This window comes from Astyanax mexicanus, chromosome 23 (genome assembly GCF_023375975.1).
Source record: "Astyanax mexicanus isolate ESR-SI-001 chromosome 23, AstMex3_surface, whole genome shotgun sequence".
Lineage (NCBI taxonomy): Eukaryota > Metazoa > Chordata > Actinopteri > Characiformes > Acestrorhamphidae > Astyanax > Astyanax mexicanus.
Window position 1 is genome coordinate 7803214 of NC_064430.1, and position 144179 is coordinate 7947392.

The window sequence follows — 144179 nt, forward strand, 5'->3', positions numbered from 1 at the left end:
CAACCGCATGCCTGGATCTATACATTTGCTGCCAATCTGAAATACTCAGTGCATTAAGTATGAATACGAGCACTGGCACATTGAAATCGTTGAAAGTGTTGTTAAGAATTAACACAATTTTGGGATATGAACCACGCCTCAATTTCCGAGCTCCTCCCCCTGGTCCTATACATATATACCTCCCAGGTGCTCACCTACGTGACTTTCGACCTCGCACCCGCCTCCACCCCATCACCACCCTCGTCTTCATCACTCATCTTCATTACTCACCTAGCTGCGGGGGGGACCTGGCTTGAGAACCGTCTCAAGCTGTTCTGAACTGTACCCCAAGCAACATCATCACAGTTCCCCTCCCCGCATCGCGTAGGCGGGGTTCATTATAGCAAAATGCCCCTTCCTACTAGTAAGTGCTTAGTAGATAATAGTAGTAGCTGAGGTTAGCTAACCTTAGCTGAAGCTCAATGCTTACCTGTTCGGGAAAGATTTAGCCAGCTTGACATCTGTCTTGTAGTCCTTCAGGGCTCCATTCTGTCTCCACCAATTTGTTGCATCATTAGGGGTGTTGCAGCACACTGTGTTTACCATACTGTTATTGTGTTCCAAACCTGGCAACCTGGGATGCGGAATAGTACTGGGGAATGGATACAGACACACTTACAGATTTACACTCTTAGCATCTTTCTTTAATATTTGTACAGAAAATATACTACATATTGGTCCTTTAAATGATCATTTAATTGATGGTTCTTTGAATAAGCATTTTTGTAAACCCAGCATTTGTGTGAATTTCTTAAAAGGTAAGAGTATTATTCTTACCTTGTGTAATTGGCAATTGGCAATTTTTGACAAACTGTACATCAAGGAGCAAGATGCAGAGGTTTGACTGATAGGACAATAAGGACAATCTGTGGTTACTGGATTTACCGCATCAAAGATGTGGCATGTCCGTAAAAAGAGAGTTTCCAAGTAATCAAATGCTCTTCTGAGAACATTTTCCACACTTTCACCCAAGACAGGTCCAATGAAGCAAAAAAAAAAAATAAAATAAAAATGTTATCTGAACTGATGATGGGGTCTTCAGGATTAACTGGCCTCTTGCATCCATCAAACCACCATGTGCATCAAATAATATGCTCCATTTTCCACTGTTTATAGATTGTAACAATGGATCCAGGCTCACTGTCAGGTGTGAGTCGAGAACTTGTAGGAGGTTCGGCCTTGAAGCACAGACTAAACCGCTGTCAGACTAGACACTGAATGTCAAGGCTGTATGGCTTTAGGGATTAGGGTCCACCCCCACGGAAAAGGAGATCCTTGCCTTGAGATCCAGAATGAACGTTTGACAGGTCGATAAGTCGGAAGCTCCTCCTGTGCTTGCGTGGGCGGCTGGTCTACCAGGACAGTATAAGTATAACGGCGAATGAAGACAGTGGAACGAAGACGGAAGGAATCTCCAGCAGGTAAGGACAACCTCCGCTCTGACATTGCTTGAACCTCTTGTGTATTCTTTTACCTTTATAGCTTCCATTAGTGTATCAAAGAATCTCAAATGATCTGAGGACTTGATGTATTCAGGAATCTGGGGGTCCCAGCTCTCAAACTACAGCCCGCAGGCCATTTGCGGCCTGTTTCCTTTTTTGGAGTGGCCCGCGAGGTATTTTAGAAATAAAATGAAAATTGCCCCACTATTAAGCAGGTTTTTATAATGTGAGATTCAAAGTTTAGAATGTGATGGCCAAAGAGTTAAAAAGCTGTGAAAGTGTGCAGTTGTAGCACAGAAAACGGGCCAAAGTGTCTTAAAGCGGCGAGAGTGTACAGTTGTAGAGCAGAAACTCTGTAATACATTGAGGGTAACCATCATTTTTAATGCAGCTGATTATTTACAACAGGTGAGCTAAAATAAGAAAGAAACTTCATAAACAAAGCAATACAAAACTTCTGGCAAAAAACAGAAAAAGAAGCAAACAACATAAGTTTAATTTATGAAGAAATAAAATAATTGTAAGTAAAAGGATGAGTGGACAGACTAAAATGTAAAACAATCTTCTCACAAGCATCTCACAATATGATTTTATAATGATACATTTAAGCAATAGAACACAAGAGGGAGTGTGTTATCACGAATAACATCACGGCTGTGATGTTATTCGTGATAACACATGACCTCGAGTGTTCTATTGCTTTTATACAACAGTTTCTTTTTTTTTAAATGAATAAAGAAAATAAATCAAAGAATTTTAAGAAATTCAGTTTGAATATGCTTTAATATGGACGGTGCCTTCCGCCAAAAAGTAATTCCACCACAACTGTAACAGAACTGAAACTTAACTACAAAACAGTGTATGGTTCAGGCAGACTAACACCACGAAAGTTAGCTTGAAAGCGAAATTGGGAATAAGTGAAGATGGTACGTAAGGAGCGTGAAATAACACTAATACTCTCCTCTCCTGCTCTGTGGAGTCGTCTTCAGGTGAACGCTGCGCATTTTTGAGCATTTCTGCTTGTTTTGCTGGGTCGTGTTGGTTTTAGTTAGCCGGCTGGACTGTTGGTTGGTTAGCGTAGCTTGCTTTAGCTCAGCATTAACTTAGCTTAGCCTAGCCTGGCTGGTTAGCGTTTTGGCTGCCAGACGGCATTAGCCGAGCGATTTTCTTTCCCTTTTTTTTCACAAAAGACAGCCAGCGCTGTGGGCGAGCGTGCCGTGGTTGAGCGCTAGACTGTGCTAAGCTAACGCTGCCGCTGATGCCGTTGATGATTCTAAGCTGTACTGTGTATATATGCCGTTACTCGGCAATGCGTCAGCGAAGTGATACAGGTTTAGTGTGAGAAGGCCGTGATGTTATCACAAATATCATCACGGCTAGAACACTTCTCAACCAATCAGATTGTGAGGTCGGAACTAACTGTTGAATAATTCCCAATATATCACTGCGGACGATATCATGATACTGTGATTCTGCGATACTCAATATATTGCAAGACAATTCTCTATGCTACTTCACAGCATCTGCGTTACTGAGGAAAATAAAATGGTCCTAAATAAGAAAACACCAGGAATTATGACGATTTATTGGAGTCAGTTTTACAGAATTTGATATCCATTGTTCTTTACCGCAATTTAATCCTATTCGTTTGATTAGCCTAATTAGTCTTAAGGAGTTAAGAGCGCCTATGTTTCAATAAATATATCCATCCATATTTGATGCCACATATTGATAATATACCTCACCCCTACTAACAATACTGTTATTGTATGGCGATCTCCAGGTGAGGATGAGTGTAGTGGTCCTGATGATGCTGCTGCTGCCTGCTCTGCTGAGGGGAGCACCAGAATGCAAGGCCAGCTGCCGCCTTACCAACATCTCCATCACTGTGGAGAGCGAGGAATGCGGCAGCTGCATCACCATCGACACCACGGCCTGCTATGGCCTCTGCCACACACAGGTACTGCCATCAAAACACCTGCAGCCATGTAGAAGTACAGGTGAATCTTAATAAATTAGAATATCAATGAAAAATGACTGTTTTAATATTTTAGTTCAAAATGTGAAACTCATATATTATATAGATGTATCACACACAGAGTGATCTATTTTAAGCGTTTACTGTTTTATATCAAGAGTTCCCGAAAAATCTTACAGCACTTCATGCTTCCCTCTGCTGACAACTTTTACGAAGATGCAGATTTCATTTTCCAGCAGGACTTGGCTCACTGCCAAAAGTACCAGTTGGTCTTATATAATATTCTAATTGTCTGAGTTACTGATTTTTGGGTTTTCTTTGGTCGAGTACGGCTCGGCTCGAACCTCCATCACTCAAAACACATAGAAAACAGATATCCAGACTCTTCTCTGTGCTGGAGCACCAAGGTGGTGGAAACTTCCACTGGATGTCAGAACAGCAGAGTCACTCGCGGTCTTCAAACGTCGACTGAAGACACATCTTTTTAAAGAGTTCCTAAACTAAACTAAAAAAAAAAAAAAAAAATGTATCTCTTCATACTAGTCTACAAACTAGCTTTGGATATCTGAAGTAACTTTGAAGCACTGTTGTAAGTCGCTCTGGATAAGGGCGTCTGCTAAATACCGTAAATGTAAATGCAAATGTAAGACGTAATAATCATCAACAATAAAAAAAGATCACTCTGTGTGTAATACATCTATATGAGTATTACATTTTAAACTGAATTACTGAAATATTGTCATTTTTTGAGATACATATGTATGTACTAGAAATGTCTAGAAATTTACTACAATATTAACATTATGTTAGTCATGCTTTTTTTATAACAAGAAATTTAATAGAAAAATTACACTGTAGCACGTCTGCATTAATAATTCAGTATTTTCTCATGTTTTAGAGAAAAAAAAAAGGTTGAAAGAAACACACTGCTCTTGTTCACTTTTTTTAGCATCAGTATCCTAAAATATTCATGCCATTATCACATTAGCTTAGCGTGAGAATATATAATAATGTGCATATTCCCACAGGACAGATATGCAGGCAATGACATGCAATGTTACACCCCTCAGAAAATCTCTTATAGGTGCTGTAGAATGTTTTTTTTTTTTTTTTTTTTGCAATTTTTGTTAAGTTAATATGCGTATGGCATGGCGGTTTGCAAGGTTGTGTCTCAGCACTGCAGACTTATGCTTATTTCTGCCTTTATGTCATGCCAGAATACTTTATTAATGAGGAAAAAGTGCATATAAAGTCCACCACAAACTTTTATAATAATTTCAAGTGGAAAACTTTGACTCTGTCCACCCATGTCTATGTCAGTTTTCGTTCAGGAACTTCTGTTAAAATCTGGTGAAATTCCTGTATTTCTGAATATCTCAATAATAATAATTAAGTTGGCTTGGAAAAGCCAACTTACTGTTCTTCGTAATCTTCTTATTAAGTTGGCTTGGAAAAGCCAACTTACTGTTCTTCGTAATCTTATTCTTATTATTATTATTCTATTCGCAAAATTTAATCACTATCTCCTCCTAGGGCTTTTGACGTAGAACCACGAAATTTTGCAGTATCGTAGGACCTATACCCGAATAGGTTGCTTGTGCTTTTTTAAGCGATACATCGCACGGTTTTCGTAAAAACTTCGTAAACGTACGCATTTTTTTCCCATAGGAATGAATGGGGCCAAATTTTAAACGTCCGTAACCGCCACAATTTTTGAGATATGAACACCAAATTCGGCGAGCTTATAGATCTTATCGAGATCTTTAAATTAATAGCAGGTTGCGAAGTGATACGACGTACGGTTTTCGTACAATTGTCGTACGAAGTTTTCCCATAGAAATGAATGGGGGGCCCAGAGTTCCATCTCACACACGAGCAGCTCTGCGCACGGAACCCCTTCTCTCCCCTGCTCCTCCAGTACTGTGAGTGTATGGAGGAGCTGCTGTATGGAGCAGCTATCAGTCAAAAGTTTGGACACCCCGGCACCCCAGCCAGGTTTTAGCAACCACCTATTAACTGCTTAGCAACCACCTGGAAAACGTTAGCGACTGCCTAGCAACCACTTAGCAACACCTTAGCAACCACCTGGAAAACGTTAGCAACTGCCTAGCAACCACTTAGCAACAACTTAGCAACCACTTTAGAAATTATAGCAACTGCCTAGCAACCAGTTAGCAACCACTTAGCAAACACCTGGAAAACGTTAGCAACTGCCTAGCAACCACTTAGCAACACCTTAGCAACCACCTGGAAAACGTTAGAAACTGCCTAGCAACCACTTAGCAACAACTTAGCAACCACTTTAGAAATTATAGCAACTGCTTAGCAACCAGTTAGCAACCACTTAGCAAACACCTGGAAAACGTTAGCAACTGCCTAGCAACCACTTAGCAACACCTTAACAACCACTAGGAAAACGTTAGCAACCACTTAGCAACCACCTTAGAAACGATAGCAACTGCCTAGCAACCACTTTAGAAATGATAGCAACAGCCTAGCAACCACTTACCAACACCTTAGCAACCATTAGGAAAACGTTAGCAATTGCCTAGCAACCACTTAGCAACCACTTTAGAAACGATAGCAACTGCCTAGCAACCACCTAGCAACACCTTAGCAACCACCCCAGATACCATAGCAACACCTTAGCAACCACCTAGCAACACCTTAGCAACCACCTAGCAACCACCTAGCAACACCTTAGCAACCACCCCAGTTACCATAGCAACACCTTAGCAACCACCTAGCAATACCTTAGCAACCACCTAGCAACCACTTAGCAACCACCTAGCAACACCTTAGCAACCACCCCAGATACCATAGCAACACCTTAGCAACCACCTAGCAACACCTTAGCAACCACCTAGCAACCACCTAGCAACACCTAAGCAACCACCCCAGATACCATAGCAACACCTTAGCAACCACCTAGCAACACCTTAGCAACCACCTAGCAACCACCTAGCAACATCTTAGCAACCACCCCGGATACCATAGCAACACTTTAGCAACCACCTAGCAACCACCTAGAAACACCTTAGCAACCACCCCAGATACCATAGCAACACCTTATCAACCACCTAGCAACATCTTAGCAACCACCCCGGATACCATAGCAACACCTTAGCAACCACTTAGAAACACCTTAGCAACAACCCCAGATACCATAGCAACACCTTAGCAACCACCTAGCGACACCCTAGCAACCACCTAGCAACACCTTAGCAACCACCCCGGATACCATAGCAACAGCCTAGCAACCACGTAGCAACATCTTAGCAACCACCCCAGATACCATAGCAACAACCTAGCAACACCCTAGCAACCACCTAGCAACACCTTAGCAACTACCTGGTATATGTTAGCAATTGCCTAGCAACCAGTTAGCAATAGCTTCGCAACCACCTGGAAAACATTAGCAACTGCCTAGCAACAGCTTAGCAACCTTTTCAGAAATGATAGCAACTGCCTAGCAACACATTAGCAATCAAAAGTTTAACCAAAAGTTTTACGATTTCAGCATTTAAACAAGCGTTTTAAGATTTCAGCGTTTAATCAAACGTTTTTAGATTTCAGCGTTTAACCAAACGTTTTTAGATTTCAGAGTTTAATCAAACGTTTTTAGATTTCAGCGTTTAACCAAATGTTTTTAGATTTCAGCGTTTAACCAAACGTTTTTAGATTTCAGCATTTAATCAAACGTTTTTAGATTTCAGCGTTTAACCAAATGTTTTTAGATTTCAGCGTTTAACCAAACGTTTTTAGATTTCAGCGTTTTTAGCATTTAGCGTTTAGCCAAAAGTTAACAGCATATCAATGACTCTTCACACTCTTCAGACGGAAAAAGCTTAGCAACCATTTTAACTTTTTAACATTATTAGCGTTCTTTTCCAAGCCAACTTAAAGTTCGTTCACGAACTTTGCCTTTTCTAGTTATTAAGTTGGCTTGGAAAAGCCAACTTACTGTTCTTCGTAATCTTCTTATTATTAAGTTGGCTTGGAAAAGCCAACTTATTGTTCTTCGTAATCTTCTTATTAAGTTGGCTTGGAAAAGCCAACTTATTGTTCTTCGTAATCTTCTTATTATTATTATTATTCTTCCCCACTTTTGTTAAACGCATCTCCTCCTAGGGCTTTCAACGTAGAATCACGAAATTTTCAGGGATCGTGGGACCTATAGTGAATTACGTTGCTTGTGCTTTTTGGAGCGATATATCGTACGGTTTTCGTAAAAACTTCGTAAACGTACGTCATTTTTTCCATAGACAATGAACTAGAAGATTTTTGAACGGCTGTGAACGTCACAATTTTTGAGATATGAAGACGAAATTCGGATGGTCTATAGAACTTAGTGAGTTCTTTCCGAAAATATGCTTTACGAAACGATACGTCGTACGGATTTCGTACAAATGTCGTACGAAGTTGCCCCATAGAAATGAATGGGGGGCCCAGAGTTCCATCTCACACACGAGCAGCTCTGCGCACGGAACCCCTTCTCTCCCCTGCTCCTCCAGTACTGTGAGTGTATGGAGGAGCTGCTGTATGGAGCAGCTATCAGTCAAAAGTTTGGACACCCCGGCACCCCAGCCAGGGCTTTGCAACCACCTATTAACTGCTTAGCAACCACCTTAGCAACCACCTGGAAAACGTTAGCAACTGCCTAGCAACCACTTAGCAACACCTTAGCAACCACCTGGAATACGTTAGCAACTGCCTAGCAACCAGTTTGCTACACCTTAGCAACCACCTGGAAAACGTTAGCAACAGCCTAGCAACAACTTAGCAACTGCCTAGCAACCACCTGGAAAATGTTAGCAACTGCCTAGCAACCACTTAGCAACCACCTGGAAAACGTTAGCAACTGCCTAGCAACCACTTAGCAACTGCCTAGCAACCACTTGGAAAACGTTAGCAACTGCCTAGCAACCACTTAGCAACTGCCTAGCAACCACCTGGAATACATTAGCAACTGCCTAGCAATCACTTAGCAACCACCTGGAAAACGTTAGCAACTGCCTAGCAACCACTGGGCAACCACCTGGAAAACGTTAGCAACTGCCTAGCAACCACTTGGAAAACGTTAGCAACTGCCTAGCAACCACTTAGCAACTGCCTAGCAACCACCTGGAAAACGTTAGCAACTGCCTAGCAACCACTTAGCAACCACCTGGAAAACGTTAGCAACTGCCTAGCAACCACTTAGTAACTGCCTAGCAACCACTTGGAAAACGTTAGCAACTGCCTAGCAACCACTTAGCAACTGCCTAGCAACCACCTGGAATACATTAGCAACTGCCTAGCAACCACTTAGCAACCACCTGGAAAACGTTAGCAACTGCCTAGCAACCACTGGGCAACCACCTGGAGAACGTGAGCAACTGCCTAGCAACCACTTAGCAACTGCCTAGCAACCACCTGGAATACGTTAGCAACTGCCTAGCAACCACTTAGCAACCACCTGGAAAATGTTAGCAACTGCCTAGCAACAACTTAGCAACTGCCTAGCAACCACCTGGAAAATGTTAGCAACTGCCTAGCAACCACTTAGCAACCACCTGGAAAACGTTAGCAACTGCCTAGCAACCACTTAGCAACCACCTGGAAAACGTTAGCAACTGCCTAGCAACCACTTAGCAACTGCCTAGCAACCACTTGGAAAACGTTAGCAACTGCCTAGCAACCACTTAGCAACTGCCTAGCAACCACCTGGAATACGTTAGCAACTGCCTAGCAACCACTTAGCAACCACCTGGAAAACGTTAGCAACTGCCTAGCAACCACTGAGCAACCACCTGGAAAACGTTAGCAACTGCCTAGCAACCACTTAGCAACTGCCTAGCAACCACCTGGAATACGTTAGCAACTGCCTAGCAACCACTTAGCAACCACCTGGAAAACGTTAGCAACTGCCTAGCAACAACTTAGCAACTGCCTAGCAACCACCTGGAAAACGTTAGCAACTGCCTAGCAACCACTTAGCAACTACCTGGAAAACGTTAGCAACTGCCTAGCAACCACTTAGCAACTGCCTAGCAACCACTTGGAAAACGTTAGCAACTGCCTAGCAACCACTTAGCAACTGCCTAGCAACCACCTGGAAAACGTTAGCAACTGCCTAGCAACCACTTATCAACCACCTGGAAAACGTTAGCAACTGCCTAGCAACCACTTAGCAACACCTTAACAACCACTAGGAAAACGTTAGCAACTGCCTAGCAACCACTTAGCAACCACTTTAGAAATGATAGCAACTGCCTAGCAACCACCTAGCAACACCTTAGCAACCACCCCGGATACCATAGCAACACCTTAGCAACCACCTAGCAACAAGTTATCAACCACCTAGCAACCACCTAGCAACATCTTAGCAACCACCCCGCATACCATAGCAACACCCTAGCAACAACCTAGCAACCACCTAGCAACACCTTAGGAACCACCTGTAATATGTTAGCAACTGCCTAGCAACCAGTTAGCAACAGCTTAGCAACCACCTGGAAAACATTAGCAACTGCCTAGCAACAGCTTAGCAACCACTTCAGAAATGATAGCAACTGCCTAGCATCAAATTGGCAATCAAAAGATTAACCAGAAGTTTTACGATTTCAGCATTTAAACAAACGTTTTTAGATTTCAGCGTTTAACTAAACGTTTTTAGATTTCAGCGTTTAACCAAACGTTTTTAGATTTCAGCGTTTAACCAAGCGTTTTTAGATTTCAGCGTTTAACCAAACGTTTTTAGATTTCAGCGTTTAACCAAACATTTTTAGATTTCGGCGTTTTTGGCATTTAGCGTTTAGCCAAAAGTTAACAGCATATCCACGACTCTTCACACTCTTCAGACAGAAACAGCTTAGCAACCATTTTAACTTTTTAACGTTATTAGCGTTCTTTTCCAAGCCAACTTAAAGTTCGTTCACGAACTTTGCCTTTTCTAGTTATTATTATTATTCTTCCCCACTTTTGTTAAACGCATCTCCTCCTAGGGCTTTCAACGTAGAATCACGAAATTTTCAGGGATCGTGGGACCTATAGTGAATTACGTTGCTTGTGCTTTTTGGAGCGATATATCGTACGGTTTTCGTAAAAACTTCGTAAACGTACGTCATTTTTTCCATAGACAATGAACTAGAAGATTTTTGAACGGCTGTGAACGTCACAATTTTTGAGATATGAAGACGAAATTCGGATGGTCTATAGAACTTAGTGAGTTCTTTCCGAAAATATGCTTTACGAAACGATACGTCGTACGGATTTCGTACAAATGTCGTACGAAGTTGCCCCATAGAAATGAATGGGGGGCCCAGAGTTCCATCTCACACACGAGCAGCTCTGCGCACGGAACCCCTTCTCTCCCCTGCTCCTCCAGTACTGTGAGTGTATGGAGGAGCTGCTGTATGGAGCAGCTATCAGTCAAAAGTTTGGACACCCCGGCACCCCAGCCAGGGCTTTGCAACCACCTATTAACTGCTTAGCAACCACCTTAGCAACCACCTGGAAAACGTTAGCAACTGCCTAGCAACCACTTAGCAACACCTTAGCAACCACCTGGAATACGTTAGCAACTGCCTAGCAACCAGTTTGCTACACCTTAGCAACCACCTGGAAAACGTTAGCAACAGCCTAGCAACAACTTAGCAACTGCCTAGCAACCACCTGGAAAATGTTAGCAACTGCCTAGCAACCACTTAGCAACCACCTGGAAAACGTTAGCAACTGCCTAGCAACCACTTAGCAACTGCCTAGCAACCACTTGGAAAACGTTAGCAACTGCCTAGCAACCACTTAGCAACTGCCTAGCAACCACCTGGAATACATTAGCAACTGCCTAGCAACCACTTAGCAACCACCTGGAAAACGTTAGCAACTGCCTAGCAACCACTGGGCAACCACCTGGAAAACGTTAGCAACTGCCTAGCAACCACTTGGAAAACGTTAGCAACTGCCTAGCAACCACTTAGCAACTGCCTAGCAACCACCTGGAAAACGTTAGCAACTGCCTAGCAACCACTTAGCAACCACCTGGAAAACGTTAGCAACTGCCTAGCAACCACTTAGTAACTGCCTAGCAACCACTTGGAAAACGTTAGCAACTGCCTAGCAACCACTTAGCAACTGCCTAGCAACCACCTGGAATACATTAGCAACTGCCTAGCAACCACTTAGCAACCACCTGGAAAACGTTAGCAACTGCCTAGCAACCACTGGGCAACCACCTGGAGAACGTGAGCAACTGCCTAGCAACCACTTAGCAACTGCCTAGCAACCACCTGGAATACGTTAGCAACTGCCTAGCAACCACTTAGCAACCACCTGGAAAATGTTAGCAACTGCCTAGCAACAACTTAGCAACTGCCTAGCAACCACCTGGAAAATGTTAGCAACTGCCTAGCAACCACTTAGCAACCACCTGGAAAACGTTAGCAACTGCCTAGCAACCACTTAGCAACCACCTGGAAAACGTTAGCAACTGCCTAGCAACCACTTAGCAACTGCCTAGCAACCACTTGGAAAACGTTAGCAACTGCCTAGCAACCACTTAGCAACTGCCTAGCAACCACCTGGAATACGTTAGCAACTGCCTAGCAACCACTTAGCAACCACCTGGAAAACGTTAGCAACTGCCTAGCAACCACTGAGCAACCACCTGGAAAACGTTAGCAACTGCCTAGCAACCACTTAGCAACTGCCTAGCAACCACCTGGAATACGTTAGCAACTGCCTAGCAACCACTTAGCAACCACCTGGAAAACGTTAGCAACTGCCTAGCAACAACTTAGCAACTGCCTAGCAACCACCTGGAAAACGTTAGCAACTGCCTAGCAACCACTTAGCAACTACCTGGAAAACGTTAGCAACTGCCTAGCAACCACTTAGCAACTGCCTAGCAACCACTTGGAAAACGTTAGCAACTGCCTAGCAACCACTTAGCAACTGCCTAGCAACCACCTGGAAAACGTTAGCAACTGCCTAGCAACCACTTATCAACCACCTGGAAAACGTTAGCAACTGCCTAGCAACCACTTAGCAACACCTTAACAACCACTAGGAAAACGTTAGCAACTGCCTAGCAACCACTTAGCAACCACTTTAGAAATGATAGCAACTGCCTAGCAACCACCTAGCAACACCTTAGCAACCACCCCGGATACCATAGCAACACCTTAGCAACCACCTAGCAACAAGTTATCAACCACCTAGCAACCACCTAGCAACATCTTAGCAACCACCCCGCATACCATAGCAACACCCTAGCAACAACCTAGCAACCACCTAGCAACACCTTAGGAACCACCTGTAATATGTTAGCAACTGCCTAGCAACCAGTTAGCAACAGCTTAGCAACCACCTGGAAAACATTAGCAACTGCCTAGCAACAGCTTAGCAACCACTTCAGAAATGATAGCAACTGCCTAGCATCAAATTGGCAATCAAAAGATTAACCAGAAGTTTTACGATTTCAGCATTTAAACAAACGTTTTTAGATTTCAGCGTTTAACTAAACGTTTTTAGATTTCAGCGTTTAACCAAACGTTTTTAGATTTCAGCGTTTAACCAAGCGTTTTTAGATTTCAGCGTTTAACCAAACGTTTTTAGATTTCAGCGTTTAACCAAACATTTTTAGATTTCGGCGTTTTTGGCATTTAGCGTTTAGCCAAAAGTTAACAGCATATCCACGACTCTTCACACTCTTCAGACAGAAACAGCTTAGCAACCATTTTAACTTTTTAACGTTATTAGCGTTCTTTTCCAAGCCAACTTAAAGTTCGTTCACGAACTTTGCCTTTTCTAGTTATTATTATTATTATTATTATTATTCTCGCAACAAAATTTAAAACACTACTCCTCCTACAGCTTTTGACGTAGAATCACGAAATTTTGCAGTATCGTAGAACCTATACCCGATTAGGTTGCTTGTGCTTTTTGAAGCGATACATCGTACGGTTTTCGTAAAAACTTCGTAAACGTACGCATTTTTTTCCCATAGGAATGAATGGGGCGAAATTTTAAACGTCCGTAACCGCCACAATTTTTGACATACAAATACAAAAATCAGACGGTCTATAGACCTTACCGCGTTCTTTCCGAAAATGTAAACGTTTTGACGATACGTCGTACGGTTTTCGTACAATTGTCGTACGAAGTTTTCCCATAGAAATGAATGGGGGGCCCAGAGTTCTATCTCACACACGAGCAGCTCTGCGCACGGAACCCCTTCTCTCCCCTGCTCCTCCAGTACTGTGAGTGTATGGAGGAGTTGCTGTATGGAGCACCTATCAGTCAAAAGTTTGGACACCCCGGCACCCCAGCCAGGGTTTAGCAACCACCTATTAACTGCTTAGCAACCACCTGGAAAACGTTAGCAACTGCCTAGCAACCACTTAGCAACCACTTTAGAAATTATAGCAACTGCCTAGCAACCAGTTAGCAACACCTTAGCAACCACCTGGAAAACGTTAGAAACAGCCTAGCAACCACTTAGCAACACCTTAGCAACCACCTGGAAAACGTTAGCAACTGCCTAGCAACCACTTAGCAACCACTTTAGAAATTATAGCAACTGTCTAGCAACCAGTTAGCAACACCTTAGCAACCACCTGGAAAACGTTAGAAACAGCCTAGCAACAGCTTAGCAACCACTTTAGAAACGATAGCAACTGCCTAGCAACCACTTAGCAACACCTTAGCAACCACTAGGAAAACGTTAGCAACTGCCTAGCAACCACTTAGCAACCACTTTAGAAATTATAGCAACTGCCTAGCAACCAGTTAGCAACACCTTAGCAACCACCTGGAAACCGTTAGCAACTGCCTAGCAACCACTTAGCAACACCTTAGCAACCACCTGGAAAACGTTAGCAACTGCCTAGCAACCACTTAGCAACCACTTTAGAAATGATAGCAACTGCCTAGCAACCAGTTAGCAACACCTTAGCAACCACCAGGAAAACGTTAGAAACAGCCTAGCAACAGCTTAGCAACCACTTTAGAAACGATAGCAACTGCCTAGCAACCACTTAGCAACACCTTAGCAACCACTAGGAAAACGTTAGCAACTGCCTAGCAACCACTTAGCAACCACTTTAGAAATTATAGCAACTGCCTAGCAACCAGTTAGCAACACCTTAGCAACCACCTGGAAAACGTTAGCAACTGCCTAGCAACCACTTAGCAACACCTTAGCAACCACCTGGAAAACGTTAGCAACTGCCTAGCAACCACTTAGCAACCACTTTAGAAATTATAGCAACTGCCTAGCAACCAGTTGGCAACACCTTAGCAACCACCAGGAAAACGTTAGAAACAGCCTAGCAACAGCTTAGCAACCACTTTAGAAACGATAGCAACTGCCTAGCAACCACTTAGCAACACCTTAGCAACCACTAGGAAAACGTTAGCAACTGCCTAGCAACCACTTAGCAACCACTTTAGAAATTATAGCAACTGCCTAGCAACCAGTTAGCAACACCTTAGCAACCACCTGGAAAACGTTAGCAACTGCCTAGCAACCACTTAGCAACACCTTAGCAACCACCTGGAAAACGTTAGCAACGGCCTAGCAACCACTTAGCAACCACTTTAGAAATTATAGCAACTGCCTAGCAACCAGTTAGCAACACCTTAGCAACCACCAGGAAAACGTTAGAAACAGCCTAGCAACAGCTTAGCAACCACATTAGAAACGATAGCAACTGCCTAGCAACCACTTAGCAACACCTTAGCAACCACTAGGAAAACGTAAGCAACTGTTTAGCAACCGCCTTGCAACCACTTAGCAACCATGTGTAATACATTAGCAAATAACTAACAACCGCTTAGCAACAGCTTAGCAACCACCTGTAAGACGTTAGCAACTGCCTAGCAACCACTTTCAAGATTTTAGCATTTATCCAAATGTTTTTAGATTTCAGGGTTTAACCAAACATTTTTAGTTTTCAGCGTTTAACCAAACATTTTTAGATTTCAACGTTTAACCAAACGTTTTTAGATTTCCGTGTTTTTGGCATTTAGCGTTTAGCAACCATTTTAACTTTTTAACGTTATTAGCGTTCTTTTCCAAGCCAACTTAAAGTTCGTTCACGAACTTTACCTTTTCTAGTTATTATTATTCTTCCTCACTTCTGTTAAACGCTACTCCTCCTAGGGCTTTTAACGTAGAATCACGAAACTTTCAGGGATCGTGGGACCTATAGTGAATTACGTTGCTTGTGCTTTTTGGAGCGATATATCGTACGGTTTTCGTAAAAACTTCGTAAACGTACGCCCTTTTTTCCATAGACAATGAACTAGAAGAATTTTGAATGGCTGTGAACGTCACAATTTTTGAGATACGAAGACGAAATTCGGATGGTCTATAGAACTTAGTGAGTTCTTTCCGAAAATATGCTTTACGAAACGATATGTCGTACGGTTTTCGTACAATTATCGTACGAAGTTTCCCCATAGGAATGAATGGGGGGCCCAGAGTTCCATCTCGCACACGAGCAGCTCTGCGCACGGAACCCCTTCTCTCCCCTGCTCCTCCAGTACTGTGAGTGTATGGAGGAGCTGCTGTATGGAGCAGCTATCAGTCAAAAGTTTGGACACCCCGGCACCTCAGCCAGGGTTTAGCAACCACCTATTAACTGCTTAGCAACCACCTTAGCAACCACCTGGAAAACGTTAGCAACTGCCTAGCAACCACTTAGCAACATCTTAGCAACCACCTGGAAAACGTTAGCAACTGCCTAGCAACCAGTTAGCAACACCTTAGCAACCACCAGGAAAACGTTAGAAACTGCCTAGCAACAGCTTAGAAACCACTTTAGAAATGAAAGCAACTGCCTAGCAACCACTTAGCAAGCACGTTAAAAACGATAGCAACTGCCTAGCAACCACTTAGCAACACCTTAACAGCCACTAGGAAAACGTTAGCAACTGCTGAGCAACCACTTAGCAACCACTTTAGAAATGATAGCAACTGCCTAGCAACCACTTAGCAACCACCTGGAATACGTTAGCAACTGCCTAGTAACCAGTTAGCTACACCTTAGCAACCACCTGTAAAACGTTATCAACTGCATAGCAACCACTTAGCAACCACTCTAGAAATGATAGCAACTGCCTAGCAACCACTTAGCAACAACTTAGCAACCACTTTAGAAATTATAGCAACTGCCTAGCAACCAGTTAGCAACCACTTAGCAAACACCTGGAAAACGTTAGCAACTGCCTAGCAACCACTTAGCAACACCTTAACAACCACTAGGAAAACGTTAGCAACCACTTAGCAACCACCTTAGAAACGATAGCAACTGCCTAGCAACCACTTTAGAAATGATAGCAACAGCCTAGCAACCACTTACCAACACCTTAGCAACCATTAGGAAAACGTTAGCAACTGCCTAGCAACCACTTAGCAACCACTTTAGAAATGATAGCAACTGCCTAGCAACCACCTAGCAACACCTTAGCAACCAGCCCAGATACCATAGCAACACCTTAGCAACCACCTAGCAACACCTTAGCAACCACCTAGCAACCACCTAGCAACACCTTAGCAACCACCCCGGTTACCATAGCAACACCTTAGCAACCACCTAGCAATACCTTAGCAACCACCTAGCAACCACTTAGCAACCACCTAGCAACCACCTAGCAACACCTTAGCAACCACCCCAGATACCATAGCAACACCTTAGCAACCACCTAGCAACACCTTAGCAACCACCCCGGATACCATAGCAACACCTTAGCAACCACCTAGCAACACCGTAGCAACCACCCCAGATACCATAGCAACACCTTAGCAACCGCATAGCAACACCTTAGCAACCACCTAGCAACATCTTAGCAACCACCCCGGATACCATAGCAACACCTTAGCAAGATCTATATCTTGCACACGAGCAGCTCTGCGCACGGAACCCCTTCTCTCCCCTGCTCCTCCAGTACTGTGAGTGTATGGAGGAGCTGCTGTATGGAGCAGCTATCAGTCAAAAGTTTGGACACCCCGGCACCCCAGCCAGGGCTTTGCAACCACCTATTAACTGCTTAGCAACCACCTTAGCAACCACCTGGAAAACGTTAGCAACTGCCTAGCAACCACTTAGCAACAACTTAGCAACCACCTGGAAAACGTTAGCAACGTCCTAGCAACCACTTAGCAACAACTTAGCAACCACTTTAGAAATTATAGCAACTGCCTAGCAACCAGTTAGCAACCACTTAGCAAACACCTGGAAAACGTTAGCAACTGCCTAGCAACCACTTAGCAACAGCTTAACAACCACTAGGAAAACGTTAGCAACCACTTAGCAACCACCTTAGAAATGATAGCAACAGCCTAGCAACCACTTACCAACACCTTAGCAACCATTAGGAAAACGTTAGCAACTGCCTAGCAACCACTTAGCAACCACTTTAGAAATGATAGCAACTGCCTAGCAACCACCTAGCAACACCTTAGCAACCACCCCAGATACCATAGCAACACCTTAGCAACCACCTAGCAACACCTTAGCAACCACCTAGCAACCACCTAGCAACACCTTAGCAACCACCCCGGTTACCATAGCAACACCTTAGCAACCACCTAGCAATACCTTAGCAACCACCTAGCAACCACTTAGCAACCACCTAGCAACACCTTAGCAACCATCCCAGATACCATAGCAACACCTTAGCAACCACCTAGCAACACCTTAGCAACCACCTAGCAACCACCTAGCAACACCTTAGCAACCACCCCGGATACCATAGCAACACCTTAGCAACCACCTAGCAACACCTTAGCAACCACCTAGCAACCACCTAGCAACACCTTAGCAACCACCCCGGATACCATAGCAACACCTTAGCAACCACCTAGCAACACCTAGCAACCACCCCGGATACCATAGCCACACCTTAGCAACCACCTAGCAACACCTTAGCAACCACCCCGGATACCATAGCAACACCTTAGCAACCTCCTAGCAACACCTTAGCAACCACCTAGCAACCACTTAGCAACCAACCTGGATACCATAGCAACACCCTAGCAACCACCTAGCAACACCTTAGCAACCACCCCAGGTACCATAGGAACACCTTAGCAACCGCATAGCAACACCTTAGCAACCACCTAGCAACCACCTAGCAACACCTTAGCAACCACCCCGGATACCATAGCAACACCTTAGCAACCGCATAGCAACACCTTAGCAACCACCTAGCAACACCTTAGCAACCACCCCAGATACCATAGCAACACCTTAGCAACCACCTAGCAACACCTAGCAACAACCTAGCAACCACCTAGCAACACCTTAGCAACCACCCTGGATACCATAGCAACATCTTAGCAACCACCTAGGAACACGTTAGCAACCACCTAGCAACATCTTAGCAACCAACCCGGATACCATAGCAACACCTTAGCAACAACCTAGCAACACCCTAGCAACCACCTAGCAACCACCTGGTATATGTTAGCAATTGCCTAGCAACCAGTTAGCAACAGCTTAGCAACCACCTGGAAAACATTAGCAACCGCCTAGCAACACATTAGCAATCAAAAGTTTAACCAAAAGTTTTACGATTTCAGCATTTAAACAAGCGTTTTTAGATTTCAGCGTTTAATCAAACGTTTTTAGATTTCAGCGTTTAATCAAGCGTTTTTAGATTTCAGCGTTTAATCAAATGTTTTTAGATTTCAGTGTTTAACCAGACGTTTTTACATTTCAGCGTTTAATCAAACATTTTTAGATTTCAGCGTTTAATCAAACGTTTTTAGATTTCAGCGTTTAACCAAACGTTTTTAGATTTCAGCGTTTAACCAAACGTTTTTAGATGTCAGCGTTTAATCAAACGTTTTTAGATTTCAGCGTTTAATCAGACGTTTTTAGATTTCAGCGTTTAACCAAACGTTTTTAGATTTCAGCGTTTAACCAAACGTTTTTAGATTTCAGCGTTTAATCAAATGTTTTTAGATTTCAGCGTTTAACCAAATGTTTTTAGATTTCAGCGTTTAACCAAATGTTTTTAGATTTCAGCGTTTTTAGCATTTAGCGTTTAGCCAAAAGTTAACAGCATATCAATGACTCTTCACACTCTTCAGACGGAAAAAGCTTAGCAACCATTTTAACTTTTTAACGTTATTAGCGTTCTTTTCCAAGCCAACTTAAAGTTCGTTCACGAACTTTACTTTTTCTAGTTATTATTAAGTTGGCTTGGAAAAGCCAACTTCTTGTTCTTCGTAATCTTCTTATTATTATTATTATTATTCTTACGCCTTTTTTTCTGTACGCTACTCCTCCTAGAGCTTTCAACGTAGAATCACGAAACTTTCACGGATCGTAGGACCTATGCCAACTTAGCGTGCTTGTGCTTTTTGGAGCGATTTATCGTACGGTTTTCGTAAAAACTTCGTAAACGTACGCATTTTTTCCCCATAGGAATGAATGGGGCGAAATTTTAAACGTCCGTAACCGCCACAATTTTTGAGATACGAAGACCAAATTTGGCGAGCTTATAGATCTTACTGAGATCTTAAAATTAATAGCAGGTTGCGAAGTGATACGACGTACGGTTTTCGTACAATTTTCGTACGAAGTTTTTCCATAGAAATGAATGGGGGGCCCAGAGTTCCATCTCGCACACGAGCAGCTCTGTGCACGGAACCCCTTCTCTCCCCTGCTCCTCCAGTACTGTGAGTGTATGGAGGAGCTGCTGTATGGAGCAGCTATCAGTCAAAAGTTTGGACACCCCGGCACCCCAGCCAGGGCTTTGCAACCACCTATTAACTGCTTAGCAACCACTCTCTCTTTCTCACTCTCTCTCTACTTCTCTCACTCTCTCTTTCTCACTCTCTCTCTACTTCTCTCACTCTCTCTTTCTCACTCTCTCTCTACTTTTCACTCTCTCTTTTGCTCTCTACTTATCTACTTCTCGCTCTCTCTTTTGCTCTCTACTTCTCACTCTCTCTTTTGCTCTCTACTTCTCTATTTCTCACTCTCTCTTTCTCACTCTCTCTCTATGTCTCTATTTCTCACTCTCTTTTGCTCTCTACTTCTCTATTTCTCACTCTCTTTTGCTCTCTACTTCTCTATTTCTCACTCTTTCTTTCTCACTCTCTCTCTACGTCTCTATTTCTCACACTCTCTTTCTCACTCTCTCTACTTCTCTATTTCTCACTCTCTTTTGCTCTCTACTTCTCTATTTCTCACTCTCTCTACGTCTCTATTTCTCACTCTCTCTTTTGCTCTCTACTTCTCTATTTCTCACTCTCTTTTGCTCTCTACTTATCTCTTTCTCACGCTCTATGTCTCTATATCTTTTTCTCTCTACTTCTCTATTTCTCACTCTCTCTTTTGCTCTTTACATTTCTTTATTTCTCACTCTCTCTTTCTCACTCTCTCTACTTCTCTATTTCTCACTCTCTTTTGCTCTCTACTTCTCTATTTCTCACTCTCTTTCTCACTCTACTTCTGAATTTCTCACTCTCTTTCTCACTCTCTCTCTACGTCTCTATTTCTCACTCTCTCTTTTACTCTCTACTTCTCTATTTCTCACTCTTTCTTTCTCTCTTTCTCACTCTCTCTCTCTACATCTCAATTTCTCTTTCTCGCTACTTTTCTATTTCTCTATTCTCTCTTACTCTTTCTTTATTTCTCGCTCTTCTCTCTACTTCTCTTTCACTCTACTTTTCTATGTCTTGCTTTCTCTTTCTTTTTATGTCTGGAATATGTTAGCAACTGCCTAGCAACCAGTTAGCAACACCTTAGCAACCACCTGGAAAATGTTAGCAACTGCCTAGCAACCACTTAGCAACCATGTGGAATACGTTAGCAACTGCCTAGCAACCAGTTAGCAACACCTTAGCAACCACCTGGAAAACGTTAACAACTGCCTAGCAACTGCTTAGCAACCACTTCAGAAATATTAGCAACTGCCTAGCAACCAGTTAGATACACCTTAGCAACCACCTGGAAAACATTAGCAAGTGCCTAGCAACCACTTAGCAACCATGTGGAATACGTTAGGAACTGCCTAGTAACCATTTAGCAACCACCTCGGATACCATAGCAACACCTTAGCAACCGCCTAGCAACCACCTAGCAACACCTTAGCAACCACCCAGGATAACATAGCAACACCTTAGCAACCACCTAGCAACCACCTAGCAACACCTTAGCAACCACCCCGGATACCATAGCAACACCTTAGCAACCATCTAGCAACACCTTAGCAACCACCTAGCAACCACCTAGCAACACCTTAGCAACCACCTAGCAACACCTTAGCAACAAACCCAGATACCATAGCAACCGCCTAGCAACACCTTAGCAACCACCCTGGATACCATAGCAACACCTTAGCAACCGCCTAGCAACACGTTAGCAACCACCTAGCAACCACCCGGATACCATAGCAACACCTTAGCAACCACCTGGCAACACCTTAGCAACCGCCTAGCAACACCTTAGCAACCGCCTAGCAACACCTTAGCAACCACCCCAGATACCATAGCAACACCTTAGCAACCACCTAGCAACACCTTAGCAACCACCTAGCAACACCTTAGCAACCACCCCGGATACCATAGCAACACCTTAGCAACCACCTAGCAACATCTTAGCCACCACCCCGGATGCCATAACAACACCTTAGCAACCGCCTAGCAACCACCTAGCAACACCTTAGCAACCACCCAGGATACCATAACAACACCTTAGCAACCACCTAGCAACACCTTAGCAACCACCCCGGATACCATAGCAACACCTTAGCAACCATCTAGCAACACCTTAGCAACCACCCCAGATACCATAGCAACACCCTAGCAACCACCTAGCAACACCTTAGCAACCACCCCAGATACCATAGCAACACCTTAGCAACCGCATAGCAACACCTTAGCAACCACCTAGCAACCACCTAGCAACACCTTAGCAACCACCCCGGATACCATAGCAACCGCCTAGCAACCACCTAGCAACACCTTAGCAACCACCCCGGATACCATAGCAACCGCCTAGCAACCGCCTAGCAACACCCTAGCAACCACCTAGCAACACCTTGGCAACACCCCGGATACCATAGCAACACCTTAGCAACCACCTAGCAACCACCTAGCAACACCTTACCAACCACCCTGGATACCATAGCAACACCTTAGCAACCACCTAGCAACACCTTAGCAACCAACCCGGATACCGTATCAACACCTTAGCAACCACTTGGAAACCATGTGGAATATGTTAGCAACTGCATAGCAACCAGTTAGCAACCACTTAGCAACCACCTGGAAAATATTAGAAACTGCCTAGCAACCACTTAACAACCATGTGGAATACATTAGCAATTGCCTAGCAACCAGTTAGCAACAGCTTAGCAACCACCTGGAATATGTAAGAATCTGCTTAGCAACCAATTAGCAAACACTAAGCAACGATGTGGAATACATTAGCAACTGCCTAGTAACTACCTAGCAACCACTTAGCAACACTTTACTTTATATAGGTATATATAAAGTAAAGTGTTTATATTACTTTATAAGACAATTATTAGCTTTTCACCATGTTAGCCAAAACTTTTTAGACTTTAACATTTAGCTGAAAGTCAACAGCAAAGCAACCACTCTTCACACGCTTTAGACAGAAATATCTTAGCAACCATTTTAACTTTTTCAACGTTATTAACGTACTTTTCCAAGCCAACTTAAAGTTCGTTATCGAACTTTCCTTTTCTAGTTAAGTTGGCTTGGAAAAGCCAACTTACTGTTCTTCGTAATCTTCTTATTATTATTATTATTCTTCCTCACTTCTGTTAAACGCTACTCCTCCTAGGGCTTTTAACGTAGAATCACGAAACTTTCAGGGATCGTGGGACCTATAGTGAATTACGTTGCTTGTGCTTTTTGGAGCGATATATCGTACGGTTTTCGTAAAAACTTCGTAAACGTACGCCCTTTTTTCCATAGACAATGAACTAGAAGAATTTTGAATGGCTGTGAACGTCACAATTTTTGAGATACGAAGACGAAATTCGGATGGTCTATAGAACTTAGTGAGTTCTTTCCGAAAATATGCTTTACGAAACGATATGTCGTACGGTTTTCGTACAATTATCGTACGAAGTTTCCCCATAGGAATGAATGGGGGGCCCAGAGTTCCATCTCGCACACGAGCAGCTCTGCGCACGGAACCCCTTCTCTCCCCTGCTCCTCCAGTACTGTGAGTGTATGGAGGAGCTGCTGTATGGAGCAGCTATCAGTCAAAAGTTTGGACACCCCGGCACCTCAGCCAGGGTTTAGCAACCACCTATTAACTGCTTAGCAACCACCTTAGCAACCACCTGGAAAACGTTAGCAACTGCCTAGCAACCACTTAGCAACATCTTAGCAACCACCTGGAAAACGTTAGCAACTGCCTAGCAACCAGTTAGCAACACCTTAGCAACCACCAGGAAAACGTTAGAAACTGCCTAGCAACAGCTTAGAAACCACTTTAGAAATGAAAGCAACTGCCTAGCAACCACTTAGCAAGCACGTTAAAAACGATAGCAACTGCCTAGCAACCACTTAGCAACACCTTAACAGCCACTAGGAAAACGTTAGCAACTGCTGAGCAACCACTTAGCAACCACTTTAGAAATGATAGCAACTGCCTAGCAACCACTTAGCAACCACCTGGAATACGTTAGCAACTGCCTAGTAACCAGTTAGCTACACCTTAGCAACCACCTGTAAAACGTTATCAACTGCATAGCAACCACTTAGCAACCACTCTAGAAATGATAGCAACTGCCTAGCAACCACTTAGCAACAACTTAGCAACCACTTTAGAAATTATAGCAACTGCCTAGCAACCAGTTAGCAACCACTTAGCAAACACCTGGAAAACGTTAGCAACTGCCTAGCAACCACTTAGCAACACCTTAACAACCACTAGGAAAACGTTAGCAACCACTTAGCAACCACCTTAGAAACGATAGCAACTGCCTAGCAACCACTTTAGAAATGATAGCAACAGCCTAGCAACCACTTACCAACACCTTAGCAACCATTAGGAAAACGTTAGCAACTGCCTAGCAACCACTTAGCAACCACTTTAGAAATGATAGCAACTGCCTAGCAACCACCTAGCAACACCTTAGCAACCAGCCCAGATACCATAGCAACACCTTAGCAACCACCTAGCAACACCTTAGCAACCACCTAGCAACCACCTAGCAACACCTTAGCAACCACCCCGGTTACCATAGCAACACCTTAGCAACCACCTAGCAATACCTTAGCAACCACCTAGCAACCACTTAGCAACCACCTAGCAACCACCTAGCAACACCTTAGCAACCACCCCAGATACCATAGCAACACCTTAGCAACCACCTAGCAACACCTTAGCAACCACCCCGGATACCATAGCAACACCTTAGCAACCACCTAGCAACACCGTAGCAACCACCCCAGATACCATAGCAACACCTTAGCAACCGCATAGCAACACCTTAGCAACCACCTAGCAACATCTTAGCAACCACCCCGGATACCATAGCAACACCTTAGCAAGATCTATATCTTGCACACGAGCAGCTCTGCGCACGGAACCCCTTCTCTCCCCTGCTCCTCCAGTACTGTGAGTGTATGGAGGAGCTGCTGTATGGAGCAGCTATCAGTCAAAAGTTTGGACACCCCGGCACCCCAGCCAGGGCTTTGCAACCACCTATTAACTGCTTAGCAACCACCTTAGCAACCACCTGGAAAACGTTAGCAACTGCCTAGCAACCACTTAGCAACAACTTAGCAACCACCTGGAAAACGTTAGCAACGTCCTAGCAACCACTTAGCAACAACTTAGCAACCACTTTAGAAATTATAGCAACTGCCTAGCAACCAGTTAGCAACCACTTAGCAAACACCTGGAAAACGTTAGCAACTGCCTAGCAACCACTTAGCAACAGCTTAACAACCACTAGGAAAACGTTAGCAACCACTTAGCAACCACCTTAGAAATGATAGCAACAGCCTAGCAACCACTTACCAACACCTTAGCAACCATTAGGAAAACGTTAGCAACTGCCTAGCAACCACTTAGCAACCACTTTAGAAATGATAGCAACTGCCTAGCAACCACCTAGCAACACCTTAGCAACCACCCCAGATACCATAGCAACACCTTAGCAACCACCTAGCAACACCTTAGCAACCACCTAGCAACCACCTAGCAACACCTTAGCAACCACCCCGGTTACCATAGCAACACCTTAGCAACCACCTAGCAATACCTTAGCAACCACCTAGCAACCACTTAGCAACCACCTAGCAACACCTTAGCAACCATCCCAGATACCATAGCAACACCTTAGCAACCACCTAGCAACACCTTAGCAACCACCTAGCAACCACCTAGCAACACCTTAGCAACCACCCCGGATACCATAGCAACACCTTAGCAACCACCTAGCAACACCTTAGCAACCACCTAGCAACCACCTAGCAACACCTTAGCAACCACCCCGGATACCATAGCAACACCTTAGCAACCACCTAGCAACACCTAGCAACCACCCCGGATACCATAGCCACACCTTAGCAACCACCTAGCAACACCTTAGCAACCACCCCGGATACCATAGCAACACCTTAGCAACCTCCTAGCAACACCTTAGCAACCACCTAGCAACCACTTAGCAACCAACCTGGATACCATAGCAACACCCTAGCAACCACCTAGCAACACCTTAGCAACCACCCCAGGTACCATAGGAACACCTTAGCAACCGCATAGCAACACCTTAGCAACCACCTAGCAACCACCTAGCAACACCTTAGCAACCACCCCGGATACCATAGCAACACCTTAGCAACCGCATAGCAACACCTTAGCAACCACCTAGCAACACCTTAGCAACCACCCCAGATACCATAGCAACACCTTAGCAACCACCTAGCAACACCTAGCAACAACCTAGCAACCACCTAGCAACACCTTAGCAACCACCCTGGATACCATAGCAACATCTTAGCAACCACCTAGGAACACGTTAGCAACCACCTAGCAACATCTTAGCAACCAACCCGGATACCATAGCAACACCTTAGCAACAACCTAGCAACACCCTAGCAACCACCTAGCAACCACCTGGTATATGTTAGCAATTGCCTAGCAACCAGTTAGCAACAGCTTAGCAACCACCTGGAAAACATTAGCAACCGCCTAGCAACACATTAGCAATCAAAAGTTTAACCAAAAGTTTTACGATTTCAGCATTTAAACAAGCGTTTTTAGATTTCAGCGTTTAATCAAACGTTTTTAGATTTCAGCGTTTAATCAAGCGTTTTTAGATTTCAGCGTTTAATCAAATGTTTTTAGATTTCAGTGTTTAACCAGACGTTTTTACATTTCAGCGTTTAATCAAACATTTTTAGATTTCAGCGTTTAATCAAACGTTTTTAGATTTCAGCGTTTAACCAAACGTTTTTAGATTTCAGCGTTTAACCAAACGTTTTTAGATGTCAGCGTTTAATCAAAAGTTTTTAGATTTCAGCGTTTAATCAGACGTTTTTAGATTTCAGCGTTTAACCAAACGTTTTTAGATTTCAGCGTTTAACCAAACGTTTTTAGATTTCAGCGTTTAATCAAATGTTTTTAGATTTCAGCGTTTAACCAAATGTTTTTAGATTTCAGCGTTTAACCAAATGTTTTTAGATTTCAGCGTTTTTAGCATTTAGCGTTTAGCCAAAAGTTAACAGCATATCAATGACTCTTCACACTCTTCAGACGGAAAAAGCTTAGCAACCATTTTAACTTTTTAACGTTATTAGCGTTCTTTTCCAAGCCAACTTAAAGTTCGTTCACGAACTTTACTTTTTCTAGTTATTATTATTATTCCGCGCTCAAATTTCTATACGCATCTCCTCCTAGGGCTTTTGACGTAGAATCACGAAATTTTGCAGTATCGTAGGACCTATACCCGATTAGGTTGCTTGTGCTTTTTTAAGCGATACATCGTACGGTTTTCGTAAAAACTTCGTAAACGTACGCTTTTTTTTCCCATAGGAAATGAATGGGGGACAACTTTGAACGTTTGTGTAGGTAACAATTTTTGACATACAAAGACAAAAATCGGACGGTCTATAGAACTTACCGCGTTCTTTCCGAAAATTTTAACGTTTCGACGATACGTCGTACGGTTTTCGTACAAATGTCATACGAAGTTTTCCCATAGAAATGAATGGGGGGCCCAGAGTTCCATCTCACACACGAGCAGCTCTGCGCACGGAACCCCTTCTCTCCCCTGCTCCTCCAGTACTGTGAGTGTATGGAGGAGCTGCTGTATGGAGCAGCTATCAGTCAAAAGTTTGGACACCCCGGCACCCCAGCCAGGGCTTAGCAACCACCTAATAACTGCTTAGCAACCACCTTAGCAACCACCTGGAAAACGTTAGCAACTGCCTAGCAACCACTTAGCAACACCTTAGCAACCACCTGGAAAACGTTAGCAACTGCCTAGCAACCACTTAGCAACTGCCTAGCAACCACTTGGAAAACGTTAGCAACTGCCTAGCAACCACCTGGAATACGTTAGCAACTGCCTAGCAACCACTTAGCAACCACCTGGAAAACGTTAGCAACTGCCTAGCAACCACTGAGCAACCACCTGGAAAACGTTAGCAACTGCCTAGCAACCACTTAGCAACTGCCTAGCAACCACCTGGAATACGTTAGCAACTGCCTAGCAACCACTTAGCAACCACCTGGAAAACGTTAGCAACTGCCTAGCAACAACTTAGCAACTGCCTAGCAACCACCTGGAAAATGTTAGCAACTGCCTAGCAACCACTTAGCAACCACCTGGAAAACGTTAGCAACTGCCTAGCAACCACTTAGCAACTGCCTTGCAACCACTTGGAAAACGTTAGCAACTGCCTAGCAACCACTTAGCAACTGCCTAGCAACCACCTGGAAAACGTTAGCAACTGCCTAGCAACCACTTAGCAACCACCTGGAAAACGTTAGCAACTGCCTAGCAACCACTTAGCAACTGCCTAGCAACCACTTGGAAAACGTTAGCAACTGCCTAGCAACCACTTAGCAACTGCCTAGCAACCACCTGGAATAGGTTAGCAACTGCCTAGCAACCACTTAGCAACCACCTGGAAAACGTTAGCAACTGCCTAGCAACCACTGAGCAACCACCTGGAAAACGTTAGCAACTGCCTAGCAACCACTTAGCAACTGCCTAACAACCACCTGGAAAACGTTAGCAACTGCCTAGCAACCACTTAGCAACCACCTGGAAAACGTTAGCAACTGCCTAGCAACCACTTAGCAACTGCCTAGCAACCACTTGGAAAACGTTAGCAACTGCCTAGCAACCACTTAGCAACTGCCTAGCAACCACCTGGAAAACGTTAGCAACTGCCAAGCAACCACTTAGCAACCACCTGGAAAACGTTAGCAACTGCCTAGCAACCACTTAGCAGCTGCCTAGCAACCACCTGGAATATGTTAGCAACTACCTAGCAACCACTTAGCAACCACTAGGAAAACGTTAGCAACTGCCTAGCAACCACTTAGCAACCACTTTAGAAATGATAGCAACTGCCTAGCAACCAGTTAGCAACCACTTAGCAACCACCTGGAAAACGTTAGCAACTGCCTAGCAACCACTTAGCAACTGCCTAGCAACCACTTGGAAAACGTTAGCAACTGCCTAGCAACCACTTAGCAACTGCCTAGCAACCACTTAGCAACTGCCTAGCAACCACCTGGAAAACGTTAGCAACTGCCTAGCAACCACTTAGCAACCACCTGGAAAACGTTAGCAACTGCCTAGCAACCACTTAGCAGCTGCCTAGCAACCACCTGGAATATGTTAGCAACTACCTAGCAACCACTTAGCAACCACCTGGAAAATGTTAGCAACTGCCTAGCAACCACTTAGCAACTGCCTAGCAACCACTTGGAAAACGTTAGCAACTGCCTAGCAACCACTTAGCAACTGCCTAGCAACACCTTAGCAACCACCCTGGATACCATAGCAACACCTTAGCAACCACCCTGGATACCATAGCAACACCTAAGCAACCACCTAGCAACTCCTTAGCAACCACCCTGGATACCATAGCAACACCTTAGCAACCACCTAGCAACACCTCAGCAACCACCCCAGATACTATAGCAACACCTTAGCAACCACCTGGAAAGTTTTTAGATTTCAGCATGTAACCAAAAGTTTTAGATTTCAGCACTTAACCAAAATTTTTTAGATTTCAACATTTAACCAAAAGTTTTTAGATTTCAGCATTTAACCAAAAGTTTCGAGATTTCAACATGAAAACAAACGTTTTAAGATTTCAGCGTTTAACCAAAAGTTTTTAGATTTCAGCTGTTAAACAAACGTTTTAAGATTTCAGTGTTTAACCAAAAGTTTTTGGATTTCAGCATCTTACAAAACATTTCTAGATGTAAGCAATTAACCAAAGGTTTTTAGATTTCAGCGTTTAACCAAATGTTTTTAGATTTAAGCGTTTAACCAAACGTTTTTAGATTACAGCGTTTTTGGTATTTAGCTTTTAGCCAAAAGTTAACAGCATAGCAACGACTCTTCACACTCTTCAGACAGAAACAGCTTTTTAAGTTTCTGTCAACCATTTTAACTTTTTAACGTTATTAGCGCTCTTTTCCAAGCCAACTTAAAGTTCGTTCACGAACTTTGCCTTTTCTAGTTTGATCCTGATTTTGTAAGGTTTGCCTTTATTTAATGTTTTATTTGTTGATATTCTGACTCTCTGTCTCTCTCTCTGTTAAAATAAAAATGATAACATTATAGACTGTTTATGTTTTTTCTATTAGGTTAATACACACTTCCAAAATCAGAAGGGATCAAATAATTATTTTCTTTGCATAATTTGAGGTCTGAACGCTCTGCATCTTTTTGGTTATTTCAGTCATTGCTCTAATAAATAAATGCTCTAAATCACAATATTTTAGCTTGGAATTTGGGAGAAATGTTGTCTGTAGTTTATGGAATAAAACAACAATGATCATTTTACTCAAACATAAATCTATAAATAGCAAAATCAGTGAAACTAATTCAGAAACGGAAGTTGTCTGAGTTGTATATGCTCCTTTGTTTAATTGAATGTGATTGTATTTCTCAGGGAACGAATTACCGCAATCCGGTGGTGCCAAATGTTCAGAACACCTGCAACTTCAGGGAGTGGACATACGAGACGGTCCAGCTGACGGGCTGCCCGGCGGGGGTGGACTCGTCCTTCACTTACCCCGTGGCCCTGAGCTGCGAGTGCAGCCAGTGCAACACGGACAGCACAGACTGCGGAGCTCTCAGCATGCAGCCCAGCAGCTGCCACATGTTCTCCCACTACTGAACAACCCACACTACCTCAGCTCTGCTACCATCACTGCTCAAACCTTTACTTATAGATCTGGATGATGTACGGCATCTTGCTTCTTACATTATATTAGTTATTGGGAAATGGTTAATAAATCTATCAAACGACACTTTAAAACCCGATGAGTTGACTAAACTCAAAACTTTTGTTGTAACCAATTACCTAATGAATATTAAGTTCATGTAATATAATTTTTAAGTACAATGAACTTAACAAATACATACACATATCTATTTAAAATTAATATTTTCCTGAACTTGTATTTAGTCGTCTTTCTGGTTTTATCAACTATTTTAAACTATATAAAGTACTGAGAGCACAGTGAGAACACAGAGTTATTGCAGCTCAGTAAATGATTGTTCTACAGCCTACAACACAGAGACCAAGTATTTAATCATATGTGATCTAAAAGTTTACCTAAGGTAGCCCCGGGGGAATCACTACACACTGATGGTGAGTGTAAGTCAGAAACTGTTGGACACACCCAGTATGCAAATAGATTGTGACAGAAGCCAATGGAAAAGAAGCTGTTAATGGCAACAGACTAAACTCAGTTATTATAAGTTGATTCATCTTAAAGATCTCAGTTTAAGTATATATGTGCCCACGAATGTTCAACTAACTCAAAACAGTTAAGTATTGTTTAGAAATCTCCCATTTTATGTAAAACAGACTTAAATTATTTGAGTTCAAACAACTTATGCGTTTACAGTGTATAACAGTGGACAGCATCATAATAAACCATGTTCAATCAATTTAGCCAGATAACTCAAGTTTAAACCAGGATTTCTCAGTCAACAGCCAAAATAGGGTGGTTGAAGAAAGTAGCATTTATCAATTCAAGCAGATAATTTAAGCTCAAAGCAGCATCTTTCAGCTAACCAGATAACCTAATCTTAATGTTCTGGAGGATATTTAATTATATAAATCCAGGTTGTTAACAAAAACTCAATTTCACAGATAACAGACAGTTGGTTAACTTAACCGCAAAGATACTCAACAAATCAGGTTTCCTCAGTTTAAACAGATAACCAAATTCTAACCAGCCTGTCGAACTGGGTGTGGGATACCTGGATAGTTTGTAAATCCTGTGAAACATCACCCTAAACTTTAGACTTATACTATCTACAAAACCACTCAACAGAAATGTTCCCAAGCTCTTTTTTACTATTGCACAGGGTTAAGTTGGGCTTAGGTTATCTGGCTAAACTGTGGATGTCTGCTTTGTGACATAATTTCTAAGGGATAGTTAAAGACCGAAGCCCAGAGGAGTACACAAATCACGATTTCTCAGTCAGCCAGATAACTTAAGCCCAAAATTTAGAAAGCATTTGACAAAACAGGATTTCTCGGTTAGCTAGATAAAATGAGACAGAAGTTTAGGAAAGAGAGAGTATTCAAGAAAGTAGAATTTATTAATTTAAACAGATAACATAGTTACTTAGTAAATCACCGTTTCTTAATTTAACCAGATAACCCAAGTCCAAAATCTGGCCTGTCCAATAAGAGGAGACCTGAGGAACAGTCCTATAGAACAGAACACAACTTTGAGTTTAGATTAACTAAATTATTGAGAAATCTTGTTTTCTGAAAAATACCCTGAACTTTGGGCTTAAACTCCAAAAATCTCCAGAACCACCCACCCTGCTTCATGAAATGCAAGTCTGGGTGGGGTTTCCCACAAAAACTGTGATTTCTCAGTTAGCCTGATAAATTAAGCCCAAAGTTAAATGGGTATTAAAAAAAAAAAGGATTTCCCAGTTAGCCTGATAACTCAAGCCTGAAGTTAAGTGGGTATTTAACAAAACAGGATTTCTCAGTTAACTAGACTCAGAGTTACTTAACTAAACAGGGATTTTTAGTTTAACCTGATAACATAAGCCCAGGGTCTGAGGGATATTGCTTTTGGACAGAACACATTTTTGGGTTTAGGGCACCTGGATAACAGAGAAATCATCTTTTGTGATTTGTTTTTTTTTCTTACATTTTCATATTTTTGCGCCCCTCAATAGTACTCAAACAATAGGACTGCATATCGGAAGAAAAACAAAACTTACAGATTATACTTTTTATGATATTACAACACAGGTCTAACAATTCAATATATATTAAAACATTGGGTATATTGGGATTATTTAAATCAAAGCATGTGTTAAAAAAAACTTATCAGGATACAAATCTAGACACTAGTAACTAGTTGTCATGAGGTTTCCCTATTCCTCCAGATCAATCATAATTTATATATATTTTTTTCTAGTATTTCAATCACAAAATGTCACTCTCACCTACAGAAATGCTGTAGAAGTTGAATAGGAGCATTTACAAAAGACGGAGCCATAATAGATTTTTTTATATTAGTTGTCAATAATATGTTACATAAATTCACCGAACATACGGCAACTGACGACAAAATTATTTGGCCAAAAATAGAACAATCTCAGCTGGCTACCAACATCAATAGACGTGAATTTCAGGTTGAATGTTGGTCATGACGTCAGATGACCAAAAACATTTTGTCAAGATAACGTCTAATATGGGAAAGTGACTGAATAATTAATAATAAAACATATCAAATTAATAATACAATGTTTAGCAATCAATAAATACTTTTACATTGCAATTCTGTACATGCTGTTTGTTTGAAATGTCATTCCCTACTGATATACCTGTACCTGTATACATGTACTTGTACCTGATTAAAACAGTAGTGTCCTTTTCCGCTACTTTATCTGTAAGCTGGACACACCTCCCTGCTCTGCTCTGTTTCTGGAACGTTCCTGTCGTGCTGGTGTTGACCTGCTCGTTCTACAGGGCATGGTGGACCTGTTGCTCGGCATCATCTAAACATGTAAACACTGCATCATTAAAACAGCTCATACACTGCATTAGCATCTCCCATTTGTTTCTGTAACACACCAGCTGCTGCCAGCCAATGCTTACAGTCTCGCTCTTTCTCTCTCTCTCTCTCTCTCTCTCTCTCTCTCTCTCTCTCTCTCTCTCACACACACACAAATTAATTTGTACTGCATGAAAAATCTGTGTGTGTGTGTGTGTGTGTGTGTCTGTGTTTACCACAGCTTATAATTGTTCTTCGGAGACCAATTATGAAATTCCTCTCTGTGAGCATACCCTGTGTTTACTCTGAAGAGCAGAACCCATGATCCAAGCGTGCTTTGCATAATCAAATTAGTGATGAATCAACACGAATTTCGAGCACCATATCTGCGATTCAGATGAACGAGCAGCACCAATATAAATGCAATTAAGAGGCACAAAGTGGTAACAAAACACAAAGACCTTTAATGAACAAACGATTCAGATTGGAAAAAAGGGATACATGCTATTAACAGCAGCGCAGCAGCGGAACATAAACAGCGAAGAGGCGTTACGGGCTTCAGAACAGCGAATAAAGCCTGAAACGCATCATATTTAATACAAAAGATGTAGAACAAACATACCAAGAATGCAGGGAAAACTAAAGAAAATAGGATAATCAGTCAAAGAGAGTTGTTGGGTATGTTTTGGCACTGTTAATAAGAAATAATGGCTATAAGATGACGAAATGAGGTAAAATCCCTGTCTGGAAGGGATTAGTTTTTCAGGGGGACATCCGTCAAAACTATTTTACACTTCTACTCAGTGATAAAACTCTTGCATCCGGACTACAGGAACTGGAAAAAAAAAACAAGAGGACCACTGAGTTTTTTTTTTTTAGGCTTTCTCTGTCACATGACATCACGTTCAGTAGCTCCTCCGTTTCCACTCGCTGTTGTGTTTTTACATGGATCTCCGTGGAAACGCGCACCTAAAGTGTAAGTAGGGTGTGTAGCAGAGGACAAATAGCTAATTTATTAAACGTGAGGAGACAAGACTCAGAGATGTGCGTCCAGACAGGAATAAAATTGCCGGAGGACCACCGAGTTCAGCAAATAACAGTAGGTAGTAATTCAGCCTGTAATTTTTTTTCAAAGGATGTCTAAGAAAAAAAAAAACAGATACATGGTTGTTCCGGACGGTAATTAAGGGGTGAGGTTTAAGTGGTAAGGTTTGGAGCTGACGGTTCAGCACAAAAGTAAAAAAAAAGTATGTTTTTGGTGATCTATATTGTCCCAGAAACAAGTGCAATAACCTGCAGTTACCCCTTTGTAAATGCCAATTAACTTTGAATTAACAACAGTAATTAATCTGCCACAGTCCTCTCTGAGTGTATGGAGGCACAGTTATTGATAAATAATGGCCTAAAATGTTGGTAAATATAAGCAAACATGCAAGCAAACACAATGGACAATACCAAAACGAGCAAAAAATATTAATGTTGTCTATTTATTGTACAACTGAAAACATAACTATTGTGAGAGGTCTTGTTGTATTCCAGTTTTAGTTTTGGAGTATGAATTAAGTTTAGATAAATTGAAAGTTGAGTATACACACAATACTCAAATACTGTTCAGTTTGGGGTAAGCATGTGACAGTTTAAACATATATATACCATATTTTTCGGACTATAAGGCGCACTTAAATTTCTTTAATTTTCCCAAAAATTGTCAGTACGCCTTATGTATGAATTCTACCAGTCAGGTTGTAAGAAAAAGTAAAGACACTTCGCTGAAGTACAAAGTTATACAGGAGTTTCAGTTTAGTTCTCCAGCACAGAGACTGGAGTAGCATTAGCATTAGCCGTTTTTTCCCTGTTCAGAGGGGAGTATTATCGGCCTGTAGCCTGCCCCTAAACCCCGGCTAGCACTGCTGGAGCAGTTAGCCGCTAATGCTAATGCTAATGCTAACGCTCCAGCCTTAGCTCCAGCCAGAGAAATTCGGAAATCTAAGCTTACTGTACATTAATGGAAGCGCTTTACTCACCCAAATAAACAGTTTTCAGGAAAAAAATCTGTGTAGATGTACACACAGCATTCGTTTGACTTTAAAAGAAAGTCTTTTTTTTATTACAGTTTTGTTTACTTAGCTTAGCTTTACTTAACTTAATTAGCTACCCCCCACCACCACCCATCGATGAGAACTGCTAAATTAGAAGTTCTTTAAAGTGTCTCTTAAAATGTGAAAAATACAACTATACGGGTATGAACTAAAAGCAGCTCAATGACAAAAGACTGATCAACCATATTTCTAATGAAAAGGAAAAATGGTGGAAATAACATTTTTGGATAAAACAATGATTTAAACTGTCCTTTCCCTGCACCCAACAAGTGAACAATACCTTAATTACCTTAATCTTAATATCTGTCCTCTATCACCCCCCCATGCTAGCCTGCATATTTGTTTCGGATGATCTCGCCCCCCTCCACCTCCACTTGTTCATAGAGCCACTTCCTGTCGCAGCGGCACTCCACGCCGCACTTCCGCGAGCCGCAGTCCGGGCAGGGGTAGAAGCAGCCCATGCAGTCCACATCCAGGCAGTCACACAAGTCCCGCCCACAGGAGATCAGCAGGCCCTGACCGTCGTACACTTTACTCTTGGTTGCCAGAGCTTGTCTGCAAAAGAGGATGAGTTTAGTCTTAAGATGATTAATTAACAGAGGAAATTTAAGAATTTAAGTTAAACTGGAGTTTAGATTATTTGCATCAACACGAGAATGAAATTTGATACCTTTCATTGGGGGTAAGTTTTGCGCCTCCTCGTCTTCGATAGCCATCATTTACAGTCTTTACCTGTAAAAACAAACAATCGACTATTATATATTTTTCAGGAATCACCCAACCATTTTGACTGCCATAAATTTTTCATGCAGGATTAATACAAAATGCAATAAAACTGAAATGAAAGCAAGTTAAGCCACATATTTTCACAATACAATCCAAAATAAAATATATTTAAATATATATTGGATTTATAGAACTGCAGTATGAACCCAAGAAGAAGAAGAAATTTTTTTTTTTTTTTTTTTTTTTTATATTCTGTCCGCTCAACTTCATTTCATTCAAGTTGGCATGGTAAAGAATTTTTTTAAAACTCATTAATTTTGCCACTCCTTTTAGCAACACTTTAAAAAAAAATAATCGGAACTCAATTATGTCCAATTCAATCGTGGCCATTAAAGGTGCCATTAAGACCAGGCAAGTCAATACCAATTTATATTATGAGATTAAAGTAGAGAGAAAAAAATGTGAATTCCTTTCTGTGAATATTTCTATGAGTAACGTAGTCCTAAATTGCCCCATCTCAAGCTCATCAATTAAAACATGAAATTCTTAATGAGTTGATTAAGTGAGTTTAAAACCCTGGTGAAGAGTTCTGAGATGGAAACATCCAGTCGCTACTCTTAAATGTATTCTCTGTCTGTTTTGTATTTTCATGTTTATTTATGTTTATTTTAATTGTTTTTGTGTAAACACTTTGTTGTAATTTTCTGTAACTGGAAATGATGTACTGTCTTGGCCAGGTCTCCTTCGGAAAAGAGATTTTTATCTCAAGGGACTTACTGGGTAAATAAAGGTTAAATTAAATAAAAAATATATTGGGTTCATATCGTCAGCAAAGATACAAATATCACAGCTTTATATAAGAAACAATGGATTTTTTTCTGATTTGGAATTGTGAAACCTGGATGTTACCTTCTGGCTGGCATCTCTTGCAGTTTGTCTCCTTGCTCCATCAGGTAATACACTAGGGCGGTTAGATTCATCTTTTGTCCCCATTCCTCCTCTATTCTTCCGTAATTCAATCTAAAAAAATAATAAATAAATAAATAAATAAAATTACAATAGTAAAATAAATAAAATAATTTTTTTTGAGTAAACAGCTCTGTCTCTAAAATGACCTATTAAGAAGAATGCCTATTAAAAGTAAAAGTGATGATAGAATGAAAAACCGACAACATTTAGATACAAATAACTCTATAACTCTACAAATAATTTAAGCTCACCATGCACTTTTATTACCACCATATCAATGCTAGGTATTGGGGATGCACCAATTAATAATAAGTGAATAGATAAAATAACCTTTACTGAAAAACAACTAATTTATTTGAAGTCATATTGATGTTTTCTCTAATATTAGGATTTTTTTCAGCAGTGGCAGTAGACCCTACTCCACTCTCCCCAATAACCATTTAAGAATGCTGCTATACACAATGCAGAGAGTGTGGGAGAGAGCTAGCACAAAGAGAGATAAACAGCATGTTTAAGCTCATTTTTACACTATACCTACATTTATTAAAAGAAAAGGCACTTAACATTACTTTTCATGCTTAATATCAGTTTACTGTCTTTTCACAAACCTGGCAGTTTTCCCACTGAAAGATATGCACTGTTCTGGGCTAGAATAGTAATGTAGGTACTAGGGGTGGGTGATATGGCTCTAAAATAATATCACGATATTTCAGGGTATTTTTGCGATAACGATATACTTGGCGATATAGGAAAACAGAAAAATAATGAATTAATTTCAGGAATGTAGTATAAGGGTATAACAGCATAATCATAATGTGGCAAAATAAATAATATAGCATAAAATAATATAATGCAGCAAAAAATATTGCAGAATATTTAGTGCATGCATATAAACTGCAAACTATAACAATTATACAATAAATACACCTAAAGCTCCACAGTAAATAATAGACTACTTTTAAGACAGAACAGCCCTATTATCACAATATGGATTTTTAATATCATGATATTTCTGTCACGATATATTGTATACGATATAATATTGCCCACCCCTAGTAGGTATTTAAAATGGACTGAGGATGATGCTACAGATTTGTATTTGTATGTGTTCAAGCGTAATTCAGTCTGCAAGTCACAAACCTTTGCACCTTCTCCTCCAGGCTTGGAGAAAAAAATCGTGGGCACAGCATCTTCCCTCAGGAACTGTTTCCCGTTGTAGTCTCTGAAACAGTCAGGCTGGAAGTGCTCTGAGCACAGGCAGGAGTTTGTAGTTGGAACAAAGTTTTTTCTACCTAGGCTTCGGACCCATTGCTCCGCTAACTGAGGCTTGCTGATGGGGAATCTGTAGCAGAAAAGGAAAAACAGGGTTAAGATATGGAAAAAAGTCATCTCAAAGAAGTCAGACCTCTGAACAACTCCTTGGTGACATAATGCAGGTTTTGTTTCTGCTGCTGCAGCTGGTCAAAATATACATGCATTACTAAAGCAAACATATCACGCCTACCCAAATGAGGAACGCAAAATATTAGATATACTGGAAGCAGAATTTTTTTTCCCAGTGAAATTGATGTGATTTAAGCTCTTTCTCTCCCTTTCTAACCCTACGTGCACAATGCAAGCAATAAACCTGCTCAAAGATAATCGGGCATTTATCTTCCAAACCCAACCACACAAACCTGGATTTTCAGAGATGTTGAATTGTTTGCTTTGACTGTTCTTGTTCTCTTTTAAATATACATTTTGATTATCTAAATTTATTTTAATTATCTTGATATTTCACCAAAACAGGGTGGACAGCTTAAGCTTGAACTCTTTAACATAATCATGGAGACAATATGAGAATGAAATATTAAGTACGATTTAGGTGTGTTCACCCTGTTTTAGAAATTACTAACAACTGTTCTCCCAAATTCCAAATAAAAATGCATTTCTCATTTATTTGCAGAAAAATGAGATATAGATGCAGTGCTTTCAGAACTCAAATAATGCAAAAAACAAATAACAAGTTTATTAATTTAGAAGTGCAAAAAAAAATCATACATTTATGTATCTAAAGTCACTAAAATATGTTAGGAAAATGAACAGAAAGACCATAACAATTATTCATTAAAAAAATAATATGCATAAAACATATCTTGTTTGTATTCTATTTTCGGAAACTACTCTGTCGGTCTTGCAGTGTAGAAATAGACATTTAAATAACAATTATTAATATTATTATTATTTTTTACTTGTAGGAAGCACGTTTTAACAACATTAGCCGTTCCTTAATCATGTCCTTTTGGGCAATGTTAAATAAACGTTGTTTTAAAGTTGTAGTTCCATTAGCATTAAAAGCTGCTGAAACAGATAAATAAGATAATGATAGATAACCCAACACGTAACGTTTATTCAACGTTCTTTTCTATCAGGTTGCAGCCATAGCTAACGCTTAACTAGCCAAGTTCATGAGAGGACATAACCAAACCCAAAAACATCAGTTTAAAAGCCATATTTAATTATTTAACCCATATAAGTTAAAGCCTTTCTGCAGTAATGAAGTCTACTTAATGAACTTAAAGCACTCTTACCTGTAAAAGCGGATTTCTGAGCCTTTAATAAAGCGGTTAGTGCACCCCAACGCCGAGCACGCAATAGGCATTATTACTGAAGCTGTTTCATACAGAAAACTGCAGTTTAAACCTCTAAAAACAGTTTATTATACAATAAATAAACACAATGTGCACCAAACCGCCTCTACCGCCAACACAAACAAACGGAGCCGCCAGAGCTTCAGAAATAGCGCTTACTGCCCCCAGCGGCCGGAGGCTACCAGCACCAACCATAGACATGTATACGTTACATGTCAATGCCAAGTAAATTAAAAATACATTTAACATAATAAACTACATTAACTACAGTAATAATACATAATACACAATAAATCAACTACTAACATTAACTACAGTAATAATACATAATACACAATAAACTAACTAACTAACTAACATTAACTACAGTATTAATACATAACACACAATAAATAAACGAACTACCATGAACTACAGTAATACAACCTATTTATTAAATAATAAATAATAATTATAAATCACGCTTTTCACGGAATCCACAGACAGAGGGCTGGAAATCAGCATTTTCTAAGTAAATCAGATTTCAATGTGACTTTTATTTTGAAAAAAGCGAGACCTGTAGCCACATACAACTGGTGTTCGGTCGAGTTGCGCTACCCATCGAAACGTGGCACTTACATGCATTGCGCATGCGCTTCCCATATTTATTTATTTTTTCCTGCTTTTTTCAGGATAATTCTCTTTTCCTCGGTTACACTATGCTATACAGTCTGGGTTTACTATTAAAAGCAGTGTCAGAAAAGCGTAAATATAATTGCGGTTTAATAAAAAAAATACAAGATATGTTTTTTTTTGTAACCTCAATTTCTTTTTTTTTTATTTTATTTACAATGATATAGTGATTTATTGCTTTATTTACTATACACATGCCGTAGGAATTTTCTGGTATGATGTTTTCTAGCCCACCGAAATATTTAATCCATTGATTTATTAAAAAAAGCTTTCCCTATTATATTATCTTATATTATGGTAGCACGGTTTGACAAGGAAGCACAAATTGACAGAACACCGGAAGTAATGCACGTGTAGAAAAAACAGCTGAATGATCTGTTTAAAGCGTTTGATAAAATTTCCCTCTGTATTTTATGGATTACAGACATTAAAAAGAAGTTTTTCGGGTTCATTAATGGAGCATTTTGAAGAAGACTTGGTGGAGGCGCTTAAAGACGTTGTAAAGGCGGGGAGCTGGCAGTGTGTGGGAGATGCTGGGAAGCTGAAGTCACCCTGCACCAAGTAAGAGTCCCTTACCATTAAAAAATAAACAGTAAAAACCTGAATAAAAATTATATTTATTTATTATAAAATGTGTTTTTATTGTTTTGTTGGTTACAAAGTAGCTGTGACTGTCTGATCTCAGAATTACAGTCTGAAAGATAAGGGTTGGTTTGTTATATAGCACCAGTCAAAAGTTTGGACACACCTCTCCTCATTCAATGTGTTTTCTTTTTTTTTTTAATGTTTTTTACATTGTAAATTTAATAATGAAGACTATATTAAACCTCTACAGGAACACATGTTATATTATTTAATAAACATAAAGTATTAAACAAACCAGAATATGTTTTATACCTTAGATTTCTCTAAGTAGCACATCTTGGTATTTTAATCTCAGTGTCTTCATAAGGGAGAGTCACCTGAAATAGTTTTCTCAGCCTCTTGAAGGAAGGAGTTCCTGGAGGTGCTGAACAACTCAAATTCCATATGTGTCCCTTAATTGGTTTTAAATCTTTAATATTAATCTACAAAGTAGAAAATAAATTAAATAAAGGAATATAGAAAAACACTGAAGGAGAAGGCGTGTCCAAACTTTTGACCAGTAATTAAAGCTATTTTTTACTTTTAATTCATTGTGTAACCTGCAGGTTTTACGCAGACGATGGAGAGCACATAGTTCTGGTGCACACAGATGATGGACGGTACTGGGCTATGGACTCATCCTGCCCACATGAAGGTACGTCATGTTGCAATGTTTTAATTCTTGACACAAGAAGTAGATACACAGGGCTTTGTCTGTGTGAGTGACAGGCTGCTGCTGCCTGAGAAGCGCAAGGGGGAGGGGGAGCGCGAGGGGGGGGCAGGAGTAAATGTGAAGTGCATATATAACTGCATGGCCTCCATCCACATGGTTGGGCACGTGCTTGTAAAAACGTGTTGAAAGCTGTTCACCTCAGTCTAGCACAGTTTTGCACAGATTACCTTTATTTTAAAAAGCCATTTAAATGTTAGTTAAAGGGCCGATTAATGTAGTTTTGCTGTTTTCCTCGGGTTTTGAGTGCTCAGCTCTGACGCTTTTGATCGGTAGAAACACGAGACAGCGTACGGGTGGGGACATTTTTCCAATAACGTGCAACCCTACTATTGGCTGTTTTCAGGGTTTAAATCGGTCTGTAGTGCACCCGTGTTTCCGCCACCAAGTAAGAAACTTGAAAAAAATCTCCATTTTGCTCTTTTTGTTGATTTTGAGCACACAGATTGCCCCTTACATTTTGTCAAAACTTCTTGATGAATGGACCAATATGATTTTTCCAAAATGACCTAAAATAGACTCCTTTTACATTGACTTTTATTGAACGTTAGTTGAAGGTTTTATCTGTTTTGAAGATACTGTACAAGTTTTTTATTAGACAGTGATGATATGAGAGTCATACTGAATATACAGGGAATAGTGGATAAAGTCAATGCATTTTAAAAGGTGTCTTGGGTTTAAATATCTTGAGTCCATGTTTACACTCATACCCATTTACTTTATTACAGTTATTAATTTGTTGATGTATGGTGTGGATGTCTAAACAGGTGGTCCTCTTGACCAAGGAGACATCGAGGACCTGGGAGATGGGAAACTGGCGTTGGTATGCCCCTGGCATTATTTTGACTTCAGCCTGGAGACAGGTGCCTCATCGTCAGGACTGCAGGTAGACCACTCTGAATAAAACATTAGCAAATACATCAAATTATGTGAAATGTATAGCAAAATACATTTGTTTATGGACTTTTATTTTGAATTCCTCTCTGCAGAATCAAGTCTATGATGTCAGAGTAGTGGATGGAAAGGTATATATCAATACTCAGAGTAACTTGTCTCGCTACCCTGTCCCGGTTACGAAAACAGCTAAAACAGGTGAGCAATCAACAGGAACAGTTTAGAAAAGTAACCATACAATTTTTTGTAAATATTACACAATATTACATTAAGTCCTCTTATGCTTGGACTTCACTTCTAGATGCCTCGTTGCCAGGGGAAATTAATTCAGCGTCTTCAGAAAATACACTCTGTTTCTGGGCCACAAAAATCCTCTGTACTCCAGACCCACAGGAAAAGGTGAGTATTCTTCTTCCTCTTTTTTTACAATATCTCAGAAACACTGAATCACATTTTAGCTGGAATCAGTGAGATAGAAATATACTGTTCATGTTTATAAGACAATCTGTTGCTATAGTTACCTTTATTGTTGGTCCATTGGATGCCTGTTTACACACGTGTGTGTATATATATATATATTGTTTCTTTTTTTTCTTTTATTTTAGGTAAAATTGACTAAAGAAGTGCAGCATTGGTGGGACACTGGGAAAATAACTGAAATCGGGGAGTGTGCTCCACCAGCGCAGCCCAGCAGGATAGACAAGCTGACTGTAGTGCAGCCGGGCAAAATCAAACGCGGTAAAGGAGGCACACAGGTACTTACTGGTGTTTTCAGTCAATTAGTGGTTTGCCATTTCCTATCCTATTCAACATTTTTTAATATTGTAAACAATATTATGCTCTGAAATATCACATCTATAATTATCACATTAGGGTACTACTTCTTTGCTGTTTTTAGCAAAAGACAGATTCACAATGTTCTTATTTCCCATTATATATATCTACTAGAGACAGATTATATCTGTTCAGTATCATTTATTTTACTTTAATCCTGGATATATGGTGATATTTGGAGTGCATTATTATTATTAGTATCATGACATTCTGGATCATTGACTTCTGTTACAAATCTGATAAAATTCTTGTATTTTTAATATCTCAGTTAGGGGTGTGCCTAATAAAATACAATTTTATTTTCATTTTGTTGCAGTAGTGTATTCTTGAAATATTTTTTTTTAATTCAGTGTTTTTTCATATGGCCAAGAGTATCATTATCGTGAAAAAAACATGAAATATCAAGATATTACTTTAGGGCCATATCGCCCACCTCTACAATCAAATAAATGCAGCAAAGTGTTTTCAAAATGTCATTTAGTCCAGTGCGCATATTATTCCTTCTTTTTATATTTAGTTCATATCCAAAAATGGGAAAAGGTCAGTTGGTTTGTAATTTTGTTGCTATTAATTTTTACGTCTAATGACAAAAAAGGGGCCTTTGCAAATGTATATATTCAGTTTGTGTTATTTAAAATGAATTAACCAAATACCAATTCGTTTAACTAAAAAAAAAAAATTACATATTTTTTTTTTCGATTCTCTTTTGAATACATCAACACAAAAATATTTTTAGCACTCTCTAAATAAATGAATGAATGAATGAATAAATGAATATAGAGCCTTTCTAGACACCCAAGAACGCTTTACAATCACATTCTACACTTATTGAGAAGAGGCAGCCAATCGTGCACAGCATATTCTCAACCGGAAACCACCGTCCACCTGGAAGACCCAGGACAGAGGGCAAGTCCTGGGCATATCTGAGCAAACAATCATCCTTCCAAACGCACGGACCAGAGCAGTTTAGAATATCCAATTATTTTGACCTCTATGTTTTTTGACTGTGGGAGGAAACTGAGTCATTGGAGGAAACTCCACCCAGATAAGGACTTGAACCCAGGACCCCAGCACTGGGAGCCGAACGTGTCTACAGAAGTAGACGTTTATCACACAGACCCTTCTATATAATTTTCTTATATAAAGTAGAAAAGTGAGTCTAAAAAAGAAGATCTACATGAGTCTAAAGTCAAATAATAATGATAATAATAATAATAATAATAATAATAATAATAATAATAATAATAATTTAAATAAAAGTTTACAATGCATTTTCCTTTTTTGCGCACATATTAAATATGATAATAATAAAATAAGAAAATCTGAAACTAAAATTGAAAAACCCTGAAAAAGTAACAGGTATTTTTTTTTATATATTATTATATGGAAGAATATGTAGTAATGATTGCAATGTCGAAAAAATTATGAATAATATTTTGGCTACCCAAAGAATATCTTTCTTTATACAGTAATTGGTATTCTGCAGGTCCTGTAAATAATTGTAGTTTTGTTTGGTTTGTTTTGGTTTGTTTTGCAGGCGAGCAGGATCGCTTTGCTGCATTCTCTGGCGAATATCGAGCAGTGGGCGATTGATCTGTCGTGGGATATTATAGCACGGTTCTCTTCTGTTCAGCTCAGCACTGGAGACTCAATGCCACGCCAGTTCTTCAGTGACTTTGTCAAAGTAGCTGGAGATGAAGCCAAGGTCAGAAAGTATTTTTAACTTGATTAAATAGTGCAGTTGATGAATATCTGATTCATATACAGTAGGGGTTTAACGGTATGTGTATTCTTTACGGTGAAGGGGTCATGGTTCGGTTCGCGCAAACGCATGCAGAATATACCATTCACAGGCAGTCTATAGGAGACTTGTGGAACCAGTGAACATAACCCTGAAATTGTAGCTGTAGCATTGTTGCTATTAGCCTGTGCTGGGAAGTAAAGCTCTGACTGGAAGTCACGTTAGATCAGTGTTTCTCAACCCTGTTCCTGCATATTAACACTGTTCTGCATATTCTAGAGCTTTCTCTGCTTTAAATGCATTAAAAACGTAAGTGATGGTATGATGTGTCTAATACAGTGCTGGATTTACATAATGATTGATTTGTGGGGGATAGGGGGCTAAGAGATTTTAACAGATAATCTCAGTAAAGGATTGTTTATTAGCTGATCAGTTGGATCAGGTGGAAAATACACAATTTTAGAGCAAAGACCAGGGTTAAGAAACTGCTTTAAACTACCAACATTTCCCAGTGTTGTACTAAATACTGGCTATCCTCTACATCCGGCTTTCCCATTCACACAGCTGTCTCCTGATTAATACTGTTTTTTTTATTTTGTATAATATGGAAAATTTACAGGAAAATACTAATACCTGAAGACGGCAGGAAAGAGGGGTAAAATATGGTAGTTTTTTTGCCCAAAACGGGTATGACTTTCACACACGCACTTACAAAAAAAAAAAAGACAAAAAGACACTTCGAGCAGTAAGAGCCAAAGGGGCAGGTGCCCCAGCCGACTCCGCCCCCCCATCTGCACGTGCCTGCTGTCCACAACCATCGCTGTGCTGCCATAGGAAACTAATGGTCGCCTGTCACTTTCCAGTGTGAACGCAGGGTTAGGCGCTCTTAATTTTAACAATGTAATTCTGATATTTCTTATAAAAAACAAAGAACCCAAACACTGAAATGCATCCAGTAATATGCTTAGGGAAAAAATGTAGTTTAATTAGTTAAAGTAATGCTGCTGTTTTTGTTCTTAATATAAAGCGCCACAATCAGGCTCACTGTTTGTTTGTTCCAACAAGATCCAGAAAATGGAGCCTCTTATGATGACAATAGGAGAGAACCCTGGTTTTAAGCATAAACCATGATATGGTTATAGTGAAGATTTATTGTTATTATGAAGTAAATAAAGGTGAGGCTATACAGAATGCCCAGCCTCTTTGTTTTCCACCAACCGTACTGAAAACATACCGAACCGTGGGGTCTATACCGAGGTATGAAACAAACCGTCAGTTTTCTGTACCATTACACCCCTAATATACAGTATGTGTTTCAATAATGTTTTTTTTTGTTGTTTGTTTCAACAGCATTATGATTTATTAGAGCAAAGGATCAAGGACCTGGGCAGCTCTTTTGGTTCCCTGCCGGTGCATAATGGTCAGTAGCTCTATTATTATGAATATGTGTTGCTTTAGTAAAGCTGATGTTGTAAATGAAGCTTCTTCTGTTTTATCTGCATCTGCAGGTTTGTGGCAGTCGGCAACAGAGACGTCTCATGATCTTCTGTCCAGACTGGCTATAGTACACATGGTTCATGAAGCCAGGTATAGTACTGAATTACAGGCTCCCGCAGGGTCTTAAAAAAAAAGTCGTGAAATAAGAAATGCAAAATATTTAAAAACATAAAATATTTAACCTCCTAAGACCTGAAATCTTTCATGGCGTGGATTTATTATTTTTATTTCTCTTTGCTATTTGGGCTAATTGATACCGGATTAGTGTAAAAACAAAGCATTATATTTTTACATGATGTAGTTTCTGAGAAAAATAATGTCCGCATATGAGAACTTTAGTTTTATATTTCGGTAGAACACCGAAACAAGTCGCAATTAGTAATGATGTGCAAAACATTTATTTTGTTCCTGAACGCAGCAGCAAAAGAAGAAAAGTAGAAACAACAAGAGCAATATGGCTTATTTGAAGTGCTGCTTCAACAAGAAGACACATACATTTAAAGTATTCACTGTTCATTTACCTTTCTGAACAAAATGCAACAAAGCTGTAACGTGTTAAACTCGTGTGCCACCACTAGGTGACAGTATAATGGCCTCATAAGAGGACACCAGGCCCTTGTAGAGCAAAATTTAGTGTTGTGGTTTAGACTTAAAATGTGGACGCCAGGCCCTGGACGGTTAAACACAGCTGGATTTCTATCCAAGGTTTTAAGTCTTAAATTTGTACTTTTATTTATTTTTGTTAATTTCGTTAATACTTTCGTCCAAACTTTTGACTGGTACTGCATATAAAATAAATAAATAAACTTGCTTAATTGAGCTTAATTGGCAAGCAAAATGTACCCCACCACAAACCATCTCCCACCCCCGGCGCCTCTGTCTTGGTCAAAAATAAATTTTATGAAGTTATAATAAATAACTACGCGTTAATTATAGTTGAAACAGCAAAGCAACGGTATTAAACACACTATTATCACCATCTTTACTGAAATATTTTATTGTTGTTTGACCAAGATTCAGGCAAAAATGCGCTGAGCCTCGTCTCTTTCACAGTGCACGGTACTGCATTCAGACAGACCAAGTTAAATAAACTTAAAATAAGTAAGAACATATAAAATTAATTAAATTTTATCAAATATAAATAATAGATTTATCCATTCTAGTGTTAAAGACAGTGATGTTAAAGCTGGTGTGAATGGATACTGCTGAACATGTTCCAGTCTGGTTGTATTCTACTGTTAGTAACTAGTGAGTGGAGGATTATGATAACTGTGGTAAAGTTGTACTTTCCAGGATTGACCATCACAGAATTTATCACATCACAGGGACGCTCCCACAGTTTGTTCTTGCATTCAGTTCATAAACAGATGTTGTCTGGGGTCTCCAGGCCAGTCACTTTGGACAGTTTTCCTTTAAATGGGTTTTGTACTATGATTTTTTTTTTTATAGGGGTTTAGACGTGCACCCTCAGACGCTCTCACGCTTTGCAGCACAGAATGACACAGACTCTGTGAAGATACTGGAGATAATCTACACTGATGAGATCACACATGTGGCTGCAGGACTCCGCTGGTTCACATACATTTGCTCTAAAGAGGAACGGGTAAGAGCTGTGTGTCTCTTTTACCACGCTTTCTACACTTCCGGTGCTTTACAATCGGTGTTGCTAAATGCTAAACTAATCCAACAACCTGAATTAAATCTGTTATTCTGAAGAGCGTCTGCATGTGCTCATGCTTAGTTATTAAATATTAGATGGTACTTCTTCTAATTAGTGCCGTTAACCTATTAAAAGGAAAAATAATTGCATTATTCACAACAACCTGGTCACATTATTACTTTGCGTAAAATAAAAAAAAACGTTAACCCATTTAATGCATTAACATGGACAGCACTACTTCTAACATTTAGAGCATTATTATTTTAATTAATAATTATTAATTTAATTTAGATGTAATTCTATTATACTTTTTCTTTTTTCTGTTTTGAAAACCATGCAACTTAACTTTTTTTTTACCAAGTTTTGATCTTCATCACTATTATTTTCACTTCTGCTTTCAAACACAAATGTAGCATCAATTCTCAGATTATAATCTATATTTTCAACAGAATATCTCTGCTTGTTCTAATGAGACATGAGTTAAACACAAATTGCATTTGCCCTATATAACAACTCTGACTCTTCACAACTTTACAACTGATGCTCTCAAACACTTTATTAAGAGACAAGAAATTCAAGTGATTAACTCTTGACGAGTTCAGCACAGCTGTTAACTGAAAGCCTGAATTCCAGGTGACTCTACCTCATAAAACTGACTGAGAAAATCCCAAGATGTGTAAAGCTGTCTAATTAAAGCAAGAGATGCTACTTTGAAGAATCTAAAACATATTCTGGTTTGTTTAACAATTTTTTTTAATAATGCCACATGTTTTTCTTTCGTTTTCTGAATTAATTTAGTATAAATCTACAATGCAGGACATTTTAAAATAATGAAAAACACTCAATTTATAGTATATACAGCTCTGGAAAAAAATAAGAGACACTAAAAATTATGAGTTTCTTTGATTTTAATTCATTAAAGACCTATATGTATAATATATATATATATATATATATATATATATATATATATATATATATATAATATAATCAAGAGGAAGATGGATGATCACAAGCCATCATACCAAGCTAAGCTGCTTAAATTTTTGCACCCAGAGTGCAGGCGTAAAGTTATCCAAAAGCAGTGTGTAAGACTGGTGGAGGAGAACATGCCAAGATGTGTGAAAACTGTGATTTAAAAACATTCCACCAAATATTGATTTTTGAACTCTTAAAATTGTATGAATATGAACATTTTTTTGCATATGTCTGAAAGCTCTGCATCTTTTTGGTTTTTTCAGCCATTTCTCATTTTCTACAAAAATAAACGCTCTAAATGACAATATGTTTATTTGGAATTTGGGGGAAACGTTGTCTGTAGTTTATAGAATAAAGCAACAATGATCATTTTACTCAAACATAAACCTATAAATAGCAAAATCAGAGAAACTGATTCAGAAACTGAAGTGTATATATATATATATTTCTTGTTTCATATTTTTCCAGCATTGCTTGACGACTTTCCATGACTTGGTTAAGTTGCACTTCAGAGGGTATCTGAAGCCCCCGTTTAACACAGAGGGAAGGAAGACGGCCGGGATGACTGAGGAGGTATCTGTTTTACTGTTGCTGTATCTCTATTTCAGTATGTTTTATTTCTTAACCTTAAAAGTGCCATTGAATGTGTAACTTTATTTCTCTTGACATGATTGAATAATTAATAGTTCATTACATGAAACTGACATATTGTGAACCTCAAACTGATACTTAACAGTCTTGACTCTTTATATTGATGTGCCCAGTATTTACATGAACCCAGTCCACTAGTGAGAAACATAAGAGCCATTGTGAAAGTGGAGAATATGGTGTTGTTGATACTGAAAGGCAGCACATCACCTTCAGGGTCAGGTGACGATTAAAACACAATGCGTTGTACAGCACCTTAAACAACTCTTTGAAAATAAGATAAAAAGGAGGTAACACTTTTTTTTTTAGAAATGGCATGTCTATTAGACTATATAAACACCCTTATAACATTATAATGCATTCATAACATATGAGACTACAAAGCCATGTTTTGTATGCATTATTAATTATGATACTAGGTTTAATTATAATTTATCTGTCATCATAACTCATATAACTCATATAACTTATATATGTCATAAAAGTAACGTAACTTCAATTCCCTGTATGTCCTGTACATATGCAGTATTGATAATAAAACTACCTCAATTGACTTACTTGTCTTGACTTATTGATACAGTGTATTCCAATGTATTTCACTTTATTTAAAGTGTACAATGACACAATGTAATAAAATATTATCAAATTTAATATAAGATATTATAATATTTAACGTTAATATAATTAATTAATTATAGCATGCTTTGTTAAGGCAGCAGCTTTGTGGAGGTTATTGGTATTCACATATAACATCTTTTAAACACACTGATCACAATCACAATTCATGGCTATCATGTGTTAAACATTCTTATAAATATTTTTATTGCCATGTCTATAATGCTTTATGAATGCATTATATGTGCTATGACTGTTTATAGAGTCTAATATGAATGGCATTAATAGAAAAATGTTTCCAAGAAAACAATCATATGTTGCTGGAATAATAAAATAAACATTTGTAATGTCTTTTTATTTATTTTTTTTTTATTTTTCTCTGCAGTGGTACGTTCCACTTGTTAAACCTGCCAGCTAACCGAAGATGTTCTTCAGCTTTTACAGTGGAAAGATAAGCTGCTACACTCTATCACTCTCTTCTGTACACTACATACTATCTGTCACTGCCAGTACTGTAATTATTTACTATTTTACTATTAATAATTTAATTATTACTGTAAACCTTCAGCTTATTTCCTGCACTGTGCATGTCCTTGTAATTGTGTGAAATGATTATTTATTCATTTATTCATTCAGTTGCTGCTGTGGAAAATGAGTTTTAGTTACTTTTATGTGCCATTTTTAATTAATCGGACTCATGCAAAGAGAGAAAATTACTTTAAAAATAAAAGTATAAATTATCATTTTTGAGAAAAAAAGTTTTTATTTTATTCCTAAATCATTTTAAATATGTTTTTACTTTATATCATGTTTTTCATGCAACATATTATGAGTATTGTCTAATAAATCATGTATTAATCTAAGCTATGATATGTTTGTCTTGGTGAAATACAAAAAAAAATTCTGTAACACTTTCTTTTTATTTTAAGGAACACAAATTAGGCGCTTATTGATGTCTTATTATTTGCTTAATAAAGCCTTAATTAGACATTTGTAAATGATTTATTCACTACTTATTAGGCTTTATTCTGTGCTATAAGTGTTATTGGTGCTTAGTTACGGGTCTGTTATTTGAAAATGATTAATGATGGCTGTATTGGTTCTTATAGTGCACTATAAACAGTTATGTTAGCATCCTGTTAAGCAGATTATTAAGCATTAACTAATATTAGCTAATTCTACATGTTATTAGTGTTATTATAATTGGCAGCAGTTTGATCTATGTGAGTTTGGTAAGGTTATGGCTGTGCTGGAGATTAATGAGTTAATAAGGGGTTAATAAGTCACTAATAGACCAAAATGTGCACCATATTCTAAAGTGAGGTTCTGTTCATCACTAATTAGAGACTAAAAAGAAATGAATAAATGTTTTATCAATCACAGACCCCTAATTAAGCATCAGTAACTCCTACACAGATTATGTAGTGAATAAATCATTTACAAATGTCTAATTAAAGCTTTATTAACAGATAATAAGACATTAGTAAGCGCCTAAGTTGTGTTCCTTCAAATAAAGTGTTACCAAAAAATCATACATAAAACATATGACTCCAAATAAACTCACTGTACTTTCCTTTAAATCTGATGATCCTCTTCTGGAAATACTGTCTGCACAAATTAAAATTTGGTAAGAGGAAACCCTTTTTCAATGTATACCTTGTTAAATTAAATTCATGTATAGCGTTTCTTTACTGTCTTAATAACAAAAAAAGATGTGTCTATCATAAAGTGTATGAAGGAAATAAATGTATTGGTTGATGAATAAGATGTGTTGCCAGTGTTTTATTAAGCTTGTTGAACCTTTTTTTATTGTAATAATATAAATAAATAAATAAAAATAAACTCACTGTACTGACAGGGGGAGCTGGTGAGTCAAGCAAATGGGTAATTATCTGTATAATGTGTTTGTTTTTTTTTGTGACCACAGCATAGTTGTTTAATCCTCATACAAACATTATGTAAATTGTAACAATACTTATATACAATAATTATTACACATTGTTAGGAATATACAGCTCTGGAAAAAATTAAGAGAGCACTTCAGTTTCTGAATCAATTTCTCTGATTTTGCTATTTATAGGTTTATGTTTGAGTAAAATGAACATTGTTGTTTTATTCTGTAAACTACAGACAACTATTCTCCCAAATTCCAAATTAAAATATTGTCATTTAGAGCATTTATTTGCAGAAAATGAGAAATGGCTGAAATAACAAAAAAAGATGCAGAGCTTTCAGACCTCAAATAATGCAAAGAAAACAAGTTCATATTCATAAAGTTTTAAGAGTTCAAAAATCTATATTTGGTGGAATAACTCTGGTTTTTAATCACAGTTTTCATGCATCTTGGCATCATGTTCTCCTCCACCAGTCTTACACACTGCTTTTGGATAACTTTATGCTGCTTTACTCCTGGTGCAAAAATTTAAGCAGTTCTGCTTGGTTTGATGGCTTGTGATCATCCATCTTCCTCTTGATTATATTCCAGAGGTTTTTAATTTGATAAAACCAAAGAAACTCATCATTTTAAGTGGTCTATTTATTATTTATTTTTATCCAGAGCTGTATAGAGGAATAATTTTACCCTTTACTTTTAATAATGTTTCATTTTTCTCTAAAAGCTTAAAAGATGTGTTTTGACATTGTAGCTGTTTAACTGTTTTATATATAAAAAATATTTATATGTGATCAATAATTCCCTGTCCTTAAAAAGGATAACCCCGCCCCTTTAAGAAATCTAAAAAGTAATCTTTTTACTTTATTCAGTGACATCACAACCTTCACACTGTGTTATTTTTTTAAAGTACAAAATACCCTTAATTTCACAGTATTTTCTTGGTTACTAAATAATGAAAAAATTAAAACAATGAAAAACTTCAGAATTTAAGGTGTGTTCAAACTTTTGCCTGCTATTGTTTTTGAATATTTAAATATGTTCAAGTAATTATTCCATGATAAAAAGACTCTAAAATGATGTAGATCTGTTCTCTTTAATGATTATCATGTTTATTCATTAGTCTGTTTCACAGATCGTGAAAGTCTGATAGTCTGTCTGCAGTCTGGTTTCATCAAACCAGGTGATTCCCCCTCATTTATCAGGACAAAACTCAGTGAAACTCACTTATCATATAAAGATCAGAAACACAGCTGATATATCACACGAGCTGGATTACAACATGACTAACATTTATTCATTAATTTACATGTACATCAATATCGCTGTATAAAATATTGTTCTCATAAATCAACCATACCCATAACCAAGATTAAAGATTGATTATTGAAAAACATGGCAACAAAACATGGCAACCCAAACAAACAAACAAACACACACACTCTTAACAGCTGAAGGAAATACAAAACAAAATAAAAATACAAAATAAAATGCACCAATATCTTTAGAATTGAGTCTAGCTGTAGACATATGACCATTTGTGTATTACTGTACAATTTAAAATCTGGCTTTGGAAGTCCTTTACTGTTATAAGTGTTGATATTAGTCGATATCAAGTCTGAAAAAACTCAAAACTCACAGATATGAATAGTCAAATGTTCTTTTTTTAAATATACCTTTAACCCATAGAAGACAAATGATGAAAGAAAATGTATTATTCATTCATCTTGTTTTTCTTACAACCCCAATAGTAGAAACATAGTTAAGACAGGCTGAGTAGAGTAGAGCTGGGCGATATGGTAAAAATTTGTGTATCACATTATTTAAACTAATTTCACAGTACGTGATATGGCTGCACAATGCATGCAATTCACACTGTTCATATTTATTAATATCACATGTCAGATTATTGACTTCTAGTTAAGTTTGGTGTTAATTCCTGTATTTTTATTATTGCAGAGCAACAAAATATTGCAATATATTTCATTTCCAATGTTGTGCAGCCTTAATACATAATATAACTATTAAATTATACTACAGTTTTTTTTAAATACAGTGGTTTTAATAAAAACCTTTAAAAAAAAGTTTTTGCACATCCAATAAACAGGCTAATTACACTTTCTGTACTAAAATGTGATGAAAGTCATGAAGGTCAGTGTGTTTTTAAGCACTAATGATATCCACAATATACTATATAATATAGATGTGTATCATGTATCATAATAGCAAATCTATCACAATTAAATTAAATATTGCCAATATTGCCCAGCTCTTTATAATACTGTCCAGTTCCTTTGTCTTTAATTTTAATGCAGACAGTGTGAACCCAACGCATTTCATATTTTATCTTCTCAACCTCATTTAATTTATTATAAAACATATATGTACATCCATTCCTGCATTTCAGACCTGAAGCACGTTCCAAACAGTCCCCTTAAATCAAAATATAAAATAATTATTTAGGAATTGATTGTTATTTTACTATACATACTATTCTTCAACATTTTCTGATTTGGGGGTGTTTTCTTTTTTACTTTTACAAGTATTTAATTTTAAAAAATGATGGTTCAAAAGTTTTTCTCAAGAATTTTTGGAGAAGTTTTTTTGATATACAGTACATTCTCCTCAAATGTTTTTTTTTTTTTTTTCATACATAGTAAATGAATAGTGAAGTGATCCAGACTATGAAGAAACACATAAGGAAGCATGTAGTAACTTAAAAGTGTTAAACAAACCAAAATTCTGAGGCTGGTGACTCTGATAAACTTATCCTGTGCAACAGAGGTAGCTCTTACTCTTCCTTTTCTGGGATGGTCCTGATTAGGGCCAGTTTCATCATAACATTTTTGATGGTCATTGTGCTGACTGCACTTGAGGGTAATTTCTTATAAGTTCTTGATTTTTTTCTGACTGAATGTCCATTATTTTTCTTATGTAATATTTTTCTTTCCTTAGTTGAGTAGTCCTTGCTTTTCATAATATGAATTAGAACATTATTTATATAGGGTTATTCACTGTCTACCAACTCCTCAACTGTATACCTCTTCACTACTTTACAACTGATGCTCTCAAACCCATTAAGAGACAAGAAATTCAAGTAATTAACTCTTGACTGGTTCAGCACAGCTGTTAACTTAAAGCTTGAATTCCATGTGACTCTACCTCATAAAGCTGACTGAGAAAATCCAGCAGAGATGTTTTGTTTAATACTTTTTGTTTGCTTAAGAATTCCATATGTTTCCTCATAGTTTGTAAAGTTTAAGTTTATTCATCTACGATACAGAAATTTAACACTGAATTTAAGGCGTGTCCAAACTTTTGTCTGGTACTCAGTATAAAACCGTTTAAATGACAAGCGCAACTCTAAAAGAAGAACTTTTTTTTTTTAATCTACATTTGTAATCCAAGTCACTGGAACCATGTTTTAACCTTTATTTACCGTTTTAAAGTGTTGTTCAGAAAAGCACCCTCAACAGGCGGGTAAAAACAGAGACCAAAAGTCACTGAGTGTGTTCTGGCCAGACGAGACGAGCTGTATTTTCCGTACAGCGTGAGCCTGTGTCATTTGTTTTCACTTCTGCTTTTGTATTTTTGTGATTTTTTTTTTCTCCCATCATGCTCAGCGCAGAAGCCAGCGGCTGCTCCTGCTCACGAGTCGCTGGGTTTAATTTTGCAACACACTGTGCTTGTATTATTATATATGTATGTATACTGTGTATAATTATTTGCTACAGTGTGAGTGGAGGGGAGTGGAGTGTGAATGTGTATTTTGTGTGTATACACTGCCTGGCCAAAAAAAAAAAAGTTCTCACAGTCTAGTATTTGATTGGTTGGACCGCCTTTAGTTTTGATTACGAAATGCATTCGCTGTGGCATTGTTTCGATAAGCTTCAGCAATTCTGTCTAGAGTTTCATTAATTTTTATCTAAGATCTTGTTGTATTGATGATAGGAGATCTGAAGCACTGTGCAAAGCCTCTCTTCTCCAGCACATCCCAAAGATTCTCAATGAGGTTAAGGTCTGGACTCTGTGGTGGACTCCATTCAATCCATGTGTAAAAATGATGATCTCAGGCTCCCTGAACCCTGAACTCTTTCACAATTCCAACCCCATGAATCCTGGCATTTTCGTCATCTTGGAATATGGTCGTGCCATCAGGGAAGAAAAAATCCATTGATGGAATAACCTGGTCTATATTCAGTATATTTAGGTAGTCAGCTGACCTCATTCTTTCAGCACATACTGTTGCTGAACCTAAACCTGCAGACCAACTGCGGCAGCAACCCCACATTATTGTACAGTAGGCACTAGGCATGATGGGTGCATCACTTCTTCAGCTGCCTCTCTTCTTACCCTGATGCTCTGTGACTTTCTTTCTACTTTTTAATAATAATGCATTGATTGGACAGTTCTAAACCCAATTTTAGTAGTTTCAGCATCTGCTTAGTATGTTTTTTTCTGCATTATTGATTCATGCTAATATATTTGATTTGAACTTAATATTTTCCACGATTACAGGATCATAGGAGTCTTACCACATGATTGTTTGATTTCTTTTTAACAAATGAGAAGCTACTCCCTGCATCAGTTAAGCTCAAATATATCTTAATCGCCTATGCAGTAATTATCCAATGGGATGATCTTACCTCTTTGCTTAATTTTATTTCATTTTTTAGACGGGCAGTGTATGTGACAAACACTGAATATGTGTGTGTGTGTGTTTTTTTTTCTATATACTATATTTTCATATGTGTGCTTTTGCTTAGCACATTTAGACTCATAACCAATGGAGAGAAAGTTTATAGATAGACAGTTCCAGAAAGTTCCTCTCATTAATGCAACAGTGAATATGATAAAATAATCAAGGAATATCAATAATATCAAGGAAAACGGGAAACAAGTTCAAAGCTCCAAAAGTCCGAATGAGCGGAACTCATTTCTTAAAACAGAGAGAAAGAGATCATCTTTATTTGCACCAAGTCTCTGTCTTCTTTCTTTCGTTCTTTCTTTTTCTCTTCTCTTACTTCTCTCATCTCTTCACATGCAGCTTCCATACAGCTTCCTCTCTAGATGGCTCTTCCCCAGCACCTCGCCGCTGAACTGGTAGGTGAGCTTCTTCTTGATCTTTTTGACCTCTCCGGTCTTGCCGTAGTTTCTCAGCGCCCTGGCCATCTTCTGGTAGGTCATCTTCTTGCGATTGCCCTTCTGCACGCCCCAGCGGTGGGCCAGGGCCTCTTTGTGTTTGGAGGAGAACTGGAAAGTTCCCTTTTCTCTGTCCACCCACCAGATGCTGTCCTTCATGTCCCCGTTTCGCAGAAGGTCCAGCAGGAACTGATACAGACGAATCTTCTTCTTGTTTCCTAGGAGAAAAAACACAAAGACATCAACACAAAATGTCTCAAACTAAAAAAAAAGTCTTAGTCATTTTTTTTTTTTTCTCTGAGGAGGGGATTCTGTCAGCATATATTCGGGGCTGCCCTAAACTAACTGGTATTGTCCGTCCAGCTGAAGCTGACCCGTGACGGGGTTGTTTATTTGGAAAAGTGACCTTTTCACCGAAAGTTCCTCGTAATTCTGTTGATCTGATTAAAGGGAAATTTATCAGAGGACAAATAATAATATTTGTGTTCTAAATCTGACAAATCTGACATTTTATCAAGGAAGTGGTCTCGTTCTTGTCATTGGGTCACTTTTACAACATATGTAATGGCATTTGCAATATTTTTTAACGAACATAAATAAATCCCCCTAAATAGAGGCAAGTCATAAGAGTCAGTCTAAATAAACAATAATACTGTAGCGTCAAAAGTGAGGTCATATTCCTATTTAGAAAAATCTATTTAGAACAGGAGAAAGCGTGGTAAAAAAAAAAAAAAAAAAGCACAAGCGTGGTTTTAATTATAAAATCAGAAAGGCTCACTGGCAGAGACCCTTGACCACCCTTCAACCCAACACCAAGAGGGTGAATAAAACTCTACCTAGGAATAAGTGGAGGCTAAGCTAAATATGCAGGAAGTAGCTCACTGCCCCGGAGAAAAAAATATACTTAATTGCATATATACTTAAAACATATTGAGAAATGTCTAAGTATGCTGTTAATATACTAACAGATGTACAGTATGTATTTACATATATTAAAAGTACCTAAATATGATGCTTTGATCATACTTTTTTTAAAAAGTACAATATAGTGTTTTTTTAAAGACATACAATTGAAGTACACTTTTAGTTTAATGGAATTCAATATACTTCTAAAATACTTTTGTACATTTTTAGCAAAGTGTGTTAAAAACAACTGTTACAGTAGTTCACGTAAAGTGCAATGTATCATGTAACTTTTTAGAAAGTAAATTGAATTACTACTAATTAAAAAAATAAAAATAAAAAAGGTTGAAAATTGTAGTACAGTATATTAAAATATAGATTTTTATACCCAACAAAGTATACTAGAAGAGTGCTACTTACAAAAGACAGGAACAGGAAGCATGTATATTTGTACTCTAATGTAAATAGATCACATATATTTAACATCAATCAAGTCTTGATTGAGGCATTTCTAATATACCTGGTGTATAATATTAGTGATACAGTTGTAATACTTATTAAATGTATTATCATTTTACTGTAAGCATATTTCAAATATTGAGTTAAATATATGAAGCAGTATATTTAAATGTTGCTTAAGTACTGTATATTTAAAATAGTTGCATTTTAGTACAGTTAAGTATGCTTGGCACAATTTAAGTAGGACTGTTGTACTATTTTTATATAATTAATGTATAATTAGTACAAAAAAATCCATTTTAGCACTCTTTAAATATACTGATTAATAATAAAGTGGCTACAAGTTCACTTTAGTGCACTATAGCATAATAAAGCTTAGTATACTTTAATCTATTTTTTTCACTAGGGTGTCCTTCCGCTTTTGAATAATAATGCGTTGGACAGTAATAATGTAGCATCTGGCAGAGACCCTTGACCACCATTCAACCCAAAACCAAGAGAGTGAATAGCACTCTACCTAGGAACAAGTGACTGCTAAGCTGAATATGCAGGAAGTAGCTCTCTTAGAAGCTCTTATGAGGCACCAAAAAGTGTACCTCAGCCAGCCTTTAGGAAAATCTATTTGAAAAGTCTATTTCTGTCTTTTTCTGCTTCTGTTACTGTTAGAAACCTGGCTAGATAGCTACATTAGCTTGTTAGCTCCTATTCAAAATGAAGCGAAATTTTGTTATCTCCATTGTCTGGAGCTAAAAACATGTCAGATCTAAGAACATTAAGGTTCCTCACCATGTTCTACTCCAGTAGTGGAGCTGATGTGGTCCCTCATACACTCTTCATCAGACACCTCTAGTGGTGGGCTACGGCTTACGGGGTCATCATCGTCCGAGCTTCTCATTAGGGGTGACTGTTGCATGTGGGGGTAACAGACAGGCCGGGGCAGGTAGGTCACCTGTAGAGCAAAAAGGACTCTTTAGAATAGTAGTTGATTGTCAAGATGGTTGAAACACTGGTCATTCAAGAGAAAAAAATTAGTTTTTTTGATTTTACCAAATTGAAAATCTCTTGAATATAATCAAGAGGAAGATAGATGATCACAAGCCATCAAACCAAGCTGAACCGCTTGAATCTTTGCACCAGGAGTGGCATAAAGTTATCCAAAAGCAAAGCAGTGTGTAAGACTGGTGGAGGAGAACAAGACAGGAGCCAAGATGCAAGATGAAAATTGTGATTAAAAACAAGGGTTCTTCCACTAAATATTGATTTCTGAACAGACCATGAAAAACCATTTATTCAAACAGAATAATAATGATTTAAAGGAACGTGTCTCATTGGTCTTAAGTGCCTGAATGCAAATATACACTGCTAAAAACAAAATGCAGCTCAAGAAACCACGTACCCGCTTTTACTGGTACCTGGTTTCGGATAGTCTTTGGTGGTCAAGGTGGTTGAAACACTGGTCATTCAAAAGAAGAAGTACCCTTTTATCCAAAGCGACTTACAAATAATGATGTACATTTCGCGATAGAGAATATAGAAGTTTAAGACAAAAAATAATAATTTAGACGAGGCCTAAAGGAGGCCAAAGGGGAATAGTGGGATAGAGGAGGAAATGAGAGGAAGAAGGAAATGAGGTTAGTAGGAAGTAGTTAGTTAGTTAGTTAGTTAGAGGTGTTAGGAGAGTAGGTGCTCTTTGAAGAGCTCTGTCTTCAGGAGTTTCTTAAAGATAGTGAGAGATTCTCCTGATCTGGTAGTAGAAGGTAGTTAGTTAGAGGTGTTAGGAGAGTAGGTGCTCTTTGAAGAGCTCTGTCTTCAGGAGTTTATTAAAGATAGTGAGAGATTCTCCTGATCTGGTAGTGGAAGGTAGATAGTTAGAGGTGTTAGGAGAGGAAGAGCTCTTTGAAGAGCTCTGTCTTCAGGAGTTTATTAAAGATAGTGAGAGATTCTCCTGATCTGGTAGTAGAAGGTAGTTAGTTAGAGGTGTTAGGAGAGTAGGTGCTCTTTGAAGAGCTCTGTCTTCAGGAGTTTCTTAAAGATATTGAGGGATTTTCCTGCTCTGGCAGTGGAGGTAGTTCAGTTTGTTCCACCATTGAAGATCTAGGCAGGAGAACCGTCTTTGTGTGATTGCTTTGTGTGAAGGTTTGTTTGGGCGACGTTCACTTGAGGAACGCAACAGCTGGGAGGTAACATAGACCTTCAGGAGTGAGTGCAAGTAGGAAGTAGGCAGTTGTAAGAGCTTTAAATGTTTGTTGCTCTTTAAAAGGACGTAACTGCATTTTTTATGCTATTGTATTATCATTATATCTTTAAGGGATGTTTCCTGGCCAAGTATTAAGCCTAGTAATAGACATATCATTCTTCCAATGGGAAATCGTTATTTAAAATGTTTTGTAGTCCAAGACTAGGCTTAAGCCTAGGTTTAAGACTAGGCTTTTATTCCAATAGTCTTTGGAACGATTTATCATTCAAACAAAAATAGCCGTTGAGACAGACCATGCTTGGCTTTGCTGGTCTTGCTGGTCAAACAGCTTTGCTTGTGATCCAACTTGGTGAAGTTGGTTATACTGGTTATCTAGGTTGGTCTGTTTGATCGTGTTTGTAGAACAACTAAAAAACGTCATCCAAACTATGAAGAAAAACATATAGAATAAATTAATGAAACAAAAAGTTTTAAACAAACCAGAATATGTTTTATATTTTAGATTCTTCAAAGTAGAACCTCTAGCTTAGATGATCAGTTTTGCACATCTTGGCTGGATTTTCTCAGTCTTAGCTTTATGAGGTAGACTCACCTGGAATTTAGGCTTTTAGTTAACAGCTGTGCTGAACTCATCAAGAGTTAATTACTTGAATTTCTTACCTCTCAATGTGTCAGCTAAAGTAAAGTTGTGCAGAGGTAGAGTTGCAGGTATACAGTGAATAGCTCTATTTGAGTAATTTTCAAAAACTGCTCAACTAAGCAACTTCGAAAGTATCCTCAAGTCCAGTCGCAGTGCAAAAACTATCAAAAGCTTTAAGATGGAACTGGCTCTCATCAGGAACAGCCCAATGAAAGAAAGAGCAAAAGTTACGTGTGTTGCACAGGTTCTTTAGTGTTACCAGCCACAGAAACAGCAAATTAACAGCAAGTTCACAGAGTATTTTGGTTTGTTTAACACATTTAATGTACTACATGGTTTGATCTATGTTCTCCTTCAAATCAACCAGCTTAATCAGTTGAGTTAAGGGGTCGCTCATCTCTGTCTCCTAATAGCTGTAATGCTGTCTGAATTTCGACTCATCCCCACAGGACTTTGAGTCAGCGTGGTACAAAAAAGGCAAAACCCATGCCTGTGTCAACAGGTGGCCATGCTATATTATTTTGAGATATCTTGCGCATGCTAAATAGCAAAAGAGGAAGTTCCTAAGTCACCACTGTATACCACTGAGGAGGAGTATGGTACTGCTCAATACTATTTCAGTGAACCTCAACTGTGGCTCCACTGATATCATCTTGTATCGCTTCCATTTAAAAACCAGAGGTCCAAAAAAAAAAAGAAGAGCCCAGATAAAGGTAGAAAATAAATAACGAACACTGCATTTTTCAAAACCGGCCTGCAGCCAAGGTGACAGAAGTCACAAGATCGTGAAAACAGTCACATTGTTTAAATGTCTGCTTGTGTCATTTCTTGCAGTGCGTTGGAAGACACACTTCCACATGATGGGGCGGCCAACTCAGAAGCAGAGGTCACACAGGATGTTGAAACAAGCTTGTTTTTTTACACACAAGGTCGACTAAAGTCATTGTCTTTCCTTCCCTCAGTTTCAGTACCATTAAATGAAGCACCTAATCTGGTTATTTACACCTGAATCTGAGAGAGGACACCTGTGGCTCTATGAACCAGTGGGTTTAGACTAGAAGTTATAAGCACTTATAAAGGGGAATTCCACTGTTATTTTTTTTTCTTTGTGCTCTGATGAGATGTAAACAATAGCTGTGACTGAATTGGCTGTGACTATTTACAGCTCTGGAACAAATAAGAGACCACTTAAAAATAATGAGAAATATAATCAAGAGGAAGATGGATGATCACAAGCCATCAAACCAAACTGAACTGCTTGAATTTTTGCACCAGGAGTAAAGGCATAAAGTTATCCAAAAGCAGTGTGTAAGACTGGTGAAGGAGAACATGCAAAGACGCATGAAACCTCTGTTTGAAAATCAGGGTTATTCTACCACATATTGATTTCTGAACTCTTATAACTTTAGGAATATGAACTTGTTTTTTTTATTTTGTAAGGTCTAAAAGCTCTGCATCTTTTTTGTTGTTTCAGTCATTTCTCATTTTCTGCAAATAAATGCTCTAAATGACAATATTTTTATTTGGAATTTCGGACAAATGTTGTCTGAAGTTTATAGAATAAAACAACATTGTTAATTTTACTCAAACATAAACCTTTAAATATCAAAAACTGAAGTGGGCTCTCCATCTTAATACATCTGTGCTGCACATCCCAAAACACTGTGTTTGAAAGCACAGCAGCAAATTTTCTCCACTAATATAAACATAATTACATTTCATATTGTTTTCAACAGGATGGGATTCCGGCACAAGTGCCACCCAATTATATATCATTTTTTTTAAAGTATAATAGAAATGTGCTACTTACAAAAGACAGGAAAAAGAACCATATTTGTCCTCTAATATAAATAGATCACATATATTTAACATCGATTCTTAGTACATTTTTTAATATACCTGGTGTATAATAGGGATGCAGTTGTAAAATTAATTAAATATTTATAGTATTATAATTTTACTGTAAGCATATTTAAAATGAAATGTTACTTAAGTACTGTATATTTTAAATAGTTCCATTTTAGTACAGTTAAGAACACTTAAGACTACAATTTAAGAAAGACTTTTGAACTATTTTTATGCAATTAAAGTATAATAAGTATAAAAAAATGTTCAATATAATGATTAATAATGTGGCTACAAGTACACTTTAGTGCACAACAGAATAATAATGCTTAGTATCCTTTAATCTACTTTTTTTCACTAGGGTCCTCAGTTTTTGGGCATCTGCTTTACAGTTAAACAGCTGTAAATAGCAGCAAAGCCTCACCGCGTACAATATTTTAAACCACAACACCTACAGATCAGATAAGGCCAACAGAAGAGGCTTTAGGTGGCTGTGGTCATGCGTTGGAGTGGCCGCGTGCTCTGGAGGAGGCAGTAAATCAGCCTGGCGTTCAGACAGCTCCCTTCCCTCCAGCCAGTCCACGGCAGCACGCAGAGGAAAAGCGCACTTTTCGATAGCCTGTACTGTGGTTAGTGCCTGACAGAGAAGTTCAACCAGACCGAGAGGATCCAATCACAGCCCCTCTCTCTGATCTGCTTCCCATTCTGAGCCATATATATATATATATATATATATATATATATATATATATATATATATATATCACTTTTACTGGCCTGGCACCATAATTACCATAGAGACTTTTATAGTGTACAATATAAAACCATGACCTTAATCGTGAACTTCATTAACCGAATTGAATACTCTAAAATTGATCTGGTAAATTAAATACTCTAAATTGCCCAGAAAAATTAAAAACTCTAAATTAATCTGGTAAACTGGATACTCTAAATTGCCCAGAAAATTTTAAAGCTCTGCATTCATCTGACAAATTTGAATACTCTAAATTGATCTGGTGTGTATGTATAAAGTGTGTGGTACTTTTTTTTTTTTTTTTTAACCTTTATTTTCACTCGGTAAATACAATGAGGGTAACCCTCATTTTCAATGTATCCGAGCTTACATAAAGTTACAGGGTTTGAGAATGAAGTTTCAATTATAAAAACAATTAAACAATGTAAGATTTAATTAAGGAAAAATAAAATAATTCAAAATAAATGCAAATGCAAACAATACGTAAACAGGCTAAAATGTGGAGCAATAAAACAAAGAGATAAATACGTAGAATAATAACATTTAAGCACAGGAAAAAAAAAAAAACATAAAAAAAATAAAGGACTAAAATAACCACATGTCAGGAAAACCCAGGCAGAGAGACGAGGAGGCGGACACAAGTGCAGGTAGGGACAAAACGAATAATTTAATAAATATATATATATATATATATAAATAACAAACATAAACAAATAACAAAGAACACGTAATAATAAAGTAAACCAAAACGAACGAGAGGAACTAGTGAACATAAACTAAACAAACAAGAAGTACTAAATATATATATATATATATATATATATATATATATATATATATATATATATATATATATATATATATATACAAACAGGGAGTAAATAAACAAAGAAACAAGTAAACAAGAAATAAAGAAATAAACAAGAAACGGAGGTGAGAAAACTAACAAACAAACAGGGAGGCTAATAAACGAGAAACTAAACAGAGCTAATAACAAACAAACTTACTAGAGAATATAATAATAAACAGGGAATATATATACAAGGGAACAAACTAATAAACACAAGCAGGGGTATATACAAGGAACTAGGGAACACGGAAATAAACAAGAAACTAGAAATATTAAACAAGAGATGAACACAGAAACTAAGGCGCGAGGAACAGAGGCTATGAAACACAGAGAGAGACAAAACAACAGAGGAAGGTGCAAAGACCGACGGAGGACAAGTGGCACAGTGGACCTATTTAACAAACAGGAAACACACTAGAATTGGAAACACCTGGGGAAGGGGCGGAGCTACAAATGAGACAAGTGGTGGAAAGGTACTGAGACGGGAGACACAGGGGAGCGGGAGCATAGGTCACGTGGGGAAGACACACAGAGACACGAGACGAGACAAGGATGTGACACCACAATTATAAAAATGTAAATGATGGAACTAAAATAAATAATAATAATAATAATAATAATAATAATAATAATAATAATAATAAGTTAATATATATATATATATATATATATATATATATATATATATAAACATAAAATAAAGAAAAGAAATGAAATGAAATAAAATAAAATAAAATAAAATAAAAATGTAAAGGTCAAAAGTAAAAGCAGTAACAAAACAAATAAAAGATGAAATGAATAAAATAAATAAAATAAAAGGGCTAAAAGTGTGTGGTATGTATGCAAGTTTGTATGTGTGAAAATGTATGTATGACTGTGCCCAGATACAGATTGGCACTCTGTCCTGGGTAAAAGGCTGTAGTGCCGTGGACGGTTGTTTCCGGTTGAGAGTACGCTGTGCATTATTGGCTGCCGCTTCTCACCAGTTTGTGGATGAATGCTGAGTATAAATGGTTGTGTGTAAAATGTGTAAATTGTAAAGCATCCTTGGGTTTCTAGAAAGGCCATATATAAGTTAAACTTCATTCATTTTGGAAAGAAATTAGAATTAAAAGAGGTGTGTCCAAACTTTTGATGTGTGTGTTTTCTTTAAATGCACATTTCCTAATTCACAATGGCACTTGTATGTAAAAATAACTCTTATTCTTTGAATAAAAAAATGCTTTTTCATTGGAAGTATATATATATATATATAATAATTATTATATCAGCGACAAACTAGGTCAGAAATTTCTGAGGCAATATATTACAATCCTAAAACTTGAAAAAAATGTGTTTCATGATATTTCACAAAACACAGATTACTTTTTTTTTTTTTAGGTATATAGCAGATTCTTTCAGTGCTGAAAGAACACCAACCTTTTGACCAATGTACCAACTGCACATTTCATTGCAAACAGTGTAAAATTAGTTTAATTAAGTTTTATTTATAAAAAATAACAACACATTTTAAATAAAGATTATTAATATATTTTTGAATAGTAGTTTAGTCTAAGATTGCTTTTACCACAGTAAATAAAGACTGGCCATTACCTGCTGTTGTGCTCTGCCTTGTTTCTGCCTCAATTTCACATGCATGAATAAATGTAATAAATACATCACATTATCCGTTATATTAAGATAGGCAGTGAACGCAGTGTGAAAGTGAAGGCAGTGTGGATGCACTGGAAAGATTAACCGTGTCAATATATTTGATTTGACTCAAATTAATTCAAATGTCTTAGTATCGTTTTATCCTAATTTCTTGGAAGGAATCTGAATAACTAATCCAATTATGTCAAATTGCAGTAATATAAACTGTTTATAGGGCATGAATGATTGACTGGATTAATAATTATAGATCATAATTATAATAGTCATTTAAACTTAGCATCACTTGACTTGTCATGGATATCAGCTCAGTGTGTGGGTGTCTGAGCACATCTGTGTGTGTGTGTGTGTGTGTGTGTGTCACAATAAGCAGCGGTTGTGTTTGTGTAAGTGTAACGGCGGTTGGTGAGTGTGCAGGCTGCTGCTGTGGTGAGAGTGGTGAGCACTGGTCAGGATAAGGTTGGGTTGAGAAACAGTCTGAGCGGCAGATGCGCTCTCTGAGCTCCACACCAGCACAGCACTGCCAAACACTACCACACACTGATAAACACTAGCACACACCACTATACACTGCCAAACACTGATAAACACTACCACACACTGATATACACTACCGCACACTGTTAAACACTGCCTCACATACTGTCAAATACTACCACACACTGATAAACACTGCCTCATATACTATCAAACTCTGACTCACACTGATAAATACTAGCACATACTGATAAACACTACCTCACATACTGTCAAACACTAGCACACACTGATAAACACTACCTCACATACTGTCAAACACTGACTCACACTGATAAACATTGCCACACACTGATAAACACTACCTCACATACTGCCAAACACTACCACACACTGATAAACACTACCTCACATACTGTAAAACACTGCCACACACTGCTACACACTGCCACATACCCCTAAACATTCCTAAACACTGCCACACACTGCTAAACACTGCCTCACATACTGCCAAACACTGACTTACACTGATAAACACTACCACACACTGATAAACACGACCTCACATACTGTCAAGCACTGCCTCACACTGCTACACACTGCCAAACACAACTAAACACTGGTAAATACTGCCACACTGGTAAATACTGCCACACACTCTGTTTTACACTGTTAAAAAACTTCTTCACTTCTGCCATACAGTGCAATGTATTCCTAAGCACTGCCAAGCATTGCTAAACACTACCACAGACTGCTAAACACTGCCACAATCTGCCAAACATTGCTAAATACTGTCACAGACTGCTAAATACTGCCACACACTGCCACATACTGCTAAACACTGCCACAGATTTCTAAACACTGCCACAATCTGCCACACATTGCTAAACACTGCCACACACTTCTAAACACTGCCACAATCTGCCACACATTGCTAAACACTGTCACAGACTGCTAAACACTGCCACAGACTGCTAAACACTGCCACAGACTTCTAAACACTGCCATAATCTGCCACACATTGCTAAACACTGCCAAATACGGCTAAATACTGCCACATACTCCCAAACACTGCTAAACACTGCCCCACACTGCCTCACACTGTTCAACGCTGCCTCACACTGTTAAACACTGCCTCACTCTGCCACACGCTGTTAAATATTACCATACACTGCCACACACTTCTAAACACTGCCACACACACTGTGAAACACAACATAGAGAGGATCAATGAAACGAGAAAAAGAAAGACTATGGCTTAAGCCTTCAAATGGATTTTTGCGCTACTATAGTTCACTGCATAGTGACGGCCTTATTTTAGGAACCCTTGAAAAACCCATTCTAAAGAAGAGGCTTTGTTTAGCACCTTCACATTTCAGACCTTCACCTCAGACTACCTCTGCAGCCTTGCTGCTTCTGGGTGTTTGGTTAGAATGGTTATAGAAGCTACGTCACCTGACCACAGGCTCCTCCACCGGTTCTCCAGCCCTGCAGCTGGCTGTAGGTGCAGTTAGTGAAGGCTCACCTGTTGGGGGGAGAGGGCCAGGTGGGGTCCGGTCAGCCCCGGGTCGAGAAAGTGACTGGGCTCCACATCGGCGTAGCGGTGCACGCTGGACGGGTGGACCGGGGGAACACTCTGCAGCTCTGTGAAGTGGTTCTCCGACAGGTTCTCGAAGTCTCCCTGGTGGACGTGGTGCGGGTTGTACTCCCAGGTGTGATCTGGACAGAGATGAGCGAATGAAGTGTCAGCTAGTGCCATCTTACAGCCTATCAATGCAGTTGGCGAGAGATTGCTGGTAAAGCCATGGCTGGTAGTTCAGTGGTCCATTTCATTTTTGTAAGAAGAGGTGCTTATCTACACTTTTTCTGGTCAAAACCACCAGGACTACGTGTTCACGTTGTTTCCTGTTCACACCACCATTTCCTTTAGCTTATTCTTTTGAAAAAGCGCCAAACCTGCACCTGTTTTCTGCCTCTTATGACTGGAATCAAGAATCCCAGGTTCTACATCCTTCGTTAACCATTTAAATCAGTTGGGGTTCTTGGCGCAGAGTCTCAAACTGGGATTACAGCGTTTTGAATAGAGATTTTCAATCAAAAATGGAAGAATGTAGTCCAAAACTTCCACCCAAAGTGATCACAATGGTATAGGACAAAATTTTCAGTAAGGCTTTATTTTAATGGTTACCTCCTACAAAGGAGCTTCATAAGCTCATAAGCATTGAATAATGCATTTATAAAGCATTATTTTAATTAATTGAACATCTTATTCCATTTCTTGTAGCATGACTCAAGACTGTGGATAAAACAAATCACACTCTATTAATTTATCTTGCATGATTGTTGTAAATAAATATGATTAATGAGAAGGAAAACAGTTATGAATAGAAAACATGTGTTTCCTTTTTAATTTGGGCGCCATACAATTGTTCAAAGAACTTTTATATTGCATATATTGCAACTTTTATATTGTTCTATTGCAAATAAAAGCATAAGCTAGCCATTAATATCCAAATGTTGCTTTATTAAAACATTATCCAATGCTTATGAATGTGATATGAAGCCACTATGTAGGCAGCCTTCAAATAAAGTGTTTCGCAAAAATCTAATACAAGAAAAATTACCAATCCACTGTAAAAATGGCTTTTCTTTTTTTCCTCTTTATCCTCTATAAAAAGTGTTGTTATTAAGTCCAATCAGCAGTGGGATTATTCAGAATGTCAAAGAATGTCAAGGAAAAGTAATAGTGATAAAATGTATCCAAAATAGGAGCAAAAATATCAATGCAAAATTAGTGATTGTAATAGGTACTGTGTTCAGACTCCCAAATCAATTTTTTGGCATATCTGATCCTAAACAGATTGATTTTAATAATCTATATGGCAAAAAAACACACAAAATCCAATTTTTACAAATCTGGTTCCTACCACATACCACATAACCCAACACAAACAATAACCTCATCAAATGCAGAGTTTAAAAGATTTTTGGGCATCCAATAAAAGCAGCAAAATCCAAAATCTGTATTTAATCTGGCAGTCTGAACATATCCATCTGACTCACATCATTGTTTTCCTTAATATAACACATATCTGATTTTTTAGGACTGTGTGAACATGCCAAATCCATTGTTCTTAAATCAGATGTGAGTCACTTTGGCTATGTTCAGATTTCAGTCGGGGTTCTCTGGACACTAAAATCAGATTTTATAATATGACAAATTACGACCTCGTTAAATCCTGAGTTATGGAAGTGCGAAGGTTAATGAAGAGGGCCAAATGTTAAATAGTGATGTTAGTAATGATTGCATTGGGTAATTATTTATGGCAAATAAGAACATTAGACAAATCAAGTAATAAAAATGTAAAATGGTATTTTTTACACAAATAGAAGAAGATATTTTCTTGAAAGCAAAGAGTTTTGGATGAGGCTTCAGTGGTATTCAACAAAACTTCCTGACTTCCAATCCAGCAAACAGCAAGGAAACTACATGTTGCTCACTACAAACATCCCACCTCTCCCGTGACTAATGTAAATCTAATGTAAAAACAGATAGCAGATACGAACAAATTATCAACAATTTCCCAGAAATTATTTTCACTTTTTGATATATACGCTGGAACAACTCTGACCAATCAGAGGAGACGATCTGCTCGCATGGTTAATTGGTGCGCATTTTGGTGCATTTAGATTTATGCCTGTGTGAAACCAAACCAAACAGAGTGAGAAACGCTCAAACTAAACAAACTCATCAACTGAAACTGTAACACAAGTGTAAAACAGGTGTAAAAACGCTCTTATATATACTCAGCTTATTAAGTTCTGCTTCAGAAATCCTTAAAACCAACCTGAGATGTTTATAATAAAGTAAAAACCTTTCCAAAATATCCAATTTATCATGCATTCTTTATTCCAGCGCCACACATTGGCTTTATTTCTATCTCCCATCAAACATACAAGTATATACTAGTATTTTAATTGACATCACTATTATAAATATAACTGCATTTTAAATTTTTTATATTCATTTTTTTATTTGCATTTAAATGTCCACTTTAATAAAAACGTATAGCATCTTAAGAAGAACAAGTACGTTTAATTGCAGTTAATCACAGAATATTGTTGTGATTAATTGCATTTAATATAATAAAATATAATATAATTAGGGCTTTCGGCGTTAAAGCATTAACACATGCTATATCGTCAAATATACTTTTTTTTTTAATTGAGCTAAACTGCTGATTAGGTGCAGTTTAAGCTAATTTATTATCCAGAAAATATACTGCTATGAACAAACGCTGTCTCTGCTGCTCCATGCTGTTTACACACTAAAAGTGCGGTATGTGCAGCGTTCAGTGTTTGAAAGCGCAGCAGCAAAATTTGGTGCGTTTAGTTTTATGCCTGTGTGAAATCAAACCAAACAGAGGAAGAAAATGCTCTAAGTAAACAAACTCATCAACTGATCCGGACCATAGAAACTATAACCATAACTACAGGTGTAGACCACTATTATAAATATAACCGCATTTTACATGTCACATTCATTCTTTTATTTGCATTTAAATATACACTATAGTAAAAACTTATAGCATCATAAGAAGAACAAGTGAGATTACTTGCAGTTAATCACAGATTATATGTTATATGTTTTAATCAATTGAAATCTCTAAATATAATATAATATAATATTTAAAAAGGAAGGCTGCTAAATTACTAAATATTTAAACATGTGCTTGCAATCTGGGGGGGGGGGGGGGTGGTTTAGTGCTGCCTCCCTGAAATGTATATATATATATTTATGCCTCGCTGCAAATAGCATTTCTCAGCCTTTCTGAAAGTAAGTGTCGAGCGGCATCCCTTTGTTTTCACTTTTCTTTTCTAACGTCAGGCTACAGAAATTCGTGCGGCTTTCGGAACACAAACTCTACACAAACTTACACTACACTACAAAGGCGAAGGCCTGAAAAAAACTGTGGTATTGCAATTCCAGAAATGAGACAGCAGCACTACACACACTCACACAAGTCCAATCATATGACCTGTGTGCTGTGTACGGCACTACCAGCTGGCCTCGCTGGTAATACACAACCTTTTCTGTCCCTCTCTTTCTGTTTCTCTACATGGCGCTGCTTTCTATTTTTCAGAATTAGCTCTGTTTGATATTTTTTGGTGGCCTAGATAGAGTTTGTAGGCTGCAGGCCCTTGGGGATATTTGCCGTTCTACGTCTGTAGTTTTCTTGCCTGTCAAAAAGAGGCATCTGTTTCCTGCTTGGTGTCGGGTCACTTGTCTGGTTCCACTCGCTAGCTCTCCTAACACCCCCATGCTAGGTTTATTCCCAGCTGCCCTGGGTGTGATTTCGAACCGTTAGTTCATTCTACCAAAAATGTGTTAAAATGGGCCTCCGAGGGTGTCAGAATGCTAAGCTATTTTGGAGAGGCTCTTATTTATTGTGTGTGTAAAAAAAAAAAATAATAATGGATGGAGGCATTTTGAAAACAAAAGGCTTGAAAGCTAATTTTAAATATATATACTTACCTATACATTACTTTATTATATACATATAACATACAGTACTGTGCAAATTTTAAGTAAAGAAAAAGCTTAAAAGCTTCTTATCTGGGCAGTAAGTGTTTATTAGCTCAGTAAAACACTAGCAGTAAAACACTAGCAGTAAAACACTAGCAGTAAAACAATAGCAGTAAAACAATAGCAGTAAAACACTAAGTAAAACAATAGCAGTAAAACACTAAGTAAAACAATAGTAGTAAAACAATAGCAGTAAAACACTGGCAGTTAAACAATAGCAGTAAAACACAAGCAGTAAAACACTAAGTAAAACAATAGCAGTAAAACACTAAGTAAAACAATAGTAGTAAAACAATAGCAGTAAAACACTAAGTAAAACAATAGTAGTAAAACAATAGCAGTAAAACACTAACAGTAAACACTAGCAGTAAAACACTGGCAGTTAAACAATAGCAGTAAAACACAAGCAGAAAAACACTAAGTAAAACACTAGCAGTAAAACAATAGCAGTAAAACAATAGCAGTAAAACAAAGGCAGTAAAACACTAGCAGAAAACACTAGCAGAAAACACTAAGTAAAACACTAACAGTAAACACTAGCAGTAAAACACTAAGTAAAACACTAACAGTAAACACTAGCAGTAAAACAATAGCAGTAAAACAATAGCAGTAAACACTAGCAGTAAAACAATAGCAGTAAAACAATATCAGTAAACACTAGCAGTAAAACAATAGCAGTAAACACTAGCAGTAAAACACTTGCAGTAAAACAATAGCAGTAAAACAATAGCAGTAAACACTAGCAGTAAAACACTAGCAGTAAACACTAGCAGTAAACACTAGCAGTAAAACACTAGCAGTAAAACACTAACAGTAAACACTAGCAGTAAAACACTAGCAGTAAAACACTAACAGTAAACACTAGCAGTAAAACACTAGCAGTAAAACACTAGCAGTAAAACACTAACAGTAAACACTAGCAGTAAAACACTAACAGTAAACACTAGCAGTAAAACACTAAGTAAAACACTAACAGTAAACACTAGCAGTAAAACACTAGCAGTAAAACACTAACAGTAAACACTAGCAGTAAAACACTAAGTAAAACACTAACAGTAAACACTAGCAGTAAAACACTAAGTAAAACACTAACAGTAAACACTAGCAGTAAAACACTAGCAGTCATAATCTGCCATAATCTGCTCCGCCTCCACTCAATATGCATTTTTTTTTTTTCTGGAGCGTTTTGCTTGTGGCAAGAACGTGATCCGGTCTTGATCTGACCCAGCAATTAAATATTCTTTTTTCTTTATTAATTGAGCTAAACTAATGATTAGGCGCAGTTTAATCTGATATGTTATATATTATATATTATATATTATCTGATCAGGTAATATACAGCTATGAACAAATGCTGTCTCTGCTGCTCCATGCTGTTTACACACTAAGAGCACGGCATGTGCAGCGTTCAGTGTTTAAAAGCGCAGCAGCACCTTTTTAGCATTCTGTATTAAAGCAGCTTCACTCTGCACAGATATACCATGCAAGCACATCGTCTCCTCTGATTGGTCATATAGATACAATAGATACAAACAGCTAATTTACAAAAAGCAGAGTTTTTACAGCACTGTTTTCCTTAAAACATCTCCTAATCTCTCCTCATCTGAGTTTAATAGAGTTATTTCTAGTTCTCATCATATCAACACCTGGTTTGGTAAATCAAATCTTTAACATCTTACTGATGTTAAATCAGGTGAGCTGCTGACGGAACTGAACATATCATATGCTGGCTTGTCTGAGGGAATCCAGGAGAAATGTGGAACTAAACTTTGTTCTAAAGCTTGGCTCACAGGATATAACCTACTTAGGTAAAAATGAGAAATTCCTGTTACTTTTTAATGTATTATGTTTATTTGCATCTGTTTAAATCACATATAGTGCTTTTTTCAGGCAAAAACACTCAATTAGTGTACTTTTACACAGTACTGTACATATATAAAATTACATTGGGAGTTGACCCACAAGTGCAGTAAAAAACAGAGCTAATATAAAGCTAAAATAATAAAAAAAAAGCAGCTTCTTACCACTTTGGCCACTCTCTCCATCGATTATGTACGGATACTCCATCGGCGGTCGATAGATGTCCGTCTCATAGATCAGCTCTTCCGTCGGCTGCAGGGTGAAAGTGGGAAAAGATCGTTTTTGACCACTCAGAACGCAAAACACCAAAGCAAAGCCCCAAAGTTTCAATGCAGAAATATGAATGCAGTATATATTTATGAGCAGGATGAGAAACACGAGCCTCACATCTTTGTTTACAAGGGCCCAGTAATCTTTAAATTCAGAAGGTGTCTGTGACATCCAGCCAGTCCGGGTTATTTTCTATTACACACAGAAATTATAGTTCAGTAATTCAGTAATTTCTGTGAACAGTTCTTTATTTTTACATCCTTAAAAAATTATATATGTAAGGGTGCCACAAATGGTTTCTTGAGGGATGCCATAAATAAAAGAACCACTTTTGTCTTCAGAAAGTCAGTTTTTGTTATAAGAAATCTTTACAAGAGTGTGAACATGTTCTTTTTTATGATTTTTTAAAAATATTTTTTTTTATATTTAAAGCCCACATCCATTTTTTACGAACTATCCTTTTTTATTATTATTATTATTATTGTTATTATTATTATTATTATTATTTCTCAATGTAAACTAAAGTGGTTCTTTTGTGGCATTGCTTATTAAGCCCTTTGTAGCACCTTTAAAAAAAAAAAGTTTTTTTTAGTAGAAAAGATTGGATAAATGATTGGCTGTAATATGTTAGTTGATATATTAGTTGAATTTGTTACGAATGATTGATTGACATTGGTTGCTCGATAATGTTAATAACATTAGATTTTTAAGACATTTTAAGGTTGAAATTTGATTTCATTTAACAACATATACATATATACACGACAAGAGATTGATCACATCAAGTCATCTACAGTGGATGAGATCAGAATAGATCAGAAGAAATTGTATATTTTTTGACATATATGTGGAAATTAATCAAATGCAAAAAGTTGAAAAGTTACTGTTGTTTAAATGGAAAAGATTAGCAAGCAAACTATATACTTCACAACTGCAAGTACAAGTACAATACACATATACATATACATATATGGATAAGATCAGAATAGATCAGAAGAAATTTTATATTTTTTGACATATATGTGGAAATGAATCAAATGCAAAAAAAAACTTGAAAAGTTACTGTTGTTTAAATGGCAAAGATTAGCAACAAAACTATACACTGCACAACTGCAAGTACAAGTACAATACACATATACATACACATATATATTGCATTTTTAAACTGTAATTATTTAGCATTAAAATGGCTACACAGGCTTAAGGCCACTGTTAGGAACGGCTAAACCCTGTCATCACTTTGACTATAGCTAGTTCAAAACCCAATCTCATCAATTTCAAATTTCTACTGCGATAACTCAACACAACGCAACATCACACACACACACACTTCACCACGCGCTCACACACTCTTAGGAAAGATGGGGAATACTCACAGGTGGGATGATGTACCCCTCCATTCTGTACGAAGGCAACATATGGGGTCTTCTCGGCTTCGCTCTAGCTCTAGCTCTTCGCGCTAACCCTCTCAATGGCTTTCAAAACTGTCCCCGAGCCATTGCACAACTAAATTTCCTCTTACCAAATGAAACCAAAGATCTCGGACGCCGCTCGCATGCACACTCGCACACACACACACCCGCAAACACCTTATCCAGTGGGGGCCACACTGCTGCTTTCCAGGGCCCTTGAAATCAACAGAAAGCGGCTAAAGATACAGTCAGAGCAAGTAGCAAGTTAGCCTAACAGCAAGCGTGACCAAAAAGGACAGGGCTTTCTGTTTGTTACTTCTTTATTTTTGGGTATGTGTGTGTGTGTGTGTGTGAGTGTGTGTGAGAGAGAGCCTGCTGCTGGTTCCTGATTTTAGGGTGATGTCAGGTGGGGATTATAACTACTCAGTTCGAACAGACGCAGTGTGTCACCTCCCCCAATAGCCAATCAAGAGGCAGCTCAGCCAACACGCTTCTTCCTGTCCACCTCCATGCTGCCTGCCATTCGGCGAGCTTTAACGTAGGATGAAGGAATAATTGGTGCCACTTTAGAAGACTTTGGGGGTCGTCTAATTGGCCCGTTTTGCTGGCCGTCCCTAAACGGACCAATATACCCCAACATTCTCCAATGTTGGGCTGTTTTAATGGTTTAAAATGGATTTAAATGGATTTAAAGAAGTAGATTTAAAGAAGTGGATTTAAGGGTCAATTTCAGTATATATCAATATATCTTCCCTGTGTCTGCAGTATAGTTTACAGTTTACGTTTTATACAAACAATGTTATTATAATTTTTAATATTATATATTATTTATAACTTCCTATAAAAAAAGACCGAACGTTTGCTTGGTGTGCATTTTTTTATGTATTATATCTATGTGGAATCAGTAGGACCGAACAAGTATAAAAACGAAACTTTGTTTTGTACAGAAAGTCATTTTTTTTGCAAATCACATTGCCCTAGTAGGTAGAGAATAGTTTATTTTAACATTTAAAAATGATCCTTGCAATTTGGGATGAGAAGACCCCAATTAGTACAAAAACCCAGTATCTTATTTTTAATCAATCGAGAGTACTGTTGCATGCGACCACCAGATGGTACAGGCAGTGTCTCCATATAAGGACAAAGGGTTGACGTTTTAACAAATGTAGAATAATGATACAGAAATGCAGAAATGTAGTGTCCTCAAAAGAGGACAAAGGGTCTTAAGTGGTTTATTCTAATGGACAACAGCTCTCAAATAATGCTAATAGTGTTATGGGCAACAAAATATTTAAAAATAAAGAAAATACATGATGTCCATTGTGATGTATGCAGAGTCTGAAAGGGATAAATATATATATATATATACTACATTGGTATTAATATTAAAGATTTAAAAACTATGAAGGTACACATATGCAGTTAGTTACTTCACATACACCCGGCATAAAAACCTAACTCAGGATTTTTGGGATGAGTTAGAGCTCAGCATTTCTAAAACTCCTTTGAGACAGTTGTAGAACCATTCCAGGTTTTACTTAATGACTTAATTACTGACTGAGATAATCAGACAGGATGTGCAAAACTGGCCTTTGAGCAAAAGGTGCTACTTTTAAAGAAGGTGCTAAAGAATCTAAAGTATAAACATATTTTGGCTTGTTTAACTTTTTGTTTTTTTATAAGTACATATGCATTTCTTTATAGTTTATATATGTATATAAATATATACATTATTTAAAAAATGTAAAAAAAAAAAATAGTAAATGAGAAGGTATGTACTGTGTACATATGTGTTGTTTTATTGTAACTCTTTTAATTAAGTGTGGCAGAAAAAAAATTATAATATGAGGAAGTTGTTTAAAGATTTAAAGAAGTGAATTGTTTCCTATTGAGCTATTTAAACGTATGTGAAACAAATCTGGAAGATTTTGCCTGAAAGGTAAAAAAAAAACTAAGCTCATCCAAATATATCCTTCTTATATATTTAATAAAATGTGTGTCATAGCAATCTGCACAACAGGGTGGGCAATTTTAGTGAAAACTGACGTTTGATGAAAACAAGGTTGACCTGAATTGATTATAGTGAGCTTGTTTAGATTTAAAAAAATACATTTAGATTTTCTTAAATACCTTAGCTTTACCTCTTTACGCTAAGTATGGATAAGATAAAATAAAAATATTACTTAAATATTCACTATTTACTGTATACCTGTTTACAACTGATGCTCTCAAACAAATTAAGAGACAAGAAATTCAAGTAATTAACTCTTGACGAGTTCAGCACAGCTGTTAACTGAAAGCCTGAATTCCAGGTAACTCTACCTCATAAAGCTGACTGAGAAAATCCAGCAGATATGTGTAAAACTGTCTCTATCTAAGCAAGAGGAATACTTTGAAGAATCTAAAATATAAAACATATTCTGGTTTGTTTGAACACTTTCTTGCTAACTGAATAATTCCACATATATTCTTTCATAGTTTGGATGACTGTAGTATTGATCTACAATGCAGATTCAAAGTTTAGAATAATGAAAAAACACTGTATTGAAGGTGTGTCTAATCTGTGACTGAAATTTTACCTTTTAAACCTTATTTAACCTGTTAAAAGTATCTGTAGACATGGCAAAAAAGCCCACCCGCCCCCAAGTTTAAAAGAAACTCTATACAATGCTGTACAAAAAAGTGCTTCAAAATGATGGCAAACATTACATACCTACTATATATGTAAGACTGTGTTCATTCAGATTGAATACTGATCAATTTCCCGGGTGAAAAGGAAGTATATAGTTAAGAACACCGAAAGTATGATCAAATTAGGTAAAGAATACTAAAAGTAAATTTATATATTTAATATATTTTATGAAAATACAAATTAAATTAAACTTTTTCTGTATTTCCATAAAAAGTATTTTTAAGCAGTAGGCTTTAAATTATATGTTGTGTTGATAGAAAATATATGTAGTGGCATTAACCCTCCTATTATCTGTGGGGTAAATTTGACCCCATTTAGTGTTTAAAGTCTCTAAAAAAAAGGTTGACATTAGTTTTGTCATTTATATTCATTGTCTTTTCTTAATTTAATGAAGACAATTAACGAAAAACAAAATGTTTCAAATGTTTCAACTTTAATGTATTTTTTATTAAGGCTGTTTTATTGACATAAAACATAAGAAATATCTAAGAAATATTTGACACATTTTTGTGTGGTAATAATGTTAAGATCACTATGACATTCCATTTTAGAATCTTTTTCTAAATGCCCCTTTACTTTAGGCCCTGATTTAACAAAACATTACTTATAATACTTACATAATACTAATAAAACACAATAATGCCAGAACAGATTATATTTTTAAAAATAAACATAAAGTAACTGATGAGTAAACTTTGCTAACATGTTTAATGATCTGTAATTATGATATTTTTCTGAAGGTTTAAATTGCTGGGATCATATTGACCAGATAATAAATGGTGTTTGTAAATTTGAGGATAGCAGGAGGGTTAAATACTATTTTAAAGTGCACTTATTTATGTGAATAAGTACATTTAATTTATTTCTCAAATTATATATATATATAAGATAGTTTGAGCCAGTTTTTTTAGATTACGTCCAAATTTCCTGTTGAATTGACCTATAAAACTGCTTGAACAAGAATAAAATGAATTAAGTCATTGTACACTGAATAATTTTTCTTTTTGAGTTTATAAAATGTTTTGTATGACAGCAACAAAGTTATTGTAATAATATATTATTGTTAAACAAAAAAAAGAAATGGCAAAAATATACCAAATATATTAAATATTGCATTAATTGCATTAAAAAATAAAGCTCCATTTCATGCACTTATTTTCATTTCCAAAATGCACTTGTAGAATTCATTTTAAACTCTTTGTTTTGAGTTAAACTGTAGTTAGTGAACTCAGAGCTCTCTCTCTCTTGGCTGCAGACGATGAGTTATCTGAGAGATAAGGTAGTTGGTGAGACTGTCTCGTATCAGTTATAATCTTCTGGAGCAGTTTCACCAAGACAAGAAGTGACAGTAGATAGCAGGTCTATATGTAACTCTGGCTGATTTAATCAAACGGCTGTGGTAAAGATACTTAGGAAGAATGTCGTCGGTGTCAGACAAAAACCTTGTATCTCAAAAATGGCAACTTTACAGTAGAAATAGCCTTTTTTTTACACTGAAAATCACAATGAAAAGAATTGGTAGATTCTGTCAAAAAGGGGGAAAAGGCAAAAATGGAGATACATGATAAAATGCATTTAATGCAAATAATTCTGGCTAAAATAGTATAGAGGAGGATTCTCTTCAGGCCTGACTGAAGGTCTAGGACTAGGTTTAATCCCTGTCTGGAAAACTGCTTAGCAGGTTTACTTCATATCAGTTTAAAGCAAAAAATCATCTGAAGGCATGTATCACTTAGGAATTTTTGGAAAGCTTGGCAGCACTAATTAATTGTTTTATAAATGATCCTTTATAAAGCATTACTACACTACTTTATAGTAGCTGATCATCCTCTTAGGTGAATAAAACTCTAAAATATAAAAAATCTAAAAAATGCTCTGAACCAAAGAACATAATACTTTAATAATGGTCAAAAATGAGTTTTTTTTTATACTGTACATTCCATGTATAAATGTATAATTAATAGGTTATCAAACATCAAAGTCTTTCAACTGATTTAATCAAATGGCTGAGGTAAAAAATACTTAGGAAGCATATCGCCAGTCTCAGACAAAAAACCTTGTATCTCAAAAATAGCAACTTTACAGTAGATTCTCTAGTAGATTCTGTCAAAAAGAGAAAATTGGCAAAAATTGAGATACAAGGTCCTGTATAGCAAGAATCACATTGTGCAGCATACTGTACAAACTGAACTGCATTTAAATGTATTGAAAATGCCCCAGTATATTGTTTTCTCCATATCAGTTTAAAGCAGAAATTCATCTGAAAGCATTAATAACTGCCAAGCCCCCAAATGTCCTTTAGCCTTCTTATATTAAAATGTAGCCCATAGAAAATGTTGCAGACTATTGTGGTTTCTTTCATAGTAAGTGATGAATGCATGTAACGTACATTAAGTATTCACAGCACATGTAATTAATTACATTTTAATTTAACTCAAAAACGGCAACTTTACAGTAGAAATAGCCTTCTTTATGCTGGAAGTCACAATGAAAAGCACTGGTATATAGTACAGAGGAGGATTCTGTTCAGGCATGACTGAAGGTCTAGGACTAGTTTACTTCACATCAGTTTAAAGCAAAAATTCATCTGAAGGCATGTATGACTTCTAGGAATTTTTGGAAAGCTTGGCAGCACTAATGAATTGTTTTATAAATGATCCTTTATAAAGCATTGCTACACTACTTCATAGTAGCTCATCATCTTATCCTCTTAGGTAATTTAACTCTGGAAAACCTGAAAAATGGTCTGAAACGAAGAACATAATACTTTAATAATGGTCAAAAAATATTTTTTTATACTGTACATTCCATGTATAAATGTATAATTAACATTAAAATCACACATCAAACTCTTTCAACTGATTTAATCAAATGGCTGAGGTAAAAAATACTTAGGAAGCATATCGCCAGTCTCAGACAAAAAACCTTGTATCTCAAAAATAGCAACTTTACAGTAGAAATAACTAGTAGATTCTGTCAAAAAGAGTACTTTAGTCTTCTTATATTAAAATGTAGCCCATAGAAAATGTTGCAGACTATTGTGGTTTCTTTCATAGCAAGTGATGAATGCATGTAACTTACATTAAGTATTCACAGCACATGTAATTAATTACATTTTAAGAGGAGGTGATTCTGATTCTGTTCAGGCCTGACTGAAGGTCTAGGACTAGGTTTAATCCCTGTCTGGAAAACTGCCTCAGCATGTTTACTTCATATCAGTTTAAAGCAAAAAATCCATCTGCAGGTATCCTTTATAAAGCATTATTACAGTTCCTCACAGTAGCTACCTCAACTGATGTAATCAAATAGCTGTGGTAAAGATACTTAGGAAGCATATCGTCAGTGTCACCCCTTGGCCCTACTCCTTGTTTTCGAATGAAAACCTTGCCCTTGGAACAAAGTTAAAAGGACAAAGGGTGAAATAATATAAAGTTTTTACAAGCATGAACACTGCTGCAGACTGTGTGTGTGTGTGTGTGTGTGTGTGTGTGTGTGTGTGTGTGTGTGTGTGTGTGTGTGTGTGTGTGCGTGCACATGTTTTGAGGTTTTTGCATATCAAAAGTATGTCTCAGCAGGCGAGCCTGCATCACGAGCTCAGCAAATCTGATGAATGGTGAAAAACTTGTGAATGTTAAGCAACATTATAAACAAGTATAGAGAGAAATAATGCTTATGATTAAAAAATAACAACAAAAACAAACTATCTAGCAAAATCTGATCTGATCATGAGTATAAGAACAGCTGATGTTTTGATGTTTTAAATAGAAAAGTTTCTCACCACTGTCAGGCCTCTCAGAGAACCATGTAAGAACAATAATAAATAAAATATTCTACTCACACTGATTGCCCCTTTTTATTCTCTATCCTCTCGCTTCAAAACAGCAATATTTCTGTATCAACCATGTGTATACATCTCAAAAAAAATTAAAAAAAATTTAAAGAGAACACTTCAGTTTCTGAATCAGTTTCTCTGATTTTGCTATTTATATGTTTATGTTTGAGTGAAATTAATATTGTTGTTTTATTCTATAAACTACGGACAACATTTATCCCAAAAATATTCTCATTTAGAGCATTCATTTGCAGAAAATGAGTTCTTAAACCTCAAATAATACAAAGAAAACAAGTTCATATTCATAAAGTTTTAAGAGTTCATAAATCAATATTTGGTGGAATAACCCTGTTTTTTAATCACAGTTTTCATGCATCTTGGCATCATGTTCTCCTCCACCAGTCTTACACACTGCTTTTGGATAACTTTATGCTGCTTTACTCCTGGTGCAAAAATTCAAGCAGTTTAGCTTGGTTTGATGGTTTGTGATCATCCATCTTCCTCTTGATTATATTCCAGAGGTTTTCAATTTGGTAAAATGAAAGAAACTCATAATTTTTAAGTGGTTTCTTATTTTTTATTTCCAGAGCTGTACTCAGGATGTGTGATCAGATATTAAGTAAACATGCTGGTTCAGTCTTCTGGACATGGTTATGGCCTAGATCATTCTTTCCTGTCAATGAAAAATCTCTATTAAAAATTTGAATTGTCCATTGTGTACCAACCGTCTATTCCCTATTCTCATTTCCTTGGTTGCCAGGTATAGAACACAATAGCAGGCAAACACAGCATGCTGCAGCCTCATCATTCATTTAAAAAGCTCCATGACCAGAGACAAAATTAAATATGAGCAGATACTGACAATGCATTTGATAGATGGAGACAGCTTAGACCCTAGAAGGACTACAAGCCGTAGTGCTAGGCTGCTAATTTTCTCCTGAACAGATAAGCATGAGCTGGAATGGTGTTCAGTTAACAGTTCTTCTTGATGCTCTTAATGTGTTTGAGAGCATCGGTTGTAAAGTAGTGTAGAGGTAGAGATACAGGTATACAGTGAATAGTGAATGTTTGAGTAATGTTCTAATCCATATTATGGCAAGAACTACTCAACTAAATAAAGAAAAAATGACTTTAAGAAATGAAGGTCATTCAATATGAAACATTTTAATAACTTTAAAAGTATCTTCAAGTGTAGTGGAAATGATAATCAAAAACGTTGTGATGAAACTGGCTCTCATCAGGACCACTCCAGGAAAGGAAGCGTTCCCTCTGTTGCACAGGATAAATTCAGGATAAAGTTACCAGGTACCTCATTACCTTATTTTTGTTTAGTTACTACATGATTCCTTATGTGTTCCTTTATCATCTGGATGACGTCACTATTCATTTACAATGTAAGAAAAAAAATAATAAATAAAAACGCTGAATGAGAACGTGTGTCCAAACTTTTGACTGGTACTGTATATAGTTGCACATAATGCTTCAATTACACAATACAGCTCTGGACAAAAAATAGAGACCACTTAAAATAATAAAAAATGAGTTACTTTGATTTTATCATAGTGAAAACCTCTGGAATATAATCAAGAGGAAGATGGATGATCACAAGCCATCAAACCAAGCTGAACTGCTTGAATTTTTGCACCAGGAGTAAAGGCATAAAGTTATCCAAAAGCAGTGTGTAAGACTGGTGGAGGAGAACATGATGCCAAGATGCATGAAAACTGTGATTAAAAACCAGGGTTATTCCACCAAATATTAATTTCTGAACTCTTAAAACTTTATGAATATGAACTTGTTTTTCTTTTTTTATTGCATTATTTGAGGTCTGAAAGCTCTGCATATTTGTTTTTGTTATTTCAGTTATTTCTCATTTTCTGCAAATAAATGCTCTAAATGAGAATATTTTAATTTGGAATTTTGGGACAAATGTTCGTTTTTTTTTTTTTTTGTTTGTTTGTTTTTCCAGATATTTAACTACATTTATAGTGATTCTCTTTCCAGATCTCTGTAAAAAAAAAAGCAATACTCTGTACGTGATAGAAGAACAGCACTTTCCTTTACCTCAGAATAAAGGTTTTAATTGTTTTTAACTGCTATTGTACTGGTTCTTTTTCACCACATCAAGCTGTGGTCACCACAAGCTGCATTAACCACAGCTGCCTGCACAGCCGGCCGAATCTGATGACGCTCACTGTTTTCCCGGTGTATTAATACACAGTTACAGCCACTTCAGCAAGCCATTTCCCCCCCGTGTTATTTCAGGAGGACCACATGGATGAGCGGGGTTTTTTTTGCATAAACCGTACAGACTCCGCACTCGGCTTCCAGTCACAGAGATAGACACTCATCACAAAGGTGATGAGCGCTCATTTTCTTGCTATTAGTTTCGTGAATCCAGCATGTTTCTTATTCTCCTCCCCTGACAAGGAGCTTTCATTAGCATATGCTGGATGAGGCATTAGCCTATGTTTAGCCCCAGCGCCCCAGGGCCTCCTACACAGCTTTCCTCATCAGCCTGCAGCCTGGCCGTGTGTGTGTGGGGCTCTTGCTTCACGGTGCCTACTAAACAGTGCAGGAATGGCGCAATCGTGGGAAGATAGCAGCATGCGTCTTGCTTAAATGTGTGTATTCCTCACTACCGTATGTTAGCAAAGCAGCTATACTTACATCCTTGTGGCTTGTTCGTTTTTAAGTGAAACCAAATAAAAGTAAAAGCAAAAGTTACAAAAGCGTAGATACTTATTTTATAGGAAATTAACCCGCTTAAAGTTTCTGAAGCATGAGTTTAAACTTATTGCTTATATCCCTAGAGCTCCTCATTGTTAATGCTAATGAGAACTCAATGGGCGCTATCATACACCCTGCGCAAGGTGCATCACAATGCTCATTGCTATCTTACACTCAAGCTTAGATTCTCTTAAGCCCAAACCTGACCCAACCCGAGATTTTCTACCACACTGAAAAGAATGATGAGTAAAATTTACTTTAGAAAGTTTCACAAATTTCTGCATTTGTTTTTTTTTTTTTAAGTAAATTTAATTTCAGATATATTTAAGTAACTTCAACTCGGTTTCAAGACTTAAATGTTACATAGAGTAAATAAGTGAACTGAACTTTAGTCAATCCTTTCTTTTAGTAAACTTTACTTTATTTATTTTTGCTGAATCAATCCTTTCTTTTAGTAAACTTTACTTAATTTCTGTATAAACTATTACCTAATAACAATTACTTAATTTATACAATATTACTCAAATAATTTATGACATATAATATATTATAATTCCTGAAATTTAAATATGTTTAGTTAAAACACACATATTAAAAGAAAGGATTGACTGAAGTTCAGTTCCCTTATTTACTCTATGTAACATTTAAGTCTTAAATTTACTTAAATTTATCTGAAATTAAATTTACATTTAAAAAAAGCAAGTGTAGAAAGTTGCGAAACCTTTTTTTAAGTAAATTTTACTCAATTTTTTTTCAGTGCATAGACTATAAGCTCAATACAAAAAAACATTTGTTTTTAAATTATTTTAAACCATGTTAAATTCTATTAGATTAGAGGAAAGTCATTCAGCATAATTTATGTATTTTAATTTACCGATGTTTAGGCTGTGGATCATTGTTCGCATTGTTCCTGTTTTAATCTTTCAGAGATCTGTTCTTATTTAATATTTTTCTTAAATAATAGTTCTATGCTTCTTCAGTGTTGTAATGTTAATTAACATAATTCTGAACAGATTTAGCTCATTCAAACAGCCCAAAAATGTATTTTAAAAGCTCAGTTTTAACACTCTACTTACTAAAAAAATGTTGGGTGTAAATTGGGCTCGGGTTGGATATTTTGGGCCTAATCTAAGCTCTAACTTACACCCCATCAATAGTCTATTTTCATGCCTTGTACTCATGCTGTTAAATATCATCTGAGTTTATGAATAAAGCTACACTGATGAGCGTGATGGTCTGGAAGTGAGGTTTGTTCAGGTAAATTTCTGCCACGTTTCTGTCTTTGCAGCAGAAAACACAAGTGCGCCACTGACCGATTTAAACCCTGACAACAGTCAACAGTCACCCGTTTATACCTACTCACACAAACATTTACATCAACAATAAGCAGAATAAAGAATAAAATAACATTGCTGTTTCCGTAAATTACCTGCTGGCGCATCTTCACAGTGTGAACGCACAGGTCAGCATCCTCTGCTCAGATGTGCAAAGCATTGCGCTGTTAAGATACCGATGCGAAGTCAAAGCTCACCTGGCTCTTAAAGGGACGTTTTAAGCTGCGCAAGGTTTGCTTTTTGAGTCCTCATGATATCAAAAACACACCGACACGCCCTAAACCGAGATGCACAATGCACAAATGACGCCTCGTCTATAGATTGCTAAAACAGGGCATATAATGTAATAAGCATACTGTTTAAAAGCCTAAAGTTAAACACAACTTTGTAAGCCATTATTGCTCATAATCAACATTGATTTGGCAGTAAGATCTCATAAAATTTGCACATACATGACTGAACGGGAGTTTAATTCAATAGATTTGTAACATTTGCACAGATGTATCAAACATATTTAATGTTGAGTCATTGTAACATTTTAGTAACAAGTATTTGAGTTAGGTAAAGTGATCCAGACTAGTGCTGGCAGCTTCTTAGAGGAGTCCATGATTGACGTATGTTGGGAAGTAGAGGCTTTATATTACTTAGAGTTTTTCCTAAAGCATTATAACGTGCAATCGCTCCTAAAGAACAATGAGATCAAGCTGTAATTCTATTACTCTAACTAAGGTCTGTGGCCTAAAAAAAAAAGTATTTTTGCATGAATATTGCATTTTGGAACTTGCTCTGCCTCACTCTACCTCCAGCCTAGTTTTGTATAACCTCTGTTGCCGTATGAGGGTAATGCAGTTTAAGTTTGTTGTTATTCACAATGTTATTTCAGCTCTTTCTATGTGTTTATCATGAAAACTCATGATAACGAACCATGATTATGAAAAAAATATTATTTATCTTACAGCTATAATTTGAAGCAATTATTTAAAATGACATTTTGATGGATTTTAGACAATCTGAACTTTACAGAACTTAACTTCTGGACCTGCAAGGCTTGAGAAAACTGCTGGTAAACGTGATGAAACAGCCCTGAGCGTGTTCCCCCACTAAAGGGAAAAAAAGCAACAAAGAGAAAGAAACAAGAGGACTTTCACTTCTCCGTTTGAATGAACAGCTAAATAAAGAGTTTGAGCGCTTTTTTTTTTTCTTCCCAGCCAAAATGACACCAGCCCTTTCATAGAAATGGACAAGTGGATACTGGATATATATTTAAGTTAAAATTAAATCTACAGATGAGTCTTAATCAGAATACTGTCTTGTGGCCCTCAAAATTTCCAAAAAAGGACATTTTTTAATCATGTATATAACATATCAGAATGCAGAGAATTCCTATTTTCCCAGCTTTTTCCATTTATATTTACCTTTTTACTTCCTTAAGAATGGGGTATCACTCACTCTGTAGCAAAAATAGACTTATTTAATTAATTAAAAACATGATGTTTAGCCCATGATTCAAGGCCTTTGTCAGTTATACCAAAAACATTGATTTTGATTTGATTTTCGGTTGCATCTCATCCAAAAAGTTAGTTAAAGCACCTTTTTTTTTTTTGCTTTTGACACATTTGACGTTGGACATATTACTTAAGACAACGTTTTCTAGGCTACAAGAATGATGTTTGAATGACTTTTCTTAAATCTAAAATAATTTAACATGGTTTAAGAATAGAAAATAAATTCTAAACAAACATTTTTTATATTGAGCTTATAGTGCACAGTGCAAAAACACAAAAAACAGTAATGAAGTATGCATGTATATGTAAGTATATTATATATAAGTAATTATTAAAAACAGACGCCTAAGTCACAGATTATTTTCTTTCAGGTTTAGGCAGAAAATCTAAGCTCAACACCACATCACAGAAAACTGCACAAAATAAAATGTATAAAATATTCTTGTGAAGGTTAAAACTATTCTCTCTATAAATATATATTTCTACTAACGTGTTCATTCAGAGTACATCCTCTCTATAAATGCGTTATTACACATTACTGTGTTTGTATGAAATTTAAAGGCACATTAATCTGATATTGACCCAGATACCTCATAAAGCTTTGTTACAGGAATAAACGTGGAAGTAGGCTATCTATTCTTTTTTATACAAAGGATCAGACACACAAATCAATGAAAAGGGAACTACAGCACATTTTATCACTATAAACAGAGCAGCAGGTTATCAGCGTTTTGCCCAACTCTGCATTTGGCTTTGTATCTCACGGTTGCCATCGGCCTGTTTTAATCTTGCGGCTCTGTGACGGGTTTGCATGTCTGCCTTTAATATGACTTGTTGCCTCAAAACTGAAGACTCACACGCAGACCCACACGAATAAAGCAGCCCTCTCTCTGAGTATGGGAGACAAAAGCAGAAGTGGAGGACTCTCTTTCAGATTCACTTCCTGTTAGGCTGTAAGTGAATGACTTGCGAGAGTCCTTGTGCCGAGGCCGAGGCCGGAGAGCTAAACTCGCAAAGTGAAGCATGCAATGGACATGAACTTCATAGATATTTAGACAGTTTTAGCCTTAAATGTATCTTACATGTTATTAGTTTTCAGATTTAAAACATTCAAAATTAAATTAAATGTATTAAAATATCGTTTTTTCTATTTTTATAGGTATTTAACTGCTTTAACTGCACGTGAATATCTTGAAAAGTTACTTTATTTTAGTAATTCAGTTCAGAATGTGAAACTCATATATTATATAGATGTACTACACACAGAGTGATCTATTTTACACAGTGTAATCAGTATCTCCTAAAATTAAAATAGTGTATAAGATCAATTAGTTCTTTTGACAATGTGGGCAGTGTGCCAAGTCCTGCTGGAAAATGAAATCTGCATCTCCATAAAAGTTGTCAGTAGCAGAGGGAAGCATGAAGTGCTGTACGATTTTCCAGGAAAACAAAACTGCACTGACTTTAGACTTGATAATAAAACACAGTGGATCAACACCAGCAGATGACATGTTTCTCCAAACCATCACTGATCATCAGTAAATTTCACATTACATTTGGAAATCAAGCGAGCAGAGTCTGGAGGAAGAGTGGAGAGACACACAGTTCAAGCTGCTTGAGGTCTAGTGTGAAGTTTCCACCAATCAGTGATGGTTTGGAGAGACATGTCTGTCATCTGCTGGTGTTGATCCACTGTGTTTTATTATCAAGTCTAAAGTCAGTGCAGTTTCCCACAAAATCTTACAGCACTTCATGCTTTCCTCTGCTACTGACAACTTTTATGGAGATGCAGATTTCATTTTCCAGCAGTACTTGGCACACTGCCCACACTGCTTACACAAATACCAATTGGTCTTATATAATATTCTAATTGCTTTCCATTTACATACCATGCACCTTTTGCACATTTTACTTAACAGTATCTTCAGATGGATATTACACTCCCTTTACTGTACAGAACTCTCCTAAAATAAAGATGCCACAAAGGGTTTTTTTTGGAACTAGACCACAGAGAGAAACCATTCTTTTAGATTTCTTTAGGGAACCATTGTGTAAGTGAGAGTTTAAAGAAGCTTTTGAAAGTTTAACCCTTTCAGGCAGACACAGATTTCCTAGCAAGACTTTCTGATATGATCAAATTACAAACCATTTAACTACAACAGATCTGGATTGTTTTTTTTTTAGATGCAGGATCATATATAATTTCTGAGATGCTGAAAAATAGCTTTTACAGTTTGACTTTATGCTGTTTTGACAAGCTATCTCGTCTATTTTTTAAGGAAGAATTATTTGTTTTATTTCTATGCAAAACTCTGTAACATAAAAGAGTCTGTGATCTAGCATTAATCATTATTATTTTACTTGTTTTGTTTATTCACAAAATAAAACTTTACTGCTTTCTTAAATAAATAATTAAATAATTACATCTGTGATTACACATTATCATATACATACTACAATTGAAGTTTTTTTTTTTGTAACTTTAAGTTAAAAATTAAGAAATGAAACAGTGAAATTACATTCAGTAACAACTTCTAGAGAGAACATGTACAGTAAAAGTCAAATACACTGTTAAGAAAATGTCTGTAAAAAAGAACACCAGAAAACAATGTATTTTTCCACACATTTTCATGAAAACCCTGCAGAAAATGAGTATTATTATTATTATTTTTTTTACATTTAATGTATTTGACTTGAATTTAGCGTTTTTTTATTTGCCAGCTGTTTTTTTTTTTCTTTTCGATTTTGTACAGTGATTAATACAGATCAGATTACAGATCTGTGATTGTGTCTTTAGAGAAACTAAAAATAACAAACAAATAGAAACTGCCCTTTATCTGCCCTTTACAACTACAGAAATCCAAAAGGCAGACCACCGTAACCCACACAGATCACCTGACCACAAGCTGCCCTGTTTATAACAGCAGCTTCTCCAGCAGCTGCAATTCTGAAATCCCCACTAACAGCCTGTCATCAATCATATTTATACTTAGACATCCCGGTCATTTGACTGGAGTCATGTGACGTCTGCTGTTTAAATGTTACCTTCTCAGAGCGAAGTGTTACAATACGCTTCCTGTGGCTTTAATAGATGCTCGCTATATGTAGATGAGCTGAGACTCACGGTATGTATTAATGAAACACGAGGCTTCATGGATGGTTTTCACACTGTATACTGTACAGAGACACACCCACACACACATTCACACACACACACAATTACCAACACACACTCGTCATCCTGTCAGCATTTTTTTACTTAAAAAAATTTAAAATAAACTATTATAAAGAAAAAATAAAGAAAGAAATAAATTACTAATAAAGAAATAAAATATTATTTTAATACTTAATTATTTAAATATTGGTCAAGTGTTCTCTCCTCCATTAAAACCTGCGTTTACCTTAAACTTAACTGTAATTTTGATGTTGAAATAATAAGTAATCAACTTTTTTTTACCCTCTTTTACCAGTTTCCCCAGTAAAGATTGATCAAGTGTCCAAAGGCATTTTCACACCTAAAGAGTTCAGACCTTTTTTTTTGTTTTTTACCCATAATGCTGTGTGACAAACATGCAAAAAAAGTGGAGACGGATTTTAGTTTAGGATTTTCCTCAACTTCCTGTAATTGGTCTGAAAGACTAAAAACCATCTAGAAAAGTCTAGATTTGAACCATGAACTTTGATTTTGGTCTGTGTGTTTTTGTTGCAAATCATTGCCAAGTTGTGTTCTACTCTTGCTGACTTCTACTTTTACTAGAGCAATATTTTATATTGAGGATCTATACTTTAACTCAAACAGCCACATCTCAAGTCATTCTGGCCTGTAACACTTACAGAGTATACTGAGTTGCTGAGTATAATATTTGAATCAACAAGAGCTGCTTGTATCAACACTCCGGTTGCTGAGTATAATATGGAAATCGTTCCAAGCTTCATGTGCCAATAACTCGGTGTCTAAGTATAATAAGGGAAACGGCTCAAGCTGCTTGTGCCAAAACTCCGGTTGCTGAGTATAATATGGTAACTGGCCAGAGCTGCATGTGCCAACACTCAACACTCCGGTTGCTGAGTATAATATGGAAATCGTCCCAAGCTGCTTGTATCAATACTCCGTTTGCTGAGTATAATATTAAAATTGGATGCCTGTGCCAACACTCCAGTTGCTGAGTATACTATGGGAATTGTCCTGAGCTGCTTGTATTAATACTCCGTTTGCTGAGTATAATATGGGAGTTGTCCAGAGCTGCTTGTATCAACACTCGGGTTACTGAGTATTATATGTGAATCAGCCCGAGCTGCATGTGCCAACACTCTGGTTGCTGAGTATAATATGGAAATTGTCCAGAGCTGCTTGTATTAACACTCCGTTTGCTGAGTATAATATGGGAATTGGCCAGAACTGCATATGCCAATACTCCGGTTACTAAGTATAATATGACTATCCACCAAAGCCACATGTGCCAAAACTCTGGTTGCTGAGTATAATATGGTAACTGGCCAGAGATGCATGTGCCAACATTCAACACTCTGTTTGGCAAGTATAATATGGGAATTGGCCAGAGCTGCTTGTATCAATACTCTGGTTACTGAGTATTATATGGGAATCAGCCCAAGCTGCATGTGCCAACACTCTGGTTGCTAAGTATAATATGGGAATTGGCCAAAGCTGCTTGTATTAACATTCTGTTTGCAGAGTGTAATACGGAAATTGCCCACAGCTGCATGTGCCAACACTCAACACTCCGGTTGCTGAGTATAATATGGGAATCGGCCAGAGTTGCATGTGCAAACATTACAGTTACTGAGTGTAATATGGGAATCAGCCCATGTCGCTTGCGCCAATAACCCGGTGGCTGAGTAAAATATGGGAATCGGCAAGAGACACATGTGCCCAAACTCTGGTTGCTGAATATTATATGGGAATCGGCCCAAGTTGCTTGTGCTAATAACCTGGTGGGTGAGTACAATATGGGAATCAGCCCAAGCTGCATCTGCCAACACTCTGGTCGCTCATTGTAATTTAAAAACCTGCCAGAGCTACATGTGCCAATACACTGTTTGCTCTGGTAAACACTCTGGTTACTGAGTATAATATGGGAATCAGCTTGAGTCGCATGTGCCAACATTCCGGTTGCTAAGTAAAATGTGAGAATGATCATGAGCTGCAGGTGCCAACCTGTTCGGTTGGCGAGTATAATATGGGAATCATCCCACGACGCTTGTGCCAACACCCCTATTGGAGAGTACAATGCGGAAATCAGCCTAGTACACTTTTGCTTACAGTCCAAGGCCAAGTATAAACCTCATTTGGCCCAATTCTCAGCTGATGCTGCCATTTATCAGCCAAGTTCAGGTAGAGTCTTCATGCTATCAGAGATGCTTTGTGTACTTTGTCCACAGCTGCTTTATTTCATAGCTGTAGCTTCTTTATTTCAAACTTCCCTTTTGTGGAGTACCTCTGAAACACTTAGAAATCTTTACATCTTTCACAGTAATGCCCACAAACATTTTTAAAAGCACGAGAAACTGGACAAAAGGCTCTTTGATTGGGCTAGGAAGGTCCTGCACTTTAAATATGCCACCAAAAGAAGTGTGCCACCAAAAGCAGCTTTGAGGTTTCAGTAGGAAGGCCTACAGTAGCGACACTGTGCTGTTTTGTTCGCTCATGTGCTGCACTGTGGTCTGGACTGTACCACGAGGTGTCAATGCGCTTTTCACACGTGCGACTGCAGCTTGACTGTACACATACATAAATGTACAGCAGGCTCTGAGACCGGGGCGCTCGCAGAAAAACCGTCACAGCGCCCAGTGGTGGAGTTAGCACCTCTGACTTTACTCACAGTAAGCTAATTTGAGCATTTACACTCGATGACCGGTGAATAGTACTTCGTGTCGTTGGGTTCGTCTCAGTATATCAACTTATAGTGAAAATCGCATCAGCGTTATCCGTCTTATCGGTTGTTAATAAACTGCTGCTACATTTCCTCTGGTAAGTTCAGCTGAATCATGCTTTCTCAGAGAAGCGAGAAAACAACCCGCATGCTAATTTCTTTTTTTCTGACTGTTAACGCTAATAAAGGTCACAATATTTTACATAAGTCAGGATCGCCGTAATTTGATCTGAATGTTCTGAGTGTATAAGAATAATGAATAATGAATAATAATGCATTATTACTGATTGCTTGGTAGAATGAAACACTTACACATGGTGAGGGTAGTCCACCCTGCTTGAAGATCATGACCACTCAGTTTAAGAAGAAAACAGGAAACGTCGTGGTGCATTGCAAAAGGAAATATTGCGCTCCTCCTTCTCAGAGATGAGGTATTCGGCCTGAAGTTGCACCAGATTGATGTCCACACGCGTGTGTTGACATCAGTGACTGTCATAACCCCACTTTACCAACTTAGAAACCATTAAACAGCATAAACAGCACAGCACTGAAACTATGCACTTTAGTTAAAGAGTTGTTTGATCAGATGGTAAACGTAGAAAGTAGAATCTGATATTAGTAAAATTGATGCAATTAAAAATGTCCACAAATCTCTATTCACTGAAGCTATCAACTGGAGTTATATTATATCATAATTATATTAGCATATAATGGGAGTGGTTTGAAAAGCAAGCATTATAGGGCCCTATTTTAGCAATCTATAGCGCACCAGTCAATTGTGCATTACGGAGCTGGATTTAGAGCATGTTGGTGTATTTTTGGTATCACTGGTGTGTTTTTGGGCATAACATAAAATAAACCAGCGTGACCAATAAATCAGTGTGCCAGTTTCCATTCCCTTTAAGAGTCAGGTGAGCTCTGACTTTGGCGCATTCGTATCTTAACAGCGCTGTACTTTTGCGTGTCTCAGCAGAGGATATTGACCTGTGCATTCACGCTGTGAATATACACCAGCTTCTACTTTTTACTCACTTTCAGACAGCTTGCCACTGTTATAGTTGATTTAATTTTTATAACAAAAAATGTTTTAATGATTTTTGGTATGTTTTGTGAGTATTTAATTTTTTTTGTTAATTTTTAATTAGTAATTTTGGTTTGTTCAGCTGTCTTTTCCTTTTATAGTAACCTTCCTTTTATTTTTTTTCTTCATTTTTTTTACTTATTCATCTGTATTCAGCATTCTTATCATTTTGTATACCTTTGATTTTCTCACCTACCATTTTATGATTCCTGCTATATTCTTAATTTTATCTTATGTATTTTATATCTCATTTTAAAATATCTTATGTCTTATTAAAGTGCTGGGTCTATTTATATATTTATATTTTTTATTTGACAAATTCTTCCTTGTGTATTGACTCGGCTACATTGTAAATAAGGGCCACTCTCAATGTACATTACATTACATTTGGCAGACGCTTTTGTCCAAAGCGACTTACAATATAATGTACAATATAATGTACTTAGAGTTTAAAAAAAAGTTGAGTGATTGATTGATTGCTTGATTGATTGATTGAATGATTGACATACCCATCATCCATCCATCGTCTTCAGTGTCTAGCCATGTGTCATGGTGTGGGGCGCAATTTTGTACAATGCATGCATTACACACTACTTCTGTATGTGTATCTATATAAATATGACCATGAGAAACTTGTATAAGTCTAATTTATTGTTCCTGGTAACTTATTATCTTTCTTCTTATTAGCATTGCAACTCATTCTGGGTACACTTTATTTATTTATTTTTTTGCACCAATTTATTCTTATTATATCTTCAAAAAAAAAAAGTCCAATGTAACTCTGTAACTGTAGTTCATTTAAAACACATTTTTAAGCGTGTGAACACACTTTCTCAGATCCCAAAACAATGCTGCACCTGTTGGGAATGTGATGACTTTTAATGATTGGACGGAGCGAGTGGACCGGCCACAGTGGGCTCGGTTTCCTGTCTGCTGGCGTAGGGAGGTTTTGGTGGCCGCCTTCTCTTTCATAATGACATGGAGCAGGCCTCAGTACGAGTGTACGGGGGGACGTCCAGCTCTTCTCACTTCTTATTCCCAATTCCTCATTCTCCCCCACCGTAACTACACGCAGAGACATCCCGAGCAGTGTAGGCTGCAGGGAGGAACTGTTTTCAGGGAGGTTAAGCCTACTTTCAGTGGGGATATGGATGCACACACCCACCTGCCCGCCCACCCACATACACACACATACACACATACAGGTGCATCTCAAACAATTGAAATATCATTTTATTTCAGTTATTTACTTAAAAATGTAAAACTCATATATTATATAGATGTATTACACACAGAGTGATCTATTTTAAGTGTTTATTTCTTGTATAATATCTCAGAAATTCTGAATATTATATGAGATCCATTGGTACTTGTGGCAGTGTGTGCAGTTTGCCAAGTCCTGCTGGAAAATGAAATCCACATCTCCATAAAAGAAAAAACATCACTGATCATCAGTATATTTTACATTTCATTTGTAAATCAAGGGATCAGAGTCTGAAGGAAGAGTGGAGGGACACACAGTCCAAACTGCTTGAGGTCTAGTGTGAAGTTTCCACCAATCAGTGATGGTTTGGATAAAGAGACATGTCTGTCATCTGCTGGTGTTGATCCACTGTGTTTTATTATCAAGTCTAAAGTCAGTGCAGTTTTGTTTTCCCACAAAATCTTACAGCACTTCATGCTTCCCTCTGCTATTTACAACTTTTACAAAGGTGTGGATTTTATTTTCCAGCAGGATTTGGCACACTGCCCACACTGCCAAAAGTATCAATTGATTGTATATAATATTCTAATTTTCTGAGATACTGATTTTTGGGTTTTTATTGTCTGTAAGCCATAATAATCATCAACAGGAAAAAAACCCCGCCTAAAATAGATCACTCTGTGTGTAATACATCTATATATAATATATAAGTTTCACATTTTAAACTGAATTACTGAAATTAAGTAATTTTTCACTGATATTCTAATTTTTTGAGATGCACCTGTAGTAAATGCTGTACATATGTCTATACGTGACCAAACAAGATAAAGAGCTTTACTATATTTAGGGTAAAGAGAGGTACACAATCAAAGGAGAAATCTAGTGTGAAATGGACTTGCATTGTAGTGAAACATGATGACATGTATACATTTTGCACAATATTCCACCTCCTTCCTCCCCCAGTATTCCCAAATACAGCACTTTTAGCCGATGCTTCCAACAGGCTTACAATGCTAGTGATAGGGGCATAGAGTTACTCATGCAAATAAATCAGTATTTTACACCATTAACCCCTTAACAGACCAAGGCCCATATATGGGCTACAAATGTAGATGATTTAAAACCCTTTTTCCCTTCAGTAAAATAAGTTATAATATGTCCTGGAGAGTCTCCTACAAGACACTAGGAGAAGCAGTCTATTCCACTTCATAATTTTAGATCAGTAAGAGGTCTCAAGCCCAAGTTCTTAGATTTAAAAATAGCCATAGAAACTAGTCAACAGTAACTTAACAAAAGGTTCAGAGGACTTAAAAAAACCCATAAATAAATAAAAATTTAAGAAAAGCACACATAGTATGATTTGTACTCATTATATTTTTCATTGTATTTGTTTAGTATTGTATTATTATTTACAGTATTTAAAATGTTTAAAATATATATTTTCTGTTACAATAAATTAGGATTTTCAGTAATGTTTCTTATCAAACATGAAACCTGTTTATCTAATACTATATAAATAAATAAATAGAAATCTTCAAGATGTAGACGTGTAATATAAGGCAACAAAAAAGATTAAAATACTGGCATGTTAAAGGGTTAACAAACTCAAAGTAGCTCCACACTTCATTGTTAAAATGCACACACTCCCACATTGTATACAGCACAGCTCTTACACACAGCAAGATCTGCAAAATAAGTCTTTTTTTTTTTTTCATTTTTCTCTCTTTTCACTTATTTGGCAACCAAAAGTGCTTTTTTGCTATTTCTCTGACAAATAATTTTGGGTTTATTTTTAAAATCATAGCTTTCATGCATTATACTCAAAATACCAGCTTGATTAAACAGGCAAACTCATCAAATGCTAATCACAGACTTGCAAAATCAACATAAAGTACAGCAGGATTATGAGCAATAGTGTACAACTCTATATAAAAGGCTCTCTGATTCTTGGAGGATTCTTTCTATAAGCTGACCAACATATTGGTCACAGCTAAGACAGTAAATATGAATCTCAGAAATGTGTTGGTTCAAGTGAATCAGTCCTCAGAAAAGAGGAAGATATTATGTTGCTCTGAAGCGTCCGATTCCATGCTGTTCTTACTGTAACAGCTCAGAATTTGTTCCATAAGCGATTAGGGATTACCCAGAGTTTGTCATGGGAATCTACAGTATTCCTACAAGAACAGATATCCTACAACATCCTTGCTTAATTTATGGTATTTATTTTAATATTGAATTTTAATATGATTTTCTATGTCTTCTGTTAATCCACCTGCATTTATTTGCATTGGAGTATTTTTAAATATACAATATTTTTATTTTCTGTATACAACATAGAACAGAACATCTCAGAACATGACTTTAGGGTAGTGGTAGATATAGCCCTAATGTAATATCACAATATTACAGGGTATTTTTTTTTTCTATATAACAAAACCTTGATTTTTTTTAAAAAAGTGAATTTTAAGAAATAATGACTGCAACAAAATAAATATTAAAGTTTTATTTTGTATAAATAGAACATTTTCATACATTCAGTAGAAACAAAAAAAAATCTAATAAACGGTTAACTTTTTCATAAACAGTAAGCTTGAATTTGTATAAAATAATAATTAATTAGTGTAAGTAGAGTGAGGGGTCGAGCGTGGGCCTGCTGCAGTGCAATATAACTTCAAATAAATTAGCAAAATTGTTTGGTGCAATTATTCAGTGCAAATGCTTTTTAAAATATATTACTTTTATATTTGTTAATAGTCCTAAACTTTCTGTTTTTTAACCTTTTTCTTTGGGCGCTGTCAGGGTTGGGCTCAAGAAAATGGTCCGTAATGTAGGCGTTGATTTTTAAATTTATCGTCTATTTTTATTTTTATTTAAAGCTATGACGTAATAATCACAATATAGCAAAGTAACAAAGCAAACTGTGTTAGCACAAGTGCACAAGTTAAAATGTTATAATTACGCAGCTCTGGGGCTCATGCACATGTAAGCTTCTGCACTTGACTGTGCTGTGCATAGCCTATTGCTGTATTTTGTGTTTTTGCACATAAACTATAAGCTTGATATAAAAAAGTCAGTTTGTTTAGAAAGTATTTTATATATTTTTAAACCATGGTAAATTGTATTAGATTTACCAGTGTTAAGGCCTGTGGATTTTTTTGGGCCCACTTTCTAATCATGTTTTTTTTTTTTTTTTTTGTATAATTTTATTTCTGATTTTTTTTCCCATTTTCTCCTAATTTGGTTATCCAATGGTCCCACCCCTTTGTGCATCTCCATCGCCGGTTTCACCTGCGACACTTGGAGGATGCGGACGAGCACACGCCTCTTCCTACGTGTGAAGTCAGTCACCCTTTTTTTCGAGCTGCTGCTGATGAATCATTGCCTGAGCAGCTAGCGCGCTCGGAGGAAAGCACAGCGGCTAGGTTCCGATTCATCCGCTCACAGACGCCTCGTGCCGCCCAGCGCCACTTTTAAGCGTGATGGGGAGAGAGCGCCATCTACCGACCCGGAGGGAGCAGAGCCAATTTTGCTCCCTCTGAACAACGGCAGCTGATGGATGGCAAAGCTACATGAGCGGGGGTTCGAACCTGCGACCTCCCGCTCATAGTGACAGCATACTCTCAACCGGAAACCACCATGCACCAAGAGGGCACTACAAACTTACCTACCACACACATACACATAAGAGAGTATTCAATTTTTCTAGGTATTTTAGTGTATCCAGATTACCTGATCTGGACTGTGGGAGGAAGTCGGCGTCCCCAGAGGAAACCCACACAGACACTGGGATAACATGGAAACTCCACCCAGACAGGGACTTGAACCCAAGACTCCAGTGTTGGGAGTCAAATGTGCTAACCACTGAGCCACTGTGCCAAAAGCTGCCCTATAATGTTACTGAGCAGTGCAACACAGAAGAAGCATAGGCCTATAGCTTAAGAAAACTTTTTGTTTCATTTAGCGTGCTGTGCATTTCTCACTAAATGTGCCTGTACTGCCTGATTTCAGCCCCCAAAAATTCTTATTGCGCACATAGTGTGATTTGTTACTTTGCTATATTGTAAATATCATGGTATAACTTTAAATAAAGTAAAAAAAATAGCAGGCCTAAATCACAGACCATTCTTTCGAGCCTGAACCAACAGGGCAAACGGAAAGTGTTAAAAAATCTCTTCCTAAATTCGTGTTGAGCACAAAGGGTCAGGTTGGATTATTTGGGCCCGATCTAAACTCTAAAACGTACAAACTGCTTCCTGACATTTACTCAGCTCATCATATTGTCCTAATGTCCAAAAATTGACCATAAGCCCTGAAGCGATGATAACTCAAAGGGCAGATTTCACTCAGCAATCGCTGCAAACACACACAACACACACAAAGGTGAGCTGTTTTATCTTCTGCGGTGCTCCTACAGGGCCTTATCTCGGTGGCGTGTGTTTGCAGAATCAGCCACATCAAAGGTGTGTCATCGCCAAGGCGAGCATGCGTGTGTGTTTGTCTGTGGTGAAAATTTCAGTACTTGTGTGTGTGTGTGTGTGTTGGGGGTGGTGGGGTGGCTGACCTAAGCCGGGCTACAGGTTTTTTATCTTAACAAAGCACACTTCCTGTAAGGCCCAATGCTTCCTGCCCAGGTCCAGCAATAGTGGTCACATCTGCTCCAACAGACACCGAGACCAGCTTAGACCAGACCATGTCCACAGAGTATGAGGGGGTGGGGGGTTGAGGGCGTGTTGAGAGGGTGTTGAGGGGGTCTGCATGGAGATTTATACTCATTAAAATGAAATGAGTGTTGATGTGACACCTTCAAAACTGACCTAGCAGCTACTACAGGGACAAGACAAGCTGTGTGTGTGCATTTGCACACTGGTGTAACTTTAAGTAGCTCAATGCATTTAATGTAAGAATGTGTCCACAAATATTTAGATATACAGTGTAAATCATACACTACCACATCTTCTCATTCAATGTGTTTTATTCTTTTTTTATGATTTTAACATTGTAAATTTAATTTTAAAGACTATATTAAAGCTATACAGGAACACATGCAGAATTATTCTTTAAACAAACATAAAAAGAATACTTTTGTTAAACAAAACAGAATCTGTTTACTTTAAATTCTTCTAAATAAGCAGCACATTGATTTTTGAGGACAGATCTGCACACTCTTGGTTGAATTTTAATCTCAGTGTCTTCATTAGGGAGAGTCACCTGGAATAGTTTTCTCAGCGTCTTGAAGGAAGGAGTTCCTGGAGGTGCTGAACAATAGTTGCTGCTTTTCCTTCACGCTGTGAAGCTCCAGCTCATCCCAATTAAATCACCTCAAATCGCCATCTTAGTTCATCAGGTTTAGATCAGGGGATTAATGTGGAGGACTAACACTTTTTTATTACTGTTTACTACATAATTCCATTTGTGTCCCTTAATTGTTTTGATGTCTTTAATATTAATCTGCAATGTAGAAAATTATGGAGGACCAAAACTGCCAAAATGAAAAATAATAATAACTAATAAAAAATAATAAAAATAAATAAATAAATAAATAAAAACGTATGTAAATCACTTAATAAAAGTAATATAGTGATTAAAATGGCAAAAAAAATATTTCTACTGGACTCTTCTACTCATATCAGCTTCTCTATCTGTCAGATAAATAAATCAGAAATGAATGAATGCAAAAATAAATAAGTCTGCAAATAAATTCATGCAGAAATAAATAAAAAGTTATGTAAATAAATAAACAAATTAATGAAAACAAAAATTAAACAATGTTTATAAAGAACCCCATAAATAAAACAATTTTAAGATACTTATTTTTATATTAATTATAATTATTCTTAACCATTTTAATCACTAAATTACTTTTATTAAGTGATTTACTTAAATTGTTATGTATGTATTTATTTTCAACAAACAAAGAAATAAAGAAAAACATTAAAAGACTGATACTGTATATAAAATATATCCTCCCATGCGGTTCTGAGAGGTGCAGTACAGTTATTTTCTATGCAGCGTGAAGATGAGTTGATAGCATCTGTTCAGTGATCAGTATAGGGGTCAGTGCTGCCTTAGCTCCTTATATGTATTTATATGTATATGTATGTATATCTAATAAACAGATCAGAGGGTGACTAAGATTCGCATGCTCTGCACTTTGCTCGCTCATTTTGTATGGTGCACAGAGGTAGCATGACATATAACCACAGCATGCGCACACACACACACACACACACACACACACGTCCCAAACTCCAGCTCCGGTCCTGTGGCCCCACAGCTCCAAAGCTGTTCCTCTTTCTATATGCATTGCTTAAGTCAGGCCAGGATGACTCACAGATACAAAGTGGTGTTTTGTTCATCTGGAGCTGCTCGGAGTGTCTTAACTCCATCTCAGTCACTACCTAGACATGGAGACTTGTCACTAGTGCACAAATTAGATCAAACACACTGAGTCAGACTCAGACTCAACCTTCCATCACTGTGAGTCAACATGTAAAACACCAAGAATACGTCTTTCCTGTATTTCTTTTTTGTCATATTAAAAAAAATAATTCATTCTAGACTGGTATAGAATTTATTTAAAATTAAGTTTAAACAGATAACTGTGAAAGTTGCAGTTTATTCTATATATTGCAGAACATTGTCCCTTTAAGGTAGTTAATACTGTCTGTAGTGTGTTAATAAACCCTATTAGTCCCTGCAACCATCAAAATGTATATCATGTGTTTCCTTAATTCTTGTGTATTCTTGCACTTAATGCAGATCGGGACCTGTTGCTCTTCAGAATAGACATTTATCGGCCAATTAAAGAGCATATTAACCCCGCCCACTGCACACAGAAAAAAATAGCCCTATCCGGAGGGGATTAGTTTCTCAGGGGGATGTCTATGAAAAATATTTCACACTTCTACTCAGTGATAAAACTCTTGCACCCAGACTGCAATTAAAAAAACAGGAGCACCAGTGAGTTTTTTTTTTTAGGCTTTCTTGGTCACATGACATCACATTCAGTAGCTCCTCCATATCCACTCGCAGTTGTGTTTTTTATGTGGATCTCCATGGAAACGTGCCCCCAAAGTGTAATTACAGTGTGTGTCAGTGGACATATAGCTATTTTACTAAACGCAAGGGGACAAAACTCCTAAATTTTAGTCTGGACGGGTCTTGTTGGTGTCACAGTGCTGTTAGCCAATCAGAGGCGATATGTTTGCATGTATGAATATTCATGAGCAAGAGTCGAAGTCCTATCGTTTTTCCCTCACCCCTCCTCCACGGGACTAAAGGAGCGTTATACCGGATCACCAGAGAACGTTTTTTTTTTTTTTCACAAAAAAAAACAGCTCACATGGCATTCATTTATTCTAGAGACCACAACTAGACATTTTAAAATGACTGGAAAAAATGATGGAATGGGACCTTTGTGAAATAGTTATCTGTAATGAGAAACCTTTTGGCAAACATTAACAGTGACAGAGTGCAAAGGAAAGCCATTTCAGGTCAACTTGCCTTTGAAAATGTAACTATCCAATACAACAGATGAGAAAATCTAATCTAATATATTCCATATACTTTATTTTTTTGTGCACCTTTTAGGAAGTTTCATGGACATTATCTAATGAATAACTGCTAGCTTCATTGCATGAACGTTTGCACGCACAGGCTAACTGTATTGTTTGATGGATGTAAAAAAATAGTAAAATGAAGAGTCTGACCGACTCTGCTTAAGGAGGAAGTGAAAGGGTTTGCACTGTGACATTATTACCACTTGTAACTGGTCAGAACTTGATATGTATATTTTTTACCAGTGACTCTTCATCCACTGATAAAACTCACGGAATGAACTTTAAACGGTATTTTTATCATCATATCTGTTGCCATGATCATTAAGAGCTTGCTTGGTTTGCTTGTCTTCTAGCTTTGCCTCTGCAGACAGCTGGACGATTCTGGTATTATAGTATCTATGGTGACCCTTGTAAAAGAAAAGTATATTTTTAAAAGTATACTTAACATGGAAAAGTACATACTTTTATCATTCAAATTAATATGTACTTAAATACATACTAAATGTACTATTTTGAAACAACCTATGGCAACTAAAGTACAATTCAATTGTAATTATACCACAGTTAATTCCGACCCTGCAATGTGATTGGCTGAGAGGCATTCTATAAGTGCCATTATCAGCCGGTAATGCGCTTTAACCATAGCTCTCCATGTATTACTCCACCACATACAGGTAACCTAGCAACAATACAGCGCTTACAAGCCAACAGATCATATTTTCTCATTCCCTTTAACTCAAAATCTTTCAATAAACAGCGATAATGGAACTGTAGTATAATCACAATAATACCACAATACACTCGAGGTTCGTACTATAATGTGCAATATTGGCACTGCTGTGCTGCAGTCATATTGTTTAATTAAGCTTTAATTAAACACAACGTAAAAGCATTACATTATGCTTTTGAGTACTTTTTTTTAATCTACTTAAGTGCAAACTTAAGTAGATGTAAGTATGTGTTTTTTAAACATCAGTTTTAATACACTTGAAGTATATTGAAAATGTAATACGTTGGGTATTGATGCATATATTGTGTACACCTTAATGACACTGGAAAGAAAACTACACTAAAGTGCACTTTAAGCAGTATTTAATGCCATTACATATATTATCTATTAACACAACGTTTAATTCAAAGCATATTGCTTAAAAATACATTTTATGGAAATAAAGAAAAAGTATATTTACTGTGTATTTTCATAAAATATATGAAATAAAAAATGCACTTTTAATATTCTTTACCTAATTTAAACATACTTTTAATGTTCTTAAGTACACTTCTTTTTCACAAGGGGATACTTGTTCTGTTTCAAAAATACATTGGATTTTTCCTTGATATTTTATTATGACAGAGTGGACAGCTTAGGCTTTGCCTACATGAGAAATGTGAGATACACATCTCTGGAAAAAAAAATAAGAGACCACTTAAAAATTATGAGTTTCTTTGATTTTACCAAATTGAAATCCTCTGGAATATAATCAAGAGGAAGATGGATGATCACAAGCCATCAAACCAAACTGAACTGCTTAAATTTTTGCACCAGGAGTAAAGGCATAAAGTTATCCAAAAGCAGTGTGTAAGACTGGTGGAGGAGAACATGATGCCAAGACGCATAAAAACTGTGATTAAAAACCACCAGGGTTATTCCACCAAAACTCTTAAAGCTTTATGAATACGAACTTGTTTTCTTTGCATTATTTGATTTCTGCATATAAATGCTCTAAATGACAATATTTTTAATTTGGAATTTGGGAGAAATGTTGTCTGTAGTTTATAGAATAAAACAACTATGTTCATTTTATTCAAACATATACCTTTAAATAGCAAAATCAGAGAAACTGATTCAGAAATGAAATGGTCTCTTAATTTTTCCCAGAGCTGTATATGAGCCAATATAATAAAAGGTAGAAAATGTGGAAAACAACAACCAAATCTAAATTAAAAATTGTATTGTTCCACAGTTTTATTTGCAATTTAAACAAATTTAAACAACTCCAGCCTTAACTAAAGAAGCCTTGAATAATTGTGCTTCCGGGTATTTCCCAGGTGATAAGCTTAACTCAATAGAGCACAAAGCCTTTTTTTTTATTTAACTGAAGTAAAACTGGGCTCTGTTTGGTTAAAACGTATTTTAATTTCAACTCAAAATTGCAAAATGCAGAGAAATCAGAAGCTCCAAAGATGTAAAAAGAGTTAACTCATAAACCTGGAACTGAGCTTCACATCTGGCCTTAACTATTCTCAGACAACAGAGGCATCGAGTGGCCAAGAGAAGAATTACAACATAAAAATCCTCAGCTGATATGAAAATGGACTTTGATTTTTCGTTTTGCTCTTAATTTTCTTGTTACTAAGAAATTGATATTATAATATGATTTTATGCTGATACATTCCCTAGATGGTCATTAAAAATATGAAAAATTCAACGGTAATACAGTTTTGTGTTTAATGAATTTAATGGATATTTCTAAATAATCAAGAGTTTTTACAATGATTTTATAAGCTTAAAAACTATGACAGAAGAACCTACGACAATTTCTCTATCTCTGTTGGGCATCTCTATATTATTTGTCCAATAAAATAATCAGTATGCTATCTGCAGACTCAAGCATCATCAGCATGTTGGCAACAACACGCAGGCAGTTGGCGATGGTTGGTGATGATGCACATTGTAGACTGAGAGGATTGATCTCTGGTATTTATGGCTCCTTTAAGAGCGTACTGGGATTGACAAAGCACTGTTTACTGACATTCTTTCTCCCTAATGAAGAATCCAGATGTTTTATGAATCTGAGGAAAGTATTTTATAAGCACTGGTCCTCTGACCTGCACTGACTGTTCTGCCTGTTCAGTACTATCTTATCCAAAGCTATTAGTGCATCAAAAATATTTGTAAACTAAACTGAATTGCAGTATTTCTCATTCACAACAGATTAATAAGGAAAATATAATTTCTGCTATCTTATCTTCATTATTAGCTCATCAGCTGCATTCCAGATAACATGCTCATGTTGGGCCTGTGTGAGTGGCCCGACTTGGTGCCAGATCCATGTTTAATCCACATATAGAGGCTCAACAGGGTCAGTAATTGAACCAGAAGGGGTTTAAAGCTCACAGTGAAGGTGGGCTTAATACATATAGTGAGTTTTTGGGGTGCTGAGCACCCGATGAACCTAGACTTTGTTAACAAGGAAAAAAATGATGGACTTTCCATATGGTCCCAGGAGGAGTGAAAGTGTCATATCAGAAGAAATACCTTAATAAACTGTTATGCACAGGTGTTATATTACTTTTATTTTGATCATTTTTTCAGCAGATAAGAAGATAAAACCATTAGACGTAAATAAAGTAAAAAAAAAAAATCATCAAAAACTCCTAGCACAGCTGCATATGTCATTATCTTGTCTAATTTACAATGCCTGGCCAAAAAAAGTTGCCACCTGGATTTAGGAGTTAACTAGTAAATGTAAATAATCTGGGGTTGCTGCAGTTGGTCTGCAGGTTTAGGTTCAGCAACAGTATGTGCTGAAACAATGAGGTCAGCTGACTACCTGAATATACTGAATATAGACCAGGTTATTCCATCAATGGATTTTTTCCTTCCCTGATGGCACTAGCATATTCAAAGATGATAATGCCAGGATTCACTGGGGACAGAGTATTATTTAACCACCTATGACGCAACAGGTAGCTTCTCTTACTCTAAAATAGCTAATGCTGATTTAGGCTTCAGCAAGTGCTGTTTGTGGAGCATCGTATTTACACAGCGAGCACCCCTGAATAAAGGCTGGTCACACCCATGCATGTAACACTGTTACATAATCAAAATACACAAATTCAGTAAGTGTAATCTGTTACAGTTACAGTGAAAAATGATGTAACAGGTTAAAAATAGAAAGATTACCAGCAAGGGTTACATTACAGTTTAAAAAGAACACTTGGTAATACCTTTATTTTATAATTGAGTAAGTGAGTTTGGACTTTGTTGCTGAAGATATAATTCATGATTTCAGCCCTATCTGATAATTTATGCTACAGATTAATTCCAATGCAAATCAGCCAAAAAACATGGAATAAAATAACTTTAGTTTTGACCATCTTTTAATATTAACATTAAAATGTATTTTTCCATTTTGGAGATTAAGTTCTGTTCCAGCACTGAATATGATGTAAAGTTCTTTTATGGTCTTTGAGACTGCACTTGAGGATACTTTCAAATTTCTTTCTCTACCTCTTCACCACTTTACAACTGATGCTCTCAAACACATTAAGAGAGAAGAAATTCAAGTAATTAACTCTTGATGAGTTCAGCACAGCTGTTAACTGAAAGCCTGAATTTCAGGTGACTCTAACCTATAAATCTGACTGAGAAAATCCAGCCAAGATGTGCAAAACTGAAGAATCTAAACAAGAGGTGCTACTTTGATTTGTAGTTTTTTTTTTATGGAGAAAATGTTTACATAACGAAAACCCCCTGAATTTAAGGAGTGTCCAAACTTGTGTCTGGTACTGTATTTGTATAATAAATTATATAAATACTTTTCATAGTTTTGATTAATAATACAATTATTTTCAAGCCTAAACATATTGCAAAGCATTTTCGCATTGTTTTCGTCTATTACTGATTTCTCATTAACATTAAGTCATTTGCATAAAGTTCTGGAAAAACTTCAGTTTCTGAATCAGTTTCTCTAATTTTGCTTTTTATAGGTATATGTTTGAGTAAAATAAACATTGTTCAGACATTTCCAAATAAAAATATTGTCATTTAGAGCATTTATATGTAGAAACGAGAAATAACAAAAAAAGATGCAGAGCTTTCAGACCTCAAATAATGCAAAGAAAACAAGTTCATATTCCTAAAGTTTTAAGAGTTCAGAAATCAATATTTGGTGGAATAACCCTGGTTCTTAGTCACAGTTTTTATGCATCTTGGCATCATGTTCTCCTCCACCAGTCTTACACACTGCTTTTGGATACCTTTATGCCTTTACTCCTGGTGCAAAAATTCAAGCAGTTTAGCTTGATTTGATGGTTTGTGATTATCCATCTTCCTCTTGATTATATTCCAGAGGTTTTCATTTTTAAGTGGTCTCTTTTTTCCAGAGCTGTATATTTTTCTTCATATTTCTTCTCTGTTGCTTATAATAAAAATAATAAATACATATAAAATATATAACCGCTAGGTAACACAGAGAAAATGGTACAAATTATAATCATACAGTCAGTAATTAAAACTGTATAATAGTCCAGTTTATTCAACGGGCTCCGGAAACAGATCCAGCGGGCTGCTCCGCCCCCCTACGCCGTGTGAAAGGCTCTTCCGCTGGGTGAGACGTGGCGGCTCGGCGGGCTGAGCCAGAGATCCAGACAGCGCAGCTCTCTCCCCCCGCGCAGCAGCAGCTACAGCACTGCCTGCGTCCAGCTCAGCAGCGCCCTACACGTAGCTGCAGCTGGATGGCAGGGACCAGCCGGAGTGAACACTGTAAGGTAGGTGAGAGATTTTAATCAAAAGCTTAATTAAAAGCTTTTACTTGCTGTAAAATATCCTGCAACTTTCTTCACGGTGGGTTAGGTCGTTCTCTGGATAACTAGCGCTTTCTTTTTAACGGATTTACTGAGTTTACTACAGTGGTGAAGAACCGGTGTTCTGTCGAATTGTGCTACCAAGCTAAACTGTGCTTCCCTAGTGTAGCTAGCTAGGTTATATATTTAAATATTAAAATGTAACCTATAAGTTACCTTTTACTAACATTTACATGGTCAACTTAACAGAGGATAAACATTTGTTTTATTTGACTCTTGCGCACAAATATGTTCTCAGTAACAAAATAAAAGAACTGCTATATAAAATCTTGCATAGATGCTACCCAGTTTATACTATTTTGAGTGATTTTACATAGCTAGCTATAAATGTAATGCGTGTTTTCTGTAAAAGAGCCACATAGTACATTAGCAGCCTTTTTTATTGTATATTTTCTTGCTCTATTTGGATTAAACTTTTTCATAGACTTGAAGAGAAGGTTAGGCAAGGAAATTTTCCTCAAAGTCCAATATATATTGTATGTCTTTGATGACCCTTCATTTGACCACAGTGAGAGTTTTTTGTTGTTGTAAGTTCAGGTACATATTGTTCGCTAGTTACATTTATTAAAAATATACCCTATTATTATAAACATTTAAATTTTATTTGAATCCCACTTTTTTTGTTTGTGTTTTTTTGTTATATTTGTGATGTTGCTTGTATATGCTATGCTGATTTTAACCTAGTATTGTATTTATTTTATTATGTTGGATTGTGTAATATATAAAAAAACAAATTAACAAAAAAGAATGCTTTTTAATTATTTATTTTCTCTTGTGTATTGACAGTTTATGTGATGAGTACAGGTTGTTTAAACGCACAAACAAAATAAATAGAGGAAAAAAACGGGATTATTAAATAAAAATAATAATAATGAATGTAGCGTTAGCTAGGTCCGCGCATGCTCAGTGTCGTAGGGCAGCACGGATCAGCGTGTAGCGTAACTCGACAGAGCACCGGAGAGTAGCTAATGCTAATCCAGAAAATGTAGATATTTAATGCAGAAATAGACATGCAGCGTGTTTATACTAGAATTTTTGCTATCTAGCTGAACTAGAGAGCTATATAACTGTGTGACCTTCAGTAGAAGACTGTTTGGCAGGTATTTAAGCTAATAAGGTAAAGTATTTAAAGTCTGCTGGCTACTTTAGCAGCTCTCTGGATCAGAGGAATTTCTAGCTGCAGCCTCCAGTATGGAGTTTTTCTGGCATGTTCCTCACGTACCGCTCGTCTCCAGTGTCTTAGCTACTTCAGCTAGATGTTAAGATGTGAAATAGTTTGTTTATTAGACTGAAATTGACTTAACTAAGCGATTGTTAATTGCTTTTTAATATCAGATATTATCCTAGAAGCTGTGATTTATTTTGGAGTTTTGCTAATCTCGCTAGCTTATCTAGTTACCTAGGTTACAAGGAATTTGGGCAGTAATGTTACCCAAATATGTTAGCTTATGCTTAGCTATATGTTTTCAGTTGTTTATTTAAATTTTGTAAAGCTTAAAAACGTTAATCTGTTTAAAACTGCTGAATAGCTATAGAATGAATGTAGTCATGAATGATGTAGTTTAAGTAGAAAGAGACCACTTCAGTTTCTGAATCAGTTTCTCTGATTTTGCTATTTATAGGTTTACGTTTGAGTAGTTAAAATGAACATTTTGTGTTTTATTCTATAAACTACAGACAACATTTCTTCCAAATTCCAAATAAAATATTGTCATTTAGAGCATTTATTTTGCAGAAAATGAGAAATGGCTGAAATAACAAAAAAGATGCAGAGCTTTTAGACCTCAAATAATGCAAAGAAAGCCAGTTTACATTCATAAAGAGATCAGAAATCAGTATTTGGTGGAATAACCCTGGTTTTTAATCACAGTTTTCATGCAAACTGGCATGTTCTCCTCCACCAGTCTTACACACTGCTTTTGGATAACTTAATGCCACTCCTGGTACAAAAATCTGAGCAGTTCAGCTTGGTTTAATGGCTTGTGATCATCCCTCTTCCTCTTGATTATATTCCAAAGGTTTTCAATTTGGTGAAATCAAAGTAACTCATCATTTTTAAGTGGTCTATTTTTTCCCAGAGCGGTGTTTGTATATTTTCAGTTGTTTATTTGTATTTTGTAAATGTTTAAAGCTCTGTATTTTTTTAATATGGTTGTTGTATGTTAAGGTTGTGTTAAACTGCTGAATAGCTATAGCCATGAATGATCTAGGTTAGCTTAACCTGCTAACAAGTTAAATAAGCCATATGTGCCCAAATGTTTAGTGGTTTAGTAGGTTAACTAATATTTTATTCATTAAGCCCAATAAATGCCCAAGAAAAAGCTGGTCATGTAAGTAGCTAGAAGTCTGTATTGCATAAACATTATTTTGTACAATATTTTAAAAGTTTTTTTTTCTGTACATGGATTAAGCCTAGTATTGTACTGTAAATGAGCTATAAGCGCCATTAAAAAAAATAATCTGTGTAGAACAGGGCCCAGCTTTATCCCAGAGAAGCAAAGCTGCAAAGTGTATTTACATTTGATTGTGTTTGCTCTTTGAAATATATGTTTCATATTAACCATCTGTGGCATGAATTTTATTTTATGTGTATGAAAACAATCAAGCACTGCTTAAAAAAAAGAAAATATGTAATTTATTTTAATTAAATATTGGTTAAAACATTGGACATTAAACATGTCTTGACCCGTTTTAACTATATTTGAGGTATTCAACAAATTATATATGTTACATTTGCATGCACATACTGTCTAAACCAGGGGTGTCTTATGTCTTATCAGCAAAGCTTTTCATTCTAAACGACAAGCAGCACACCTGATTCCACTCGTTTAATCAACCGAACCAGTCAGTCCTAAAACTTGCAGCCACACCAGCCCTTTGTGAGCCATTGCTTTTGTCCATGGACCCCATGCTCTGAATGTTTAAGTGTAGCTTGATTTCAACACACCTGATCCAGATAATTGCACTAATTAGCAAGCCATTCTTAAGATAAATTCAGTGTTCTTTAAAGTAAGAAAACTGTGTAGTAAACCACTGGTCTAATGCAGTGTTCCATTTACCTTGGATGGAGCTGAAAAGGATGTCACACCCAGGTCCAGCCAAAAATATACCTTTGACACTTTTAATATATTTTAGTATTTATTGTTAGCATTGTCCCAGATTAGAACTGTTGGATGTAACAGTCGATAAAGATGCATTATTGTCTGTTCTGCACATCCAGGCTTAATGAAAACATGTCTGCACATAGAAATTTGACAGTACTATGTTCATAATTGATTTCAATAAGATTTTTTTAAATTTTATTTAATATTATATATATTTTTTTTACACACTTCAGTCTTGAATTGTGACCTTGTGCTTGGTGAGGCTTTCCCAAGTTTCCAAGTAGGAAATCCGACTTGTGGGTTTGTTGTTCCAGTGGAATTTTCCTACTTGGAAATTCTGACGTGAGTTTAAGTGGAGTTCAGCATCAGCAGTGGTTCAAAAATAAAGATACTTAAAGATGGTTCTTTGCAAGATGCCACAAATACTGCAGATTATTGGTGGACACATGTATATGTAAAAAAAAAAAAAACTGTGTAAAACCTTAAACTAACCAATCTTTTTTCATACCATTTTTGTGTGTGAAGATTCTTTTCTGCCTTGCAGCTCCATACATGTTGCTCACAAGTGCTCTTCAGAGGTCTGGCCTTATGAGCACCGGACCCGGGAGGCCCATCTGGGCACTGGCCGTGCTCCTGGTTAGCGCTGCCCTGCTTGCCCTCACCTCCACCTCGTCCTCCAGTGGGAAGAACGTGGCTCAGACGGCATTGGCTCATGCTGCAGCTGCTGCAGCTGGATCAGCATCCTGGTGTGCTGAGGAGGTCCTGGGCCTCCAAAGCCTGACCAAGATGTTTTCCAGAGAGAGTGTCGATGTTTGGTTCTGTTCGCTTGTGGGGTCCGTTGCTGTGGGCCTTAGTGGAATCTTCCCCCTCCTGGTGATCCCTTTTGAGGCTGGAGCAGCCCTGAAAACAGAGGGTAAGTCCTACCTTGGTTTCCTGTTTTTGTTGGCCTGTTTTGTAATTGTCTAGTATATGGTTCTTAATCATGGGTGTCTAGCAGGACAACACCACATACAATCAAGGTTTTGTGGTTTTCTTAGTCTTGCATATTCGTTGCATCATGTGTTGCACAGAACCTGCAGTAGGGAATCTTCTATATGGGAGTCAAGAATTGGAGTAGTTGAGATCTTGTTAGCACTTTCTATTCTAGAGTGCTGGATTCCTACAGAGTTTGGTGGATTTCTTACTGGAAATCCCTTTAGTGCAAGATGCTTACTAGGTTTAGTTGGAGTGCTGTAGCAGGGAAATCAGTTAATTTTTGACCCTGTTTATACCTGATTATTTTTCTTGGCCTTAGCCGGAGTGGATCTATGTTTTTTCTTAGTAAGGAACCATCAAGGGGCCACAATATAATCAAAGAGGGGCCAAATATTATTTCACCAGTCACACCACATGTTCAAATACTTATAATATAATTTAAAAAGCTTGCACAGTAAAATCTGTGGAGTTATAATAAAAATAAATTCTGCAATCCAAATTTTAACAGTCAAAAGTGTAAGTTGCAAATTCAAAACTATTCAAAAAATGAATAAAATATACACACTATATAAATTGATTGCTTGGGTTTATTGTTATTTATTGCATTTATTTAAAAAATGATTTGCTATCGGGTTTTGCCAGTCTTTGCTTTCATTTTTGCCTTTTTGTGGATGTTCAGTAGATTTTTGTGAATTTTCTTTGGACAGGGGCTCTTCAGGTTGCCAGTCAGATTTTAGCTGGGGCCGATACCCTTGTGGCCCCACCCCTAGAACCTCCCAGTACAACCAAGCAAAAATTAATTTCCTATTAATTTTCTTTTTTCTCAGGAACATTTTTGTTGTGACTTTTTTTGTGCAGTTTACACACAAGTGAACTTTAGTTCCTTTAAGAGCTGTTTACAGGATGTAGGTCAAGAAACAGAAACTGAAAGTTTACCTTGGTGGTGGTGTTGACAAACTTCATGCATGGAGTGATTTTGGCCTGTGGCCAGTTGCAGCTGCTGATGGTAAATTCAGCAGGGAACAAGACTGATTTACTAGTTTTGTGTTGTACAGTTCTTACCTCAGTTTTAGGCAATCAGTCCAGTGTTTCTCTCTCACACACACAGTATTAATTTAATCAGTGGAGACTTGCATAAAAACATGAAGACATGTCTTTTAACAGTTGGTTTCATTTACTTAAAGCTTGTTCAACTCCAAATTTTACTCAGATTAGATTTGGCCCTCTTGACTGTTACCATTATTAAAAACAGGCTATGTAATATGAATGAATCTGTTCCTAAAACTCTCATCTGTTTACTGATAAAGTTCTGCCCTTCGACAGTTAGAGAAATACAGCTTGCCGGTTATGTGCTGTTGCTCTTGTGTGGAGACCTGCATATGTTCAGTTGCCATAACAAGCTGTTATGTGCGATATTGAGGCAAACACTACAAACTATCGTTTTTTTTTTTTGTTTTTTTGTTTTTTCTCCTCTCTCCCGTCCCCCGTTTTTTTGTGCAGTCTCTTTCCGTTCATAGAGATCAGAGCCTGGTCTTGTGTGATGACTGGAAACAACTGCCTGGTGGTGTTCCAATAATGACCACTAAGTGAGCAAACTTTCCACATGGGGCGTTGGCCTCCATTACCCACAGAACTTAGCAAAGGCAAAATCCAGTGTGATGACCAGATCAGTTTGGATTTGCATGTCTGAACATCACAAACCTGTCTATGTAGATTGCTATGGTAACAACCTTAGCATTAGTAAGTACAGAGGCAAGCTGTTGCTCTGGATTAGATTAGGTTGTTAGTGACTCAAAAGACACACGGAAATCCAATCTGTGCATTCAGAGTATCCAGACTGAGACACATCTGAACAATTCTGATTCTAATTGCATTTTTAATCATCTCTAAATGTGGTTTGGATTCAGTTTGCAAAAAAAATATTTCATGTGGTTTCTGGTGGTCCAGACTATTAAAAAATAGATGGCTGGCTATAATTTTAAACATGGCCTTAGACGCTGGCATGATGTCCAGCGCCAGGCTTGTGGTAACTTGTGGGGCACAGGCTGAAATAAAAAAATAAAAAAATTATGTGGCATGTAGTTGACGTCCTTGAGCAACTATTTCCACACCTGTTAAGGCTTGCCCAAGTCTCTGACTGTGGTTGATGAGTCCATAAGTAGGATTTATTAATGACTTGCCCCAACAGTTGAACAGGTATGCTCTCCGAAATTGATTTGTGTTTAGTTGTGTTTTTATTATTATTATTATTATTATTATTATTATTATTATTATTATTATTATTATTATTATTAAAATCATTATTTTAATATAGGTGTTGTATGGAGTGCTTTTTCTATAATGCTTTTGGGAAGTAGAATAATGTCCTTTTCAAGGAATACAGAAATAGTTCACCAGTCTGGTTCCACTGAGGAAGATGTGAGTCAAGTGGAATGTCTGATTCCAGGTTTGACCCTCTAAAGCTGGACTCTGTGGGTATAGTGGTTAAGGCCCTGCTAATTATGGCACGTTGGGTGTGCCCTGCTCTGTAGAGGATAAAAGATGCTTTAGCTGTAAGTTGTGGATTTGCTTCTAATGCTGTGGTCAAAAAAAGATTAACTGGGTACTTATAGGTTGTACGGCTGCAACTAATGACTACCAGTATTTTAGTAGTTAGTATTTTTCTTTATATTAGTCTTTTTATTGTACTTCCTATTGGTAAGACTCTCCATCCAATGAATGTTTTACTGCACATTAACAGCTAAACTGTTAGGACCCTAGACCAATTTTGTAGTATATGTTGATGGCTGATGTTTCTGCATTAATCCAATCCTAAACTAAGTGTATTATAGGAAACATTCACACGTGCCTGATGTCATTTTCAGAAGACTTTAACCACCCCTACTTTTTTTTAACCTTTTTTTTTTTTTTCTCAGTTTTTTGCGATGAGAGAATAAGGATATCTAAAATAAATTTTGGATTATATTATATTTTCTGCTATAAGTTGACAAATAAACTGTAGCACATTTTTCAAATATATTGTTCTTGTCATTTTTAAGAATCTGTCTATTTTGAGATAGTATCTCTGAATAATGAGATGGCATCTTGCAGTCTTTTTGGGCATCTTTAAATAATGACCTAGTATCTTAAAATAAGGAGATAGCATTTTAAGAGATCATCACAAACTAACGTATTTATATCTACAAATAAAAAGAGAGCCTCTCATACTAAGGAGATGCCAATTTATTTAATAAGAGACAGATACCTGCTGGATTATTATTATTATTATTATTTTTTTTTTTTTTATAAGAAAAAGAATACATTGTTTTAGCCTTTTTGTGTTTCTTCACACCTACACACTCTATTCCAAACATGGTACTTTTATTACTTTATTGAACAAATAGCGGTTCTTTTATGGCATCAATAAAGTATCCCTTTTTTTAGCACCTTTATTTTAAGATAATTGTCAGTCTAAAACTACAAGATCTAGAGATGTTGATTAGGAGACATCTATAATAATCTGTAATTGCTTTAATTTAAAACAATTATTTAAAGGACAGTTTTTTTTATTGAAGCATGGCCATGTAGGAGCACCATGGAATCAACTAAACATGTAGTGTTTTCTGGAACTAAGCTCTTCCTCAGGATTTAATAAAGTGTGCTGATTGGTGGTAGAGCTCCCGTATTTTGGTTGGTTGGTTGTCTGTTTATGACCAGTTAAGGAGACCAAGGTAAGGAGATTTATAAGAGTCCTAATACTAATGGTTAAAGCTCATGGTAACTGTGACTCACGCTCTTTCTGTAGATGGTCGTCAGAAGCTGAAGAAACTGCTGAGCTTTGCGATTGGTGGACTTCTCGGCGATGTGTTTCTTCACCTCCTCCCCGAGGCCTGGGCTCATACGTGCAGCAGTGGTAAGACATGCTGTCCTCTCTATTTTCATTGTTGTTCTTTTTTTTATCCATTCATCCTTCTCACCTGTCTCTTTTCATTCAGCTCTTTTATTCTCTGTTTCCCATATGCTTTATTCTGCTGCCCTGCTTTTCCTCCACCCTCTACACGGTTTTGAAATTCATCCGTTTACCCACCTGCTCTTTCATGTTTCATTCTCCTGGGTCTCTGTTGACACTTTACCCTGTTTCTGTTGCTGTCCATTTACTCCTGAAAGGCTTTATTTATAGAGTGTTTGCTATTAGAACCAAGTCATATATAATGTTATATTTAAAATGTGTTGGTTGGTCGTTTTTAAAGACTTATTGGACAATATAAACGTATAACGCATTGCTAATATTAAGACCAATTAAAATTAAGGTTTACTTGGGGGGAAAAAGGGATTTATTGTAAATGAGCCGATATGCTACATTTTTCCAAGATCTTATTTTAATTCCAATGTCTAAATATTGTTATTGATTAAAGGTTTACTGTTTTTTTTTAATAATATTTAAATGTTATTTTGCTGTTAAAACATCTTAAAACATAACACAAACATTTATTGCAGTTTCTATATATAGAATATATAAAATATATATTTTTATATGGGTTATCTGTGTATTGAAGCCCATTTCTGGGTCCTAAAATTTAAACCAAATTAAAAAATAAAAATTGTTTCTCATTACATAAGTTGCCATCTCCATAGTTTGAGATGCTATTTCATTGAGATTCTATCTCATTATTTAAGACACTAGGTCATTATTTTAAGATGGTAAAATTATTGCAAGATGCTTTAAGAATATATCTCATTGTTTTAAAATACTATCTCAAAATAAAGACATAGATTCTTAAACATTAGAGAGAGATTAATATATTACAAAAAATGTGCTACAGTTGTCTACTTATGACAGAAAATTTTATATAATCCAAATTTTATTTTTGATATAGCAAAAATTATATATTTTTACATGTACAAAGTCGTTAGTTTAAGATGCTTTCTCATATTTTAAGGTACTAGGTCATTATTTTAAAATGCTATCTCATCATGCTGAGATACAATGTAGGTATTTTAAAATACTAAGTCAGCAAAAAACTTTATATTAAAATGATGAGAGCAATATACGTGAGAATGTGCTACAGTTTGTCAGTTTATGACAGAAAATAAAATATAATCCAGAATTTATTTTTGATATCTTCACTATGGTGCATATCGATATCAACTAATTGGGAAGAGCACACAGCCCTAGGTGCCAATACATATTTTGACACGTACGGACAGTTTTCCAGACAGGGATTACGTCTAATCCTGAACTCCAAGCCATTCTGTATTAAAGGATCTCCACTGACTGAGAGAAACGAGTCCAGGACTAGCCTTAATCCCTGTCTGGGACATTAAACCATAGTGTATGAATACAAAAGCTCTAAATAATGACTGTTAAATAAAAATATTTTAAGTAATGAAAGGCAATCTATATAAAAAATGCTCTGAAACATTTTAAGCATCCAAATGGTTCTGTTAGTAATGCTGCTATCCTGGTTATTGTTAATTTATTTGCCCAGGTCTTTTAATCATGATGTAGAGAACTTTTGTTTACTTTTTATTGGACTTCTATTCTTTCTTATGTATTGATCAGAATGTAAAATTTAAGTTCTGAGTTCTTATCATCGTTTAATGCATCTCTCTTTGCTGTGCATCATGTTCACACAGGTAGCAGATAACCTAATGTATCTGGCACATGGGTTAATGTAGATCCCATCTCATGTCAGCTGTAATATATATGTTCCGTCTTTGTCTGATGTGTTTCTAGATGGGAGCCAGAAGCACTACCGTACCCAGGGACTGTGGGTGGTTATAGGTCTGCTGTTCTTCCTGATGATAGAGAAGATGTTTCCTGATGATGACAAAGCTTCAGAGAGCAGGACCATGAACCGTTCAAGCAACGTGAGTCTTAAATTTACATCTAAAACATTTAGCTAATGTTTTTATACAGGGCAAATTAGAGTAGTGCATGTTTGGGTGGTAACCTGAGAAGATTTTTAGCCACAGGCATTTCAGATATGTTCAGAGATTTGTTTTCGTAAATCAGGTCTGTGGAGATGACTATCCGCAATGTTATTTGTTAGTGATCAGATGATCGAATTTGGGTGTCTGATTTCATGCGTTTTCTCTCATTATAGATCCAAATAGGTCAATTATATTTAAGTGAATATCTATATTAGCAATTGAATCAGTTAGAAATTGTAATACAACAGCCAAACTAAAGGGAGAGAGTCAGAAGGTAACATAGACATGGAGGCACCATGAAACACTGGCATCCACCCACTCCACCGTCCACAAACCAGAGTGATCCTGTGCAGTGGGTTGTAGTGAACAGTAGGGGTGGGCGATATGGCCCTAAAATAATATCACGATATTTGATGGTATTTTCGCAATAACGATATAAATTAATGAGGTTTTTTTTTTTTTTTTTTTAAGAATACACTACTGCAACACAATGAAAAATTTATTTTATTATTGCATACGATTTGTGCCACATCCCTACCTGAGCTATTAAAAACTACAAGAATTTAATCTGATTTGTAATAGAAGTCAATGATCCAGAATGTCATGATACTTTTAATAAAGATATAATGGTAAACGAAAACAGTGTGAATTTTTCTTTTGCTAAAAACAGTAAAAAAAAAAAAAAAAAAAAAAAAAAGTAGTACCCTGATGTGATAAGAGGTGGAAGAAATGGCTCGATATTGTTAGGGTATAATATCGTTCAAAAAAATATTAAGATATAAGATGAGGTCTCTCAAATACTCAGGAGTGAGCCCATGTAGGGCATTGTGTTAACAGGATGTTACCTAAAATACTAAATATCAGACTGGGGCTGGCTGTCTAAACATAGCATAAAACTCCTCATGTGTCTCTGGTTAGTCAGACTGATTCCTGTGGCAAGTACATATTTTTTATATATATATATATATTATACACTTATACAGCTCTGGAAAAAATAAGAGACCACTTAAAAGAATGAGTTTCTTTGATTTCACCAAGTTGAAAACCTCTGGAATATAATCAAGAGGTAGATGGATGATTACAAGCCATCAAACCAAACTGAACTGCTTGAAATTTTTCACCAGGAGTGCAGACATAAAGTTAGACTGGTGGAGGAGAACATGTCAAAATGTATTAAAACTGTGATTACAAACCAGGTTTATTCCTCCAAATATTGACTTCTGAACTCTTAAAACTTTATAAATACGAACTTGTTTCTTTGCATTATTTGAGGTCTGAAAGTTCTGCATCTTTTTTTGTTATTTCAGTAATTTCTCATTTTCTGTAAATAAATGCTCTAAATGACAATATTTTTATTTGGAATTTGGGAGAAATGTTGTCCGTAGTTTATAGAATAAAACAACAATGTTTGTTTTACTCAGACATATATCTATAAATAACAAAATCAGAGAAACTAATTCAGAAACTGAAGTGGTCTCTTATTTTTATTTTTTGTTCAGAGCTGTATTTATCTAGAGGCAAATGATATGGATATACAAAGCATGCCCTTTGATTACCATTCAAATAATTAATAAATAAACTCTATTTTGCCACCCATGCAGCTTTCATAATAGTAAGCATTTCCCTTTGCTTCATTCTGTTCATTCAGAGAATCTTGGCCGTCATAACCAAAATAGGTTGCTAGCTCTACTGTCTGCTTATCAGTCCATCTGTTAGTTTATCCGTTCATCAAACCAGAACCAGTGCAGTTGTATGTGTGTGGTCTAAATTCAATAATTTACCCATGCAATGTCCCCATTGCATTGATTTAGTTATATATATATATATATATATATATATATATATATATATATATATATATATATATATATATATATATATATATATATATATATGTATATATATATATATATATATATATATATGTATATATGTATATGTAGATTCTCACTGAAGGCATCAAAACTATAAATGTGGAGTTATGTAAAAAAAAAAAAAATAAATATATATATATATATATATATATATATATATATATATATATATATATATATATATATATTATACTTTCTTCAAAATAGCCACTCTTTGCTCTGATTACTGCTTTGCACACTCTTGGCATCATTCTCTCAATGAGCTTCAAGAGGTGGCCACCTGAAATGGTTTTCCAACAGTCTTGAAGGAAGGAGTTCCCAGAGGTGTTTAGCAGCACTTGTTGCCCCTCTGTCTTCTTCACTCTGTGCTCCAGCTCACCCCAAACCATCTGGATTGGGTTCAGGTCCGGTGACTGCGGAGGCGGGGTCATTTTTTTGTTAAGTACATAAAACTCCACATGTGTTCATTCATAGTTTTGATGCCTTCAGTCATGGAAATAAAGAATAAAGAAAGCACATTGAATGAGAAGGCGTGTCCAAACTTTTGGCCTGTACTGTTTATTCCAAAATAAACAAGGGATATCATGATATTTTTCCCAGTAATAACATTAATATCATGATGGATGTGATACTGTGATTCTGTGATACTAAATATATCCCCAGACAATTATTTATAATGCATCACAACATCTGTGTTACCAAAGAGGATAAATGTAGTCTAAATGCAGCACACATCACATTGAATGGACTGTGCTGTGTGTTGCAATATTTGCACTGAAGTTTCATTACTGGGCCTCACGGTGGCACCATACCTGTGCAGAGAATCACAGTAACAGTCTCTGAATGCTTGCCAGTATTTTTGTGTTCAGGTCTGAGAAGAGTAGGCCTGTTGCAGTTCTACTTTAATTACTGCATAATATATGGGGATTATTTCAGTTCATTTTCTGTGTTCAGTAATACCCATGTGTTTACCTACTAAATACGGTACTTTATTCCAAATAAGGGCCGACTTGAGCCATATTGCAGGGTTTCCTCTAAAGTTGCTGCTGAGGTAAATTTAGGAATTAAACTGTACTCCCGAAGTAAGTGCGTGACTAAAGTAGCACTGTTGAAGTGTATTCATTAGTAGTGCTACTAGCGATGCTTCTTTAAAGCTTTGTTTATTGTGTTTATTGGGGGTTAATAAATATGTGAAAATGTGTAAATTATATTTTTATAATTTCTTTTTTTTTTTTTTTGGGAAAAGCGAGACAAATAACATTTTAGGCTGTTTAATTTATTCAGTGGTGAAAAGATTAATTAAAACCTGTGAAATATAAAATTTTCTACCACATTTTGGACCACCTTCAGATCAGCACTGTCTCAAAGCATCAACTGAAAACACTACAGCCTTGTGAAAAAGTGTGTGTGTATGTGTGTAACACTGATTTGTCAGCTGTGTTAATCTTCAATGCAGAGTGAGAGCAAGGTGGATTGAATAACACTCCAGGTGTTTCTGTGGGGCTCGTGTAAGCGTGTGTCGTTGATGTTCAGGACTGAGGGGTTATTTGTAGCATCCACAACCGCAGCAAACCCTTCCTTGTTGTAAAAGGCCACAGAGAACTGCTTTTAAGGTGTCTTGCTTTCAGGATGTTGCATAAGACCTGGGTCAATACTCACCTTGCTCCGTATCTCCTGTAGTGTAGTAAATGGGAGCTGAAAGCGCTGGGCTTTTAGCTGCAGATAGCTCTTGTTGTGCTCCAGCAGCTTGTTTGTATCTGGCTGTGTGTCGAGTATGCCGGGCATGTTTTTAGTGGAGAGCTTCTATGTTTGGGCTGCAGGTCCAGACTGGACATATCATTTCTCAACAACCAGACAACCTCTCAGTTTTGCACTCCTACACTGTTTCACTCTGACTTTCCCTGTGCTTCTTCTCCTGCTGTTTTCTCCATGCACCTTTTCCTGCTGTTTTGTTGCACAGAGATGCCTTTTTCCAGTTTGCGTTGGTCCAAGTATTATACAGCTGAATTGTAATTGCCATACCACCTGCTGTAGTATAGAAGAATTTGGGCAACATCCCTCATTTGTGATTCATTCTGATTTACTGCTTTGATAAAAAGAGCCTATTATTGGTTGTCTTGGTCATTAGATCTGACTTGTATGAATTGTTTAAACTAGGTAAGTATACCAAACAATTGTAAATATATTTAAGTCACATTGCATGTCCCCCCCCCCCCCCCCCCCCCCCCATACTGGAGGCAGGCCCCCACTGTCTGTCTTCCAGCTAAAGGATAATAGGAGAATATCATTAGCCTAGCCTACTGCAGAGGTGTCTTCACACTTGTTGATGCTTCCTTGATGCTTCCTTTGGGTGACTTTGTGTTATCATATTTTTTTTGCATTATAAAGCGAACGTTAAAATTCTTGAATTTTCACAACACTAGTCAGTGCACCTTATAATCCTTAGGTATGAATTTTACCAGTCAAGTATTAAGGAGCAGTAAAACCACTCTGCTCAAGTAAAGAGTTATACAGGAGTTTAAGTTTAGTTCTCCAGCCCCCGCAAGACCTGCTGAATTAGAAGGAAAACATGCTGACACCCCTGTTCCTTAATAGTGTTGCATAATGCGCCTTAATCCGGTGTAATTTATGTATGAAAAAAGATGTTTATTGATAGTGTGCCTTATAATCTGTTACACCTTATAGTGCGAAAAATACAGTGCTTTAGAGGTTTCTTATTACTGATTAGCTGACTTCTTTTGGCCTATTTAGCCTCACTTTTTCTTATTTATGTCTTTCAAGATAGCAGTTGTATTTAGCTTCATAAGGTTTTCACTTTTTGTCAGGATGTGTTTCAGATTTGGGGGTGTAAATATAATAAGTAAAAATATTTGGTCACAGGTAGGGGGTTTTATACCTCTATTTTAATTTTTTTTTTCTTTTGCAAGGACAGTAGTGATCTGTAACTTCAGTTTACTGGAATTGCATTATTAAATTATACAACGATGAAAAACATTTTTGCTGTTAAATATTCAGTGTTGTACTGACTGAACGATTAAAACATTTGCGATTTTAATATCTTGAAAATTAGACATTTATTTTTGTTGCTTGTAACTTTAATTTTTAAGATATTTTACTGTGTATCTTGTTTGGTCTGGAAATACAGACTCTTTTCATTTGATCCAAACCACAGCAGCAAATGTGAAAGGTGCTGCATACAACGGTGTGAACCAAAAGGCCAAATTGAGGCTGACTCAAAGAGGGGATCTCTGTCTGGTGTGAAAACACCCTAATTGTCTTTGGTTCTCTTTGTAGAAAGACATTTGTGTTTTTCTAGTATGTCCTCATCCTCTGTCATATAAAGTCACCTATAGATCAGTGCAGTATTTGCAAGGACTGATGCAAATTTTGGAATATCCTTATTGGTCTGTATTAATGACAACTGATCCATCAGTCTAGATCTAATTATTGCCTATTTTTTCTGTTCTGGATCTTTTGTTTTTTCTAAAGCCAGTTTCTGGAGCACAGAAGCCATATGTGCCCGTTTTGAGACCTGGGAGGTAGATTGACATCCTGGGCTGGGTGTGATGGAGGCTATAAATAGAGTCTAACAGGAAGCAGCTGCAACCAGCCCTTCACCAGCAGACAGAAAGGCCAGTGAACTGTAGTTGGCGGTGCAGTTCAGCAGACACAGCTGAGGGAGCAGAGCCGCAGAAGGAGGAAGCATCTAATTCTGCTCCTTCAGACAGCCAGAGAATTCCACAGCGGCTCAGATTCTCAGAGAGAAGTTGGCGAGGTCAGACAAGCACAGCAAACCTCGGTCATGCTTTAATTCCAGACTCAAAACATTCACACCCTCGTGTTAACCAATCAGAATCCAGTTCTTTAGTATGTTTGAACAGGTTTACAAGATCATTCTCAGTAAAAGTTAATAAAACACTAATGTAGCATAAATACAGTTAATGTTAAACACAATATGTACTATAACAGCTATAATGTAAAATGTTAATTGCAGTCAAAATTCAAAACACTGGAGGAAAGCTTCTTTCCAGAAGTTTGTGCGGGTTGCCAGATCAAGCCAATATAGAGTCAAAACCTTGACATTTGTTCATGTTTCCTCAGCGGACAGTTTGGGAATGCCCATGCTTTTTGAAAGTTAAGGTGGTATCTTTTGAGCGAGTCTGAACACTGACCAACATGCTCATGGCAAGGCAACATGTCCCACAAGTCAGTGCTGTGTCCTGTTGCTTCCATAATTATCAATGCGATATACATATATGCAGTTCTGGAAAAAAATAAGAGACCACTTAATGATTTCCCTTGATTTTACCAAATTGAAAATAAGGAATATAATCAAGAGGAAGATGGATGATCACAAGCCATCAAACCAAGCTGAACTGCTTGACTTTTTGCACTAGGAGTAAAGGCATAACGTTTTCCAAAAGCAGTGTGTAAGACTGGTGGAGGAGAACATGATTCCAAGATGCAAGAAAACTGTGATTAAAAACCAGGGTTATTCCACCAAATATTGATTTCTGAACTTTATGAATATGAACTTCTTTTTTGCATATGTCTGAAAGCTCTGCATCTTTTCTTGTTCTTTCAGCCATTTCTCATTTTCTGCAAATAAATGCTCAAAATGACAATATTTTTATTTGGAATTTGGGAGGAATGCTGTCCGTAGTTTATAGAATAAAACAACAATGTTCATTTTACTCAAACATATACCTATAAATAGCAAAATCAGGGTCTCTTAATTATTTATTTTTCAATACCTCCTGAGAAAAAACTGGTTTCAAATAATATAAAAGATTGAATAATACATCAGGTATATTAAAACTTATTAAACTAGATACAGATAATCTTAAGTCCGTGGATTTTAAAGTGTCGGCCAATTATTGACCCAAACAGACATTATTCCAACAGCATTGTGCAGCCTCTGTGTTGAGGAGTCTAATGGTCTAAGGGAAGAAACTGTTGCAGAGCCTTAGTAGTGGAGGCTAGATGCTCTGGTATCTTCTGCCAGATGGAATCAGTGAGAGAAGTCTGTGTGAGGGGATAAGTGTAGCAGATGATCTTCTCCGATGTCTGCTTAGTTCACTGTCTGTGGTAGGGTCTTGTGATCTGTAAGATGTTGCAGTTTTCAAAGCAGACGGTAATTCAGCTGTTTAAGATGATCTCTACAGTGCTGTTGTAGGTCATGGTGAGGATGGGAGGTGGAAGGTGGGTGTTCCTCAGTTTCTGCAGGAAGTAGAGGCTCTGCTGGGTTTTCTTGTCTATTTAGTTGGTGCTGAGGGACCAGGTGAGGTTCTCTGCAATGTGAATACTAATGTGGTTGTGGTGTGTCAATAGAAAGAGCAAGAAACTGTTGTTGTGTTTGTCACTGACCTCTAGTTGACCCCTGAATGACTGAAACCGAAAGCCGTTAGATGTTCAGGCTGGAGTTTGATGGGTCTAATTGAAAAAGGATAATTCTTGCATTCTTAAGCATGAGGTCTGGTCTTGATTGAGTTGTTAAAGCCTAGGGAGGATGAATATATTAAGGATAGGGTCCGCCCTCTGGCCCAGAATAAAAGAATAACATTAAATTCATCAAAGAATCAGAGGATACGTTGGACGTGTCTGACGTGGCACGTGTTTCCTTTATCCTGCCCTAGATTTCAGCAGTGTGTTTGATTTTTAATGCAGGAGGGAAGCACTTGTCTTCCTGCCTTATGATGGCTGGCAATCTCTCTTTCATTCTTTCTTTCTTTCTTTCTCATTTCACCTCGTTTTTTTCTGTATAAATGTCATAGCAGTTGCTCATTTCTTCTTTACCTGTCAATATTTATGTTATTTCTTCTTTTTTCCTCCACAGTCCTCGTCTGCAGATCTCCGAAACGACTATTTAACGTCTACTCAAACGAATGGCATCTTCTCTAACAACAATTCCGATTCCAAGCCAAAAGCTGAGATCAGCGCTCTCCCTGGGACGGAGAAGATCAAGGTGAGATGGAACATGCGGTTAATGGTGACTAATACAGTACGACTGCCAAATATTTAATCAGGCAAAAGTTTTTGGAGGGAACATTGGGATTTTCACATGACCTTTAGTGGGGAGAAAAGCAGTGCTTCAATTATTGAAAGGCGTTTTTGTTTTACTGGGTTTTTCAATTCAATTTACAATTCAAGTTTTGGGCTGTACTTATTAACATATTTAAGATGTTTTAACTTTAAACATATGTCCTTTTATCAAGTAGACCAGTAACAATAACTGGATCTCAATAATATCTTGTCCCAGAAATAATTGCAATAAAGAATACATGATTGTTATTGGAGAACTATTAACATAGATGGAGTACAACCAAATTATTTGGCATTTCCAAAACAAAACCAACAGCAATACAATAAAATACAAAATAATAAAAATGTATAAAAAAGTGTATAAATATAAAATGTAAAATAAAAGGTATATAATATGTAAATCATCTGGATAAAATATAATAATATAAATGTGAGACACAGTTCTGAAAGATCATTATTTTATCCACATATTAAAGAAAAGCTGAAGGCTGTAGTCTAACAGAGGACCTATAAGTAGTTATTGTCGCTGTCCAATAAAAAAACAGTATCTCTCTTTTTTTTTTTTTTTTTTTGGTCAGTTTTCAGTTTACTACATAATTTAAACACACAGAAACTGTCCCTTACACTGTGTCAAAATGTATTGAATAGACTAATAGAAATAGTCCGGAATTAATTAAATAAACTCTCTTTACATAGACTTCCATTGTAAGTTTTTCTCTTTCCTGTGAAGGTGCTTTTTTGGAGTTACATGTTTTATTTTGGTTTTTTTTGCGACAATATATGAGTATAGATTATACAAATATACAAAAGCTGCTACGAGTAATTATAGATGGAGGATTCAGTGTTCTTTTAAGTGACAGGAACGCATGAATAAGCAGCCAGTGGTATGAAAATGTGTATTTAAAAAAAAAAAATGAGAGAGAAAAAAACATAGAATCTCATTAAACTTTTTACAGAGCAATGAACTTTTAATTGTTAAATATATTCAGATAATGCACCTGTAATTCCTGCTTACAATTTTTGATTATTAGAAGGTTTTCTGAACATTACAGTTAACATTCTTAGACCATTCAATCTGTCAAGTTTTCTTGATGTTCCTAGGACATTTTTAAATGTTCTGGTAATGTTGCTGCAATGTCAGTGTTTTATTTTTAGTTTAGGGAATGTAATGTTAATGCTTTTAACATTTTCGTAATGTTAGTATTCGTCTGGCTCAAAATGGTATGTGAGAATTTTCTAATAAAGCTGTTGTTAAAGTGTTCCTGAAACATTATTTCTGTAACTTTATGAGCTAACCCTCCTGGAACCTTTTAAAACATTTTAATAGTTTTCTCTGTTATCTGGGATATAATAATTTACATTTCCTAAATAAATAAAAAAATAAAATAAAACCAAAATAATACCAGCTGATTTTACAATAGGGGATTCTCCTTGCTAAATAAACACAATGGTCGATATTTACACCAGCAACAATTAAAGTCCATTAAGTTATGTACATATGTTATATAACTGATAATGATAATTACTGCAGTATTTTTATAACTTAAGGGCTAATTAATTATTGTCACAGACTAATCAGATAATTAATTGGATCTGAATCATATTCCTTAGTCTTATCTCATTTTTATCTGTACTGGAATAAGCTTTGTGTTGCTCATCACTAAAATTATATTTTACATGTTAATTAGTTTGATACAGAGCTAAAACAGAAATCTTAATTACTAATTTAATAAGCAGTGAATTACTGATTTTATAGCAGTGATGATGATGATTGAGATGAAGGACTGGATAATTAATGTGTAAAATATGCCTGTTTCCCTCCAGACAAGTGGCTACCTGAATCTACTGGCCAACTGCATCGATAACTTCACCCACGGCCTGGCGGTGGCAGGGAGCTTCCTAGTCAGCAGGAAGGTAGGAGAGAGCAGAGATTAGTCACACTGTGACACATTAGGACTCATTAGTACATACTGTGAGCTGCTAGAACAAATGAGGTCTTCTCTTCTAATTAAAAAGCCCCCCACCCATGTCGCTCCATTAACCGTACAGAGGCTGACAGCGGGGGGTTAAGTTCACAGTCCAGCTGCATCGGGTTGCGCTGTTGATTTATTGTTTCTTAAAATTGCTATTTTGTTTGTAACATTTTTTTTATCCTATAAGAAAATATTGCTATCTTGTTATATTGAAGTGTTTTTTTTTATATCCCCACAGAATTCATTTTTTAAAACGTTATTCAGCTCTATTCAAAAAAGGTGTGGTTATTGTAAAAGGGCTGCTTATGGGCGGGACCAATAACAGACCGTCAGCTCCGCTCCGCCCCGCTCTGCAGTCTGTGACCTCGAGGCAGCCCTCAGGGGTGGGGTTATTCAAATGAGTAGGCTGCTCTCCACAGTCTTTCTCCCTCCTCTAGTCTCTACTGCGCAGAATCGGGTGTCAGGATCGCCAACATGGCGGAAGATTTTGGCTTCATTTTCATTGAATGAATGGGAACGGAGACACAGCGTCCATCTTTTTTTACAGTCTCTGGTTTACATGTAATGACTGGTGTCAGATTTTGCTAGATAGCAATGTTTTACTCCGTTGTTAGATCCCACTGTTATGGTTGTATAAAAAAGGCAATTCTCATTTATGCCGATTTTATAAATGATTGTGTGTTTTATACTAAAACATTTCTTACCTAATTGCAATAAATCACCTTGCTCACAGTTTACACAATATTCTGCCACGATAGTTTTTGTTTTTTTCTCTCAATAGATGATATATTGTCCCAGGATTTAGTATGAAGAACAGTTTCATATCATATATAAATATTTCATTGGGAACATGCTGTGAAGGACCACTGCTCTTTCCTTGGCTTTATGTGGTTTTGGTTTGTCTTGCATTAGAACAGAAGTTACAGTTGTTGTGCATCAACTCACTAAACAGTATGAAAGACTACAGCAGCAGCAAAACTCTAAATGCCCTGGGCCTTGGAGAATTTCAGATCATTAACAGGAATCAACACAAATTCTGTATGTTTAAAAATGGGTATAAAAACTGTACAAAAGGTTTGGAGTTTTTTAAAAAATATTATTATTATACATTATGTTTTTGACAAATGCAACTTTATTTCAATTTTTGTTTTATATTTTCTGTTACAATTAGAGTTAGGATTTTCAGTATTATTTTGTATATATGCTTTGTATGTAATCCTTAAATAGTCATGTAATATCAGGTTGAAATTGACAAAAAAGGCCTGCCACTTGAGGGATTAAATACGAATATACAAGGTAATGCAGCGGACAATATTATTGTTACATTTTTGTTAATACACAGCCCTAGTTTCCCCATAGTTTACCCAGTCATATCACTAAACCACATACCAGTCCTCTCAATGTCTGCAAGGTTGTGCTGCATAATTCAGCTGCTGGTGTTCTGCACTGAGTGTTGGGATGCTTTATAGTGAATAATGCAGAGTGGCTGCTGGGTCTGCATACACACTGTCAGATTTTCTGATCCGCCAGGGTTGTGTGTGTGTGCATGTGCAGGTTTGGCCTTCCTTTACTGATGTTTCTATTAGACTGGGGGAATGTATTCTTCTGCTGGGTATGGAGGGTTTGATTTGCAGCTCATATTACCTGTCTTGCAGCACCTAGAAAACTGTGTATATGGTAATTTCTGGTGAAGTATGGTACACTTATTGTTCATCTTATCAGCTCTACTGAGCGTAAAGGAGCATTATGTAGTTCTATAATTAGTTATTTAGTCCCTGTTGTTTAATTGCCAGGACACAGAACTAATAGTCATTAACTAGATATTAAAATTAACTTATGACCTATTGAGTGATCTTTTTAGGTAGCAGGGGACACACTTCATTCATTCATTCATCTATTCATTCATTCATTCCTTTTTTTCATTTATTCCTTTATCCCATCCTTCATCCTTTCCTTCATTCCTTCCTTTAATTCCTTCATTCTTTCTTTCCTTCCTTTCTTCATTACTTCCTTTATCCCTCCCTTCATTCCTTCATTCTTTTCTTTTTTAATTCAAGAATTCATTCCTTCATTTTTTTCTTCCTTCGATCATCAATTCTCTCATTCATTCCTTCCTTCAGTCTTTCATTAATTGCGTCATTTCTTAATTCATTCCTTTATTTTTTCCATCTTTCATTCGTTCTTTCTTTTCATCATTAATTCCTTGATTCCTTCCTCTTTTCATTCCTTCATTCTTTTCTTCCTTCATTCATTCAGTCATTTCTTAATTAATTCCTTTATTCCTTCCATCTTTCCTTCAATAATTACTTTATTAATTTAGTCATTAATTCCTTTCTTTGTTACTTCCTATATCCCTCCCTTCGTTCCTTCCTTTAATTCCTTTGTTCTTTATTTTCTTCATTAATTCCTTAATTCCTTCCTCTTTTCAATCCTTCATTCTTTTCTTCCTTCATTCAATTATCCCTTCCTTTATCCCTCCCTTCGTTCCTTCCTTTAGTTCCTTCGTTCTTTCTTTTCTTCATGAATTCCTTGATTCCTTCCTCTTTTCATTCCTTCATTCAATAATTCATTCCTTCCTACCTTTCTTCATTCCTTCATCTTCCTTCGTTCATCAATTCTCTCCTTCATTCATTCCTTCCTTCAGTCTTTCATTCATTGCGTCATTTCTTAATTAATTCCTTTATTCCTTCCATCTTTCCTTCAATAATTCCTTTATTAATTTAGTCATTGATTCCTTCCTTCGTTCCTTCCTTTAAGACTAGAGTAATGTACAGAAATATAAAAGATGTATTATATCAAACAGCAGGACTTACTCAATCTAGCCAGTATTAGCTAGAAATTCTAAAATCTATAATGTTATGATAAATGCATTTAGACCACATCATTCAGCACTGTATAAAAACCTGAACTGGTAATAAATGCAGAAAATGCTCTGTAGCTTTCATGCTGGTTGCTCACGTGTTTTGTGTCTTGCGATGTGATTCTGGAATTGCCCGTGTGTTAACAGTACGGGGTGCTAAGTGTGTTCTGTACCCACTGGTGGTGTATGCAGTGCTGGCCATGTTCCCACTATTGCTGGATGCAGCACATTTTTATTGTGTTTCTGAATATTGAATGTTTTGGTAGTGGAGGAATTGTCTTTCTCTGCTTATAGGAGATTAGAGGGAAGGAGATTACTGTAAACGGGTGCTGTGTTTTGCATATTATTATACTGTGTAGTATTAATAGGATGGCAGCATTTGTGCTGTACTGAAGTAGGAGAGGTCCAGGTGGAGAAGCATAAGGCTCTCAGCATGTCTGCTGTGGGAGAACATGAGAGGAAATAAGCTGGGTGCAGCACGATCGGAGACATACACACATTTACACACAGGAACGGACGATCTGTTTATTATGTCCTGACACTGTCGTACCTTCATATTACTTTTCAGTTATAGAAATATTATCAGTATTTAAAGTCTTAAACAACAGTTTTGGCACATCTGATCTATTGACTAATGAATGATCTAATGAATTTGGCTTGTGTGTCTCATAACTATCTACAAATTAATCCATGCATTTTTTTATATGCATTTACTATTGACATATTCACTATTGGACAGAGTACAGTCAATATAAATACCCTATTAAAATCAACCTCAGTTCTAACTTCTGCTATTACAAGTATAAGTATGTTAAATGGCCACATGAGTGAAATTGTGCTTGTAATAATGTAGTTATGAATGTAAAAAGTGATATTAGATTTTATATTAATTTCTGCTTCTCCCGTTTCATTTATTGAGATATACACAAAAATATGGCTCAAATCTAATATAATATTAGATTATAAAAGGTCATAAATTATTTATTCTTACAATGTAAAATACACATCAGATAATGAAAGGAAGACATTTTGATATTGCATTAAATATATTCAGTCATTTATAACTGATTATAAAAAGAGCATTTTGGATCAGTTGTTGCCAGAGTCTCTCAGAAGCAAAGATGGGCTGAGGTTCACCAGTCTGCAAAAAAATGATTAAAAATTGTAGAACGATTGAAGAAAAGTTATTTAACACTAAATTGACAATTTTATGTATTCCTGCATCTACAGTACATAATATCACCAAAATATACAGATAATCTGCAGGAAAGTTTTATACTGGTGATCTTCAGGCCCTCAGGTGGCCCAATGTTAATAGGCCTTACTATGCTTTCTCTAAGCCAAAACTCATTTAAAATGAACTGAGGCAAAATGGAAAACTGTTCTGTAATCAAAATGAATAAAAATAATTACATTATGTAAGTAGATTGAGGGATATTTTAACCCCCACAATGAGCCCAGATTCATTTCTGAATATTGATACCAAGTTTGAAATTGAATCTGACAAGTTTCTTTTTTTTTTTTTTTTTTTTTTTCCCGGATGTAGTACAAATAACAATTTCAATGGTTAAATGTTTGGCACAGAGCTGTAGAAGCTAAGAATCCACTTTTAATGGAGCTAGTTTTATCTCCAGAACTACCCCAGCACTCCTACATTCTATAAATGAGGTCAGATTAACAAACACTGATTTACACACTCTCCTGTTTTGCTTTCTGAATGTTCAGTAGATGCAATTTAGGGACTTTATGAAATAAAATGACTGAGGTAAAGTTGGTACAAGTTCCTTACAGCCTCGGGTTAATTTAACAGCTTGGGTTACTTTAATGTGCTTTATTACTCAAATGTGTATACCGTGTGTAATGGGTTTCACACTGATTAATGTAATTAAAAAATTATGCTTTTTTTTCAATTAATCTCCAATTATTAATAAATCTGTCATAATAATAAAAACGCATCAAATGCATAAATTCTGTGTAAAAGACACATGATTTATTATGTAATCAGAAAAATGAACTTTAAACTATTAAAGATCAATGCTGTGATTGCGCAAAGCATAATATCCTGATATTCTGATATGTTTTTTTTTTTTTTTTTTAATACTCCTCCTAACCAGAAAGACTTGTTAAACCCTGTTTCTGCTCATGTCAGTGTGAAGGCTGTGTGTGTATCTGAGAGCTCATGAGGGCTTCTTGTCTTCTTGCTGTGACAGGTGGGCTTTCTGACAACCTTTGCAATCCTGCTGCACGAGATCCCCCATGAGGTGAGTCTTTGTGTCTCTCTGACTTTCTGTCTTGCTCCTCGTCTCTAAATGTATTTGACGTGTGTCTAGTAGAGATTCACTGAAATTATAAAAATTGACAGAAAACGCTTGTTTTTTGCGTTTTTATCCCTTTTAAATATGTTACATGGCCTTAACTTATTTGTGTTTTGCTTTTTAAAGAAAGGCCATTACAAAACTGCCTTTTTAAAAGTGCTTTTAGCTACCTCAGAAGTCACTGGTTAGTCTTAAATTTACCTCAGCAGTGCTACTCAAGTCAACACGTCAGGGGAAATTTACCTAAAAAATAATGCAACTGGTCCTTTTTTGAGCGAACAAATGTTAAGATTAAGTTATCTGGTGTATCGTTACCATCTGAGCCCTGTGCAGCTCATACCTTTCAGTAAGAAAAGTTTGTTAAGTGGTAGTAAACTGATAGCAATCATTACAAGTAAGGCTAAATGTTTAGTTTGAGTAGAGTGTAAAAATGAACTTGAATCATCTGTCATTTTTCTACTGTCTTTTGGGCACTTTTAACAGCAGTGCTTGGACACTGACAGTGATTTGGGGTGAAATGTGGGCCTGCCAACACTAGTGCTAATAATACACTAAATAAAAATAGAGGAAACACTGTAATATACAGCTCTGGAAAGAAATAAGAGACCACTTCAGTTTCTGAATCAGTTTCTTTGAGTTTGCTATTTATAGATTTATGTTTGAGTAAAATGAGCATTGTTGTTTTATTCTATAAACTACAGACAACATTTCTTCCCAATTCCAAATAAAAAATAGTTATTTTTACACACACAGTCTTACACACTGCTTTTGGATAACTTTATGCCACTTCTGGTGCGAAAATTCAAGCAGTTCAGTTTGGTTTGAAGGCTTGTGATCATCCATCTTCCTCTTGATTATATTTCAGAGGTTTTTAATTGTTGATGAGTTTATGATGCCCACTTATTCGAGTGGTCTCTCATATTTTTTTCCAGAGCTGTTTATGCTTAGATGAGGCAGAAGTGGCTCAGCGGTCAGAGCTTGTATTGTGTCTAGTAATGAAAGGTTAATAGCATTAAAACAGTATGAGTTACTCTTCAGGGCAGTGCACCACTTTATTACAGATCATCAATATTAATTTTTATAGGCAGTTACTCCAGCAGCAGTGTTGCTTACTTGGATGTGTGGAAGAGGCTGCCAGGCCTTGACTTTGTAGGATTATAAATGCAGTGTGTGCTTTGATGTTCCTCGCAGACATTGCTAAGCAGATGAAAAGCAGCTTCCAGTCAGAGCATTAGGAGCTGAATAATGAGTGTGTGCATGATTGTGTGTTTTGTAAAGGTGGGAGATTTTGCCATTCTGCTGCGCGCTGGATTCGATCGCTGGAGCGCAGCCCGCATGCAGCTGTCAACAGCTCTCGGTGGAGTTCTGGGGGCATGCTTTGCCCTTTCAGCTCAGTCACAGCAAGGGGCAGGTGATGACCACACTCATCATACATACTGAAATGATGAATCTTGTATTGCTTGTTTACAAATTTGCGTTTAAGAAGAATGGCTATTTTGTTATATATAAAAGTAGTAGAAGTTCCTTTGATGGATGTAAAAGTGACTTAACCCCAGTCATGCAGCTTTGCCATCAAGCTGCCGGCGCTCAGAGGGAGAAAAATTGGCCCTGCTCCCCATATGGTGGGTAGATGGCGCTCTCTCCCTACATCACTCCTAGGGTGATGTCTGCAGCACAGGGCATCTGTGAGCTAATGTATCAGAACCGAGCCGCTGTGCTTTCCTCCGAGCACGCTGTGATGCTGCTTGGCAATGATGCATCAGCAGCAGCTCGAAAAGAAGCGGTGGCTGACTTCACATGTATCGGAGGAGGCATGTGTTAGTCGTCTCCCTCCTGGTGTGTTGGAGCATCACTAGTGATAGGGGGAGTCCTAAGGTGTGGGTTGGGTAATTGGCCATGTAAATTGGAGAGAAAATGGGGAAAAAATAGAAATAAAAAAAATTATAAAAAATGTCTTCACCAAAGAATCTCAAAGTATTATTGATCTGAAGGTTCGTAAGTTTGGCTTCTTAAATGCGATGTCTGTAAGAAAACCTTTTACAGGATGTAAAAGTAAGAAGTGAGAATTTCCCAATTGCTCAGTAACTTCATTCTCCAATATCGTTCTAAGATTTGTCTTAAATTCATTGTTGGAAAAATCCCAACGAAAAGCCTCAGATTGATGATTTTTGAAGAATGAGGCCCATTTGTATGAACATCTTGGTGTTTATTTTAGAATGAGCATAGATTCTATGGGATGTCTCCAGTTTAGGTGTTTTCGGCAGAGAGAACACGTTTCTGACATTTGACATGTCTCCTTTTTGATCTTCCTTCTTGAAGAGAATGCAACAGCCTGGATCCTTCCCTTCAGCTCTGGAGGCTTTCTGTACATCGCCTTGGTTAATGTGGTGCCTGACTTGTTGGAGGAGAAAAATCCAAGGTATCAGATTTTTCTAAATTCTTTTTAATGTAAATTAAAGCAGTTCAAGCTTTGAGTTTTTTAGTTTGCTTTGTGATTTGAGTTCTCCATATTGCTTCCATTGTGTTCCTGAGTGAGGAGAAAACAAAATGTCCTAATAAATGGCATCAGTGTGCTTCTGTGATCATCTCTGCAAAACCGAATATAGTTCAAATAAATACATTTTAAAAACAATGTGGTCCAGTAGGTTCCAGAATTTTTTTACAGGCATTTTCTGTCCATGTCACACATATTTCTGACTGCTTTAGCTGGTTTTCTGAGCAACCTTAACACTACTAATGGTGCTGATACAAGAGCTACTACACATGTGGAGACTCTGGCTTGGTTTGCCCGTTAATGCATCAATCGGCGAAATCAACCCTGAGTGTTCCAGTAATTCAGAGCGATATTAGTTAGCAGTTTGTCCCACGTAGCTTGTTTTTAACAGTAAACATGCAGGCTACATTCCGATACAGTCCTCTAAACAGCAAAAGAGCTATCCCTTAGTGCAATCGGTGGCTAATGCTAATGCTGCTCCAGCAGTGCTAGTCAGGGTTAGCAGCGGGCTACAGTCCAATAATACTCACCTCTGAAAGAGCTAGTGCTTAGCGCGTATAGCGGCTAATGCTAATACTGCTCCAGTCTTGATGCTGGAGAACTAAACTGAAACTCATTTATAACGCTGTACTTCAGCGGAGTGACTTTACTGCTGCTTAATACCTGACTGATAAAATTCCTAAATAAGTTCCTTATAGTGTGAAAAATAATGTATATACAGGGGTTGGACAATGAAATTGAAACACCTGTTATTTTAGTGTGGGAGGTTTAATGGCTAAATCTTCATTAATTGCACATTGCACCAGTAAGAGCAGAGTGTGAAGGTTCAGTTAGCAGGGTAAGAGCACAGTTTTACTCAAAATATTGCAATGCACACAACATTATGGGTGACATACCAGAGTTCAAAGGTTCTTTGTGATGTATCAAGAGCCACGGTATCCAGGGTAATGTCAGCATACCACCAAGAAGGACCAACCATATCCAACAGGATTAACTGTGTATGCTGTAAGAGGAAGCTGTCTGAAGGGGATGTTCGGGTGCTAACCCGTATTGTATGCAAAAAACATAAAACCACGGCTGATCAAATCACGGCAGAATTCAATGTGCACCTCAACTCTTCATTGTCCAACCACTGTATTTCCAGTATAAAAGGAAAATGTTGTGTCCTTAGTGTGCCAACACAACACTGAAATGTATATACCTCATATATTATATACCTCATCTTGAAGCCAATATATCCTAGAATTACGTCTTATTGTATTTATATGTATAACATATATTTTCTTTTGATCTCCTCTTAGGCATTCTTTGCTGCAGATCCTGTTACTCTTCTGTGGAGTTGGAGTCATGGCCCTGCTCTCTATGGTAGCAGACTGAACAGAAGAGTGCTGCTCTTACCTTTTTGGACTTTCTGAAAGGAAGATCACCATCTATTAGGATCTACTAAGCCAGGAGGACTGATAGGCAGTGCACTCACTCCATTGTTTAAGCTTTAAAAACTGAGAGACTGAATTTAAGACTGAACCCAAAGGGACAATCAGGTTGGTTTGTTTGTATGTGTGTATATATATATAAGTATTTTTGTGTGTGAGAGAATGTGTGTATGTGTGTCTTATGTACATATTTCCTTCCCTGTTCTTGTTTTGGACCTATAAATACGCACTTTGAAACAACATTGTAGGTAGCAGCAAGTAGTGCCAGTTCAAATGGTGCAAAATGACTGTGTTAATAGACTTTTGTATTCTGAGCTAGACAGACAGTGCATCCACTTTATTCACTAGTTTGTGGCTTTTTTCTATAGAAAGCATGTTAATAATCAGCATTCTTCTTTTTAAAAGTGAGAAATTGACCTTTTAGAGTCTTTATTAGAATCTGCACACTGATGGACAATGAAGAAGCATCTGCATAAACATGCTAACGGTTATGTGGAGGCTGTGTACATAAATCAACCAAGTATTTAGCTGAAAACTAATGTATGGGATTAGGAGTTTAGGAAGACCCTTTTAGGAGTTTATGAGACCTATAGATCTGGGGTTTCCAACCCTGTCCTACAGACTTTCCACCCACTAATCAATTAATCAGTAAATCCCACCTGAACTAATGATCACCAAAATCTACTTGCTTCCTCCAGGTGAGCTTGATTAATTGAATGTAATTAGATTTGGATTTGTTTCTCGATTCAGAGTGATCAGTACTTGGATTTGAGTGTCCAGACATGGGTTGCTGTGGTACTGAGGTCTGAGTCAGTAGCTAACTTTAGCTGCTGTTCTTGAGCTATGTTCAGACTTCCAGCCCAGATTTTGATAGTCATATAGTCAGAAACCGCAAACCACATTTTTCGAGGTGGTTCAAATAACAAAAAAAAATTGGCAGATTTGTTTCAGACTGGATGCTCTGTACGCTCAAAACCAAGAAGAGCACCAAAGGCTTATCCATGTAGATACAATTGTGATGACCAGAAAGGCAAATCCGATCTGATCACTTTTGCAAATAACAGTGTGGACAGTCATCTCAGCAGATTTGAATTGATGTATTTTCTGTGTGAACATCGCCTCAAATCCCCACATTTCAAATACTTTTGATTGAGTTGATTAGGTAATTATTTGTTGCATTGTAAGTGATGCAGAAAACACTTTGAAATAATTAAATTTTTAAATGGCCCAAGCATTTAGATTGAGACGCATCTGTACAAATCTAATTTATAATCACATTTCAAACCCCCACCAAATGTGGTTCGGATCAGATTGGCAAAAAATGGATTTTATATGGTTTCTGGCTGTCCAGACTATCAAAAATCAACCTGGATTCAATCTAGATATGCTAACAAATATATATTTTTAAAATTTGTATTAACAGTCTGAATAAAGCATTTGAGTGGAAGCATGGTCATTATTCGTTGCAATGTAAGTGATGGCCAAAGAATCCAAACTGAGATGCAAATCGGTACACATTTAAAATTACATTTCAAACAACCACTAAATGTGATTTGGATCAGATTGGAAAATACATTTTATGTGGTTTCTGGCTGTCCAGACTATCAAATCTGAATTCAATCTAGATATGCCAAAATATATATTTTTTCAATTTGTATTGGCAATCTGAATAAAGCCTTTGATTAGGAGGATGGAGGAGTAATCTGAAGGACAGTAGCTCTTCAGGAGCATGGTTGGTGACCCCTGCCTTAGATAGACCATTGCATTGTGATAACTTGCCCAGAAATGCATCCTTGAATCATGTGGTTGGAGAAACTACTACACATTTCCTGTAGCTACAGTTCCTACAAAAAGAAAACAAATTATGGGCAGAACATGTACAGAGTTAGAAGTGCACGGATTGTAGCCTGGATCTTCTGGTAGTTCACTGCTTGTAATGGTACTATAGAAGGCAGGATCAGAGTGGTCCAGACTGTTTGGCTTCATATCGTCATCTGACCTCTTTAATTCTCTCTATATTTCTCTCTCTCTGATTTTTAATGAAATCAAGTCAGGATGCACTGAATATTTGGCAACACAGATTATTTGGCCGAGAAATTATTTGCATAAAAAAACATGATTTTTTTTTTTTTTTTTTTGGTGTTTGGTGTTCAGCCAACAATTTTAGGATGTTATCTACATTAAATATGAATAATATATATATATTTTTTTTATTTTAGTTTTGTATTTGCTTTTTCTTTTTAAAAGGCAGAACCAAAAAAATGCATCTAGGCTAATTAACTGAAACAAGTGGCAAATTTTAATGTAAATCTGTGGAAAAACTACATTTTCGTTCAATATTTGCTTATCATATTTTATCAAAATGTTTTTGTTTAAAAATAATAAAATTTCAGTGCATCCATAAAGTCAGGTATTCATAGAAAGACCTACGGTCAAGCACACAAACGCACATACACATTTCACCAGAGGCAAACTCTACCTATAGGCTCATTATCCGGAGCATGAAGCCCCATTTCATGTTCTTAACAGGTGCTCTATTGATTTTCTATTCTAGTGTTATTCCACTACCTTCAGTCCTGCATCATTTTAAACCAATCCTGCTGCTTGTTATATTACAGTGACATGTCATGATTTTTTTTTTTTTTTTTTTGGTAATGTTGTGCTCTAATGGTTATCCACTACACCACTGCTCTTAGCTCTATACAGACGAGTGAGTGCATTTAGCTTTAGCTTCATTTTTGCTTGTGCATTACCAGCTTTATTCTTCCTGTTGTGGCCTTTTTTACTTCACTATGTCTTATCTAACACACAGACAGGGCAAGGCTCCCACTGAAAACTGCTTCATATAGAGACTGACAATCACCCACACCCCTCTCCACCCAAAGACATGGCCTTCAGCTAAAGCCAGGCACCGTATCGTACCATCTCGCAAAAGTAATAACCAATGGGAGGAGTCTGCGCACCAGATAACGAAGCATTGTTACTGAAATAAATGAATGTTTTGAAGATGTCGGTCAGCAGGTCAAAGCAATTTGCTTAAATGTGTACATATATATATATTTTTAAAAGAGAGATATTTATTATGTATGGAAAGGTCATGTTTGAGTCATGTATGAAAAAGGAACGTTTACTTTTTGAAATTTTAGGACACTCCCAATGTTATTAAAGAAAAAGTTGAAATGTTTGTATTTTTATTTGATAATATACTTTGCCAAATAAATAATGAAAATAATCGTTTGTTTGTTTGTTTCTGTGATTATTATTATTATTATTAAATAATCTACAGTATGATTTCAAAAGTTTGGACACACATTCTCATTCAACTTTTATTGTATCATGTTGGAAAATTAAGTGTTAAACAAGCCAAAATTAATTTAGGGGAGCTCTTATCTGGACTGGTTTCTGAGGCTGGAAACTCTGATGAACTTATTCTGTAGCACCCATATAGCAATGTACTAGTCACAGCATAACAACTTGTAACTGTCAGAGTGACATGTTAATTAGAATGTTTATGCTCATTAATCATTATAAATTTATTGTTGTTGAATTTAATATGGTTGTTAAAAGGGCTAAAAATCAACACGAAAAGTGTCTAAAAATGTGTTTATTAATTTACGTCTCTAAAATAATATTTGGTTAAAAAAAAGAAAAGTGTTGCTTTACTGTGGAGGGTAATGAGTCATGTAACACAAGTTAGTTAGGCGGGAAACTGAGGAATTGTGGGTCAGAACTAACTTGGCAGCAGAGAGAGAACAACCACCATAGCTAACTCGGTAAATTATATATATATTAGGGGTGTGACGATGTCTCGTGGGGAAAAAAAACAGTTTATTGTGTACTTTTTAAGACTGATCTGGCAACACAGTAGCGATATCAGTGAGAGCAGCTCTCAGCAGAAGAGGAAAATTTGAGTATTTGTATAGAAGAAGCTTCTGCTACTTTTAAGTTGTATGTCTGGCTGCATTTTGGCTCCAGTGGAAACAATAAACAGTAACAGAGTGACCAACAAGACACAAACCATATATAAATACTGTAAGTAAATCCTACACGTGACTGTTTCATAGACAGCTGTACTAATCCCTTAGCTCTGTACTGTATTTAAAAACATGTTCTGTCTCTGTTTGCACTTCAAGCAAAGTCTTAATATGACTGGTTATGGTTATGAATAGTTAAATTACAAGAGATTTAGGAGAAAAAAAAACAAAAACCATAGTCTTAATATGACTGGTTGTGGTTTGCGCTTATTGTTTGCACTATATAAGACCTAGAAAAGTTTTATTTTTATGTTTTATTCTTATTCTTATTTCTATTTCTTATAAAATCAATGTGAGAGAGAAACCAGTCTGTTAAGTTTGCGTTATATGATTTTGTCAAATAAAACTCTAGTTTTCACAATGAAACTCATTTTTCATTTTTGAAGTTTAATTTAAAATGTTTTTTTTTTTTAAATCTCGTCTCGTTCTCGTGAACCCAGTATTGTGTCTCGCCTCGTCTCTTGATATTAGTGTCTCGTCACACCCCTAATGTATGTGTATATATATATATATATATATATATATATATATATATATATATATATATATATATATATATAAAATCTGTTTAATATTGTTTATTAATGTGTTTAATATGCCTTTTTGTAATTAATCTCGTGTTATGCTGAACGAATGCTTTGTTTTATCGTAGTTTTCACAGTGTCTGATGAAGAAAGAGATAGAAAAGGAGAAATAAATCTTCAAAAGACATCAGTATGACTCGTGGCCATTATTCCATTAGACCGGTGTAGCTACACAACTAACTGGGAGAAACCTAGCAATCCAGTAGCAACCACATGAAATACCATAG

At 36.9% G+C, this 144179-nt stretch overlaps 5 protein-coding genes across 10 annotated transcripts; 3 read left to right on the forward strand and 2 right to left on the reverse strand.

Moving 5' to 3' along the window:
- The first annotated feature begins 3270 nt into the window (after window positions 1-3270).
- Window positions 3271-32352, forward strand: fshb (follicle stimulating hormone subunit beta). The gene is made up of 2 exons (XM_022667102.2): window positions 3271-3441; window positions 30593-32352. Exons 1-2 carry the CDS (start codon window positions 3271-3273, stop codon window positions 30818-30820), a joined length of 399 nt encoding a protein of 132 aa, XP_022522823.1. The 3' UTR covers window positions 30821-32352.
- A 1769-nt stretch (window positions 32353-34121) lies between these two features.
- Window positions 34122-40253, reverse strand: LOC103034131 (ADP-ribosylation factor-like 14 effector protein). Its single transcript, XM_007246909.4, has 5 exons — window positions 40045-40253; window positions 38615-38816; window positions 37415-37525; window positions 36450-36511; window positions 34122-36334 (listed from the first exon to the last, which is right to left on the reverse strand). Exons 1-5 carry the CDS (start codon window positions 40113-40115, stop codon window positions 36106-36108), a joined length of 675 nt encoding a protein of 224 aa, XP_007246971.1. The 5' UTR covers window positions 40116-40253; the 3' UTR covers window positions 34122-36105.
- Window positions 40254-41111: 858 nt separating this feature from the next.
- si:ch73-314g15.3 (Rieske and Ferritin_like domain-containing protein) lies at window positions 41112-51617 on the forward strand. Its single transcript, XM_007246907.4, has 12 exons — window positions 41112-41337; window positions 41967-42055; window positions 42898-43016; window positions 43120-43222; window positions 43326-43423; window positions 43630-43779; window positions 45396-45563; window positions 46950-47019; window positions 47108-47186; window positions 48546-48699; window positions 50203-50307; window positions 51383-51617. The coding sequence occupies exons 1-12, from the start codon at window positions 41147-41149 to the stop codon at window positions 51413-51415; spliced, it is 1359 nt and encodes a 452-aa protein (XP_007246969.3). The 5' UTR covers window positions 41112-41146; the 3' UTR covers window positions 51416-51617.
- Window positions 51618-54159: 2542 nt separating this feature from the next.
- spi1b (Spi-1 proto-oncogene b) lies at window positions 54160-77343 on the reverse strand. Of its 2 annotated transcripts, XM_007246905.4 has the most exons (6): window positions 76899-77343; window positions 75640-75714; window positions 75417-75504; window positions 69331-69524; window positions 60179-60341; window positions 54190-58248 (listed from the first exon to the last, which is right to left on the reverse strand). In XM_007246905.4, the coding sequence occupies exons 1-6, from the start codon at window positions 76938-76940 to the stop codon at window positions 57926-57928; spliced, it is 885 nt and encodes a 294-aa protein (XP_007246967.1). In that variant the 5' UTR covers window positions 76941-77343; the 3' UTR covers window positions 54190-57925. The 2 variants fall into 2 exon arrangements, with proteins under 2 accessions (XP_007246968.1, XP_007246967.1); XM_007246906.4 differs by lacking the exon at window positions 75640-75714 and having other exon boundaries at window positions 54160-58248.
- A 32745-nt stretch (window positions 77344-110088) lies between these two features.
- Window positions 110089-142571, forward strand: slc39a13 (solute carrier family 39 member 13). Of its 5 annotated transcripts, none has more exons than XM_007246903.4 (10): window positions 110089-110255; window positions 113981-114368; window positions 118215-118322; window positions 120147-120280; window positions 128054-128182; window positions 130084-130173; window positions 135303-135353; window positions 136686-136818; window positions 137727-137826; window positions 139203-142571. In XM_007246903.4, the coding sequence occupies exons 1-10, from the start codon at window positions 110223-110225 to the stop codon at window positions 139276-139278; spliced, it is 1242 nt and encodes a 413-aa protein (XP_007246965.3). In that variant the 5' UTR covers window positions 110089-110222; the 3' UTR covers window positions 139279-142571. The 5 variants fall into 5 exon arrangements, with proteins under 5 accessions (XP_007246965.3, XP_007246966.3, XP_049327191.1 ...); XM_007246904.4 differs by having other exon boundaries at window positions 114000-114368; XM_022667064.2 differs by lacking the exon at window positions 110089-110255 and adding an exon at window positions 111151-111451.
- Window positions 142572-144179: the final 1608 nt, after the last annotated feature.

Bases quoted from the DNA above. Each gene is read 5' to 3' on its own strand.
- fshb (XM_022667102.2), top strand. From the start codon at position 3,271: ATGAGTGTAGTGGTCCTGATGATGCTGCTGCTGCCTGCTCTGCTGAGG. The intron at 3,442-30,592 runs GTACTGCCATCA...TGTATTTCTCAG, and splicing joins ATGGCCTCTGCCACACACAG to GGAACGAATTACCGCAATCC.
- LOC103034131 (XM_007246909.4), bottom strand. From the start codon at position 40,115: ATGCCTATTGCGTGCTCGGCGTTGGGGTGCACTAACCGCTTTATTAAA. The intron at 38,817-40,044 runs GTAAGAGTGCTT...TTTCTGCTACAG, and splicing joins TCAGAAATCCGCTTTTACAG to ATTCCCCATCAGCAAGCCTC. The intron at 36,512-37,414 runs GTAACATCCAGG...TTGTTTTTACAG, and splicing joins CAAGAGATGCCAGCCAGAAG to GTAAAGACTGTAAATGATGG.
- si:ch73-314g15.3 (XM_007246907.4), top strand. From the start codon at position 41,147: ATGATCTGTTTAAAGCGTTTGATAAAATTTCCCTCTGTATTTTATGGA. The intron at 48,700-50,202 runs GTAAGAGCTGTG...ATATTTTTCCAG, and splicing joins TTTGCTCTAAAGAGGAACGG to CATTGCTTGACGACTTTCCA. The intron at 50,308-51,382 runs GTATCTGTTTTA...TTTTCTCTGCAG, and splicing joins CGGCCGGGATGACTGAGGAG to TGGTACGTTCCACTTGTTAA.
- spi1b (XM_007246905.4), bottom strand. From the start codon at position 76,940: ATGTTGCCTTCGTACAGAATGGAGGGGTACATCATCCCACCT. The intron at 60,342-69,330 runs GTGAGCCTTCAC...TTTGCTCTACAG, and splicing joins TGGCCCTCTCCCCCCAACAG to GTGACCTACCTGCCCCGGCC. The intron at 58,249-60,178 runs GTGAGGAACCTT...TTTTTCTCCTAG, and splicing joins CACTACTGGAGTAGAACATG to GAAACAAGAAGAAGATTCGT.
- slc39a13 (XM_007246903.4), top strand. From the start codon at position 110,223: ATGGCAGGGACCAGCCGGAGTGAACACTGTAAG. The intron at 114,369-118,214 runs GTAAGTCCTACC...CTCTTTCTGTAG, and splicing joins AGCAGCCCTGAAAACAGAGG to ATGGTCGTCAGAAGCTGAAG. The intron at 120,281-128,053 runs GTGAGTCTTAAA...TTTCCTCCACAG, and splicing joins CCATGAACCGTTCAAGCAAC to TCCTCGTCTGCAGATCTCCG.